Genomic DNA, 144,179 nt, shown 5'->3' with positions numbered 1-144,179 from the left:
ACAAGGTTTCGGGTCCAGATTCACGGCACCTACAGGAGAGTAAAGCTGCAACAGACTGCGTTTGAGAGGTATGAAGTGGGGAAAAGCGAAAGAAAGGGAGGCTTTTCTGTTTTACCTCGGACGGAGTCTTTGATCTCCGGCAAGGCTTAATTGGCCTGGGAGCTGAGCCAAAGAGGCTTCGTGATTAATGGCTGCCAAGATAAGGAGTCTCTCAAGTTAAAATAGACTCACGGCTAAAGTAAAAGCTGGAATGGAGTTTTTCCACGCTTTTGAAGCTTCAGAGGCCACTCAGTGCCCAAAGGCAAATGCTGAATGCCCTAAGTTGGATGGGAAGAATTATGAAACCTGGGCAAAATGGTGTGAATCTTTGCTGCGTCAGTTTGGGGTCTGGCATACTGTATTTGAGCCCCCCCCCCAGTTCCTCTGACAGAGAGATGGAAAGCCGCTCATTCGAAAGCGATAGACGTAATAGTCCTATCTGTATCTCTTGAGGAAATTAAGACGCTGGCTGGCAACACCACTGCACGTGGAATGTGGACTGCTTTGATGAAAGCTCACAAGCCAATAATCCCAGCCCAGAGTTTGACTGCATCGGAGGTCCTAGCTGTTTCCCAGAATGCGGGTGATTGCAGGGATGCTGAGGGCACCGGTTGCAAGCTGCAGGGGGAGCTGACCGTCACGTCATCCCAGGCAGCATACCAGCCTCCAGGGGGAGCCAAGGAGTCGGCAGCAGAGAGCTCTGTTTCTCATGGGAACCAAGGCCATCGCCTTTGCAGAGGCCGGAAAGGCAAAGGTAAACAGAGCCAGATGCACACGTCTGCTGACCAGAAGCAGGGGGGCAAGCTGCAAAAGCCCACGCCAGTGGAAAGCAAGGTTTTGCTTGCTGGCACAGCTTCATCAAAGGCTAAAGGCACGTCAGCTGGCCAGGAGCAGCAGGGGGGCAAGCTGCAAAAGCCCACGCCGCTGCAAAACAAGGGTTTGCTTGCTGTAAGGACTGCTCCAACAGCCAAAGGCAGCTTTGTTGTTGATTCAGGCTGTACGCGCCACATTTCGAAGGATCGCCATCTCTTTATCTCCTTCAAGCCTCAGGAAGGTGAGATCCACCTGGCTGATGGAAGGACATTGCAAATTGCAGGAGAAGGGACTGTGAAACTTGCAAGTCTGCACACTACCATCAGTAATGTACTTTTTGTTCCAGGAGCGGCGAGCAACTTGCTGAGCGTCCCACAGCTTACTGGGCGTGGTTTTCAGATTTCTTTCAAGAGGAGCGTCTGTGTCATCAGTAAAGGCAAAGAGGACTATTTGCATGCAAAGTTTATGGATGGTTTGTTCCATATAACTTATGATGACACTGGTGTTGTGAATAATGCTGATTCTTGTTGTGTTGCACAAACTAACAAAGTTCTTCATGCAGGTTGCATTCATGATGCGCATCGAAGGTTTTGTCACCTCTCTTGGAAGGCACTGGCCAAGATGCCAGAGGTGGTTGAGGGTTTGAACATTAAACCCTGTAAGTTTCACATGAAATGTGTATCTTGTGCAGAGAACAAGGTGAAGGTTGCTCCAAAAGGCAAGGAGTCTAGCAGGCAGGCTTCCAAACCCTACCAGCTAGTGCATGCGGACCTGGTTGGGCCACTTGCGCCCTCTTTAGGAGGAGCAAGGTACTTCATGATTCTGATTGATTCTTTTACCAGGTACATTCATGTGTATTTGCTCGAACAGAAATCGCAAGCGTTTCCGAAGTTTAAGGCATTCTGTGCTTGCTTGGAGAATGTGCACGGTAAACGTATTTCTTGTTTGTTTACTCATCGGGGCGGGGAGTTCACTTCTCAGCAGTTTGAAGCTTTCCTGACTGAGAAGGGAATCCAGCATGACATGTCAACGCCCAGATCGCCATGGATGAATGGACTTGCGGAGAGAGCAAATCAGACATTGCTGCAAGGAATAAAAACCTTGTTGCATGATGCCAATCTCCCTGATAAGTTTTGGGGGGAGGCTCTGGGGAATTTTGTTTATTCTTTTAATCGCAGATTGTCATCACCCATTGGTTGTACCCCCTATGAGAAGATGTTTGGCAAGAAACCCAACACCAAACACATGAAAATTTTTGGTTCTGACATGTGGGTACGCACACAACAAACCAACAAGCTTGGGAAGCGTGGGGCACATGGTTTGTTCATGGGGTACGAAAAAGGTGCATACAGGGTATGGATGACTAACTCTAAGTCCATTAAGTTCACAAGGAGTGTTGAGTACAATCCTAAGTGGGGGGAAAATGTGGGAATTTTCCAGAGTTACCCAGAGGAGGATGAAGGTGATGTCAAGCAAGCAGCTAAAGATGAGAAAGCTGCTGCTGCTGCTGATGAGGATGAGGATGATGAGGATGATGAGGATGATGAGGATGATGAGGATGATGATCAGAGTTCGGATTCCAGTTCAGTGGGCGGCGCTGCTGCTGCTGCTGGTGTCAGTGACAGTGATGACACAGCAGACTACGAGAGCACGAAGGCCTCGGTCAGACCATCTGATGCGTCTGACAATGAACTGGAAGAACCACTGTTCACCATTGGTCACTTTTCTCCTAAGAAAGAGGAGATGAGTCCAGAAGACTTGCGTCTAGTACGCAGATCTGAAAGGGCGACCAAGGGCAGACCTCCAAAGAGGTATGTTGATGAGTTTGCTAAGACAGCAACTGCTGTTCTTAGTAGCTCAAAGAAGGTATGGGAACCTTCAAGCTTCAAAGAGGTTCAGGAGTTAACCTCTAAAGATGCTGAGCCTTGGCTAAATGCCATGAAGGCTGAAGTTGATTCCTTGAACAGGAACCAAACTTGGGAACTGGTACCGGTAGTCCCAGGAATGAGACTGGTTGGCAGCAAATGGGTCTTCAAGGCCAAGACAGACCAGAATGGCAAGGTAGTCAGACACAAAGCCAGATTAGTTGCCAGAGGTTTTTCACAGGTACCAGGACAGGATTACCACGAGACCTACTCACCCACAGTCAAATATGAGAGCATTCGGCTGATGCTCAAGATCGCTGCGGAGGAGAAACTGCATGTTTCCCATCATGACATTAATACAGCTTTTTTGTACGGGATTTTGGGGGAGGAGCTGTTCATGCTTCCACCTGATGGGATGGAGATACAGAAGGGAATGGTCTGTAAACTGCGGAAATCCTTATATGGTCTCAAGCAGAGTGCCAGGTGTTGGAACACAAAACTCACTGAGACATTGCTTTCTCTAGGTTTTCACCAGGGCAAAGCTGATCCATGTGTGTTTGTCAAGGAGGAGGGGCAAAACAAACTGTATTGTTTATGTTTTGTTGATGATCTTCTGATGTTTTGGAAGAATCAGACTTTTTATCAAAGCACCCTAGCTCAGCTGAAGGAGCACTTTGACATGAAGGAGAAACTATCTTTCTCTGCAGGTGGAGAAGGACCAAGCAGGTAATTTTCTGGTACACCAAACACAGAAAATTGCTGATGTATTAACCAGGTTGAATTTGGTTGATGCAAACCCAGCAGACACACCGATGGTGACAGGTTACCAGGTAGACAGTACTGCTGAAGCGTTTTCTGACACAACGCTGTACAGATGCATTCTAGGCAAGCTGAATTTCATTGCCAGATGTTCAAGACCTGACATAGCTGTAAGCTGTAATCTGCTTAGCAGACATGCCAACAATCCTACGATTCAGGATTGGAAAGCTCTGAAGCGCATAGCCCGCTATTTGAAAGGGACTATGCACTACAGGCTGAGGTTCACCAGTCAGAAGACTGGAGGTCTTGAAATCTTCGCTGATGCAAGTTTTGGAAGTGACACCACGGATGGTACAAGCACTTCTGGAGTATGCTACATGTACAACCACTGCCTGTTTGATTGGTTGTGCAAAAAGCAAACAACAGTGAGCCTAAGTTCCTGTGAAGCAGAACTCAATGCTCTGTCATTTTCACTCATGGATTGTGAATGGTTGATGCAACTGTTTAAGGACATCAGGGTTTCTGTGAAATGTCCTATACAAGTGTATCAAGACAATAGATTGTGTTTGGCTTTGCTGAACTCCGAGAGTTGCAAGCAGAGAACCAAGTACTTGCAGATTAAGCTACATCGTGCAAGAGAGTGTATTCAGAAAGGACTGATTCGGGTGTCCTACATGCCAGGAAATGAAATTCCTGCTGATCTGTTGTCAAAGGTTGTTAACAGAGAACAACTTAAGGTTTATGTACAAAGGTTGCAATTGGGTGAACCACAGGTACAACAGGTTACACGGAAAGGGGGAGGATGTTAGGATATTTCCGTTCCACCTTAAAAGGGGGCAGGCTTTGGGGAGTCACAGAGTCTGCGCATGTCCTATTCACAGGATGTTTATGTTCTGATATTCCTTTCGTTTTTGTCAGTTGGCCAGAGATGCTGACACAGAACGGTCACGTTTTCTTTTGTTCTGTTAAACGCTAATAAAGTCTGTAAATATGCTAAATATACTCTTCTGCGGTGCAAGCTTTTGGCTGTGTTTCTGCTGATAAACAGTGTACACGAGCCTGGAATGATGCTCGGAATTTCCAGAGGCTTTGTGCCGCTAACTGCTGGATCTGCCTGTCTACGGAAGATCGATGATCGTCCAGAACTCCGGCTTGGGGGCTCATGATGGACACTATCTCCCTGGCAGATTCCCAACATTTCCAACTTTATGATTCCATCTGTCAAGCCAGTGTTTTCCTGGACCATTTCAACCTTGTATTAAACCCACCTAAGGATACATTAGGAACATGGGGGCCCTGTGGGTGAAACCACATAGCTTAGGGCTTGTCGATCAGAAGGTCGGCGGTTCAAATTCCCACAACGGGGTGAGCTCCCATTGCCAGTTCAAAAGCACGTCAAAGTGCAAGTAGATAAATAGGTCCCACTCCAGCGGGGACGTAAATGGCGTTCCGTGCACTGCTCTGGTTCGCCAGAAGCGGCTTAGTCATGCTGGCCACATGACCCGGAAGCTGTATGCTGGCTCCCTCAGCCAATAAAGCGAGATGAGCGCCGCAACCCCAGAGTCGGTCACAACTGGACCTAATGGTCAGGGGTCCCTTTACCTTTACCTTAAGGATACATTGTGAAGGCTATGATGCTAGTCCTGATTCTTTCTGACTGCAGATGGGAAACTGAAGGTCTTAATGCTTCCCTGATTCAACATACCTTCAAACCTGATATATCATGGAGTAGGGTTATCGGTTTGCCTTTTTAGTCCTGATTATTATATAATCTGTTGTGTACTGAGTTGAATAGGATCCAAACTGCAGCAGTATGATTGGTCCTAGAACAATAGGATTCAGAATGCAGCAGTCTGATTGGTCCAAGAACAATGCAGCAGTATGATTGGTTAGCAGGAACCACCCAATCATGCTCCAGATATAAGTGAATCCACAACCTGATTGGCTTACAGTAGAATTCCAGAATTCACCAATCATGTGCAGCTCATTGTGTAAATAATGTATATAAAGCAGATACTTTGAGGGGACTTTCATTCATTCCTCCTCACCACTATGAGCTGAATAAAGAGCATGAAATCACTTTGCGACTCTGAGTATATTTCACTGGCGATGAAGGTGGGATCCCGCTGAGCTGACTGCCACACACAGCACCGCAACACCGCCACCTTCCGCACCACTGCCTCGCACTGTGTATCCAGGCTTCAGCTCCGGGACACAAGGAACTCAGAATGGCAACCAACAGCAGCTTCTCGCCGTTCAACCCAGCATCTGGAGACTGGGAAGCGTATGCCTCCCGTTTCACCTTCCTCCTAGAAGCCAAAGGGGTCACCGATGAAGAAGACACCAATAAGAGGGCGATATTCTTCAGCATCTGCGGAGAGGAGACATTTGAAATCGCCCGGGCTCTCCTTGCACCTGAAGATGTTGATACTGTTCCGTACAAAACAATAATGGAACAGCTGAAGAGACACTTTTCGCCGCAGCCCTCAGTGGTGGCTCGTTGATATGCCTTCTACGCAAAGCGGCAAGCCCCTGGGGAACCCATAACTGGGTTTGTGACCTCTCTCCGCCAAGCTGCCCGGTTCTGCAACTTCTCAGAGCTGGAGAACATGCTTCGTGACCACCTCGTCGGTGGCCTGAAGGATGAGAAGCTGCAACGACGCCTCTACGCCAAGAAGGACCTAACGTTCCAGGTCGCTAGGGAGGAGGCCCTGGCAACGGAAGCTGCCAAGAGGTCGACGCAAGAGGCACGGCTGAGCCTGCCACCCCAACCAAGGGTCCACCATGAAGACCTCACCGACGACTCAGGATCTGGCAGGGAGGAGGTGCTCCGAGTACAGCAGTGCACTCAAGCAGCCCACATACCACAGCTGCCTCGACGAGAAGGAGGGAACTGCACAAGCTGCGGGGAAAGTCACGAGAGGAGTGCAGAAAATTGGGACACATCGCTCGGGTGTGTCGAGCTCGGCCTACCCGACGCCAGGCATCAGATGACCAATCCAAGAGCCCCAGGTCCCGGGGCCCAACTCACCAAGGCAACTCTACAGAGCTCACGGACTTCCAGGTATACCAGTTGCCCCACCCCAACGTAGAGAAAATTTATGTAGAGGTACAGATAGAGGGGGCCCCATGCCGCATGGAGCTTGACACGGGCTCAACTATATCCATAATCTCGGCAAGGACCTTAAGGAAACTGTGTCCTACTGGGGGTCCCAAACTCAGGCCGGCCCCATTCACCCTCCGGGACTTCCAGAAACGTAAGGTCCCCACAGTGGACCTTACATATCTCCATATGTTCTCTTTCAGCTAGATCTAATATTTTCTAATATAATGCTTTGGAATTACTTCAGGTGTGTTTTCCATGAAGTTCCATTTTGTGAGGTAATTGCAGCCTCATACAACCAGTGTGTTTAGTACCAGTTAATACATGAAGAGGTTAAGACCACAGAACTCTTTTCCTAGACTTTGCTCATGCCCCCTCCCCTCTGGTGCTGAAGGCTTAGAAAAGTGCTTTGTTTATTCAGCCCAACATGTGAATGCCATATATAATGGAGGTCTGAACCACGGGCTCCCAGCTTAGACCGTGTGTTTATATAAACTTTACCATATTTTTAACCCAAGGTTTCTTCCAGTTTTTCTTGCCGCTTTATGGGAAAATGCATGAATCAAACTTTAGAAGTTTGTAAGTAAGAACCATATTAACTTACTAACCAATGTGCTCTGTCAAATGCTAAAGGAAAGCACTGGAACTGACTTAGAATGGGATATTTAAAATGATCTAATTGCCTATATTCCCATGCTTTACTGCTGCACGTTTTGTGACTTCTAAAAACTCTTCCCTGGGCTCTCTCTTACTGGAGAGTATTTAGCCCCACCTTTGGATTTAGGAATCCATTGAATTCTTTTTAATTAACCTAATAATTGACACATTGTGCTTAACAGAACTTGCACACCATTCTCTTGAATCCAAAGCCCCTTGTGATTGCAGTGTTTCCAGATACTTAGTTTTAGAAAGTACAGTGGCCCAAAAGCTCCCTTTACACGCTGATTGGGTAGGTTTGGGACACTGCTGCAGAAATAGTACTGGCTGTTTTGAACTCACCTGGTGCCACAGTCTCAGACTATGACCTCACTGCATAAAGAACATTCAAAGAAAAGTTGACAAGCTAAGAGCATAAGCTTTTATTGTCTGCAAGTGAGCAGAGTCTTAAAACTTTGAATTGCAGAGATCACTTTCATCACAGCAGGAGACTTTATAATGCATGCCACTTTCTGGGTCATCAGTTCTTGTATCACAGGGGAGCACCCCCTTCCTTGAACAACCAAGAATTTTTTCATCAACTTCCTCAGCTGAGAAAAGGGACAGAAAGCAGGAAAAAGGAGGAGAGAAAAGAGTGAATGTTTGCATCACTATTGCCACCACAATGATTAACTGAATTTCACCTAAAAGATCTAAACTGCTCTCCTTTGAGCTGTGCCCCCTACTGAGAGTTCTGCAGAGCTTAGAAATAAATAGTCTGGTAATACTGATGACTGAAGGAAAGAAGAAACACAAAATTTATTACTCTTGGGGAACAAAGCTATTCTGGGTATAGGCACACACTCCTCCCCTGCTCCCTAATCTGCTCTAGCAGAAACCCAGAACAGGTTTAAGCAGCTCATATGGGAAGGAAAGGTGGGGGGGGGGGGTACTTGTTATGTGATCAGACCTTTCTACCCACATGCATACTGTGGGACATTGCAGTCAAACATAATTGTGCATGAGTGCTAGTTAGTGTATGAAGGGGTTAATACCAGAAAACTGTGTTTTCTAGAATCATTGAGGTCCCACACTGTCTTCTCCAGTGAGGGAAGAAGTCAAGCCTTCTCTTCCTTTCCACACTCTCTTCCCCCATTCAATGTGTCTGAGCTTGCTCCCTACAAGCTCAGACTGCGTTTTTGAAACTAAACTTCTATGTTTTCCGCCAAAGAGCATTCTACCTGATTTCTGCTTGCCACTGCGTGGAACAAATAATAAATCAGTCTTTTGCATCTGTAAGTAAAGCATTTGAAAACTTCCTTAACAAGGTGTGGTGTTTTAAATGCTAAGAGGGATAGAAAGGGGTTTCCCTTTATTGTATCGCTAAGCCCCCCCCCCCAAAAGACACTTAAGGGGAAAGGGAATATGGAGCCCAAAGAAGGTGCAACCTTATAGCAGGTGATTTTTTTTTTTTTTACCTTTATAGAAAATTAATGCAATACAATGTCCTTCACCATCAATTTCACAGGTACTCATTTCGCATTTTCCTCCTTCCTTGGCTACGCAGTATGAACACTGGAGAGCATCTGCTCCAAAAGACAAAGTCTCATGTGAATAAACGAGGTTAGCCTTGTAGCCGTTTGGTTGGAAATCTTCATATTCTCGGCAAGAAAGTAATCCCTTAGGTCAGGGTTTCCCAAACTTGGGCCTCTGTTTGTTTTTTGACTACATTTCCCATCATCCCTGACCACAGATCCTGCTATTTAGGGATGATGCAACTTGTAGTCCAACACAGCTGGAGACCCCCAAGTTTGGGAAACCCTGCCTTAGGTTAGTACAAGGATTGTTAACTCTTTGGGGACTATGGACATATTTATAAACAAGAAAAATTGACATGGGCAACACATTGCAACCAAGCACACATCACTATCTGGTCTACGGGGGAAAATTGGCCTCTTCTTTCAAGTCTTGCCTCCTCAAGGGGCAGAGAGGGGATATCGTAGGTACCAGGGATGTGCCTGTGGATGCATATCCACTTATGGGTGACACTTTGGCAGCCCCTAGGTTAGAAAAACAACATTGACGGAATGTTCACAGACAGTGTACTTCAAAAAAAGAAATGGAAAACTATCTTGTTTTCAGAATGCCTGATTTCAGATTTTTGAATCTGTAAACTTACTTTCAGACAATGGAAAAAGGGTAATGGGCCTAGGCTCAGCTTCCTTTCCTTCTGCCCCTTCCCTCTTCTTTCTTTCTTTCTTTCTTTCTTTCTTTCTTTCTTTCTTTCTTTCTTTCTTTCTTGTATTGGTATCTTACAATTGCTGCCCCCATAGGCACACAGGGGCAGGCATCCCTTTCTACATTACCATTCCCCAGGAAGAAACAGCACTGCCAATTCCTGAGATCACAATTTTGTTTTGCCACATGGCCTCAGAGCTGCTCTAAGCAGCTGGAAAATACTAAAGAGGGAAAGAGGCATTCCACAGACCACCTCTTCAGAATATTCAATATTGCTGCTTGAAAGCTGGGTTGATTTTTCCTTACATAATTTGCCCCAAATGGGATTAAAAGGAGTTGGCACAGGATGGAAATAAATTGACCCATCCGTCCCCAGCTCTGAGATGATGGAGCCCTTGATTTGACCACAGCTTGAGTTCATTCTGTATTTGCAAAGTATCTCTACCGAGATACCTCTACCCTGGCATTCCAATTTAAATATTAGGGAGAGTGGCATGCATAAATAAATAAATAAATAAATAAATAAATAAATATATCTCAGCAGGCTGTAGCAGTTGGCAGGAAAGGTGCAAATGTGAAGCAGGACCACTCCATCCACTCGACTGCAACTACTGTTGTCTTTAGCTCTCCCTCTCCTTCAGTTGTCAGCTAAAAACAATCCTTCCATCAAGTGGCAGCAGATAACAGAATCAGGGTCATTTTATTGGCTTAGCTGAGATTCTATGGAGGAGGGAGAAGTTTGGTTTGGTTCATATTTCGATGTGAATCTACCTAAGTTACATTTTCCTTCTCCTTTGGCCCAGTCTACCTGCCTTGAACCTATCTCCCTTGGTTGATAATGCTTTCCCCAACTCTCGGAAGAAGAAGAAAACATACCTCCAGGTATAAGGCACAGGAAAGTACAGATTACCAGAAAAAGTTGGCCTGGGGTGGACATCTTGGAAGCAGAAGACACTGTGTATGTCGCAGCAGAAGCCTAAGTAATAGAGGAACAAATGCAGACCTTCACTGGATTCCACCAGAGTAGAAAAGCTTATTCCTCTGTTCCTGTTAGAACCACTCTACAGATCACAGGGTACTCAGAAAGGACTTATAAAGATAAACTGGTGGGCTGTGACATTATGAACTGGCCACTCATTACAGGGCAATAATGATGTGTGGGAGGAACAGAGTCTTTTAGCTCAGGGCTACAATGGGCTCTGCAAGTCTCCACTGGCACATTTGGCCCTGCAGGACAAGACGTGTAATAATACATACATACATACATACATACATACAGACATATTTTTATTTGCATTCTGCCTTTCTACAGTTCAAACCATATTCAAGGCAGCTTACATAATGAAAAAATGCATAACTAAAACATCTCAAATTAGCCATCAATAGTAAATCGCAGCAGAAGATACAAAAAACCAAACAAACCCAGCAGCCACAAGAGCAACCACTCCCTCCCCAACAACACCTCAAGCACCGTCCTCCCAGATCAGGTGTAAAAAGGCCAGAGCTTCTTGTTGCATGCCTATTTAAAAATATGTCCCACTGAGCAGAATGAGGCTCATTGCTCTGATATTTATATATACAGGAGAAACTCAGAAAATTACAGTATCGTGGAAAAGTTCATTTATTTCAGTAATCCAACTTAAAAGGTGAAACTAATATATGAGATAGACTCATGACATGCAAAACGAGATATGTCGAGCCTTTATTTCTTATAATAGCGTGGCAAGACCCCTCCCCCATGTGAAATGAAGACACTGGACACGTTATTTAAGGTTAATGGGCATAAAAAGGCCACAACTTTATTGATTACAGAATTGAAAGGTATTGGCCTTAGGCATTGGAACCTATTGACTACCCGGCAGGGAGACCGGGACGGGTTGTCCACAAGCCCTGGGAGTCCTGTTGAAGTATGCCAACTAGGATCCCACGGGTGTCACCGCTCGGGGGCGTGCCGGAGGCCCTTACCTCCCTAGGTTTCGGACAAGGCAACGCCCCCCCCCCCGGAGTCCTCTACCGGACTACCCTTTCCTTGGGGGAAGGTGATGGCGCTTCCTTCCCCCCCATTCATTTGCCTAACAATAAACCCCTGCCAATGCCTAACCGCCACTCGAGCAAAGCTCGCCGCCAATACCTTCAAACCTGTAACCAACTCCTAATCCCTGCTATGATGTCCCCCAGCCCAATATTGTTTCCAGCATCTGATAGATGCACGCCATCCCATCTGTAGAGGGCCTCGTTGCTGTACTGGATGCCTGGGTGTCCTATGACGCACCCGCCCAGAGCCGCCACTCTACGTTCCACAGCCCGCTCCAGGACCTTTCTTGCTTTATTGATTCCAACCGGGCTCACACAATCCCTCCATGTCCTCCTCTCAAGCAACGAGGACCACAAGATAGTAATGTTTGGGTAAACCGCCATCAGATCAGCAAAATCGTCAAAAATGTTCCATCTCAAGTCAATAGCTTTGCGGTACGCCAGGTCGTTTTCCCCCAACTGGATAACCAGGGCATCACGGCTGGCTTGAATTCGCTCCAACGCATCCCTCTTCGCGCTATCCACACCAGCTCCACGTGTGCGGGCAAGTTCAAGTTTAGACCCAACTCATGGCACGATTCTTGGCCCAATGCATGATGCTGTGGCCCACCAACCAAATGCACACCCTCTTGTATTCTGAAAAGCAAATAGACAGAAAAACCATCACTAGTCATAGATTCTTTCTCACATAAGCTTTGTATGCATTAGATTTCCACCGTCCTAAGTCCTTTATCTTCTCTGCAGTGAGCCCAAAGTGCACTGCAGTGGTAGCTGCCCCGATTCGGAAGGAGTGAGCCGCGAATTCAGCCGCGGGCAGTCCGCATGCTGCCAACGCCATGCGCATCACCCGCGTAAACAGATGTCTGGCCAGGAGCGATCCATTCGCGTGAATAAACAAGGGGCCAGGGCTATTGGGTCTTAAGTAGAGGAAACGCCTCGTATCCCTAACCGGACAGGGACCACCAGCTTGTGCGGCAGGTAACCGAAGGAGGGCCCCCCTACCCTGTTGGTCCGTCTTAGAGCTCCGTACTTGAACTATTAGGTCAGTCCCTGATAGGGTCAGATCACTTAAGAGGATCATGGCATACAGCTGATGAAAACCCCAAATTAACAATCTCAGAAAATTGGAATATTAAATGAAATCAGCAATACAAGGATTGCAAATAGAGCAATATTGGACCTCTGAGAAGCATGCAGATGACATGGCTCCCCAAATCAACACAGACTGTGGAAACGTCACACTGGACTTCAAGCATCTGGCATTGTATGCCTCCCCATTCTTCCTCCAGACTCTGGATCCTTGGTTTCCAAATGAGATGCAAAAGCTGCTCTCATCAGAAAAGAGATTTGGAGAGCCACATCATCAGCTGGTTATGGTCCACTGTGCTTCATTAAGTCCAGGGTCAACACAGCCATCTACCAGGAGATTTTGGAGCACTTCATGCTTCCTTGCACAGATTAGCTTTATGGGGATGCTGACTTCATTTTCCAGCAGGACTTTGGCACCTGCCCACACTGCCAAAAGTACCAAAACCTGGTTGAGTGCCCATGGGATTACTGTGCTTGATTGGCCAGCAAACTCGCCTGACCTGAACCCCATAGAGAATCTATGGGGCATTGCCAAGAGAAAGATGAGAGACATGAGACCGAGCAATGCAGAAGAGCTGAAGAACCCATCATGGCTAATAGTGTGGATAGTTTTCTCTTCCATCCAAATGACCAATCCTCATTTCAACCCATCCTGGTTAGCTACCATCAATACTTTCTGTGGGAGAAAGTTCCCCCTTTGCGTGTCAATGGGGCAGTGTTGCTATTAATTTTCAAGGGGTAAAAGCATCGCCCCTGAAAAACCAGCTTGGAGAAAAACAGCCCCTGCCCACCAGTGACCCTTGGGACAACATTGCTAGTGGGTCATGGCGGGAGGTGGCTTTTTGCACACCTGTCAGTCGCCTCAGCGACATCACTCATCATGACTGTTTTTGAGGGCTGAAGGTTCCTTCTCCTGTATGCAAATCTATATGTTTCTTCCAGAGTTCTAAATTTCATGAGTAGAGAATGATCCTCAGTGCAAAACCTGGGCAAAGTCAGCATTCGCTGAGCTGGCAATTTAGTAGCATTTCCATATTAAATTGCTTTGCTTTTCTCAATATGGAGGTCGGATGGCCGAAGTATTGGGAAATTTTGGAACAGGAGGGAGACAAACTGAAATTACAAAGTCATGAGAAAATGAAACATAAAGTACAAGATTGGCTTCAATATCACCAAATAATGGAGATTTTTAAACAGGACAGGAAAATTGGCTTTCAGGTGGAAAAATCAAAATTAGAGACTGAATTGTTAGAACCCAATACTAAGAACCTGTCAAGAATGTATAATTTGCTGCTGAAATGGAATACACAAGATGAAACAGTGAAATCGGCTATGATTAAGTGGGCGCAGGACATTGGTCATAACATTATGTTTGCTGACTGGGAATGGTTGTGGAACACCGGTATTAAATGCCCTTAAGGAAAACATTATGAAAATGATATACAGGTGGTACATGACTCCAGTCAAGCTAGCAAAAATCTATCATTTGCCTGATAACAAGTGTTGGAAATGTAAAGAGACTGAAGGTACCTTTTATCACCTTTGGTGGACATGCCCGAAGATTAAGGCTTTCTGGGAAATGATATATAATGAAATGAAAAAGGTACTTAAATGTACTTTTCCTAAAAAACCAGAGGCCTTTCTCTTGGGCATTGTCGGCCAATTGGTGTCAAAGAAGGACAGAATTTTCTTTATGTATGCTACAACAGCAGCAAGAATACTCATCGCAAAGTATTGGAAGACACAAGAACTACCCACTCTGGAAGAATGGCAGATAAAAGTGATGGACTATATGACACTGGCTGAGATGACTGGCAGAATCCGTGAACAGGGAAAAGAGTCGGCGTAAGAAGAATGGAAAAAATTTAAAATTTATCTCAAGGACTATTATAAACTTGATGAATGTTAGAATGTCGAGGTTTTCAGAAAGAAAGGGTTACAGTGACATAAGATTAGATTAAAGAAAAGATTAAGAGGACAGAGGTTGGAAAGAAATATTTAGAAGTTGCTAAAAATTTTGGACATTGGGATGCAGAAAGGGGGGGTACGGGGGAGTCCCTGAAAAGAGGTATATGAACAAATGTTAGGAAGTTATATGTGTTTGTTTGTCTTTTTATGTGTTTGTTTGTTTTAAAAAACTTTGTAAAACTAATAAAAATTCTATATAAAAAAAAATAAATTGCTTTGCTTTTTTGCCATGCTGTGTTATTTGAAAGGAAGTAAAGGTAAAAAAGAAGTAGAAGCACTCTGTTTAATTAATTAATTAATCAACCAAGTAATTAAAAATTTCATGTGTGACAAAATAGTACATACTGCTCTCCACTTTCAATTCACAGAGTCTTTTCACAGTTCATTTACATTCAGTATGAGACGCCAGGTTGTCATAAGCATTATGCAGTTAGAGAAGAAAGGAGGGGGAGCTCTGTGCATGTTGCCTTGTGGCTTCAATCCAGGATGGGGGCAGGATACTCCACTTGCTGCTCTTTCCCAGTGAAAATGTACTTGGATATATTGTTCCCGAGTCCCTGGAAGAGATGACTATATGAAGAGAATCATGCAGACCCCTTTCAACCTTTAGAATATCATATTGATGAACAAGAGCAATAATCCTATGGTTGGTTACATTGATATAAATAAGAATGGTTTTGTGGTCCGCTGCCTTATGAGTTGTTAAACATATAATAAAATGTATTTTTCATGGATTCAAAATTGGAATTTGGCACAGTAGAACATAATTTAATTTTGGATTTTATAACCAGAGGGTGCCTTCTTAGTGGTGCAGCCTGTTCGATCTCTCTGGGCTCAAGGAATGCAATCTTTCATTGTTGGTCATTTAAATTCTCCCTACTAGAAGACAGCTGTTAAGTCGTGGGTTGACATAGCAGCCGGCACAGCGATTTCTTCAAGTAGCTCTTTATTAAGATAAGCTGGAATAGAACTGACTGCGAACAGCTCAGCCGGCCTGTATTTATAGGCAGCCGGCTGTCAACATTGTAACCACAACAGCCCAGAGTTCCCGCCTAAACTAACTGCCGGGGACCTGAGTGAAAACTATCTACAGACCTGAGTGAAAGCTATATACAGAATCCCCCTGTTGGCCCAGGGTGAAAACTACACTACATAACACCCCTCCCCACCGAGATAAGGCGTTAGTTACAATCGTAATGGTTTCCTTATATACAGCACTACGCGTAATGGTTCAATTAGGCACAAAAGCATATCGGTTACATTTCCCATACTTAGACCAACAGTGATACCTGTCCAACAACGTAGTCCTTTAAATAAGTTGGGCGCTTGGAAACTCTGCCAGACCGCCGGGGACTGGTAGCCAAGTCCGGAGGGCCACACAGTTCTCGCTGAGGCTGTGGTGCGACCCTAGGTGGCGTTGGAACCAACTCCCCTGGATCCGCTGCTGTGGGTGGAGCCTCCGCAAGTGGAGTGGTCTGAGTCTGTTCTGAGACGGCTTGGTTCGGCTCCACGCTGGCAGTTTGCGAGGGAGGTGTAGGTGGGGCCTCGCCATCTGTACGTGTCTCTTCTGGAGCCACAAGCGCAGTTGGGGGCACCTCGGTAGTGTCTAAGTCGCCAACCCTGCGCCTAAGCTGGTCTATGTGCCGTCGCCACAAACGTCCGTCTTCGAGTGCCACCTGGTACGAGCGAGGTCCAGTGACTCCCACTACTGTGGCTGGCACCCAAGGGATGTCCCTCACATAGTTCCGGGCAAAGACCTGGTTTCCTGGGACAAATGACCGTGGTGCGTTGGCACAGCCTGGGGGTTCAGCCACGGCAAAGTCTGGGTGTAGCCGGTCGAGCGGTGACCTGAGGCGGCGGCCCATAAGCAGTTCAGCAGGACTCCTCCCTGTGGCCGCATGAGGAGTGATGTGTTGCATGAACAAGTATTCGGCGACCCGCTCATGCCAGTCTCCCCGGTCCAGGCGCGCCAGTGCCTCTTTTGTCGAGCGCACCATTCTTTCCACTTGCCCGTTGCTGGATGGATGAAAAGGTGCCGTTAGGGCATGGCGGATGCCCAGTCCCAAAAGATACCGCTCAAACGTGCCTGACGTGAACTGTGGTCCGTTGTCAGAGACAAGGACATCAGGACACCCATGCGTTGCAAACAGGCCTCGCAGCACCCGGAGGACAGCTTCGGTAGTGGTGGAGGGCATCAGGGCGACCTCCAGCCATTTGGAATAGGCGTCCACCACTACCATAAAGGTCCGGCCGTGAAAGGGGCCAGCCAGATCGATGTGCACCCTCGACCAGGGTGTCTTTGGTGTCTCCCAGGTGTGTCCCTTAGCTGCCGGTGGTGCAGGCCTCGACTCTTGGCACGCTTGACAGGCGGACACCCAGGCAGTGATGGCATCGTCCATATTAGGCCACCAGACGTAACACCGAGCCAACGCCTTCATTTTGACAATTCCCGGGTGGCCAACGTGCAGAGCCTCCAGGACGCGCTGACGGAGTCCCTGGGGAATCATGACGCGGTCTCCCCACAGCAGACAGCCGCGATGAGCTGAGAGTTCATGTTGTCTGGTTGCGAAGGGCTGGAATTCCGATGCAAAAGGCCCTTGTGGCCACCCCCTCCACACCCAGTTGAGCACCCGGCTGATGGTGTGATCCTGGGCAGACGCGGAGGCCACAGTGGCAGCCGATACAGGTGCTGCCGGAAGATCCTCAATCAGAAGGAGCGATGAAGCTGGAGCCGGGTCTTCCACAAATGCTGGAAGAGGGCAACGGCTGAGGGCGTCGGCATGGCCCATCGATTTCCCCGGGCGATGGATGAGCCGGTAGTGGTAGGCAGCCAGGAAAACAGTCCATCGCAGCATGCATGGTGAGAGGACCGGTGGAGTTGGACGATCACCGGCGAGGAGGCCCAGGAGTGGCTTGTGGTCAGTGATGAGGTCAAAAGTCCTGCCATAGAGGTATTCATGGAACCTCTTCACTCCAGCCACAAGTGCCAATGCCTCCTTGTCGAGCTGGCTGTAATTCCGTTCCGTCGGAGATAGTGTCCTGGAAAAGTAGGCGAGCGGTGCTTCTCTTCCATCTGGAAAACGGTGACTAAGGACAGCACCGATGCCAAAAGGTGAGGCGTCGCAGGCAAGGACCAGCGGCCTGGATTCACTGTACTGTACCAGCACACTGTCTGAAGAAAGGAGAGCCTTGACCCCGTTGAAGGCCGCCGTCTCTCGATGACCCCAGGCCCAAGGCGTCTTAGTGCTAAGGAGTCGGTGAAGAGGCTCAGCCACTGTGGCTTTGTGGGGCAGGAACATGTTATAAAAGTTCAGCAGCCCCAGGAATGCCTGCAACTCCGTTTTGTCCTTTGGGGTGGGGGCCTGCTGGATAGCGCGGATCTTGGATGTGGTTGGATGAAGGCCGGAGGCATCGATAAGATAGCCCAGGAACTCTACCTGTGGAACGGCAATCAGGCACTTCTCCCTCTTTACCTTGAGCCCGGCCTCCTGGAACCTGGTCAGCACGGCACGGAGGCGCTCGAACAGCTGCTGGTGTGACTCTGCAGACACCAAGACGTCATCAAAATATGGTACCACGCCCGGAAGCCCTTGCAGGAGACGCTCCATAAGGCTTTGGAAGATGCCAGGAGCCACACTCACCCCGAACTGCAACCGGCGGCAACGGAATGCCCCCCGGTGGGTGACGATCGTCTGGGCTTCAGCAGTGGCATCATCGACTGGCAGTTGTTGATAGGCTTGGGCAAGGTCCAGCTTAGCGAAGACCTTACCCTCACCCAGGGAATGCAGCAGGTGTTGGACAACAGGAACCGGATAAGCGTGCTGCTGAAATGCCTTGTTGATTGTGCACTTGTAGTCAGCGCAGATTCTCACCGACCCATCTGGCTTGACAGGCGTGATGATGGGGGTTTCCCACTTTGCGTGGTCAACGGGCTCCAAAACTCCTTGGGCGATCAGTTTGTCCAGTTGTTCGTCCACCTTAGCCTTGAGAGCAAAGGGAACCCGGCGTGGCTTAAGCTTGATGGGGGCGACTTGTGGATCAAGGCTGAAGGAGATAGGCGTACCAGTATATTGTCCCAAGGTGCCGTCAAAAACCTCGGCAAAGTCCTTGACCAGACCCTCAGTCTCTGCGTTAGAGATGCAGTTGATGCCGGTGACTTCCAGGCCGAGGGCCTCAAACCAGTCTAGCCCTAGGAGGCTTGGCCGCTGACCTTCGACCACCACCAACCGGAGCAGGCCCGAAAAATCCTTGAAGGCGATCCGGAACCGGCCAACGCCTACCACGGGAATGTCGTTTCCCTGGTAGTCTCTCAGGTGTACGCGGTGAGAGTCGAGTTGCCTTTTGGATACTCTGGGTACCAGTCTTTTGATGGTGCTCCATGACACGACGGACAGGGCAGACCCGGTGTCGATCTCCATGTCACATGGAGCTCCTTCAATGAGCACCGTGACGTTCAGCTTGCGTCGCGTAGACGAGTCGGTTTGGCCAATCGTGGTTCCAGACGGGCAGCGGCAGTTGGTGAGAGCGAAACAACTTCCCTTGGCAGACTGGAGTGAAGACTTGAACTTGCGAGTCGATGAAGGGGGGGTGTCAGACGGAGCCGATTGGCAGACCTTAGCGATGTGGCCCCTTCTGGAACACCTCCTACAGATGGCGTCTCTGAATCGACACTTGGCACGGGAATGGTCGCCTCCGCAGCCAGCACATTCCGGTTGGCCCTTGGACTTCTGTTGGAGCTTCCTGCGCTCCCGCTTTGTCTGGTGCACGTCATCGTCTTCACTGGAGGATGCCTCATCACTGCTGGCCTCTTCATGATGCACCGGAACTGGCCCCCTAGCAAGACGCGGGCTGCTGGACTTGCGGATCTCCTGGGCGGAGCGTTCAGCAGCTTCTGAGGCCACAGCCTCCTCAATGGCTTTCTGTAGCGTGAGGTCTGGCTTGGCTAGGAGACGCCGTTGCAGATGGATGTCCCAGACCCCGCAGACGATTCGATCCATCAGGGCATCGTCTAAGTCTCGGAACTCACAGTGCATTGCAGCCTGTCGCAGGGCGGTGGCGTAGTTGTTGATTGACTCCCCCTCTGCCTGGTTCCGGTGGTAGAACGCATGGCGGGCAGCAATCTTGGACGGCTTTGGTGCGTAGTGGTTGCGGAGCTTCTCTTGGATCGTGTCCCATGGTGTTGCCTGGACTGCTTCAGGTGCAACCAATGCTCGGGCCGTCTCAAACACCTCAGGCCCACAGAGGCTGAGGAATAGGCCCCGCTTCCGATCCACTGATACTGCTGTCAGCTCGTTGGCTTGGAGGTAGCAGTCGAACCGAGCGAGGTAGGAGTCCCATGACTCAGAGGCTGGCGCAAACGGCGGTAGAGGCACAAGTGAAGCCATGATTCCGATGCCGGCGTGAAGGGCGATGGATGGAACACAGTGCTCTAGCCAGAACAGTCAGCTCTGAATTGGTTCTGCCCAGTGATTTCGCTCAGTGATTTCGCTCAGTGATTTCGCTCTGTGATTCAGCTCAGTTCAGAGGCTGGCCGCATCTGGCTGTGCTCTGATGTCCATCCATCCCATCCTCGTCGCCAGTGTTAAGTCGTGGGTTGACATAGCAGCCGGCACAGCGATTTCTTCAAGTAGCTCTTTATTAAGATAAGCTGGAATAGAACTGACTGCGAACAGCTCAGCCGGCCTGTATTTATAGGCAGCCGGCTGTCAACATTGTAACCACAACAGCCCAGAGTTCCTGCCTAAACTAACTGCCGCGGACCTGAGTGAAAACTATCTACAGACCTGAGTGAAAACTATATACAGAATCCCCCTGTTGGCCCAGGGTGAAAACTACACTACATAACAACAGCTGTCTTTGGAAGGTGTTCCAATCTCCATGGTTAGAATATGTTAAGCAAAGGTTGGGTGAGTGAGTGCTTGAGGGCCCTGCTCTTGCCACTTACCATCTGGCCTGGGGCGGGGCCTGGGGCCTCATAAGGACTGTGTGCTGCTTGCTGCCTGCTGCCCAGGAAGACTCCCTGAGTTAGTGCTTGAGGGCCCTGCTCCTTCCTGCCACTTACCATCTGGCCTGGGGCGGGGCCTGGGGCCTCATAAGGACGGTGTGCTGCTTGCTGCCTGCTGCCCAGGAAGACTCCCTGAGTGAGTGCCTGAGGGCCCTGCTCTTGCCACTTACCATCTGGCCTGGGGCGGGGCCTGGGGCCTCATAAGGACTGCGTGCTGCTTGCGGCCTGCTGCCCAGGAAGACTCCCTGAGTGAGTGCTTGAGGGCCCTGCTCTTGCCACTTACCATCTGGCCTGGGGCGGGACCTGAAGCCTCATAAGGACTGTGTGCTGCTTGTGGCCTGCTGCCCAGGAAGACTCCCCTGAGTGAGTGCCTGAGGGCCCTGCTCCTTCCTGCCACTTACCACCTGGCCCAGGGCGGGGCCTGACAGGCCTCACTAGGACAGTTGTTACTGCTGGAGAGGCACAGAGTGTTTTTAAAATGTTCTTTAAAATTTTCTTTGGATTTTTTGTATGTGGGGGGTGGGGGTGGGATGGATGTTTGGTTGGGCTTGGGGAATTATTATTTTTTATTTTGATGTTTTTGTATTTTTTACATCTTTTGTTTGTATTGTTTTATTGGTTTTGTTTGTTTGTTTAAGGTGTTATTTTGTTTTTAGGGGGAGGGTTCAGGGCTGCCGGGGAGTGGGCCCCAGCCCATAAAATGGCTGGGGCATGTTCCACAGGGGGGGATGCACTGCGACAACCGATCTCGGTGATCACGGGTAGGAGGAGGAGTTACGCTAAGACCAGACCATGTCATTACAGAGGAGGCAGGTTTAGTCGTTGTCTGAGGACTATCCCTGCCTCCGGGTCTGGTCCTGACCGGATGGATACTAGAATCAGCAAGGGATACCCACATGACCTGAAGGTGCTGCTGTGCAATGCCAGGTCAATGATTCATAAGACCACTGCCATCCATGACTTGATCATGGATGGAGGATTTGACCTGGCATGTGTAACAGAGACTTGGTTGGATGAAGCAGATGGGCCTGTCCTTGCCGCTGCTTGTCCACCGGTTTTCTCTTACGCACAGCAACCCAGGTCATGTGGGCGGGGAGGGGGGGTTGCAGTGATTTTTAGGAAGTCATTAGTTTGCACCAGGCGTCCTATTGGGAAGACCCAGTTTTCTGAGTGCATGTTCTGGAAGTTGGGCAATAGGGGCAGTACAGGATTCCTTTTGGTGTACCGACCTCCCCGCTACACCAAGGATTCCCTGCCCGAGCTGCTTCAGGTCGTGGCGGATGTTCTCCTGGAGACACCTAGCTTGGTCGTCCTAGGGGATTTTAACATCCATGCCGACACGACCTTACAAGGGGCCGCTCGGGACTTCGTGGAAAGCATGGCCTCCATGGGGCTGTCCCTGAATAAGTCTGGCCCAACCCATAGCCGTGGACATGCCTTGGACCTGGTGTTTACCTCTATGGATGTTGGTGATCTGACACTAAGTAAAAGCGAAACGAAAGAAGTGCCATGGTCAGATCACTTCCTGGTGCAACTGGACTTCTCTGTGACCCATCCCCTCTGCAGGGAGGTGGGACCAATTCGGATGGTCCACCCCCGCTACTTAATGGATCCAAATGGTTTCCAGAGAGTGGTAGGGGATGCTTTATCCCATGTTGATGGCCTTTCAGCTGATTCCCTGGTGGCCCGCTGGAATGTGGAGTTAACCAGGGCTATTGACTGTTTGGCTCCGAAGCGCCCTCTCCGATTGCATGGAGCCCGGACAGCCCCGTGGTTTTCCACGGATCTGAGGGCAATGAAACAATCGTTGAGACGGCTAGAGCGCCGGTGGCGGAGAACTCATTCCGAATCTGACCGGACACAGGTTAGAGCTCAACGTCGAGCCTACCAAGTGGCGATAGCGACGGCGAAGAAGAATTTCTTCACCGCCTCTATTGCATCTGCAGAAAACAGCAGCAGGAGACTTTTTCAGGTGGTTCACAATTTAGCGGAACCACCTGCAACATCGGCGCCCAGTACGGGCCACATGTTCTCCTGCAATGATTTTGCAAAGTTTTTTGCAGATAAAATCGCTCAGATTTGGGAAGAAGTAGACTCCACCGTGGGAGCAGGGCCGGGGCGGGAGAGTGCAAGAGTTCTGTCTGGTCAAGTTGAGTGGGATCAATTCCAATCTGTTACCTCCGAGGATGTGGACAGGCTGCTTGGACGAGTGAAACCAACCACCTGTCTCCTGGATCCTTGCCCATCCTGGCTAATAAAAGCAAGCCGGGAAGGGCTGGGCGATGGGCTTCGTGGGGTGGTGAATGCTTCCCTCCGTGAGGGGGCCTTCCCAGACCCGCTGAAAGAGGCGGTTATTAAACCGCTTCTTAAAAAACCATCTCTAGATGCGGCCACGATGGCCAACTATCGCCCAGTCTCAAATCTTCCATTCCTGGGCAAGGTGATTGAGCGAGCGGTTGCCGAACAACTCCAGGCACGCCTGGAAGAAGCGGACCATTTGGATCCCTCCCAGTCGGGATTCAGGCCTCATCATGGGACTGAAACTGCCTTGGTCGCACTGGTTGATGATCTCCGGCGGGCTAGGGACAAAGGTGAGAGCTGTTTCCTAGTTCTGCTGGATCTCTCAGCGGCGTTTGATACCATCGACCATAGCATCCTTCTGCACCGTCTTGAGGGGCTGGGAGCTGGGGGCACTGTTATACAGTGGTTCCGCTCCTTCCTCCTGGGCCGTGTTCAGAAAGTGGTGGTGGGGGATGAGTATTCAGACCCCTGGGCTCTCACTTGTGGGGTGCCTCAGGGTTCTGTCCTCTCCCCCATGCTTTTCAACATTTACAAGCGGCCGCTGGGAGAGATCATCAGGAGTTTTGGGCTGGGTGTTCATCAGTATGCGGATGATACCCAGCTCTACCCCTCTTTTAAATCAGAACCAGTGAAGGCGGTGAAGGTCCTGTGTGAGTGTCTGGAGGCGGTTGGAGGATGGATGGCAGCTAACAGATTGAGGTTGAATCCTGACAAGACAGAAGTACTGTTTTTGGGGGACAGGAGGTGGGCAGGTGTGGAGGATTCCCTGGTCCTGAATGGGGTAACTGTGCCCCTGAAGGACCAGGTGCACAGCCTGGGAGTCATTTTGGACTCACAGCTGTCCATGGAGGCACAGGTCAAATCTGTGTCCAGGGCAGCTGTTTACCAGCTCCATCTGGTACGTAGGCTGAGACCCTATCTGCCTGCGGACTGTCTCGCCAGAGTGGTGCATGCTCTGGTTATCTCCCGCTTGGACTACTGCAATGCACTCTACGTGGGGCTACCTTTGAAGGTGACTCGGAAACTACAACTAATCCAGAATGCGGCAGCTAGACTGGTGACTGGGAGCAGCCGCCGAGACCATATAACACCGGTCTTGAAAGACCTGCATTGGCTCCCAGTACGTTTCCAAGCACAATTCAAAGTGTTGGTGCTGACCTTTAAAGCCCTAAACGGCCTCGGTCCAGTATACCTGAAGGAGCGTCTCCACCCCCATCATTCTGCCCGGACACTGAGGTCCAGCGCCGAGGGCCTTCTGGCGGTTCCCTCATTGCGAGAAGCAAAGCTACAGGGAACCAGGCAGAGGGCCTTCTCGGTAGTGGCGCCCGCCCTGTGGAGCGCCCTTCCAGCAGATGTCAAAGTGATAAACAACTACCTGACATTCAGGAGACATCTTAAGGCAGCCCTGTTCAGGGAAGTTTTTAACGTGTGATATTTTATTGTATTTTTGGTTTTTATGGAAGCCGCCCAGAGTGGCTGGGGAGGCCCAGCCAGATGGGCGGGGTATAAATAATAAATTATTATTATTATTATTATTATTATTATTATTATTATTATTATTATTATAGATGATGTAGCAGTGGATTTCCTGCATTGGCAGGAAGTTGCTGTGGATGATCTTTGAGGTACTTTCAAACTTTATGATTCCATCTGTCAAGCCAGTGTGTTCCTGGACCATTTCAACCTTGTATTAAACCCACCTAAGGATACATTAGGGACATGGGTGGCGCTGTGGGTTAAACCACAGAGCCTAGGGCTTGTCGATCAGAAGGTTGGCGGTTCAAATTCCCACAACGGGGTGAGCTCCCATTGCCAGTTCAAAAGCATGTCAAAGTGCAAGTAGATAAATAGGTCCCACTCCAGCGGGGAGGTAAATGGTGTTTCCGTGCACTGCTTTGGTTCTCCAGAAGCGGCTTAGTCATGCTGACCACATGACCCGGAAGCTGTATGCTGGCTCCCTTGGCCAATAAAGCGAGATGAGCGCCGCAACCCCAGAGTCAGTCACGACTGGACCTAATGGTCAGGGGTCCCTTTACCTTTACCTTAAGGATACATTGTGAAGGCTGTGATGCTAGTCCTGATTCTTTCTGACTGCAGATGGGAAACTGAAGGTCTTAATGCTTCCCTGATTCAACACACTTTCAAACCTGATATGGAGTAGGGTTATCGGTTTGCCTTTTTAGTCCTGATTATTATATAATCTGTTATGTACTGAGTTGAATAGGATCCAAACTGCAGCAGTCTGATTGGTCCTAGAACAATAGGATTCAGAATGCAGCAGTCTGATTGGTCCAAGAACAATGCAGCAGTATGATTGGTTGGCAGGAACCACCCAATCATGCTCCAGATATAAGTGAATCCACAACCTGATTGGCTTGCAGTAGAATTCCAGAATTAGGGCCGCAGAAGAAAAAGACGAGTTTCTCAAGCAATATGGATTACAAAAAATCTCTTATCAAAGTTAAGTGGATCTAAACCAGAAAATAACAGAACAAGAGATAGAGGGTGCCATCCAAAACATGCAGTTGGGCAAATCTCCAGGACCAGATGGGCTGACTTCCAGATACTACAAAGCTTTGAAGGAGTGGTTGGTGCAACCGTTAAAGGAAGTCTGCAATGAGATATTGGAGGGGAAAAGGGCACCAGAATCGTGGAAAGAAGCGTACATTACACTCATACCAAAAACAGAGACTGAAAAGACTCAACTTAAGAACTACCGCCCTATATCATTACTTAATGTGGATTACAAAATTTTTGCAGACATTTTGGCAAAAAGATTGAAAAGAGTGCTGATGGAAGAGATTCATATGGACCAAGCACACTTTCTCCCAAAACGACATTTGTCCGATAATGTGAGGAACATAATAGACATTTTGGAACTACTAGAGGTGAATATAAACACTAAAGCAGTTTTGATATTTGTGGGTGCGGAGAAAGCCTTTGACAATATTTCTTGGAGTTTTATGAAAAAGAATCTTCATGGGATGGGGGTAGGCCAAGGATTTGAGAATGGTATGGGTGCAATATACTCAGAACAAAAAGCAAAGCTGATTGTAAATAATGTGCTAACTGAAGAATTTAAAATAGAAAAAGGGACACGACAGGGGTGCCCAATCTCCCCATTACTTTTTATATCTGTCCTGGAGGTGTTGCTAAATATGATAAGAGGTGACCAGCTGGTTAAAGGGGTACAGGTCGGAGCTAAACAGTACAAGTTAAGGGCATTTGCAGATGATTTGGTACTTACTTTACAAGAGCCAGACACTAGTTCAAAAAGGGTTTTAGAGTTAATTCAGGAATTTGGTCAAGTTGCTGGATTTAAACTCAACAAACAAAAGACTAAGGTTTTGGAAAAAAAATTAACAGTCATGGAAAGGGAGAAGTTCCAGAATGAAACAGGTTTGACAGTGGTTAAGAAAGTGAAATATTTAGGGGTTCATATGACATCTAAGAATTTTAATTTGTTTAAAGATAATTATGAGAAATGTTGGTCAGAAGTTAAAAAGGATCTGGAAATATGGTCAAACTTGAAGCTTTCAATGCTGGGCCGAATTGCAGCTATAAAGATGAATGTATTGCCTAGAATGTTATTTTTGTTTCAAACATTGCAAATTCTGGACAAGATGGACTGTTTCAAGAGGTGGCAGAAGGATATTTCGAAATTTGTCTGGCAGGGCAAAAAACCCAGAATAAACTTTAAGATTTTAACGGATGCAAAGGAAAGAGGGGGATTTGCCCTGCTGGACTTAAAATTGTACTATGAATCAGCAGCGTTCTGCTGGATGAAAGAGTGGATGCTCCTCGAGAATACAGATATCTTGGATTTAGAAGGTTTTAATAATGCAGAGACATCACCTTGCCAACAAAGGTCCGTATAGTAAAAGCCATGGTTTTCCCAGTAGTGATGTATGGAAGTGAGAGATGGACCATAAAGAAGGCTGATCGCCAAAGAATTGATGCTTTTGAATTATGGTGCTGGAGGAGACTCTTGAGAGTCCCATGGACTGCAAGAAGATCAAACCTCTCCATTCTGAAGGAAATCAGCCCTGAGCGCTCACTGGAAGGACAGATCGTGAAGCTGAGGCTCCAATACTTTGGCCACCTCATGAGAAGAGAAGACTACCTGGAAAAGACCCTGATGTTGGGAAAGATGGAGGGCACAAGGAGAAGGGGACGACAGAGAATGAGATGGTTGGGTGGTGTTCTTGAAGCTACCAGCATGAGTTTGATCAAACTGCGGGAGGCAGTGGAGGACAGGGGTGCCTGGCGTGCTCTGGTCCATGGGGTCGCGAAGGGTCGGACACGACTAGGCGACTAAACAACAACAACAATAATGCATTTGGATGGCATGCATATTTATGGTATGATAAAGTTAAGGTGCATAAGGCCTTCAAAAATCACATTGTCAGAAAAGCACTATATAATGTTTGGACTAGATATAAAGACTTGTTGGAAAACAAAACCCCTAGATGGTTGTCACCTTTGGAGGCTAAAGCTGTGAAAAAACTCAATATGGAGGCCAAGTGGCCAAAGTATTGGGAAATTTTGGAACAAGAAGGTGATAAATTGAAACTACAGAGTCATGAGAAATTGAAAACTAAAGTACGAGACTGGCTCCATTATTTCCAAATAATGGAGGTTTATAAACAAGACAGGAAAATTGGCTTCCAGGTGGAGAAATCAAAATTAGAAACAGAACTGCTAGAACCCAATGCTAAGAATTTGTCAAGAATGTATAACTTGTTGCTGAAATGGAATACACAAGATGAAACAGTTAAATCAGTTATGATTAAGTGGGCACAGGACATTGGTCATAACATTATGTTTGCTGACTGGGAATGGTTGTGGACCACCGGCATAAAATTTACGGCATGTAATGCCTTAAAGGAAAATATTATGAAAATGATCTATAGGTGGTACATGACCCCAGTCAAGCTAGCAAAAATTTATCATTTGCCTGACAATAAGTGTTGGAAGTGTAAAGAAACTGAAGGTACTTTCTATCACCTTTGGCGGACATGCCCAAAGATTAAGGCTTTCTGGGAAATGATATATAATGAAATGAAAAAGGTACTTAAATGTACTTTCCCTAAGAAACCAGAGGCCTTTCTCTTGGGCATTGTCGGCCAATTGGTGTCAAAGAAAGACAGAACTTTTTTTATGTACGCCACTACAGCAGCAAGAATACTCAACGCAAAGCATTGGAAGACTCAAGATCTACCCACTCTGGAAGAATGGCAGATGAAGGTGATAGACTATATGACATTGGCTGAAATGACCGGCAGAATCTGCGATCAGGGGAAAGAGACAGCGGATGAAGATTGGAAGAAATTTAAAATTTATCTCAAGAAATATTACAAAATTGATGAATGCTAAAATGTTGAGGTTTTTAGAAAGAAAAGGAGATTACAGCGACAAAAGATTAAGTAAAAGAAAAGAATAAATAAGGGACAAATTTGATAAAATTACGTTTAGGATTTGCTGAAATAATTTTGGAAATTGGGATGTAGAAAGGGGAGGTTTGGGGAAGTCAGAGAAGTGAGGTTTATGAAAAAAGGATATGAAATTATACATGTTTGTTTCTTTATTTGTTTGTATTGTCTATAAAAAGTTTTGTAAAACCAAAAAAAAAATAATACAGTAAGATTCCAGAATTAACCAATCATGTGCAGCCCATTGTGTAAATAATGTATATAAAGCAGATACTTTGAGGGGACTTTCATTCATTCCTCCTCACCACTTTGAGATGAATAAAGAGCATGAAATCACTTTGTGACTCTGAGTATATTTCACTGGCGACGAAGGTGGGATCCCGCTGAGCTGACTGCCACACACAGCACCGCAGCACCGCCACCTGCCGCACCGCTGCCTCGCACCGTGTATCCAGGCTTCAGCTCCGGGACACAAGGAACTCAGAATGGCAACCGACAGCAGCTTCTCACCGTTCAACCCAGCATCTGGAGACTGGGAAGCGTATGCCTCCCATTTCACCTTCCTCCTAGAAGCCAAAGGGGTCACCGATGAAGAAGACGCCAAGAAGAGGGCGATATTCTTCAGCATCTGCGGAGAGGAGACATTTGAAATCACCCGGGCTCTCCTTGCACCTGAAGACGTCGCTACTGTTCCATACAAAACAATAATGGAACAGCTAAAGGGACACTTTTCGCCGCAGCCCTCAGTGGTGGCTCGTCAAAATGCCTTCTACGCAAAGCGGCAAGCCCCTTGGGAAACCATAACTGGGTTTGTGACCTCTCTCCGCCAAGCTGCCCGGTTCTGCAACTTCTCAGAGCTGGAGAACATGCTTCGTGACCGCCTCGTCGGTGGCCTGAAGGATGAGAAGCTGCATTGACGCCTCTACGCTAAGAAGGACCTAACGTTCCAGGTCGCTAGGGAGGAGGCCCTGGCAACGGAAGCTGCCAAGAGGTCGACGCAAGAGGCACGGCTGAGCCTGCCACCCCAACCAAGGGTCCACCATGAAGACCTCACCGACGACTCAGGATCTGACAGGGAGGAGGTGCACCTAGTAGAGCAGCGCACTCAAGCAGCCCACATACCACAGCTGCCTCGACAAAAAGGAGGGAACTGCACAAGCTGCGGGGAAAGTCACGAGAGGAGGACCTGCCATTTCCGCAACGCAGAGTGCAGCTAGTGCAGAAAATTGGGACACATCGCTCGGGTGTGTCGAGCTCGGCCCACCCAACGCCAGGCATCAGATGACCAATCCAAGAGCCCCAGGTCCTGGGGCCCAACGCACCAAGGCAACTCTACAGAGCTCACGGACTTCCAGGTATACCAGTTGCCCCACCCCAACGTAGAGAATATTTATGTAGAGGTACAGATAGAGGGGGCCCCATGCCGCATGGAGCTTGACACGGGCTCAACTATATTCATAATCTCGGTCCCAAACTCAGGCCGGCCCCATTCACCCTCTGGGACTTCCAGAAACGTAAGGTCCCCACAATGGACCTTACATATCTCTATATGTTGTCTTTCAGCTAGATCTAATATTTTCTTATATAATGCTTTGGAATTACTTCAGATGTGTTTTCCATGAAGTTCCATTTTGTGGGGTAATTGCAGCCTCATACAACCAGTGTGCTTAGTACCAGTTAATACATGAAGAGGTTAAGACCACAGAACTCTTTTCCTAGACTTTGATCATGCCCCCTCTCCTCTGGTGCTGAAGGCTTAGAAAAGTGCTTTGTTTATTCAGCCTACCATGTGAATGCCATATGTAATGGAGGTCTGAACCACGGGCTCCCGGCTTAGACCGTGTGTTTATATAAACTTTACCATATTTTTAAACCAAGGTTTCTTCCAGTTTTTCTTGCTGCTTTATGGGAAAATGCATGAATCAAATGTTAGAAGTTTGTAAGTAAGAAACATTTTAACTTACTAACCAATGTGCTCTGTCAAATGCTAAAGGAAAGCACTGGAACTGCCTTAGAATGGGATATTTAAAATGATCCAATTGCCTATATTCCCATGCTTTACTGCTGCATGTTTTGTGACTTCTAAAAACTCTTCCCTGGGCTCTCTCTTACTGGAGAGTATTTAGCCCCACCTTTGGATTTAGGAATCCATTGAATTCTTTTTAATTAACCAAATAATTGACACATTGTGCTTAACAGAACTTGCACACCATTCTCTTGAATCCAAAGCCCCTTGTGATTGCAGTGTTTCCAGATGCTTAGCTTTAAAAGTACAGTGGCCCAAAAGCTCCCTTTTCACGCTGATTGGGTAGGTTTGGGACACTGCTGCAGAAATAGTACTGGCTGTTTTGAACTCACCTGGTGCCACAGTCTCAGACTATGGCCTCACTGCATAAAGAACATTCAAAGAAAAGTTGACAAGCTAAGAGCATAAGCTTTTATTGTCTGCAAGTGAGCAGAGTCTTAAAACTTTGAATTGCAGAGATCACTTTCATCACAGCAGTTGACTTTATAATACATGCCACTTTCTGGGTCATCAATTCTTTTATCACAGGGGACCTCATCCTTCGCCGCACAACCAAGAATTTTTTCATAAACTTCCTCAGCTGAGAAAAGGGACAGAAAGCAGGAAAAAGGAGGAGATAAAAGAGTGAATGTTTGCATCACTATTGCCACCACAATGATTAACTGAATTTCACCTAAAAGATCTAAACTGCTCTCCTTTGAGTTGTGCCCCCTACTGAGAGTTCTGCAGAGCTTAGAAATAAATAGTCTGGCAATACTGATGACTGAAGGAAAGAAGAAACACAAAATTTATTACTCTTGGGGAACAAAGCTATTCTGGGTATAGACACACACCCCTCCCCTGCTCCCTAATCTGCTCTAGCAGAAACCCAGAACAGGTTTAAGCAGTTCATATGGGAAGGAAAGGTGGGGGGGGGGATACTTGTTATGTGATCAGACCTTGCTACCCACATGCATACTGTGGGACATTGCAGTCAAACATAATTGTGCATGAGTGCTAGTTAGTGTATGAAGGGGTTAATACCAGAAAACTGTGTTTTCTAGAATCATTGAGGTCCCACACTGTCTTCTCCAGTGAGGGAAGAAGTCAAGCCTTCTCTTCCTTTCCACACTCTCTTCCACCATTCAATGTGTCTGAGCTTGCTCCCTACAAGCTCAGACTGCGTTTTTGAAACTAAACTTCTATGTTTTCCACCAAAGAGCATTCTACCTGATTTCTGCTTGCCACTGCGTGGAACAAATAATAAATCAGTCTTTTGCATCTGTAAGTAAAGCATTTGAAAACTTCCTTAACAAGGTGTGGTGTTTTAAATGCTAAGAGCGATAGAAATGGGTTCACTGCTTTAGTGGATTAAATGGGATATTAAAGCAGCTTTAACAGCCTATCCCCACGCTGTCCTACTGCACAAAGTGTGACATGATTTTAAACCCTGCTGGGTCTTTCTGTGTGCTAGCCCTGCTCTTTGGATCTAGGGACCCCACCTCTTCTGTTGTTGAAATTCGTCATTAGAATCTAATTTTTCCACCCCCCACATTCCTCACTTAGTGCCACATTGAATTCTATTTCCCTTTATTGTATCGCTAAGCCCCCCCCCCAAAAGACACTTAAGGGGAAAGGGAATATGGAGACCAAAGAAGGTACAACCTTATAGCAGGTGATGTTTTTTTTTACCTTTATAGAAAATTATTGCAATACACTTTCTTTCACCATCAATTTCACAGGTACTCATTTCGCATTTTCCTCCTTCTTCCTTGGCTACGCAGAATGAACACTGGAGAGCATCTGCTCCAAAAGACAAAGTCTCATGTGAATAAACGAGGGTAGCCTTGTAGCCGTTTGGTTGGAAATCTTCATATTCTCGGCAAGAAAGTAATCCCTTAGGTCAGGGTTTCCCAAACTTGGGCCTCTGTTTGTTTTTTGACTACATTTCCCATCATCCCTGACCACAGATCCTGCTATTTAGGGATGATGCAACTTGTAGTCCAACAACAGCTGGAGACCCCCAAGTTTGGGAAACCCTGCCTTAGGTTAGTACAAGGATTGTTAACTCTTTGGGGACTATGGACATATTTATAAACAAGAAAAATTGACATGGGCAACACATTGCAACCAAGCACACATCACTATCTGGTCTACGGGTGACAAATAGGGCTCTTCTTTCAAGTCTTGCCTCCTCAAGGGGCGGAGAGGGGATGTCGTAGGTACCAGGGATGTGCCTGTGGATGCATATCCACTTATGGGTGACACTTTGGCAGCCCCTAGGTTACAAAAACAACATTGACGGAATGTTCACAGACAGTGTACTTCAAAAAAAGAAATGGAAAACTATCTTGTTTTCAGAATGCCTGATTTCAGATTTTTGAATCTGTAAACTTACTTTCAGACAATGGAAAAAGGGTAATGGGCCCAGACTCAGCTTCCTTTCCTTCTGTCCCCTTCCCTTTTCTTTCTTTCCTTCCTTCTTTCTTTCTTTCTTTCTTTCTTTCTTTCTTTCTTTCTTTCTTTCTTGTACTGGTATCTTACAATTGCTGCCCCCATAGGCACACAGGGGCAGGCATCCCTTTCTACATTACCATTCCCCAGGAAGGGACAGCACTGTCAATTCCTGAGATCACAATTTTGTTTTGCCACATGGCCTCAGAGCTTCTCTATGCAGCTGGAAAATACTAAAGAGGGAAAGAGGCATTCCACAGACCACCTCTTCAGAATATTCAATATTGCTGCTTGAAAAGCTGGGTTGATTTTTCCTTACATAATTTGCCCCAAATGGGATTAAAAGGAGTTGGCACAGGATGGAAATAAATTGACCCATCCGTCCCCAGCTCTGAGATGATGGAGCCCTTGATTTGACCACAGCTTGAGTTCATTCTGTATTTGCAAAGTATCTCTACCGAGATACCTCTACCCTGGCATTCCAATTTAAATATTAGGGAGAGTGGCAAGCATAAATAAATAAATAAACAAATAAGTATATCTCAGCAGGCTGTAGCAGTTGGCAGGAAAGGTGCAAATGTGAAGCAGGACCACTCCATCCACTCGACTGCAACTACTGTTGTCTTTAGCTCTCCCTCTCCTTCAGTTGTCAGCTAAAAACAATCCTCCCATCAAGTGGCAGCAGATAACAGAATCAGGGTCATTTTATTGGCTTAGCTGAGATTCTATGGAGGAGGGAGAAGTTTGGTTTGGTTCATATTTCGATGTGAATCTACCTAAGTTACATTTTCCTTCTCCTTTGGCCCAGTCTACCTGCCTTGAACCTATCTCCCTTGGTTGAGAATGATTTCCCCAACTCTCAGAAGAAGAAGAAAACATACCTCCAGGTATAAGGCACAGGAAAGCACAGATTACCAGAAAAAGTTGGCCTGGGGTGGACATCTTGGAAGCAGAAGACACTGTGTATGTCGCAGCAGAAGCCTAAGTAATAGAGGAACAAATGCAGACCTTCACTGGATTCCACCAGAGTAGAAAAGCTTCTTCCTCTGTTCCTGTTAGAACCACTCTACAGATCACAGTGTACTCAGAAAGGACTTATAAAGATAAACTGGTGGGCCGTGACATTATGAACTGGCCACTCATTACAGGACAATAATGATGTGTGGGAGGAGCAGAGTCTTTTAGCTCAGGGCTACAATGGGCTCTGCAAGTCTCCACTGGCACATTTGGCCCTGCAGGACAAGACGTGTAATAATACATACATACATACATACATACATACATACATACATATTTTTATTTGCATTCTGCCTTTCTACAGTTCAAACCATACTCAAGGCAGCTTACATAATGAAAAAATACATAACTACAACATCTCAAAAGTAGCCATCAATAGTAAATGCAAAACCAAACTGAACAATTTCAATAAATCGCAGCAGAAGATACAAAAAACCAAACAAACCCAGCAGCCACAAGAGCAACCACTCCTTCCCCAACAACACCTCAAGCACCGTCCTCCCAGGACAGGTGTAAAAAGGCCAGAGCTTCATGTTGCATGCCTATTTAAAAATATGTCCCACTGAGCAGAATGAGGCTCATTGCTCTGATATTTATATACACAGGTGAAACTCAGAAAATTACAATATTGTGGAAAAGTTCATTTATTTCAGTAATACAACTTAAAAGGTGAAACTAATATATGAGATAGACTCATGACATGCAAAGCGAGATATGTCGAGCCTTTATTTCTTATAATTGTGATGATCATAGCATACAGCTGATGAAAACCCCAAATTAACAATCTCAGAAAATTGGAATATTAAATGAAATCAGCAATACAAGGATTGCAAATAGAGCAATATTGGACCTCTGAGAAGCATGCAGATGACATGGCTCCCCAAATCAACACAGACCGTGGAAATGTCACACTGAACTTCAAGCATCTGGCATTGTATGCCCCCCCATTCTTCCTCCAGACTCTGGATCCTTGGTTTCCAAATGAGATGCAAAAGCTGCTCTCATCAGAAAAGAGATTTGGAGAGCCACGTCATCAGCTGGTTATGGCCCACTGTGCTTCATTATGCCCAGGGTCAACAAAGCCGTCTACCAGGAGATTTTGGAGCACTTCATGCTTCCTTGCGCAGATTAGCTTTATGGGGATGCTGACTTCATTTTCCAGCAGGACTTTGGCACCTGCCCACACTGCCAAAAGTACCAAAACCTGGTTGAGTGCCCATGGGATTACTGTGCTTGATTGGCCAGCAAACTCGCCTGACCTGAACCCCATAGAGAATCTATGGGGCATTGCCAAGAGAAAGATGAGAGACATGAGACCGAGCAATGCAGAAGAGCTGAAGAACCCATCATGGCTAATAGTGTGGATAGTTTTATCTTCCATCCAAATGACCAGTCCTCATTTCAACCCATCCTGGTTAGCTACCATCAGTACTTTCTGTGGGAGAAAGTTCCCCCTTTGCGTGTCAATGGGGCAGTGTTGCTATTAATTTTCAAGGGGTAAAAGCATCGCCCCTGAAAAACCAGCTTGGAGAAAAACAGCCCCTGCCCACCAATGACCCTTGGGACGACATTGCTGACGGGTCATGGCGGGAGGTGGCTTTTTGCACACCTGTCAGTCACTTCAGCGACATCACTCATCATGACTGTTTTTGAGGGCTGAAGGTTCCTTCTCTTGTATGCAAATCTATACGTTTCTTCCAGAGTTCTAAATTTCATGAGTAGAGAATGATCCTCAGTGCAAAACCTGGGCAAAGTCAGCATTCGCTGCATAGCAATTGGGGAAGGAGGTACACTACTAGGCACATTGATCTTCAAAGCTTATTGGGTGAGTCAGGGGTGTACTCTACTTTCTAGGCACATTTTCAAAGATTTGGGACAGGAATGAACAGGAAGTGGTTGGAACAACAGATCTGATGGATGGATCCCCTAGTCCCTACTTTGGGAGTCAGGGTATCCACACTGAATCAGAAGGGATGAGCTGGCAATTTAGTAGCATTTCCATATTAAATTGCTTTGCTTTTTTGCCATGCTGTGTTATTTGAAGGGAAGTAAAGGTAAAAAAGAAGTAGAAGCACTCTGTTTAATCAATCAAACGATTAATTAAAAATTTCATGTGTGACAAAATAGTACATACTGCTCTCCACTTTCAATTCACAGAGTCTTTTCACAGTTCATTTACATTCAGTATGAGACGCCAGGTTGTCATAAGCATTATGCAGTTAGAGAAGAAAGGAGGGGAGCTCTGTGCATGTTGCCTTGTGGCTTCAATCCAAGATGGGGGCAGGATACTCCACTTGCTGCTCTTTCCCAGTGAAAATGTATTTGGATATATTGTTCCCAAGTCCCTGGAAGAGATGACTATATGAAGAGTATCATGCAGACCCCTTTCAACCTTTAGAATATCATATTGATGAACAAGAGCAATAATCTTATGGTTGGTTACATTGATATCAATAAGAATGGTTTTGTGGTCCGCTGCCTTATGAGTTGTTAAACATATAATAGAATGTATTTTTCATGGATTCAAAATTGGAATTTGGCACAGTAGAACATAGTTTAATTTTGGATTTTATAACCAGAGGGGGCCTTCTTAGTGGTGCAGCCTGTTCGGTCTCTCTGGGCTCAAGGAATGCAATAATGTTTAATCACTTTCATTGTTGGTCATTTAAATTCTCCCTGCTAGAAGACAACTGTCTTTGGAAGGTGTTACAATCTCCATGGTTAGAAGATGTTAAGCAAAGGTTGGGCTGCCACCTATTGGAGATGATGTAGCAGTGGATTTCCTGCATTGGCAGGAAGTTGCTGTGGATGATCTTTGAGGTACTTTCCAACTTTATGATTCCATCTGTCAAGCCAGTGTGTTCCTGGACCATTTCAACCTTGTATTAAACCCACCTAAGGATACATTAGGGACGTGGGTGGCGCTGTGGGTTAAACCACAGAGCCTAGGGCTTGTCAATCAGATTGTCGGCGGTTCAAATTCCCACAACGGGGTGAGCTCCCATTGCCAGTTCAAAAGCACGTCAAAGTGCAAGTAGATAAATAGGTCCCACTCCAGCGGGGAGGTAAATGGTGTTTCGGTGCACTGCTCTGGTTCGCCAGAAGCGGCTTAGTCATGCTGGCCACATGACCCGGAAGCTGTATGCTGGCTCCCTTGGCCAATAAAGCGAGATGAGCGCCGCAACCCCAGAGTCAGTCACGACTGGACCTAATGGTCAGGGGTCCCTTTACCTTTACCTTAAGGATACATTGTGAAGGCTGTGATGCTAGTCCTGATTCTTTCTGACTGCAGATGGGAAACTGAAGGTCTTAATGCTTCCCTGATTCAACACACCTTCAAACCTGATATATCATGGAGTAGGGTTATCGGTTTGCCTTTGTAGTCCTGATTATTATATAATCCCACCTTTTTTTTATTTTTTAAATCATAGCTTCCATCAGGAATTATTGGATCTCACACCAGACATGATTGAAGCACCTGGGTGTTCATATCTAATTCTATCTGTTGTGCATGGACAGAATTGAAAGTTCCAACCAACAAATGTGAGGAAAGAAAGTACGAAAAGAGAAAACCCAAAGTGAAACACAGCAAAAGCTTTATTTGTGTGTGGACGGCCTAGAGGCTGCTTTAAGCGCTGTCTCATGGTTAATGCTCATTGCAGAAATGTTTATCCCTGCAGCAGATCTGATCATAGCGGTAAGCATTCTCATTATCAACATGGATGAGGCCACATGTCACATCTGTCTTCTTCCGGCAACCAAGTATTCTCTCAAAAACCTTCCCCCCTGAAATGAAGAGTGAAGAAGAGGAAGGGGGGGTGAGGAGATTAAACATTAGCATTTTCTCCAGTAATCAACTTGATTTCACATGAAATGCTCAACCCCATTTGAAATCACTAGTTGCCCCTGAAACCAGTCAAACATATTCCCATTTTATAGATAGGACAATGGAAATAAAATCCACTGCTGATCAAAGATTATAATCCAGATCTCTGGATCTTAAGGTCAACATAAATTCACTCTGGAACCCAAATTTTGGGCAGAGGTTTTCAACAAAATATATAAAATATTAAATGCCCCTTTTGAGCCTCCCTGCACCCTGCCCTTTTTGAAGATGTGGAAGAATCCTCCTTTGTCTTTTATATTTGTTAGTGATTTATATTTTAGTCTTGGCTTCTTCCCTCTCCAAATCAATGTAGAAATATCTCTTTGCCATTCTTTGAAGCATTGTTGATTACTGGAATTGACTGGAATAAAAATAACATTTTTGGTAATACATTCATTTTGATAACTGATATTCTTCCTATTGTTGTAAATAAAAATATGCCCTTTTCCCTTATGGGGTATCCAAGAGCCCATATAGAGTCCTTACATAGTTTCCCTATTGGTAGGAGAAAATAACAGAGGCCAACCAGAGAATATTGAGAAGCAAAGCAGCTAGTAAGCTTGATCTTTATTGATCTGTTGCAACAGTGTACTCTCCTCACACGCAGGAGAGGAAGAGGACCCAGAACAATGGCGTGCAAGGCCTTATAAAGACTTTTGAAATTCCCATTCTCTAGATCAAGACCACCCTCAGAAACATTATGCATACATCACAGAAGGGGTGTAACCTAAGACCACCCCTCAGATACATCCCACCTACATCACAGAAATTTAAATGTTGTTTTTCTCTTGTCCTTGTTTATCTCCTGTCTGGCAGGTTGCTTGATTGGATTTCCTGGGGAGCCTGGCCATTCTTTTGTAGTGGTAATATACTTATTTCCTGGGCCAGGTCACAGGCTCACACCTTATTCATATCTTTGAGACAGGATTTGTGAGGAAACAGACAATGGGGAGGCTTTTTCAGTTTAACCTTGCAGAGAAAGGATTTGGTCAGTTTAGGAATCAAAATGGTTCCAGGTTGGCTTTCCTGTGCTGATCTATGTATGTGCAGTTATGAACATTACTATATATCTAAGACCATAAAATTCCTATCACACTATCAATGAAATATTCATTCTTCCCCAAATTTCTAAATTCCTTTTTACCTCCTTCCGTGTTTTTCATAATTGTCTTTAACTATGTTTATATTTTTGGCTGTTAGCCAAGGTTCCTTTCTTCCATCAGCATCAGGGTCTCTTATTTAAGAACCTTAATTGCAATCTCAAATTCAAGTCAAGTTCACTTCTTAATTCTACTTCAGGTCAAGTTCAAATTCAAGATTTGAAAAGGTCAAAAGTGCAGATTGGTATTAAAAACACTTGTATAATCCTACTTCCTTCTCAAACATTAGCTGGCTCTAACTCCATCAAAGTAATCCAGAAACTTTCCACTTGCATTGTCTCTCATGCTCGCAAGCAGCCACAGACAGGGGTAGACTTCCTTTTAATACTCCCCGCTGTAACTGAATTATTCAACCTAATTAAATTGGTAACTCCTCACCTTGAAGTTTGGTTTGAAGATTTCTTTGATAAGTAGCCGCTTTAAGGCTGGAAACAAAAGCTTCACTCCGCAGGGTTGTGTTGTCACCTAACTGAACAGCTTTTTCGCCACCGACCCCCCCCCCCCCCCGTTCTCCATACTTTCCAGCACTGAGACAGAGAAAGGAGCCCACCGAATTACTGTTGCCCGTTGCAGAACCAGGGCTTTCTTGGGAGTTTGTGTCACTCTCATGCTTCCTCATGCAAGCCGGGAAGGGCTGGGCGATGGGCTCTGCGGGGTGGTGAATGCTTCCCTCTGTGAGGGAACATTCCCAGATCCGCTGAAAGAGGCGGTCATTAAACTGCTTCTTAAAAACCATCTTTAGACCCAGCCAGTATGGCCAACTATCGCCCAGTCTCAAATCTTCCATTCTTGGGCAAGGTGATTGAGCGTGTGGTTGCTGAACAACTCCAGGCACACCTGGAGGATGCGGACCATTTGGATCCCTTCCAATCGGGGTTCAGGCCTCATCATGGGACTGAAACTGCCTTGGTCGCACTGGTTGATGATCTCTGGCGAGCTAGGGACAAAGGTAAGAGTTGTTTCCTAGTTCTGCTGGATCTCTCAGCGGCCTTTGATACAATCGACCATAACATCCTTCTGGACCATCTAGAGGGGTTGGGAGCTGGGGGCACTGTTATACAGTGGTTTCGCTCCTTCCTCCTGGGCCGTGTTCAGAAAGTGGTGGGGTGGATGAGTGTTCAGACCCTTGGGCCCTCACTTGTGGGGTGCCTCAGGGTTCAGTCCTCTCCCCCATGCTTTTTAACATCTATATGAAGCCGCTGGGAGAGATCATCAGGGGGTTTGCAGCCTCATACAACCAGTGTGTTTAGTACCAGTTAATGCATGAAGGGGTTAAGACCACAGAACTCTTTTCCAAGACTTTGATCATGCCCCCTCCCCTCTGGTGCTGAAGGCTTAGAAAAGTGCTTTGTTTATTCAGCCCACCATGGGAATGCCATATGTAATGGAGGTCTGAACCACGGGCTCCCGGCTTAGACCCTGTGTTTATATAAACTTTACCATATTTTTAACCCAAGGTTTCTTCCAGTTTTTCTTGCCGCTTTATGGAAAAATGTATGAATCAAACTTTAGAAGTTTGTAAGTAAGAACCATTTTAACTTATTAACCAATGTGCTATGTCAAATGCTAAAGGAAAGCACTGGAACTGACTTAGAATGGGATATTTAAAATGATCTAATTGCCAATATTCCCATGCTTTACTGCTGCATGTTTTGTGACTTCTAAAAACTCTTCCCTGGGCTCTCTCTTACTGGAGAGTATTTAGCCCCACCTTTGGATTTAGGAATCCATTGAATTCTTTTTAATTAACCAAATAATTGACACATTGTGCTTAACAGAACTTGCACACCATTCTCTTGAATCCAAAGCCCCTTGTGATTGCAGTGTTTCCAGATCCTTAGCTTTAGAAAGTACAGTGGCCCGAAAGCTCCCTTTTCACGCTGATTGGGTAGGTTTGGGACACTGCTGCAGAAATAGTACTGGCTGTTTTGAACTCACCTGGTGCCACTGTCTCAGACTATGACCTCACTGCATAAAGAACATTCAAAGAAAAGTTGACAAGCTAAGAGCATAAGCTTTTATTGTCTGCAAGTGAGCAGAGTCTTAAAACTTTGAATTGCAGAGATCACTTTCATCACAGCAGTTGAGTTTATAATGCATGCCATTTTCTGGGTCAGCAGTTGCTGTATCACAGGGGACCTCAAGCCCCTTCTTTGAACAACCAAGCATTTTTTCAAAAACTTCCTCACCTGAGAAAAGGGACAGAAAGCAGGAAAAAGCAGGAGAGAAAAGAGTGAATGTTTGCATCACTATTGCCACCACAGTGATTAACTGAATTTCACTTAAAAGATCTAAACTGCTCTCCTTTGAGCTGTGCCCCCTACTGAGAGTTCTGCAGAGCTTAGAAATAAATAGTCTAGTAATACTGATGACTGAAGGAAAGAAGAAACACAAAATTTATTACTCTTGGGGAACAAAGCTATTCTGGGTATAGACACACACTCCTCCCCTGCTCCCTAATCTGTTCTAGCAGAAACCCAGAACAGGTTTAAGCAGTTCATATGGGAAGGAAAGGTGGGGGGGGGGTACTTGTTATGTGATCAGACCTTTCTACCCACATGCATACTGTGGGACATTGCAGTCAAACATAATTGTGCATGAGTGCTAGTTAGTGTATGAAGGGGTTAATACCAGAAAACTGTGTTTTCTAGAATCATTGAGGTCCCACACTGTCTTCTCCAGTGAGGGAAGAAGTCAAGCCTTCTCTTCCTTTCCACACTCTCTTCCACCATTCAATGTGTCTGAGCTTGCTCCCTACAAGCTCAGACTGCGTTTTTGAAACTAAACTTCTATGTTTTCCACCAAAGAGCATTCTACCTGATTTCTGCTTGCCACTGCGTGGAACAAATAATAAATCAGTCTTTTGCATCTGTAAGTAAAGCATTTGAAAACTTCCTTAACAAGGTGTGGTGTTTTAAATGCTAAGAGGGATAGAAATGGGTTCACTGCTTTAGTGGATTAAATGGGATATTAAAGCAGCTTTAACAGCCTATCCCCACGCTGTCCTACTGCACAAAGTGTGACATGATTTTAAACCCTGCTGGGTCTTTCTGTGTGCTAGCCCTGCTCTTCGGATCTAGGGACCCCACCACTTCTGTTGTTGAAATTCGTCACTAGAATCTAATTTTTCCACCCCCCACATTCCTCACTTAGTGCCACATTGAATTCTATTTCCCTTTATTGTATCGCTAAGCCCCCCCCCCCCAAAAAAAAGACACTTAAGGGAAAGGGAATATGGAGCCCAAAGAAGGTACAACCTTATAGTAGGTGATGTTTTTTTTTACCTTTATAGAATATTAATGCAGTACACTTTCCTTCAGCATCAGTTTCACAAGTACTCATTTCGCATTTTCCTCCTTCTTCCTTGGCTACACACAGTGAACACTGGAGAGCATCTGCTCCAAAAGACAAAGTCTCATGTGAATAAACGAGGGTAGCCTTGTAGCCGTTTGTTTGGAAATCTTCATATTCTCGGCAAGAAAGTAATCCGTTAGGTCAGGGTTTCCCAAACTTGGGCCTCTGTTTGTTTTTTGACTACATTTCCCATCATCCCTGACCACAGATCCTGCTATTTAGGGATGATGCAACTTGTAGTCCAACAACAGCTGGGGACCCCCAAGTTTGGGAAACGCTGCCTTAGGTTAGTACAAGGATTGTTAACTCTTTGGGGACTATGGACATATTTATAAACAAGAAAAATTGACATGGGCAACACATTGCAACCAAGCACACATCACTATCTGGTCTACGGGTGACAAATAGGGCTCTTCTTTCAAGTCTTGCCTCCTCAAGGGGCGGAGAGGGGATATCGTAGGTACCAGGGATGTGCCTGTGGATGCATATCCACTTATGGGTGACACTTTGGCAGCCCCTAGGTTACAAAAACAACATTGACGGAATGTTCACAGACAGTGTACTTCAAAAAAAGAAATGGAAAACTATCTTGTTTTCAGAATGCCTGATTTCAGATTTTTGAATCCGTAAACTTACTTTCAGACAATGGAAAAAGGGTAATGGGCCCAGGCTCAGCTTCTTTTCCTTCTGTCCCCTTCCCTTTTCTTTCTTTCTTTCTTTCTTTCTTTCTTTCTTTCTTTCTTTCTAGCCCGTGATTTGACCACAGCTTGAGTTCATTCTTTATTTGCGAAGTATCTCTACCGAGATACCTCTACCCTGGCATTCCAATTTAAATATTAGGGAGAGTGGCATGCATAAATAAATATTAGGGAGAGTGGCATGCATAAATAAATAAATATATATATCTCAGCAGGCTGTAGCAGTTGGCAGGAAAGGTGCAAATGTGAAGCAGGACCACTCCATCCACTCGACTGCAACTACTGTTGTCTTTAGCTCTCCCTCTCCTTCAGTTGTCAGCTAAAAACAATCCTTCCATCAAGTGGCAGCAGATAACAGAATCAGGGTCATTTTATTGGCTTAGCTGAGATTCTATGGAGGAGGGAGAAGTTTGGTTTGGTTCATATTTCGATGTGAATCTACCTAAGTTACATTTTCCTTCTCCTTTGGCCCAGTCTACCTGCCTTGAACCTATCTCCCTTGGTTGAGAATGCTTTCCCCAACTCTCAGAAGAAGAAGAAAACATACCTCCAGGTATAAGGCACAGGAAAGCACAGATTACCAGAAAAAGTTGGCCTGGGGTGGACATCTTGGAAGCAGAAGACACTGTGTATGTCGCAGCAGAAGCCTAAGTAATAGAGGAACAAATGCAGACCTTCACTGGATTCCACCAGAGTAGAAAAGCTTCTTCCTCTGTTCCTGTTAGAACCACTCTACAGATCACAGTGTACTCAGAAAGGACTTATAAAGATAAACTGGTGGGCCGTGACATTATGAACTGGCCACTCATTACAGGACAATAATGATGTGTGGGAGGAGCAGAGTCTTTTAGCTCAGGGCTACAATGGGCTCTGCAAATCTCCACTGGCACATTTGGCCCTGCAGGACAAGACGTGTAATAATACATACATACATACATACATACATACATACATATTTTTATTTGCATTCTGCCTTTCTACAGTTCAAACCATACTCAAGGCAGCTTACATAATGAAAAAATGCATAACTACAACATCTCAAAAGTAGCCATCAATAGTAAAAGCAAAACCAAACTGAACAATTTCAATAAATCGCAGCAGAAGATACAAAAAACCAATCAAACCCAGCAGCCACAAGAGTAACCACTCCCTCCCCAACAACACCTCAAGCACCGTCCTCCCAGATCAGGTGTAAAAAGGCCAGAGCTTCATGTTGCATGTATATTTAAAAATATGTCCCACTGAGCAGAATGAGGCTCATTGCTCTGATATTTATTTATACAGGTGAAACTCAGAAAATTACAATATTGTGGAAAAGTTCATTTATTTCAGTAATCCAACTTAAAAGGTGAAACCAATATATGAGATAGACTCATGACATGCAAATCAAGATATGTCGAGCCTTTATTTGTTATAATTGTGATGATCATGGCGTACAGCTGATGAAAACCCCATATTAACAGTCTCAGAAAATTGGAATATTAAATGAAAACAGCAACACAAGGATTGCAAATAGAGCAATATTGGACCTCTGAGAAGCATGCAGATGACATGGCTCCCCAAATCAACACAGACTGTGGAAACGTCACACTGGACTTCAAGCATCTGGCATTGTATGCCTCCCCATTCTTCCTCCAGACTCTGGATCCTTGGTTTCCAGATGAGATGCAAAAGCTGCTCTCATCAGAAAAGAGATTTGGAGAGCCACGTCATCAGCTGGTTATGGTCCACTGTGCTTCATTAAGTCCAGGGTCAACACAGCCATCTACCAGGAAATTTTGGAGCACTTCATGCTTCCTTGCGCAGATTAGCTTTATGGGGATGCTGACTTCATTTTCCAGCAGGACCTTGGCACCTGCCCACACTGCCAAAAGTACCAAAACCTGGTTGAGTGCCCATGGGATTACTGTGTTTGATTGGCCAGCAAACTCACCTGACCTGAACCCCATAGAGAATCTATGGGGCATTGCCAAGAGAAAGATGAGAGACATGAGACCGAGCAATGCAGAAGAGCTGAAGAACCCATCATGGCTAATAGTGTGGATAGTTTTATCTTCCATCCAAATGACCAATCCTCATTTCAACCCATCCTGGTTAGCTACCATCAGTACTTTCTGTGGGAGAAAGTTCCCCCTTTGCGTGTCAATGGGGCAGTGTTGCTATTAATTTTCAAGGGATAAAAGCATCGCCCCTGAAAAACCAGCTTGGAGAAAAACAGTACCCTGCCCACCAATGACCCTTGGGACAACATTGCTGGCGGGTCATGGCGGGAGGTGGCTTTTTGCACACCTGTCAGTCGCCTCAGCGACATCACTCATCATGACTGTTTTTGAGGGCTGAAGGTTCCTTCTCCTGTATGCAAATCTATATGTTTCTTCCAGAGGTCTAAATTTCATGAGTAGAGAATGATCCTCAGGGCAAAACCTGGGCAAAGTCAGCATTTGCTGCATAGCGATTGGGGAAGGAGGTACACTACTAGGCACATTGATCTTCAAAGCTTATTGGGTGAGTCAGGGGTGTACTGTACTCTCTAGGCACATTTTCAAAGATTTGGGACAGGGATGAACAGGAAGTGGTTGGAACAACAGATCTGATGGATGGATCCCCTAGTCCCTGTTAGGATATTTCCGTTCCACCTTAAAAGGGAGCAGGCTTTTGTAAGCAACAGAGTCTGCGCATGTCCTATTCACAGGATGTTTATGCTTGCTGTTTTTTCCTTTCGTTTTCAGTCGGCTCAGACACGCTGACAGAATGGACGTGTTTTCTTTTGTTCTGTTAAACGCTAAATAAAGTCTGTAAATTATGCTCTTCTGTGATGCAAGCTTTTGGCTGTGTTTCTGCTGAAAGAGGGTGCACCAAGCCCTGGAATGTGGCTAGGAATTTCTAAGGCTTTGTGCCCCTAACTGTTGGATCTGCGTGAGTACGGGAGGCCGATGGACGTCCAGAACTCCGGCTTGGGGGCTCATGATGGACACTATCTCCCTGGCAGTTTCCCAACAACAAGGTTATGGGCCCAGATTCACGGCACCTACAGGAGAGTAAAGCTGCAACAGACTGCGTAAGAGGTATGAAGGGGGGAAAAGCGAAAGGGACGGACGCTTTTTCTGTTATACCTCGGCAAAGAGCCTTTGAACTCCGGCAAGTCTTAATTGGCCTGGGAGCCGAGCCAAAGAGTTCGTGATTAATGGGCTGCCAAGATAAGGAGTCTTTGAAGGCATAGAAGACTCACGGCTACTGCCAAAAGCTGAAATGGAGTTTTTCCAAGCTTCTGGAGATGCTCAGTCCCTTAAGTTGGATGGGCAGAATTATGAACCCTGGGCAAAATGGTGTGAGAGTTTACTGCGTCAGTTTGGGGTGTGGCATGTTGTTTCTGAAGCCCCCCCAGTTCCTCTGACAGAGAGATGGAAAGGCCAGAATTCGAAAGCGATTGACATAATAGTCCTATCCGTATCTCTTGAGGAAATTAAGACGCTGGCTGGCAACACCACTGCACGTGCAATGTGGACTGCTTTAAAAAAAGCTCATTTGCCAGTAATCCCAGCCCAGAGTTTGACTGCATCAGAGGTCCTAGCTGTTTCCCAGAATGTGATTGAGTGCAGGGATGCTGAGGGCACCGGTTGCAAGCTGCAGGGGGAGCTGACCGTCACGTCATCCCAGGCAGCATTCCAGCCTCCAGGGGGAGCCAAGGAGTCGGCAGCTGAGAGCTCTGGTTCTCATGGGAACCAAGGTCATCGCCTTTGCAGAGGCCGGAAAGGCAAAGGTAAACAGATGCCTGCAGATGGCCAGGAGCAGAGGGAGGGTGAAGAGCCCGCGCAAGAGAAAAACAAAGCATTGTTTGCTGGCACGGCTTCACCAAAGGCTAAAGGCACGTCTGCAGATGGCCAGAAGCAGGGGGGCAAGCTGCAAAAGCCCACGCCAGTGGAAAGCAAGGTTTTGCTTGCTGGCACAGCTTCACCAAAGGCTAAAGGCACGTCTGCTGGCCAGGAGCAGCAGGGGGGCAAGCTGCAAAAGCCCAAACCGCTGGAAAACAAGGGTTTGCTTGCTGTAAGGACTGCTCCACCTGCCAAAGGCAGGTTTATTGTGGATTCAGGTGCCACCCGCCACGTTTCCAAGGACAGGCATCTCTTTATCTCCTTCAAGCCTCAAGAAGGTGAGATCCACCTGGCTGATGGAAGGACGTTGCAAATTGCAGGAGAAGGGACTGTGAAACTTGCAAGTCTGCACACTACCATCAGTAATGTACTTTTTGTTCCAGGAGCTGCAAGCAACTTGTTGAGTGTCCCGCAGCTTACTGGGCGTGGTTTTCAGATTTCCTTCAAGAGGAGCGTCTGTGTCATCAGTAAAGGCAAAGAGGACTATTTGCATGCAAAGTTTATGGATGGTTTGTTCCATATAACTTATGATGACACTGTTGTTGTATCTAATGCTGATTCTTGTTGTGTTGCACAAACTAACAAAGTTCTTCATGCAGGTTGCATTCATGATGCGCATCGAAGGTTTTGTCACCTCTCTTGGAAGGCACTGGCCAAGATGCCAGAAGTGGTTGAGGGTTTGAACATCAAACCCTGTAAATTTCACATGAAATGTGTATCTTGTGCAGAGAACAAGGTGAAGGTTGCTCCAAAGGGCAAGGAGTCTAGCAGGCAGGCTTCCAAGCCCTACCAGCTAGTGCATGCGGACCTGGTTGGTCCACTAGCGCCCTCTTTAGGAGGAGCAAGGTACTTCATGATTCTGATTGATTCTTTTTCCAGGTACATTCATGTGTATTTGCTCGAACAGAAATCGCAAGCGTTTCCGAAGTTTAAGGAATTCTGTGCTTGGTTGGAGAATGTGCACAGTAAACGTATTTCTTGTTTGTTTACTGATCGGGGCGGGGAGTTTACTTCTCAGCAGTTTGAAGCTTTCCTGACTGAGAAGGGAATCCAGCATGACATGTCAACGCCCAGATCGCCATGGATGAATGGGCTTGCGGAGAGAGCAAATCAAACATTGCTGCAAGGAATCAAAACCTTGTTGCATGATGCCAATCTCCCTGATAAGTTTTGGGGGGAGGCTTTGGGGAATTTTGTTTATTCCTTTAATCGCAGATTGTCATCACCCATTGGTTGTACCCCCTATGAGAAGATGTTTGGCAAGAAACCCAACACCAAACACATGAGAATCTTTGGTTCGGACATGTGGGTACGCACACAACAAACCAACAAGCTTGGGAAGCGTGGGGCACATGGTTTGTTCATGGGGTACGAAAAAGGTGCATACAGGGTATGGATGACTGACTCTAAGTCCATTAAGTTCACAAGGAGTGTTGAGTACAATCCTAAGTGGGGGGAAAATGTGGGAATTTTCCAGAGTTACCCAGAGGAGGATGAATGTGATGTCAAGCAAGCAGCTAAAGATGAGAAAGCTGCTGCTGATGATGATGAGGATGAGGATGAGGATGATGAGGATGATGATGATGATCAGAGTTCGGATTCCAGTTCAGTGGGCGGCGCTGCTGCTGCTGCTGGTGTCAGTGACAGTGATGACACAGCAGACTACAAGAGCGCACAGGCCTCAGTCAGACCATCTGATGCGTCTGACAATGAACTGGAAGAACCACTGTTCACCATTGGTCATTTTTCTCCTAAGAAAGAGGAGATGAGTCCAGAAGACTTGCGTCTAGTACGCAGATCTGAAAGGGCGACCAAGGGCAGACCTCCAAAGAGGTATGCTGATGAGTTTGCTAAGACAGCAACTGCTGTTCTTAGTAGCTCAGAGAAGGTATGGGAACCTTCAAGCTTCAAAGAGGTTCAGGAGTTAACCTCTAAAGATGCTGAGCCTTGGCTTAATGCCATGAAGGCTGAAGTTGATTCCTTGAACAGGAACCAAACTTGGGAACTGGTACGGGTAGTCCCAGGAATGAGACTGGTTGGCAGCAAATGGGTCTTCAAGGCCAAGACAGACCAGAATGGCAAGGTAGTCAGACACAAAGCCAGATTGGTTGCCAGAGGTTTTTCACAGGTACCAGGACAGGATTACCACGAGACCTACTCACCCACAGTCAAATATGAGAGCATTCGGCTGATGCTCAAGGTCGCTGCGGAGGAGAAACTGCATGTTTCCCACCACGACATTAATACAGCTTTTTTGTACGGGATTTTGAATGAACAGCTGTTCATGCTTCCACCTGATGGGATGGAGATACAGAAGGGTATGGTCTGTAAACTGCGGAAATCCTTATATGGTCTCAAGCAGAGTGCCAGGTGTTGGAACACAAAACTCACTGAGACATTGCTTTCTCTAGGTTTTCACCAGGGCAAAGCTGATCCATGTGTGTTTGTCAAGGAGGAGGGGCAAAACAAACTGTATTGTTTATGTTTTGTTGATGATCTTCTGATGTTTTGGAAGAATCAGGCTTTTTATCAAAGCACCCTAGCTCAACTGAAGGAGCACTTTGACATGAAGGATCTTGGTGAGGTATCCAACTATCTTTCTCTGCAGGTGGAGAAGGACCAAGCAGGTAATTTTCTGGTACACCAAACACAGAAAATTGCTGATGTGTTAACCAGGTTGAATTTGGTTGATGCAAACCCAGCAGACACACCGATGGTGACAGGTTACCAGGTAGACAGTACTGCTGAAGCGTTTTCTGACACAACGCTGTACAGATGCATTCTAGGCAAGCTGAATTTCATTGCCAGATGTTCAAGACCTGACATAGCTGTAAGCTGTAATCTGCTTAGCAGACATGCCAACAATCCTACGGTTCAGGATTGGAAAGCTCTGAAGCGCATAGCCCGCTATTTGAAAGGGACTATGCACTACAGGCTGAGGTTCACCAGTCAGAAGACTGGAGGTCTTGAAATCTTTGCTGATGCAAGTTTTGGAAGTGACACCACGGATGGTACAAGCACTTCTGGAGTGTGCTACATGTACAACCACTGCCTGTTTGACTGGTTGTGCAAGAAGCAGACAACAGTGAGCCTAAGTTCCTGTGAAGCAGAACTCAATGCTCTGTCATTTTCACTCATGGATTGTGAATGGTTGGTGCAACTGTTTAAGGACATCAGGGTTTCTGTGAAATGTCCTATACAAGTGTATCAAGACAATAGATCTTGTTTGGCTTTGCTGAACTCCGAGAGTTGCAAGCAGAGAACCAAGTACTTGCAGATTAAGCTACATCGTGCAAGAGAGTGTATTCAGAAAGGACTGATTCGGGTGTCCTACATGGCAGGAAATGAAATTCCTGCTGATCTGTTGTCTAAGGTTGTTAACAAAGAACAACTAAAGGTTTATGTACAAAAGTTGCAATTGGGTGAACCACAGGTACAACAGGTTACACGGAAAGGGGGAGGATGTTAGGATATTTCCGTTCCACCTTAAAAGGGAGCAGGCTTTTGTAAGCAACAGAGTCTGCGCATGTCCTATTCACAGGATGTTTATGCTTGCTGTTTTTTCCTTTCGTTTTCAGTCGGCTCAGACACGCTGACAGAATGGACGTGTTTTCTTTTGTTCTGTTAAACGCTAAATAAAGTCTGTAAATTATGCTCTTCTGTGATGCAAGCTTTTGGCTGTGTTTCTGCTGAAAGAGGGTGCACCAAGCCCTGGATTGTGGCTAGGAATTTCTAAGGCTTTGTGCCCCTAACTGTTGGATCTGCGTGAGTACGGGAGGCCGATGGACGTCCAGAACTCCGGCTTGGGGGCTCATGATGGACACTATCTCCCTGGCAGTTTCCCAACAGTCCCTACTTTGGGAGTCAGGGTCTCCACACTGAATCAGAAGGGATGAGCTGGCTATTTAGTAGCATTTCCATATTAAATTGCTTTGCTTTTTTGCCCTGCTGTGTTATTTGAAAGGAAGTAAAGGTAAAAAAGAAGTAGAAGCACTCTGTTTAATTAATTAATGAATTAATCAACCAATTAATTAAAAATTTCATGTGTGACAAAATAGTACATACTGCTCTCCACTTTCAATTCCAGCGGGGAGGTAAATGGCGTTTCCGTGCACTGCTCTGGTTCGCCAGAAGCGGCTTAGTCATGCTGGCCACATGACCCGGAAGCTGTATGCTGTCTCCCTTGGCCAATAAAGCGAGATCATAGAATCATAGAATCATAGAATCATAGAGTTGGCAGAGACCACAAGGGCCATCGAGTCCAACCCCCTGCCAAGCAGGAAACACCATCAGAGCACTCCTGACATATGGTTGTCAAGCCTCTGCTTAAAGACCTCCAAAGTAGGAGACTCCACCACACTCCTTGGCAGCAAATTCCACTGTCGAACAGCTCTTACTGTCAGGAAGTTCTTCCTAATGTTTAGGTGGAATCTTCTTTCTTGTAGTTTGGATCCATTGCTCCGTGTCCGCTTCTCTGGAGCAGCAGAAAACAACCTTTCTCCCTCCTCTATGTGACATCCTTTTATATATTTGAACATGGCTATCATATCACCCCTTAACCTCCTCTTCTCCAGGCTAAACATGCCCAGCTCCCTTAGCCGTTCCTCATAAGGCATCGTTTCCAGGCCTTTGACCATTTTGGTTGCCCTCCTCTGGACACGTTCCAGTTTGTCAGTGTCCTTCTTGAATTGTGGTGCCCAGAACTGGACACAGTACTCCAGGTGTGGTCTGACCAGAGCAGAATACAGTGGCACTATTACTTCCCTTGATCTAGATGCTATACTCCTATTGATGCAGCCCAGAATTGCATTGGCTTTTTTAGCTGCCGCGTCACACTGTTGGCTCATGTCAAGTTTGTGGTCAACCAAGACTCCTGTCCCCCATCTTGTATTTGTGCCTCTCATTTTTTTTGCCCAAGTGCAATACTTTACATTTCTCCCTGTTAAAATTCATCTTGTTTGTTTTTGCCCAGTTCTCTAATCTGTCAAGGTCATTTTGAAGTGTGATCCTGTCCTCTGGGGTGTTAGCCACCCCTCCCAGTTTGGTGTCATCTGCAAATTTGATCAGGATGCCCTTGAGTCCATCATCCAAGTCGTTGATAAAGATGTTGAATAAGACCGGGCCCAAGACACAACCCTGTGGCACCCCACGAGTCACTCTTCTCCAGGATGAAGAGGAACCATTGATGAGCACCCTTTGGGTTCAGTCAGTCAGCCAGTTACAAATCCACTGAGTGGTAGCATAGTCAAGACCGCATTTTACCAGCTTCTTTACAAGAATATCATGGGGCACCTTGTCAAATGCCTTGCTGAAATCAAGGTAGGCTACATCCACTGCGTTCCCTTCATCTACGAGGCTTGTAATTCTGTCAAAAAACGAGATCAGGTTAGTCTGACATGACTTATTTTTCAGAAATCCATGCTGACTATTGGTGATCACAGCATTCCTTTCTAGGTGCTCACAGACTGTTTGCTTAATGATCTGCTCCAGAATCTTCCCTGCTTTTGATGTCAGACTGACTGGGCAGTAATTATTTGGGTCCTCTCTTTTCCCCTTTTTGAAAATAGGGACAACATTTGCCCTCCTCCAGTCTGCCGGGACTTCGCCTGATCTCCAGGAATTCTCAAAGATGACTGCCAGTGGTTCTGAGATCACACCTGCCAGTTCTTTTAATACTCTTGGATGCAGTTCATCTGGCCCTGGAGACTTGAAAACATCTAAACTAGCCAAATATTCTTGTACTATCTCCTTAGTTATTCTGGGCTGTGTTTCCTTTGCTGAATCATTTGCTCCAAATTCTTCAGGTCGGGCATTGTTTTCCTTATCGGAGAAGACTGAGGCAAAGAAGGCATTGAGGAGTTCAGCCCTTTCTGTGTCCCCTGTTTGCATTTCACCATTTTCTCCTCTGAGTGACCCCACTGTTTCTTTGTTCTTCCTTTTGCTACGAACATACCCATAAAAGCCTTTTTTGTTGCTTTTAACCTCTCTAGCAAGCCTGAGTTCATTCTGTGCTTTAGCTTTTCTGACTTTGTGTCTACACGTGCTGGCTATTTGTTTAAATTCCTCTTTGGTGGTTTCCCCCCTTTTCCATTTTTTGTACACATCCTTTTTTAATCTTAATTCAGTTAAAAGTTCTTTAGATAGCCACCCTGGCTTCTTTAGGCACCTTCCATGTTTCCGTCTCATTGGTATTGCCTGACGTTGTGCTTTTACTATCTCCCTCTTAACAAACTCCCAGCCATCATGAACTCCCTTTCCTTTTAGTATTGCTGTCCATGGGATCTCACCCAGCACTTCCCTAAGTTTTATGAAGTCGGCTTTCTTAAAGTCAAGAAATTGAGTCCTAGTATGCTTGGCTGCTCCTTTCCGCTGTATAGTAAACTTCAGAAGAGCATGATCACTCGCGCCTAATGATCCTTCCACATCTACCCCACTAACCAGGTCATCAACATTGGTTAGGACTAGATCTAAAATGGCTGTTCCTCTTGTTGCTTCTCCCACTTTCTGGACAATGAAGTTGTCTGCAAGGCCAGTGAGGAATCTGTTTGACCTTATGCTCTTGGCTGAGTTTGACGTCCAACAAATATCCGGGTAATTGAAGTCCCCCATTACTACTATCTCCCTTCCTTTTGCATGCTTGGCCATCTGTTCCAGGAAGGCATCATCTATGTCCTCCGTTTGGCTTGGGGATCTATAGTAAACTCCCACAATGAGGTCTCTGTTATTCTTCTCTCCCTTAATTTTGACCCAAATGCTCTCACTTTGGCTTTGAGGTTCTAAATCTTGGATCTCTTCACAGGTATACACATGAGCGCCGCAACCCCAGAGTCGGTCACGACTGGACCCAATGGTCAGGGGTCCCTTTACCTTTACCTTAAGGATACATTGTGAAGGCTATGATGCTAGTCCTGATTCTTTCTGACTGCAGATGGGAAACTGAAGGTCTTAATGCTTCCCTGATTCAACACACCTTCAAACCTGATATATCATGGAGTAGGGTTATCGGTTTGCCTTTGTAGTCCTGATTATTATATAATCTGTTATGTACTGAGTTGGATAGGATCCAAACTGCAGCAGTATGATTGGTCCTAGAACAATAGGATCCAAATTGCAGCAGTCTGATTGGTCCTAGAACAATAGGATTCAGAATGCAGCAGTCTGATTGGTCCAAGAACAATGCAGCAGTATGATTGGTTGGCAGGAACCACCCAATCATGCTCCAGATATAAGTGAATCCACAACCTGATTGGCTTACAGTAGAATTCCAGAATTAACCAATCACGTGCAGCCGGTTGTGTAAATAATGTATATAAAGCAGATACTTTGAGGGGACTTTCATTCATTCCTCCTCACAACTATGAGCTGAATAAAGAGCATGAAATCACTTTGCGACTCTGAGTATATTTCACTGGCGACGAAGGTGGGATCCCGCTGAGCTGACTGCCACACACAGCACCGCAGCACCGCCACCTGCCGCACCACTGCCTCGCACCGTGTATCCAGGCTTCAGCTCCAGTACAAAAGGAACTCAGAATGGCAACCGACAGCAGCTTCTGGCCATTCAACCCAGCATCTGGAGACTGGGAAGCGTATGCCTCCCATTTCACCTTCCTCCTAGAAGGTATGTTGAATCAGGGAAGCATTAAGACCTTCAGTTTCCCATCTGCAGTCAGAAAGAATCAGGACTAGCATCATAGCCTTCACAATGTATCCTTAAGGTAAAGGTAAAGTGACCCCTGACCATTAGGTCCAGTCGTGACCGACTCTGGGGTTGCAGCGCTCATCTCGCTTTATTGGCCGAGGGAGCCAGCATACAGCTTCACCTTCTGATCGACAAGCCCTAGGCTCTGTGGTTTCACCCACAGCGCCACCCACGTCCCTAATGTATCCTTAGGTGGGTTTAATACAAGGTTGAAATGGTCCAGGAACACACTGGCTTGACAGATGGAATCATAAAGTTGGAAAGTACCTCAAAGATCATCCACAGCAACTTCCTGCCAATGCAGGAAATCCACTGCTACATCATCTCCAATAGGTGGCAGCCCAACCTTTGCTTGACATCTTCTAACCATGGAGATTGTAACACCTTCCAAAGACGGCTGTCTTCTAGTAGGGAGAATTTAAATGACCAACAATGAAAGTGATTAAACATTATTGCATTCCTTGAGCCCAGAGAGACCGAACAGGCTGCACCACTAAGAAGGCCCCCTCTGGTTATAAAATCCAAAATTATAGTATGTTCTACTGTGCCAAATTCCAATTTTGAATCCATGAAAAATACATTCTATTATATGTTTAACAACTCATAAGACAGCGGACCACAAAACCATTCTTATTGATATCAATGTAACCAACCATAAGATTATTGCTCTTGTTCATCAAAGGTTGAAAGGGGTCTGTATGGTACTCTTCATATAGTCATCTCTTCCAGGAACTTGGGAACAATATATCCAAGTACATTTTCACTGGGAAAGAGCAGCAAGTGGAGTATCCTGCCCCCATCTTGGATTGAAGCCACAAGGCAACATGCACAGAGCTCCCCTCCTTTCTTCTCTAACTAACTGCATAATGCTTATGACAACCTGGCGTCTCATACTGAATGTAAATGAACTGTGAAAAGACTCTGTGAATTGAAAGTGGAGAGCAGTGTGTACTATTTTGTCACACATGAAATTTTTAATTAATTGATTTATTGATTAAACAGAGTGCTTCTACTTCTTTTTTACCTTTACTTCCCTTCAAATAACACAGCATGGCAAAAAAGCAAAGCAATTTAATATGGAAATGCTACTAAATTGCCAGCTCATCCCTTCTGATTCAGTGTGGATACCCTGACTCCCAAAGTAGGGACTAGGGGATCCATCCATCAGATCTGTTGTTCCAACCACTTCCTGTTCATCCCTGTCCCAAATCTTTGAAAATGTGCCTAGAAAGTACAGTACACCCCTGACTCACCCAATAAGCTTTGAAGATCAATGTGCCTAGTAGTGTACCTCCTTCCCCAATCGCTATGCAGCGAATGCTGCCTTTGCCCAGGTTTTGCACTGAGGATGATTCTCTACTCATGAAATTTAGACCTCTGGAAGAAACATATAGATTTGCATACAGGAGAAGGAACCTTCAGCCCTCAAAAACAGTCATGATGAGTGATGTCGCTGAGGCGACTGACAGGTGTGCAAAAAGCCACCTCCCGCCATGACCCGCCAGCAATGTCGTCCCAAGGGTCATTGGTGGGCAGGGGCTGTTTTTCTCCAAGCTGGTTTTTCCGGGGCGATGCTTTTATCCCTTGAAAATTAATAGCAACACTGCCCCATTGACACGCAAAGGGGGAACTTTCTCCCACAGAAAGTATTGATGGTTGCTCTTGTGGCTGCTGGGTTTGTTTGGTATTTTGTATCTTCTGCTGTGATTTATTGAAATTGTTCAGTTTGGTTTTGCATTTACTATTGATGGCTACTTTTGAGATGTTGTAGTTATGCATTTTTTCATTATGTAAGCTGCCTTGAGTATGGTTTGAACTGTAGAAAGGCAGAATGCAAATGAAAATATGTATGTATGTATGTATGTATGTATGTATGTATTATTACACATCTTGTCCTGCAGGCCAAATGTGCCAGTGGAGACTTGCAGAGCCCATTGTAGCCCTGAGCTAAAAGACACTGTTCCTCCCACACATCATTATTGTCCTGTAATGAGTGGCCAGTTCATAATGTCACAGCCCACCAGTTTATCTTTATAAGTCCTTTCTGAGTACCCTGTGATCTGTAGAGTGGTTCTAACAGGAACAGAGGAAGAAGCTTTTCGACTCTGGTGGAATCCAGTGAAGGTCTGCATTTGTTCCTCTATTACTTAGACTTCTGCTGCGACATACACAGTGTCTTCTGCTTCCAAGATGTCCACCCCAGGCCAACTTTTTCTGGTAATCTGTGCTTTCCTGTGCCTTATACCTGGAGGTATGTTTTCTTCTTCTTCCGAGAGTTGGGGAAAGCATTCTCAACCAAGGGAGATAGGTGTGTTTAGTACCAGTTAATACATGAAGAGGTTAAGACCACAGAACTCTTTTCCTAGACTTTGATCATGCCCCCTCCCCTCTGGTGCTGAAGGCTTAGAAAAGTGCTTTGTTTATTCAGCCAACCATGTGAATGCCATATGTAATGGAGGTCTGAACCACGGGCTCCCGGCTTAGACCGTGTGTTTATATAAACTTTACCATATTTTTAACCCAAGGTTTCTTCCAGTTTTTCTTGCCGCTTTATGGGAAAATGCATGAATCAAACTTTAGAAGTTTGTAAGTAAGAACCATTTTAACTTACTAACCAATGTGCTATGTCAAATGCTAAAGGAAAGCACTGGAACTGACTTAGAATGGGATATTTAAAATGATCTAATTGCCTATATTCCCATGCTTTACTGCTGCATGTTTTGTGACTTCTAAAAACTCTTCCCTGGGCTCTCTCTTACTGGAGAGTATTTAGCCCCACCTTTGGATTTAGGAATCCATTGAATTCTTTTTAATTAACCAAATAATTGACACATTGTGCTTAACAGAACTTGCACACCATTCTCTTGAATCCAAAGCCCCTTGTGATTGCAGTGTTTCCAGATGCTTAGCTTTAGAAAGTACAGTGGCCCAAAAGTTCCCTTTTCACGCTGATTGGGTAGGTTTGGGACACTGCTGCAGAAATAGTACTGGCTGTTTTGAACTCACCTGGTGCCACTGTCTCAGACTATGACCTCACTGCAAAAAGAACATTCAAAGAAAAGTTGACAAGCTAAGAGCATAAGATTTTATTGTCTGCAAGTGAGCAGAGTCTTAAAACTTTGAATTGCAGAGATCACTTTCATCACAGCACTTGAATTTATAATGCAGGCCACTTTCTGGGTCATCCCTTGTTGTATCACAGGGGACCTCACCCTTCCTTGAACAACCAAGTATTTTTTCATAAACTTCCTCACCTGAGAAAAGGGACAGAAAGCAGGAAAAAGGAGGAGAGAAAAGAGTGAATGTTTGCATCACTATTGCCACCACAATGATTAACTGAATTTCACCTAAAAGATCTAAACTGCTCTCCTTTGAGTTGTGCCCCCTACTGAGAGTTCTGTAGAGCTTAGAAATAAATAGTCTGGTAATACTGATGATTGAAGGAAAGAAGAAACACAAAATTTATTACTCTTGGGGAACAAAGCTATTCTGGATATAGGCACACACTCCTCCCCTGCTCCCTAATCTGTTCTAGCAGAAACCCAGAACAGGTTTAAGCAGTTCATATGGGAAGGAAAGGCGGGGTGGGGAACTTATGTGATCAGACCTTGCTACCCATATGCATACTGTGGGACATTGCAGTCAAACATAATTGTGCATGAGTGCTAGTTAGTGTATGAAGGGGTTAATACCAGAAAACTGTGTTTTCTAGAATCATTGAGGTCCCACACTGTCTTCTCCAGTGAGGAAAGAAGTCAAGCCTTCTCTTCCTTTCCACACTCTCTTCCACCATTCAATGTGTCTGAGCTTGCTCCCTACAAGCTCAGACTGTGTTTTTGAAACTAAACTTCTATGTTTTCCACCAAAGAGCATTCTACCTGATTTCTGCTTGCCACTGCGTGGAACAAATAATAAATCAGTCTTTTGCATCTGTAAGTAAAGCATTTGAAAACTTCCTTAACAAGCTGTGGTGTTATAAATGCTAAGAGGGATAGAAGTGGGTTCACTGCTTTAGTGGATTAAATGGGATATTAAAGCAGCTTTAACAGCCTATCCCCACGCTGTCCTACTGCACAAAGTGTGACATGATTTTAAACCCTGCTGGGTCTTTCTGTGTGCTAGCCCTGCTCTTCGGATCTAGGGACCCCACCTCTTCTGTTTTTGAAATTCGTCACTAGAATCTAATTTTTCCACCCCCCACATTCCTCACTTAGTGCCACATTGAATTCTATTTCCCTTTATTGTATCGCTAAGCCCCCCCCCCAAAAAAAAAGACACTTAAGGGGAAAGGGAATATGGAGACCAAAGAAGGTACAACCTTGTAGCAGGTGATGTTTTTTTTTTTACCTTTATAGAAAATTACTGCAATACACTTTCTTTCGCCATCAATTTCACAGGTACTCATTTCGCATTTTCCTCCTTCTTCCTCGGCTACGCAGAATGAACACTGGAGAGCATCTGCTCCAAAAGACAAAGTCTCATGTGAATAAACGAGGGTAGCCTTGTAGCCGTTTGGTTGGAAATCTTCATATTCTCGGCAAGAAAGTAATCCCTTAGGTCAGGGTTTCCCAAACTTGGGCCTCTGTTTGTTTTTTGACTACATTTCCCATCATCCCTGACCACAGATCCTGCTATTTAGGGATGATGCAACTTGTAGTCCAACAACAGCTGGAGACCCCCAAGTTTGGGAAACCCTGCCTTAGGTTAGTACAAGGATTGTTAACTCTTTGGGGACTATGGACATATTTATAAACAAGAAAAATTGACATGGGCAACACATTGCAACCAAGCACACATCACTATCTGGTCTACAGGTGACAAATAGGGCTCTTCTTTCAAGTCTGGCCTCCTCAAGCGGCGGAGAGGGGATATAGTAGGTACCAGGGATGTGCCTGTGGATGCATATCCACTTCTGGGTGACACTTTGGCAGCCCCTAGGTTACAAAAACAACATTGAGGGAATGTTCACAGACAGTGTACTTCAAAAAAAGAAATGGAAAACTATCTTGTTTTCAGAATGCCTGATTTCAGATTTTTGAATCTGTAAACTTACTTTCAGACAATGGAAAAAGGGTAATGGGCCCAGACTCAGCTTCCTTTCCTTCTGTCCCCTTCCCTTTTCTTTCTTTCTTTCTTTCTTTCTTTCTTTCTTTCTTTCTTTCTTTCTTTCTTTCTTGTATTGGTATCTTACAATTGCTGCCCCCATAGGCACACAGGGGCAGACATCCCTTTCTACATTACCATTCCCCAGGAAGGGACAGCACTGTCAATTCCTGAGATCACAATTTTGTTTTGCCACATGGCCTCAGAGCTGCTCTAAGCAGCTGGAAAATACTAAAGAGGGAAAGAGGCATTCCACAGACCACCTCTTCAGAATATTCAATATTGCTGCTTGAAAAGCTGGGTTGATTTTTCCTTACATAATTTGCCCCAAATGGGATTAAACGGAGTTGGCACAGGATGGAAATAAATTGACCCATCCGTCCCCAGCTCTGAGATGATGGAGCCCATGATTTGACCACAGCTTGAGTTCATTCTGTATTTGCAAAGTATCTCTACCGAGATACCTCTACCCTGGCATTCCAATTTAAATATTAGGGAGAGTGGCATAAATAAATAAATAAATAAATAAATAAATAAATAAATATATCTCAGCAGGCTGTAGCAGTTGGCAGGAAAGGTGCAAATGTGAAGCAGGACCACTCCATCCACTCGACTGCAACTACTGTTGTCTTTAGCTCTCCCTCTCCTTCAGTTGTCAGCTAAAAACAATCCTTCCATCAAGTGGCAGCAGATAACAGAATCAGGGTCATTTTATTGGCTTAGCTGAGATTCTATGGAGGAGGGAGAAGTTTGGTTTGGTTCATATTTCGATGTGAATCTACCTAAGTTACATTTTCCTTCTCCTTTGGCCCAGTCTACTTGCCTTGAACCTATCTCCCTTGGTTGAGAATGCTTTCCCCAACCCTCGGAAGAAGAAGAAAACATACCTCCAGCTGTAAGGCACAGGAAAGCACAGATTACCAGAAAAAGTTGGCCTGGGGTGGACATCTTGGAAGCAGAAGACACTGTGTATGTCGCAGCAGAAGCCTAAGTAATAGAGGAACAAATGCAGACCTTCACTGCATTCCACTAGAGTCGAAAAGCTTCTTCCTCTGTTCCTGTTAGAACCACTCTACAGATCACAGTGTACTCAGAAAGGACTTATAAAGATAAACTGGTGGGCCGTGACATTATGAACTGGCCACTCATTACAGGACGATAATGATGTGTGGGAGGAACAGAGTCTTTTAGCTCAGGGCTACAATGGGCTCTGCAAGTCTCCACTGGCACATTTGGCCCTGCAGGACAAGACGTGTAATAATACATACATACATACATACATACATACATACATACATATTTTTATTTGCATTCTGCCTTTCTACAGTTCAAACCATACTCAAGGCAGCTTACATAATGAAAAAATACATAACTACAACACCTCAAAAGTAGCCATCAATAGTAAATGCAAAACCAAACTGAACAATTTCAATAAATCGCAGCAGAAGATACAAAAAACCAAACAAACCCAGCAGCCACAAGAGCAACCACTCCCTCCCCAACAACACCTCAAGCACCGTCCTCCCAGGACAGGTGTAAAAAGGCCAGAGCTTCATATTGCATGCCTATTTAAAAATATGTCCCACTGAGCAGAATGAGGCTCATTGCTCTGATATTTATATACACAGGTGAAACTCAGAAAATTACAATATTGTGGAAAAGTTCATTTATTTCAGTAATCCAACTTAAAAGGTGAAAGTAATATATGAGATAGACTCATGACATGCAAAGCGAGATATGTCGAGCCTTTATTTGTTATAATTGTGATGATCATGGCGTACAGCTGATGAAAACCCCAAATTAACAATCTCAGAAAATTGGAATATTAAATGAAATCAGCAATACAAGGATTGCAAATAGAGCAATATTGGACCTCTGAGAAGCATGCAGATGACATGGCTCCCCAAATCAACACAGACTGTGGAAACGTCACACTGGACTTCAAGCATCTGGCATTGTATGCCTCCCCATTCTTCCTTCAGACTCTGGATCCTTGGTTTCCAAATGAGATGCAAAAGCTGCTCTCATCAGAAAAGAGATTTGGAGAGCCACGTCACCAGCTGGTTATGGCCCACTGTGCTTCATTAAGTCCAGGGTCAACACAGCCATCTACCAGGAGATTTTGGAGCACTTCATGCTTCCTTGCGCAGATTAGCTTTATGGGGATGCTGACTTCATTTTCCAGCAGGACTTTGGCACCTGCCCACACTGCCAAAAGTACCAAAACCTGGTTCAATGCCCATGGGATTACTGTGCTTGATTGGCCAGCAAACTCACCTGACCTGAACCCCATAGAGAATCTATGGGGCATTGCCAAGAGAAAGATGAGAGACATGAGACCGAGCAATGCAGAAGAGCTGAAGAACCCATCATGGCTAATAGTGTGGATAGTTTTATCTTCCATCCAAATGTCCAATCCTCATTTCAACCCATCCTTTTTTTTTTTTTTATAAAATTTTTATTGGTTTTACAACGTTTTAAAAAGACAAACAAACAATGAAAATGACAAACAAACACGCATAGTTTCATACATATTTTCTTATAAACCTCTTTTCTTGGACTTCCCCATACCCCCCCTCTCTGCATCCCAATGTCCATACTTCAACTAGCAACTCCCAATTATTGCTTTCAAATCTCTGTCAACTTAGTCCTTTTCTATCTTCTAACCATATATCCCTGTACCCCCTTGTTTCTAAAAACCACGACATTTTTAACATTCATTAAGTTTATAATAGTCCTTCAGATAACTTTTAAATTTTCTCCAGTCTTCTTCCACCGTCTCTTTTCGTTGGTCACGGATTCTGCCTGTCATCTCGGCCAATGTCATATAGTCCATCACTTTCATCTGCCATTCTTCCAGAGTGGGTAAATCTTGTGTCTTCCAATACTTTGCGATGAGTATTCTTGCCGCTGTTGTAGCATACATAAAAAAAGTTCTATCCTTCTTTGTCACCAATTGGCCGACAATGCCCAGAAGAAAGGCCTCTGGCTTTTTGGGAAAGGTACATTTAAGTACTTTTTTCATTTCATTATAGATCATTTCCCAGAAGGCCTTAATCTTCGGGCAAGTCCACCAAAGGTGATAAAAGGTACCTTCAGTCTCTTTACACTTCCAACATTTATTATCAGGCAAATGATAGATTTTTGCCAGCTTGACTGGGGTCATGTACCACCTGTATACCATTTTCATAATGTTTTCCTTTAAGGCATTACATGCCGTAAATTTAATACCGGTGTTCCATAACCATTCCCAGTCAGCTGACATGATGTTATGTCCAACATCCTGAGCCCACTTAATCATAGCAGATTTTACTGTTTCATCCTGTGTGTTCCATTTCAACAGCAAGTTATACATTCTAGATAAAATCTTAGTATTGGGTTCTAACAGTTCAGTTTCTAATTTTGATTTTTCCACCTGGAAACCAATTTTCCTGTCCTGTTTAAAAAATTCCATTATTTGACGATATTGAAACCAGTTTCCAACTTTATGCTTCAATTTCTCCTGACTTTGTAGTCTGAACTTGTCTCCATCCTGTTCTAAGATTTCCCAATACTTCGGCCATCCGGCCTCCGTATTGAGTCTCTTCACTGCTTTGGCCTCCACTGGTGACACCCATCTAGGGGTTTTATTTTCCAATAGATCTTTGTATCTTATCCAAACATTAATCAATGCTTTCCTAACAATGTGATTTTTAAAAGCGCTGTTTACTTTATCATACCAAAGATATGCATGCCAACCAAAAGCATTGTTAAAACCTTCCAGATCCAAGATATCAGTGTTCTCGAGGAGCATCCATTCTTTCAGCCAGCAGAAAGCTGCTGCCTCGTAGTACAATTTTAAGTCCGGCAGGGCAAAACCCCCTCTTTCTTTGGCATCTGTTAATATTTTGAATTTAATTCTGGGCTTTTTGCCCTGCCAGACAAATTTCGAAATATCTTTCTGCCACCTCTTGAAACATTCCATCTTGTCGAGAATCTGCAAGGTCTGAAACAGAAAAAGCATTCTAGGCAATACATTCATTTTAATCACAGCGATTCGGCCTAGCATTGACAGTTTCAAATTTGACCATATTTCTAGATCTTTTTTAATTTCTGACCAACATTTTTCATAATTATCCTTGTACAAATTCAGATTTTTAGATGTTAAATAAACCCCTAGGTATTTCACCTTCTTTACCACAGTCAAACCTGTTTCCTCTTGAAATTTCTCCTTTTCCATATCTGTTAAGTTTTTCCCTAAAACTTTAGTTTTTTGCTTGTTCAACTTAAATCCAGCTACCTGGCCAAACTGTTGTATTATTTCTAAAACCTTTTTTGTACTAGTGTTTGGCTCTTGCAAAGTCAATACCAGGTCATCTGCGAACGCTCTTAACTTGTAATGTTTAGCTCCGACCTGCACACCTTTAACCTGCTGGTCATTTCTTATCATGTTCAGCAACACCTCCAGAACTGAAATAAAAAGTAATGGGGAAATCGGGCACCCCTGTCGTGTTCCTTTTTCTATCTTAAGTTCCTCCGTCATAACATTATTTACAATCAGTTTAGCTTTTTGTTCAGAATATATTGCAGCCATACCATTCTCAAAACCCTGGCCTACCCCCATCCCATGAAGATTCTTTCTCATAAAACTCCAAGAAATGTTGTCAAAGGCCTTCTCCGCGTCCACAAAAATCAGTACTGCTTTAGTGTTTATATTCACCTCTAGCTTTTCCAGAATGTCTATTACATTCCTTACATTGTCTGCCAGGTGTCTTTTGGGGAGAAAACCTGCTTGGTCCTTATGAATCTTCTCCATCAATACTCTTTTAAATCTTTTTGCCAAAATGTCTGCAAAAATTTTGTAATCCACATTAAGGAGTGATATTGGGCGGTAGTTCTTAAGTTGGGTCTTTTCAGTCTCTGACTTTGGTATGAGTGAAATATATGCCTCTTGCCACGATTCAGGGGCCCTTTTTCCCTCAAGGATCTCGTTGCACACTTCTCTTAGTGGTTGAGTTAGCCATTCCTTCAACGATTTGTAGTATCTGGAAGTCAATCCATCTGGTCCCGGAGATTTGCCCAATTGCATGTTCTGAATAGCAGCCTCTATCTCTTGTTCTGAGATTCTCTGGTTCAAGTCCATCTTACTTTGATGAGAGATGTTTTGTAATCCATATTTTCCCAGGAATTTGTCTATATCTTCTTCATTTTGGGGGCCTTGAGTGTAAAGCTTTTTGAAATAACTTACGAAGCAGTTTCTAATTTCATTAGGTTTAGATATATTCTTTCCATCCACCTCCAGGCTTGTAACTGTATTTAGTTTCTGCCTTTTCTTCAATTGCCATGCCAAGAGTTTACCACATTTATTTGCTGATTCAAAAGTCTTTTGCTTCATTTGCTTTATCTTCCATTCAATCTCTTGGTTCATCAATTCCATATATTGTGTTTGATATAACTTGATCTCTCTTAAGATGTCCTGAGATTTTGGTTTTGTTCTTAATTTTCTCTCTCCTTCCTTTATCATTTCCAATAGCTTCTCTTTTTTCTCGTTTTGTTTTTTCCTCTTTATTGAATTTTGTTGAATCAAGAATCCTCTCATGACCGCTTTACTTGCATCCCAGATCACTCTTTTCTCCACGTCGGTCCTCATATTTATTTCGAAATAATCTTTTAAAGTCTTTTGGGCCTTCATAAGAATCTCCTTGTCCCGAAAGAGGGTGTCATTCATTCTCCATCTGAATTGACCAGTTGTTGTAAGTTTCATCTCCATCTTCACGGCGTTATGGTCGGAGCAAGTTTTTGGGCAGATTTCCACTTTCTTAATCTTTGGAGCCATTCCACTAGTAACCCAAATTTGATCAATTCTGGTCCAGGTCGTCATTGCTTGGGAGAAGAAGGTTCCCTCTCTCTCCAGAGGGTTCCTTGTTCTCCATATGTCTATCAAGTCCATATTTTCTGTCATTTCAAAAAAAGTCTTAGGGAGTCTCCCTTCTTTACTAACTGTTAGTCTTTGTGCCTTGTCCATGTTGGTGGAGACCACACCATTCATGTCTCCCATGATTATCATATTGTAATCCAAATAGTCAGAAAGAGTTTCATGAAGTCTCTTAAAGAAGTCAGATTTGCCTTCATTTGGCGCATAAATTCCAACCACTAAAAATTTTTCTCCTTGAATTTGTATTTCCACTGCCAGATATCTCCCTTGTTCATCCTTAAATATCATTTTTGGAGCCCATTTTTCCTTAACATATATTACAACTCCTCTCTTCTTGACTTTGTCTGATGAGATAAATTCTTGTCCTAGCCTTTTATTTATAAGTAGTCTCCTGTGGGCTCTGGTTATGTGAGTTTCTTGTAGACATATCAAGTCCAATTGTTCTCTATTCAGTATGTGAAATACTTGTCTTCTCCTCAAAGGCACATTGAGTCCATTACAATTCCAACTAAGGAATTGCAGAGCCATCTTGTTATTTTTCTAAGGCTCCTCCAACAGCTCCAAGTTGTTGCTCTTCTTCTGATGGTGGTGGTTTTTGTCCAGTCGAGAGATTCAGGATCTCCAGTGCTCTCCTCTGTTCTCCAAGTACGTCCACAATCCCCTTCTGTAGCTCCTCCTGATATCTTGCCAAAAATTTTTCTTTATCTTGAATTGTCTTTATTTTTACCTTCTTTAACTTGTAGTCAAATGACAGTCCTTGTGGGAACTCCCACCTGAAACGGATGGAATTTTTCTTTAGCAGAAGAGCTAAGTCCTTGTAGAAGTTTCTTAAATCCAAAATATGTTTTGGGATGTCTTTGAAGAACTGTGCAGTTGAATTTCCAATTTGCAAGGCCTTTTCAAAGTGTAGTCTTAATATTTTGTCTCTTTCCTCCTTGGATCTGAATGTAATCAAACAGTCTCTCGGGGTCTTTCTGTCTTGCTTTTTTCCCAATCTAAAAGCAGTCGTAATTTTGAATTCGTCTTCCTCAAGGTCCCAGCAGTCCACAAACTCCCGTGTCAGATATTCCACAAGGTTGTCTCTTTCGTTCTCCGGGATCAGTCTTAATTTTAAGTTTCTCTCTTTCCTCTGTAAGTCCCACAAGGCCAAAGTTGAGTCATGCTCATAGACCTTCTTGGCAATCGGCTCTAATTTCTCCTGTGTCTCTCCCGCCGTAGCCTTGGCATCTTCCGCAATTTGACGCGTAGTGGCATTTTCCTCCACCAGTTTATTTATAGATTCTGTATTCTGGTTTAATCTTACTGAAATTTCTGCTAATTTTAATGTGTTCTCTGAGGTCTGTTTTGTTAAAGACTCCAAAGTTTGGTTGATCTTAAGCAGCGCATCTGTCACAGCTTCCATAGAGACGGCTGTCCCTTTATCTTGTCCTGTTGTTCCTGCTGCTCCAGTTGTTGGGCCTGAAATTGATCCTCTTTTCTTTGCCTGTTGTTGCTGCAGCTGTTGTTGTTGCTGATGGTGCTTGGTCTTAGCTCTTGTGACTATCTCTTCTTGTGGGCCACTCATGTCAAGGTCACTTCCCACGGGAATTTTCCCCCTTGGAAAGTTCCACTGTCAAGCTGTGGCAAACTTTACTTTATCCTCTAGAGGGAGCAAATCAAAATGGCCATAGAACAATGTTCCAAGTACCAAAAAACAGGGGAGATTGTCCAGAATACAAAACAAGAGCTTAACACAGTCCAAATCAATATTGCTAGAAAGCTTGTAGCTTTAAGCTGCCACAGTTATCCAGTTTGTATTATTTCTTCTTATACTACAGAGTAGCCAGACACTGTGGGAACTTTGTATCAAAATATCACTTTACAGGGAAAAGTCAGTTCAGTGTGCTAAAAAAAAAAAAAAAAGGCAGACCGTTTCATGCTTTCAGATGGGTGAGACGGCAGAGATTTTTAACTTCCAATAGATCATGCAATTATTAGTCCAATTCACCTCCCCTCTGCCCTGCTAGCTGGAGGGGAGATCAAAGGTCCAAATGTCCGGTTTAGCTGATTAAAGAGCTGGTTTAAACGGATGCAAGTTTAGAGCTCCGTTGCTTTCACTTTCATGCAGTCGGGGGGAGGCAGACTTCCTTTGTTTAGATCTCCCCCGTTTTTAGTTCAAATTTTAAAGTTTAGAGGGTCCCAGTTATTTTTCAAGTCTTACTCACGGGAATTCAGTCCGAATTTTCTTTTCAGGAAGGAATCGGCGCTCTCCGCTAATGGCGACGCGGCTTCACTTCGCAGGCTGGGTAGCGACTCTCAGCACCGCGCTCGCTCCCGGTGTCGCTTTCACGGTACCGGGGGGCGCAAAGGTGCCCACCGAGTCTCCTTGTTCTCAGGCTTCAGCGCCTGGGATTTTAGGGGTCCCCCGCTTGCCGTAGCAGGTAAGACCCGAACTTGCGAAGCAGTCCTTCCCCGGAGCTCGGGGCTAGGACCGCCATTAAGCGCTGGCACCGACCGGAAGTTCATTTCAACCCATCCTGGTTAGCTACCATCCGTACTTTCTGTGGGAGAAAGTTCCCCCTTTGTGTGTCAATGGTGCAGTGTTGCTATTAATTTTCAAGGGATAAAAGCATCGCCCCTGAAAAACCAGCTTGGAGAAAAACAGCCCCTGCCCACCAATGACCCTTGGGACAACATTGCTGGTGGGTCATGGCGGGAGGTGGCTTTTTGCACACATGTCAGTCGCCTCAGCGACATCACTCATCATGACTGTTTTTGAGGGCTGAAGGTTCCTTCTCCTGTATGCAAATCTATATGTTTCTTCCAGAGTTCTAAATTTCATGAGTAGAGAATGATCCTCAGTGCAAAACCTGGGCAAAGTCAGCATTCGCTGCATAGCGATTGGGGAAGGAGGTACACTACTAGGCACATTGATCTTCAAAGCTTATTGGGTGAGTCAGGGGTGTACTCTACTTTCTAGGCACATTTTCAAAGATTTGGGACAGGAATGAACAGGAAGTGGTTGGAACAACAGATCTGATGGATGGATCCCCTAGTCCCTACTTTGGGAGTCAGGGTATCCACACTGAATCAGAAGGGATGAGCTGGCAATTTAGTAGCATTTCCATATTAAATTGCTTTGCTTTTTTGCCATGCTGTGTTATTTGAAAGGAAGTAAAGGGAAAAAAGAAGTAGAAGCACTCTGTTTAATTAATAAATCAATTAATCAACCAAGTAATTAAAAGTTTCATGTGTGACAAAATAGTACGTACTGCTCTCCACTTTCAATTCACAGAGTCTTTTCACAGTTCATTTACATTCAGTATGAGACGCCAGGTTGTCATAAGCATTATGCAGTTAGAGAAGAAAGGAGGGGAGCACTGTGCATGTTGCCTTGTGGCTTCAATCCAAGATGGGGGCAGGATACTCCACTTGCTGCTCTTTCCCAGTGAAAATGTACTTGGATATATTGTTCCCAAGTCACTGGAAGAGATGACTATATGAAGAGTATCATGCAGACCCCTTTCAACCTTTAGAATATCATATTGATGAACAAGAGCAATAATCTTATGGTTGGTTACATTGATATCAATAAGAATGGTTTTGTGGTCCGCTGCCTTATGAGTTGTTAAACATATAATATAATGTATTTTTCATGGATTCAAAATTGGAATTCGGCACAGTAGAACATAGTTTAATTTTGGATTTTATAACCAGAGGGGGCCTTCTTAGTGGTGCAACCTGTTCGATCTCTCTGGGCTCAAGGAATGCAATAATGTTTAATCACTTTCATTGTTGGTCATTTAAATTCTCCCTACTAGAAGACAGCCGTCTTTGGAAGGTGTTACAATCTCCATGGTTAGAAGATGTTAAGCAAAGGTTGGGCTGCCACCTATTGGAGATGATGTAGCAGTGGATTTCCTGCATTGGCAGGAAGTTGCTGTGGATGATCTTTGAGGTACTTTCCAACTTTATGATTCCATCTGTCAAGCCAGTGTGTTCCTGGACCATTTCAACCTTGTATTAAACCCACCTAAGGATACATTAGGGACATGGGTGGCGCTGTGGGTGAAACCACATAGCCTAGGGCTTGTCGATCAAAAGGTCTGCGGTTCAAATTCCCACAACGGGGTGAGCTCCCATTGCCAGTTCAAAAGCACGTCAAAGTGCAAGTAGATAAATAGGTCCCATTCCAGCGGGGACGTAAATGGCGTTCCGTGCACTGCTCTGGTTCGCCAGAAGCGGCTTAGTCATGCTGGCCACATGACCCGGAAGCTGTATGCTGGCTCCCTCGGCCAATAAAGCGAGATGAGCGCCGCAACCCCAGAGCCGGTCACGACTGGACCTAATGGTCAGGGGTCCCTTTACCTTTACCTTAAGGATACATTGTGAAGGCTATGATGCTAGTCCTGATTCTTTCTGACTGCAGATGGGAAACTGAAGGTCTTAATGCTTCTCTGATTCAACATACCTTCAAACCTGATATATCATGGAGTAGGGTTATCGGTTTGCGTTTTTAGTCCTGATTATTATATAATCTGTTGTGTACTGAGTTGAATAGGATCCAAACTGCAGCAGTATGATTGGTCCTAGAACAATAGGATCTAAATTGCAGCAGTCTGATTGGTCCTAGAACAATAGGATTCAGAATGCAGCAGTCTGATTGGTCCAAGAACAATGCAGCAGTATGATTGGTTGGCAGGAACCACCCAATCATGCTCCAGATATAAGTGAATCCACAACCTGATTGGCTTACAGTAGAATTCCAGAATTAACCAATCATGTGCAGCCCATTGTGTAAATAATGTATATAAAGCAGATACTTTGAGGGGACTTTCATTCATTCCTCCTCACCACTATGAGCTGAATAAAGAGCATGAAATCACTTTGCGACTCTGAGTATATTTCACTGGCGACGAAGGTGGGATCCCGCTGAGCTGATTGCCACACACAGCACCGCAACACCGCCACCTGCCGCACCACTGCCTCGCACCGTGTGTCCAGGCTTCAGCTCCGGGACACAAGGAACTCAGAATGGCAACCGACAGCAGCTTCTCGCCGTTCAACCCAGCATCTGGAGACTGGGAAGCGTATGCCTCCCATTTCACCTTCCTCCTAGAAGCCAAAGGGGTCACCGATGAAGAAGACACCAACAAGAGGGCGATATTCTTCAGCATCTGCGGAGAGGAGACATTTGAAATCGCCCGGGCTCTCCTTGCACCTGAAGACGTCGCTACTGTTCCACACAAAACAATAATGGAACAGCTGAAGGGACACTTTTCGCCGCAGCCCTCAGTGGTGGCTCGTTGAAATGCCTTCTACGCAAAGCGGCAAGCCCCTGGGGAACCCATAACTGGGTTTGTGACCTCTCTCCGCCAAGCTGCCCGGTTCTGCAACTTCTCAGAGCTGGAGAACATGCTTCGTGACCACCTCGTCGGTGGCCTGAAGGATGAGAAGCTGCAACGATGCCTCTACGCCAAGAAGGACCTAACGTTCCAGGTCGCTCTGGAGGAGGCCCTGGCAACGGAAGCTGCCAAGAGGTCGACGCAAGAGGCACGGCTGAGCCTGCCACCCCAACCAAGGGTCCACCATGAAGACCTCACCGACGACTCAGGACCTGACAGGGAGGAGGTGCTCCAAGTACAGCAGTGCACTCAAGCAGCCCACATACCACAGCTGCCTCGACGAGAAGGAGGGAACTGCACAAGCTGCGGGGAAAGTCACGAGAGGAGGACCTGCCATTTCCGCAACGCAGGGTGCAGCTAGTGCAGAAAATTGGGACACATCGCTCAGGTGTGTCGAGCTCGGCCTACCCGACGCCAGGCATCAGATGACCAATCCAAGAGCCCCAGGTCCCGGGGCCCAACGCACCAAGGCAACTCTACAGAGCTCACGGACTTCCAGGTATACCAGTTGCCCCACCCCAACGTAGAGAAAATTTATGTAGAGGTACAGATAGAGGGGGCCTCATGCCGCATGGAGCTTGACACGGGCTCAACTATATCCATAATCTCAGCAAGGACCTTAAGGAAACTGTGTCCTACTGGGGGTCCCAAACTCAGGCCGGCCCCATTCACCCTCCGGGACTTCCAGAAACGTAAGGTCCCCACAGTGGACCTTACATATCTCCATATGTTGTCTTTCAGCTAGATCTAATATTTTCTAATATAATGCTTTGGAATTACTTCAGATGTGTTTTCCATGAAGTTCCATTTTGTGGGGTAATTGCAGCCTCATACAACCAGTGTGTTTAGTACCAGTTAATACATGAAGAGGTTAAGACCACAGAACTCTTTTCCTAGACTTTGATCATGCCCCCTCCCCTCTGGTGCTGAAGGCTTAGAAAAGTGCTTTGTTTATTCAGCCCACCATGTGAATGCCATATGTAATGGAGGTCTGAACCACGGGCTCCCGGCTTAGACCGTGTGTTTATATAAACTTTACCATATTTTTAACCCAAGGTTTCTTCCAGTTTTTCTTGCCGCTTTATGGGAAAATGCATGAATCAAACTTTAGAAGTTTGTAAGTAAGAACCATTTTAACTTACTAACCAATGTGCTATGTCAAATGCTAAAGGAAAGCACTGGAACTGACTTAGAATGGGATATTTAAAATGATCTAATTGCCTATATACCCATGCTTTACTGCTGCACGTTTTGTGACTTCTAAAAACTCTTCCCTGGGCTCTCTCTTACTGGAGAGTATTTAGCCCCACCTTTGGATTTAGGAATCCATTGAATTCTTTTTAATTAACCAAATAATTGACACATTGTGCTTAACAGAACTTGCACACCATTCTCTTGAATCCAAAGCCCCTTGTGATTGCAGTGTTTCCAGATACTTAGTTTTAGAAAGTACAGTGGCCCAAAAGCTCCCTTTACACACTGATTGGGTAGGTTTGGGACACTGCTGCAGAAATAGTACTGGCTGTTTTGAACTCACCTGGTGCCACTGTCTCAGACTATGACCTCACTGCATAAAGAACATTCAAAGAAAAGTTGACAAGCTAAGAGCATAAGCTTTTATTGTCTGCAAGTGAGCAGAGTCTTAAAACTTTGAATTGCAGAGATCACTTTCATCACAGCACTTGAATTTATAACGCCTGCCATGTCTTGGGTCATCAGTTGTTGTATCACAGGGGACCTCACCCTTCTTTGAACAACTAAGCATTTTTTCAGAAACTTCCTCACCTGAGAAAAGGGACAGAAAGCAGGAAAAAGGAGGAGAGAAAAGAGTGAATGTTTGCATCACTATTGCCACCACAATGATTAACTGAATTCAACCTAAAAGATCTAAACTGCTCTCCTTTGAGCTGTGCCCCCTACTGAGAGTTCTGCAGAGCTTAGAAATAAATAGTCTGGCAATACTGATGACTGAAGGAAAGAAGAAACACAAAATTTATTACTCTTGGGGAACAAAGCTATTCTGGGTATAGGCACACACTCCTCCCCTGCTCCCTAATCTGCTCTAGCAGAAACCCAGAACAGGTTTAAGCAGTTCATATGGGAAGAAAGGTGTGTGGGGGGGTACTTGTTATGTGATCAGACCTTTCTACCCACATGCATACTGTGGGACATTGCAGTCAAACATAATTGTGCATGAGTGCTAGTTAGTGTATGAAGGGGTTAATACCAGAAAACTGTGTTTTCTAGAATCATTGAGGTCCCACACTGTCTTCTCCAGTGAGGGAAGAAGTCAAGCCTTCTCTTCCTTTCCACACTCTCTTCCACCATTCAGTGTGTCTGAGCTTGCTCCCTACAAGCTCAGACTGCGTTTTTGAAACTAAACTTCTATGTTTTCCACCAAAGAGCATTCTACCTGATTTCTGCTTGCCACTGCGTGGAACAAATAATAAATCAGTCTTTTGCATCTGTAAGTAAAGCATTTGAAAACTTCCTTAACAAGCTATGGTGTTTTAAATGCTAAGAGGGATAGAAAGGGTTTCACTGTTTCAGTGGATTAAATGGGATATTAAAGCAGCTTTAACAGCCTATCCCCACGCTGTCCTACTGCACAAAGTGTGACATGATTTTAAACCCTGCTGGGTCTTTCTGTGTGCTAGCCCTGCTCTTTGGATCTAGGGACCCCACCTCTTCTGTTGTTGAAATTCGTCACTAGAATCTAATTTTTCCACCCCCCACATTCCTCACTTAGTGCCACATTGAATTCTATTTCCCTTTATTGTATCGCTAAGCCCCCCCCCCCAAAAAAAAAAGACACTTAAGGGGAAAGGGAATATGGAGCCCAAAGAAGGTACAACCTTATAGCAGGTGATGTTTTTTTTTACCTTTATAGAATATTAATGCAGTACACTTTCCTTCAGCATCAGTTTCACAAGTACTCATTTCGCATTTTCCTCCTTCTTCCTTGGCTACACACAGTGAACACTGGAGAGCATCTGCTCCAAAAGACAAAGTCTCATGTGAATAAACGAGGGTAGCCTTGTAGCCGTTTGGTTGGAAATCTTCATATTCTCGGCAAGAAAGTAATCCGTTAGGTCAGGGTTTCCCAAACTTGGGCCTCTGTTTGTTTTTTGACTACATTTCCCATCATCCCTGACCACAGATCCTGCTATTTAGGGATGATGCAACTTGTAGTCCAACAACAGCTGGGGACCCCCAAGTTTGGGAAACGCTGCCTTAGGTTAGTACAAGGATTGTTAACTCTTTGGGGACTATGGACATATTTATAAACAAGAAAAATTGACATGGGCAACACATTGCAACCAAGCAACCAAGCACACATCTGGTCAACGGGTGACAAATAGGGCTCTTCTTTCAAGTCTTGCCTCCTCAAGGGGCGGAGAGGGGATGTCGTAGGTACCAGGGATGTGCCTGTGGATGCATATCCACTTCTGGGTGACACTTTGGCAGCCCCTAGGTTACAAAAACAACATTGACGGAATGTTCACAGACAGTGTACTTCAAAAAAAGAAATGGAAAACTATCTTGTTTTCAGAATGCCTGATTTCAGATTTTTGAATCCGTAAACTTACTTTCAGACAATGGAAAAAGGGTAATGGGCCCAGGCTCAGCTTCTTTTCCTTCTGTCCCCTTCCCTTTTCTTTCTTTCTTTCTTTCTTTCTTTCTTTCTTTCTTTCTTTCTTTCTTTCTTTCTTTCCTTCTTTCTTTGGAGCCCGTGATTTGACCACAGCTTGAGTTCATTCTTTATTTGCGAAGTATCTCTACCGCGATACCTCTACCCTGGCATTCCAATTTAAATATTAGGGAGAGTGGCATGCATAAATAAATATTAGGGAGAGTGGCATGCATAAATAAATAAATATATATATCTCAGCAGGCTGTAGCAGTTGGCAGGAAAGGTGCAAATATGAAGCAGGACCACTCCATCCACTCGACTGCAACTACTGTTGTCTTTAGCTCTCCCTCTCCTTCAGTTGTCAGCTAAAAACAATCCTTCCATCAAGTGGCAGCAGATAACAGAATCAGGGTCATTTTATTGGCTTAGCTGAGATTCTATGGTGGAGGGAGAAGTTTGGTTTGGTTCATATTTCGATGTGAATCTACCTAAGTTACATTTTCCTTCTCCTTTGGCCCAGTCTACCTGCCTTGAACCTATCTCCCTTGGTTGATAATGCTTTACCCAACTCTCAGAAGAAGAAGAAAACATACCTCCAGGTATAAGGCACAGGAAAGCACAGATTACCAGAAAAAGTTGGCCTGGGGTGGACATCTTGGAAGCAGAAGACACTGTGTATGTCGCAGCAGAAGCCTAAGTAATAGAGGAACAAATGCAGACCTTCACTGGATTCCACCAGAGTAGAAAAGCTTCTTCCTCTGTTCCTGTTAGAACCACTCTACAGATCACAGTGTACTCAGAAAGGACTTATAAAGATAAACTGGTGGGCCGTGACATTATGAACTGGCCACTCATTACAGGACAATAATGATGTGTGGGAGGAGCAGAGTCTTTTAGCTCAGGGCTACAATGGGCTCTGCAAGTCTCCACTGGCACATTTGGCCCTGCAGGACAAGACGTGTAATAATACATACATACATACATACATACATATATACATACATACATACATATTTTTATTTGGATTCTGCCTTTCTACAGTTCAAACCATACTCAAGGCAGCTTACATAATGAAAAAATACATAACTACAACATCTCAAAAGTAGCCATCAATAGTAAATGCAAAACCAAACTGAACAATTTCAATAAATCGCAGCAGAAGATACAAAAAACCAAACAAACCCAGCAGCCACAAGAGCAACCACTCCCTCCCCAACAACACCTCAAGCACCGTCCTCCCAGATCAGGTGTAAAAAGGCCAGAGCTTCATGTTGCATGCCTATTTAAAAATATGTCCCACTGAGCAGAATGAGGCTCATTGCTCTGATATTTATATACACAGGTGAAACTCAGAAAATTACAATATTGTGGAAAAGTTCATTTATTTCAGTAATCCAACTTAAAAGGTGAAACCAATATATGAGATAGACTCATGACATGCAAAGCGAGATATGTCGAGCCTTTATTTGTTATAATTGTGATGATCATGGCGTACAGCTGATGAAAACCCCAAATTAACAATCTCAGAAAATTGGAATATTAAATGAAATCAGCAATACAAGGATTGCAAATAGAGCAATATTGGACCTCTGAGAAGCATGCAGATGACATGGCTCCCCAAATCAACACAGACTGTGGAAACGTCACACTGGACTTCAAGCATCTGGCATTGTATGCCTCCCCATTCTTCCTCCAGACTCTGGATCCTTGGTTTCCAAATGAGATGCAAAAGCTGCTCTCATCAGAAAAGAGATTTGGAGAGCCACGTCATCAGCTGGTTATGGCCCACTGTGCTTCATTAAGTCCAGGGTCAACACAGCCATCTACCAGGAGATTTTGGAGCACTTCATGCTTCCTTGCGCAGATTAGCTTTATGGGGATGCTGACTTCATTTTCCAGCAGGACTTTGGCACCTGCCCACACTGCCAAAAGTACCAAAACCTGGTTGAGTGCCCATTACTGTGCTTGATTGGCCAGAAAACTCACCTGACCTGAACCCCATAGAGAATCTATGGGGCATTGCCAAGAGAAAGATGAGAGACATGAGACCGAGCAATGCAGAAGAGCTGAAGAACCCATCATGGCTAATAGTGTGGATAGTTTTATCTTCCATCCAAATGTTCAATCCTCATTTCAACCCATCCTGGTTAGCTACCATCAGTACTTTCTGTGGGAGAAAGTTCCCCCTTTGCGTGTCAATGGGGCAGTGTTGCTATTAATTTTCAAGGGGTAAAAGCATCGCCCCTGAAAAACCAGCTTGGAGAAAAACAGCCCCTGCCCACCAGTGACCCTTGGGACGACATTGCTGACGGGTCATGGCGGGAGGTGGCTTTTTGCACACCTGTCAGTCGCTTCAGCGACATCACTCATCATGACTGTTTTTGAGGGCTGAAGGTTCCTTCTCTTGTATGCAAATCTATACGTTTCTTCCAGAGTTCTAAATTTCATGAGTAGAGAATGATCCTCAGTGCAAAACCTGGGCAAAGTCAGCATTCGCTGCATAGCGATTGGGGAAGGAGGTACACTACTAGGCACATTGATCTTCAAAGCTTATTGGGTGAGTCAGGGGTGTACTCTACTTTCTAGGCACATTTTCAAAGATTTGGGACAGGAATGAACAGGAAGTGGTTGGAACAACAGATCTGATGGATGGATCCCCTAGTCCCTACTTTGGGAGTCAGGGTATCCACACTGAATCAGAAGGGATGAGCTGGCAATTTAGTAGCATTTCCATATTAAATTGCTTTGCTTTTTTGCCATGCTGTGTTATTTGAAGGGAAGTAAAGGTAAAAAAGAAGTAGAAGCACTCTGTTTAATCAATCAAACAATTAAGTAAATATTTCATGTGTGACAAAATAGTACATACTGCTCTCCACTTTCAATTCACAGAGTCTTTTCACAGTTCATTTACATTCAGTATGAGACGCCAGGTTGTCATAAGCATTATGCAGTTAGAGAAGAAAGGAGGGGGAGCTCTGTGCATGTTGCCTTGTGGCTTCAATCCAAGATGGGGGCAGGATACTCCACTTGCTGCTCTTTCCCAGTGAAAATGTACTTGGATATATTGTTCCCAAGTCCCTGGAAGAGATGACTATATGAAGAGTATCATGCAGACCCCTTTCAACCTTTAGAATATCATATTGATGAACAAGAGCAATAATCTTATGGTTGGTTACATTGATATCAATAAGAATGGTTTTATGGTCCGCTGCCTTATGAGTTGTTAAACATATAATAGAATGTATTTTTCATGGATTCAAAATTGGAATTTGGCACAGTAGAACATAGTTTAATTTTGGATTTTATAACCAGAGGGGGCCTTCTTAGTGGTGCAACCTGTTCGGTCTCTCTGGGCTCAAGGAATGCAATAATGTTTAATCACTTTCATTGTTGGTCATTTAAATTCTCCCTGCTAGAAGACAGCTGTCTTTGGAAGGTGTTACAATCTCCATGGTTAGAAGATGTTAAGCAAAGGTTGGGCTGCCACCTATTGGAGATGATGTAGCAGTGGATTTCCTGCATTGGCAGGAAGTTGCTGTGGGTGATCTTTGAGGTACTTTCCAACTTTATGATTCCATCTGTCAAGCCAGTGTGTTCCTGGACCATTTCAACCTTGTATTAAACCCACCTAAGGATACATTAGGGACGTGGGTGGCGCTGTGGGTGAAAGCACATAGCCTAGGGCTTGACGATCAAAAGGTCGGCGGTTCAAAATCCCACAACGGGGTGAGCTCCCATTGCCAGTTCAAAAGCACGTCAAAGTGCAAGTAGATAAATAGGTCCCACTCCAGCGGGGACGTAAATGGCATTCCGTGCACTGCTCTGGTTCGCTAGAAGCGGCTTAGTCATGCTGGCCACATGACCCGGAAGCTGTATGCTGGCTCCCTCGGCCAATAAAGCGAGATGAGCGCCGCAACCCCAGAGTCGGTCACGACTGGACCTAATGGTCAGGGGTCCCTTTACCTTTACCTTAAGGATACATTGTGAAGGCTATGATGCTAGTCCTGATTCTTTCTGACTGCAGATGGGAAACTGAAGGTCTTAATGCTTCTCTGATTCAACATACCTTCAAACGTGATATATCATGGAGTAGGGTTATCGGTTTGCCTTTTTAGTCCTGATTATTATATAATCTGTTGTGTACTGAGTTGAATAGGATCCAAACTGCAGCAGTAGGATTGGTCCTAGAACAATAGGATCCAAATTGCAGCAGTCTGATTGGTCCAAGAACAATGCAGCAGTATGATTGGTTGGCAGGAACCACCCAATCATGCTCCAGATATAAGTGAATCCACAACCTGATTGGCTTACAGTAGAATTCCAGAATTAACCAATCATGTGCAGCCCATTGTGTAAATAATGTATATAAAGCAGATACTTTGAGGGGACTTTCATTCATTCCTCCTCACCACTATGAGCTGAATAAAGAGCATGAAATCACTTTGCGACTCTGAGTATATTTCACTGGCGACGAAGGTGGGATCCCGCTGAGCTGACTGCCACACACAGCACCGCAACACCGCCACCTGCCGCACCACTGCCTCGCACCGTGTATCCAGGCTTCAGCTCTGGGACACAAGGAACTCAGAATGGCAACCGACAGCAGCTTCTTGCCGTTCAACCCAGCATCTGGAGACTGGGAAGCGTATGCCTCCCGTTTCACCTTCCTCCTAGAAGCCAAAGGGGTCACTGATGAAGAAGACGCCAAGAAGAGGGCGATATTCTTCAGCATCTGCGGAGAGGAGACATTTGAAATCGCCCGGGCTCTCCTTGCACCTGAAGACGTCGCTACTGTTCCATACAAAACAATAATGGAACAGCTGAAGGGACACTTTTCGCCGCAGCCCTCAGTGGTGGCTCGTTGAAATGCCTTCTACGCAAAGCGGCAAGCCCCTGGGGAACCCATAACTTGGTTTGTGACCTCTCTCCGCCAAGCTGCCCGGTTCTGCAACTTCTCAAAGCTGGAGAACATGCTTCGTGACCGCCTCGTCGGTGGCCTGAAGGATGAGAAGCTGCAACGACGCCTCTATGCCAAGAAGGACCTAACGTTCCAGGTCGCTCTGGAGGAGGCCCTGGCAACGGAAGCTGCCAAGAGGTCGACACAAGAGGCACGGCTGAGCCTGCCACCCCAACCAAGGGTCCACCATGAAGACCTCACCGACGACTCAGGATCTGACAGGGAGGAGGTGCTCCGAGTACAGCAGTGCACTCAAGCAGCCCACATACCACAGCTGCCTCGACGAGAAGGAGGGAACTGCACAAGCTGTGGGGAAAGTCACGAGAGGAGGACCTGCCGTTTCCGCAACGCAGAGTGCAGGCAGTGCAGAAAATTGGGACACATCGCTCGGGTGTGTCGAGCTCGGCCTACCCGACGCCAGGCATCAGATGACCAATCCAAGAGCCCCAGGTCCCGGGGCCCAATGCACCAAGGCAACTCTACAGAGCTCACGGACTTCCAGGTATACCAGTTGCCCCACCCCAACGTAGAGAAAATTTATGTAGAGGTACAGATAGAGGGGGCCCCATGCCGCATGGAGCTTGACACGGGCTCAACTATATCCATAATCTTGGCAAGGACCTTAAGGAAACTGTGTCCTACTGGGGGTCCCAAACTCAGGCCGGCCCCATTCACCCTCCGGGACTTCCAGAAACGTAAGGTCCCCACAGTGGACCTTACATATCTCCATATGTTGTCTTTCAGCTAGATCTAATATTTTCTAATATAATGCTTTGGAATTACTTCAGATGTGTTTTCCATGAAGTTCCATTTTGTGGGGTAATTGCAGCCTCATACAACCAGTGTGTTTAGTACCAGTTAATACATGAAGAGGTTAAGACCACAGAACTCTTTTCCTAGACTTTGATCATGCCCCCTCCCCTCTGGTGCTGAAGGCTTAGAAAAGTGCTTTGTTTATTCAGCCTACCATGTGAATGCCATATGTAATGGAGGTCTGAACCACGGGCTCCCGGCTTAGACCCTGTGTTTATATAAACTTTACCATATTTTTAACCCAAGGTTTCTTCCAGTTTTTCTTGCCGCTTTATGGGAAAATGCATGAATCAAACTTTAGAAGTTTGTAAGTAAGAACCATTTTAACTTACTAACCAATGTGCTCTGTCAAATGCTAAAGGAAAGCACTGGAACTGACTTAGAATGGGATATTTAAAATGATCTAATTGCCTATATTCCCATGCTTTACTGCTGCACGTTTTGTGACTTCTAAAAACTCTTCCCTGGGCTCTCTCTTACTGGAGAGTATTTAGCCCCACCTTTGGATTTAGGAATCCATTGAATTCTTTTTAATTAACCAAATAATTGACACATTGTGCTTAACAGAACTTGCACACCATTCTCTTGAATCCAAAGCCCCTTGTGATTGCAGTGTTTCCAGATACTTAGTTTTAGAAAGTACAGTGGCCCAAAAGCTCCCTTTACACGCTGATTGGTTAGGTTTGGGACACTGCTGCAGAAATAGTACTGGCTGTTTTGAACTCACCTGGTGCCACAGTCTCAGACTATGACCTCACTGCATAAAGAACATTCAAAGAAAAGTTGACAAGCTAAGAGCATAAGCTTTTATTGTCTGCAAGTGAGCAGAGTCTTAAAACTTTGAATTGCAGAGATCACTTTCATCACAGCACTTGAATTTATAACGCCTGCCATGTCTTGGGTCATCAGTTGTTGTATCACAGGGGACCTCACCCTTCCTTGAACAACTAAGCATTTTTTCATAAACTTCCTCACCTGAGAAAAGGGACAGAAAGCAGGAAAAAGGAGGAGAGAAAAGAGTGGATGTTTGCATCACTATTGCCACCACAATGATTAACTGAATTTCACCTAAAAGATCTAAACTGCTCTCCTTTGAGTTGTGCCCCCTACTGAGAGTTCTGCAGAGCTTAGAAATAAATAGTCTGGTAATACTGATGAATGAAGGAAAGAAGAAACACAAAATTTATTACTCTTGGGGAACAAAGCTATTCTGGGTATAGACACACACTCCTCCCCTGCTCCCTAATCTGCTCTAGCAGAAACCCAGAACAGGTTTAAGCAGTTCATATGGGAAGGAAAGGTGGGGGGGGGGGATACTTGTTATGTGATCAGACCTTGCTACCCACATGCATACTGTGGGACATTGCAGTCAAACATAATTGTGCATGAGTGCTAGTTAGTGTATGAAGGGGTTAATACCAGAAAACTGTGTTTTCTAGAATCATTGAGGTCCCACACTGTCTTCTCCAGTGAGGGAAGAAGTCAAGCCTTCTCTTCCTTTCCACACTCTCTTCCACCATTCAATGTGTCTGAGCTTGCTCCCTACAAGCTCAGACTGCGTTTTTGAAACTAAACTTCTATGTTTTCCACCAAAGAGCATTCTACCTGATTTCTGCTTGCCACTGCGTGGAACAAATAATAAATCAGTCTTTTGCATCTGTAAGTAAAGCATTTGAAAACTTCCTTAACAAGGTGTGGTGTTTTAAATGCTAAGAGGGATAGAAATGGGTTCACTGCTTTAGTGGATTAAATGGGATATTAAAGCAGCTTTAACAGCCTATCCCCACGCTGTCCTACTGCACAAAGTGTGACATGATTTTAAACCCTGCTGGGTCTTTCTGTGTGCTAGCCCTGCTCTTCGGATCTAGGGACCCCACCTCTTCTGTTGTTGAAATTCGTCATTAGAATCTAATTTTTCCACCCCCCACATTCCTCACTTAGTGCCACATTGAATTCTATTTCCCTTTATTGTATCGCTAAGCCCCCCCCAAAAAAAAAGACACTTAAGGGGAAAGGGAATGTGGAGCCCAAAGAAGGTGCAACCTTATAGCAGGTGATGTTTTTTTTGTTTACCTTTATAGAAAATTAATGCAATACAATGTCCTTCACCATCAATTTCACAGGTACTCATTTCGCATTTTCCTCCTTCTTCCTTGGCTATGCAGAATGAACACTGGAGAGCATCTGCTCCAAAAGACAAAGTCTCATGTGAATAAACGAGGGTAGCCTTGTAGCCGTTTGGTTGGAAATCTTCATATTCTCGGCAAGAAAGAAATCCCTTAGGTCAGGGTTTCCCAAACTTGGGCTTCTGTTTGTTTTTTGACTACATTTCCCATCATCCCTGACCACAGTGTTGAATGGTTTCTTTAAATGTAAAGGTTCATCATTGTTCCACTCCATGTGTATGTCTTTAAGGGGCCAGAGCAAGGGCCAGAGCAAGATAACGAGACCCAGCTTTACAGCTGTGAAACATAGCAGGTGCTGCTGAGTTGTATTTGATTAAGGCGTGTCAGCATTTGGGTAGAGTATATAAGGAGCAGCACCTAGCTCTCCCATTACCCTGGGGGATGGGTTGGTGGTTGGGTCATGTTTGTTTGTTAATGTATTTAGTGTAAATGGAGTTTTTGTTTTTCTTATTAAAACCTTCTTTAAGTTATTTTTGAGTCCTTTCTTTTTAATGCATGATCTCCCCAGCAAGCTCTCTGCAGCGCTACCATACTGCAAATAGCCAACACACAGATCCTGCTATTTAGGGATGATGCAACTTGTAGTCCAACAACAGCTGGAGACCCCCAAGTTTGGGAAACCCTGCCTTAGGTTAGTACAAGGATTGTTAACTCTTTGGGGACTATGGACATATTTATAAACAAGAAAAATTGACATGGGCAACACCTTGCAACCAAGCACACATCACTATCTGGTCTACGGGTGACAAATAGGGCTCTTCTTTCAAGTCTTGCCTCCTCAAGGGGCGGAGAGGGGATATCGTAGGTACCAGGGATGTGCCTGTGGATGCATATCCACTCATGGGTGACACTTTGGCAGCCCCTAGGTTACAAAAACAACATTGACGGAATGTTCACAGACAGTGTACTTCAAAAAAAGAAATGGAAAACTATCTTGTTTTCAGAATGCCTGATTTCAGATTTTTGAATCTGTAAACTTACTTTCAGACAATGGAAAAAGGGTAATGGGCCCAGACTCAGCTTCCTTTCCTTCTGTCCCCTTCCCTTTTCTTTCTTTTCTTCTTTCTTTCTTTCTTTCTTTCTTTCTTTCTTTCTTGTATTGGTATCTTACAATTGCTGCCCCCATAGGCACACAGGGGCAGGCATCCCTTTCTACATTACCATTCCCCAGGAAGGGACAGCACTGTCAATTCCTGAGATCACAATTTTGTTTTGCCACATGGCCTCAGAGCTTCTCTATGCAGCTGGAAAATACTAAAGAGGGAAAGAGGCATTCCACAGACCACCTCTTCAGAATATTCAATATTGCTGCTTGAAAAGCTGGGTTGATTTTTCCTTACATAATTTGCCCCAAATGGGATTAAAAGGAGTTGGCACAGGATGGAAATAAATTGACCCATCCGTCCCCAGCTCTGAGATGATGGAGCCCTTGATTTGACCACAGCTTGAGTTCATTCTGTATTTGCAAAGTATCTCTACCGAGATACCTCTACCCTGGCATTCCAATTTAAATATTAGGGAGAGTGGCATGCATAAATAAATAAATAAATAACTATATCTCAGCAGGCTGTAGCAGTTGGCAGGAAAGGTGCAAATGTGAAGCAGGACCACTCCATCCACTTGACTGCAACTACTGTTGTCTTTAGCTCTCCCTCTCCTTCAGTTGTCAGCTAAAAACAATCCTTCCATCAAGTGGCAGCAGATAACAGAATCAGGGTCATTTTATTGGCTTAGCTGAGATTCTATGGAGGAGGGAGAAGTTTGGTTTGGTTCATATTTCGATGTGAATCTACCTAAGTTACATTTTCCTTCTCCTTTGGCCCAGTCTACCTGCCTTGAACCTATCTCCCTTGGTTGAGAATGCTTTCCCCAACTCTCGGAAGAAGAAGAAAACATACCTCCAGGTATAAGGCACAGGAAAGCACAGATTACCAGAAAAAGTTGGCCTGGGGTGGACATCTTGGAAGCAGAAGACACTGTGTATGTCGCAGCAGAAGCCTAAGTAATAGAGGAACAAATGCAGACCTTCACTGGATTCCACCAGAGTAGAAAAGCTTCTTCCTCTGTTCCTGTTAGAACCACTCTACAGATCACAGTGTACTCAGAAAGGACTTATAAAGATAAACTGGTGGGCCGTGACATTATGAACTGGCCACTCATTACAGGACAATAATGATGTGTGGGAGGAACAGAGTCTTTTAGCTCAGGGCTACAATGGGCTCTGCAAGTCTCCACTGGGACATTTGGCCCTGCAGGACAAGATGTGTAATAATACATACATACATACATACATACATACATACATATTTTCATTTGCATTCTGCCTTTCTACAGTTCAAACCATACTCAAGGCAGCTTACATAATGAAAAAATGCATAACCACAACATCTCAAAAGTAGCCATCAATAGTAAATGCAAAACCAAACTGAACAATTTCAATAAATCGCAGCAGAAGATACAAAAAACCAAACAAACCCAGCAGCCACAAGAGCAACCACTCCCTCCCCAACAACACCTCAAGCACCGTCCTCCCAGATCAGGTGTAAAAAGGCCAGAGCTTCATGTTGCATGCCTATTTAAAAATATGTCCCACTGAGCAGAATGAGGCTCATTGCTCTGATATTTATATATACAGGTGAAACCCAGAAAATTACAATATTGTGGAAAAGTTCATTTATTTCAGTAATCCAACTTAAAAGGTGAAACCAATATATGAGATAGACTCATGACATGCAAAGCGAGATATGTCGAGCCTTTATTTGTTATAATTGTGATGATCATGGCGTACAGCTGATGAAAACCCCAAATTAACAATCTCAGAAAATTGGAATATTAAATGAAATCAGCAATACAAGGATTGCAAATAGAGCAATATTGGACCTCTGAGAAGCATGCAGATGACATGGCTCCCCAAATCAACACAGACTGTGGAAACGTCACACTGGACTTCAAGCATCTGGCATTGTATGCCTCCCCATTCTTCCTCCAGACTCTGGATCCTTGGTTTCCAAATGAGATGCAAAAGCTGCTCTCATCAGAAAAGAGATTTGGAGAGCCACGTCATCAGCTGGTTATGGTCCACTGTGCTTCATTAAGTCCAGGGTCAACACAGCCATCTACCAGGAGATTTTGGAGCACTTCATGCTTCCTTGCGCAGATTAGCTTTATGGGGATGCTGACTTCATTTTCCAGCAGGACTTTGGCACCTGCCCACACTGCCAAAAGTACCAAAACCTGGTTCAGTGCCCATGGGATTACTGTGCTTGATTGGCCAGCAAACTCACCTGACCTGAACCCCATAGAGAATCTATGGGGCATTGCCAAGAGAAAGATGAGAGACATGAGACCGAGCAATGCAGAAGAGCTGAAGAACCCATCATGGCTAATAGTGTGGATAGTTTTATCTTCCATCCAAATGACCAATCCTCATTTCAACCCATCCTGGTTAGCTACCATCAGTACTTTCTGTGGGAGAAAGTTCCCCCTTTGCGTGTCAATGGGGCAGTGTTGCTATTAATTTTCAAGGGATAAAAGCATCGCCCCTGAAAAACCAGCTTGGAGAAAAACAGTACCCTGCCCACCAATGACCCTTGGGACAACATTGCTGGCGGGTCATGGCGGGAGGTGGCTTTTTGCACACCTGTCAGTCGCCTCAGCGACATCACTCATCATGACTGTTTTTGAGGGCTGAAGGTTCCTTCTCTTGTATGCAAATCTATATGTTTCTTCCATAGTTCTAAATTTCATGAGTAGAGAATGATCCTCAGTGCAAAACCTTGGCAAAGTCAGCATTCGCTGCATAGCGATTGGGGAAGGAGGTACACTACTAGGCACATTGATCTTCAAAGCTTATTGGGTGAGTCAGGGGTGTACTGTACTTTCTAGGCACATTTTCAAAGATTTGGGACAGGAATGAACAGGAAGTGGTTGGAACAACAGATCTGATGGATGGATCACCTAGTCCCTACTTTGGGAGTCAGGGTATCCACACTGAATCAGAAGGGATGAGCTGGCAATTTAGTAGCATTTCCATATTAAATTGCTTTGCTTTTTTGCCATGCTGTGTTATTTGAAAGGAAGTAAAGGTAAAAAAGAAGTAGAAGCACTCTGTTTAATCAATCAATCAATTAATAAAAAATTTCATGTGTGACAAAATAGTACATACTGCTCTCCACTTTCAATTCACAGAGTCTTTTCACAGTTCATTTACATTCAGTATGAGACGCCAGGTTGTCATAAGCATTATGCAGTTAGAGAAGAAAGGAGGGGGAGCTCTGTGCATGTTGCCTTGTGGCTTCAATCCAGGATGGGGGCAGGATAGTCCACTTGCTGCTCTTTCCCACTGAAAATGTACTTGGATATATTGTTCCCAAGTCCCTGGAAGAGATGACTATATGAAGAGTATCATGCAGACCCCTTTCAACCTTTAGAATATCATATTGATGAACAAGAGCAATAATCTTATGGTTGGTTACATTGATATCAATAAGAATGGTTTTGTGGTCCGCTGCCTTATGAGTTGTTAAACATATAATAGAATGTATTTTTCATGGATTCAAAATTGGAATTTGGCACAGTAGAGCATAGTTTAATTTTGGATTTTATAACCAGAGGGGGCCTTCTTAGTGGTGCAGCCTGTTCGATCTCTCTGGGCTCAAGGAATGCAATCTTTCATTGTTGGTCATTTAAATTCTCCCTACTAGAAGACAGCTGTCTTTGGAAGGTGTTCCAATCTCCATGGTTAGAAGATGTCAAGCAAAGGTTGGGCTGCCACCTATTGGAGATGATGTAGCAGTGGATTTCCTGCATTGGCAGGAAGTTGCTGTGGATGATCTTTGAGGTACTTTCCAACTTTATGATTCCATCTGTCAAGCCAGTGTGTTCCTGGACCATTTCAGCCTTGTATTAAACCCACCTAAGGATACATTAGGAACATGGGTGGCGCTGTGGGTGAAACCACAGAGGCTAGGGCTTGTCGATCAGAAGGTCGGCGGTTCAAATTCCCACAACGGGGTGAGCTCCCATTGCCAGTTCAAAAGCACGTCAAAGTGCAAGTAGATAAATAGGTCCCACTCCAGCGGGGAGGTAAATGGTGTTTCCGTGCACTGCTCTGGTTCTCCAGAAGTGGCTTAGTCATGCTGACCACATGACCCGGAAGCTGTATGCTGGCTCCCTCGGCCAATAAAGCGAGATGAGCACCACAACCCCAGAGTCGGTCACGACTGGACCTAATGGTCAGGGGTCCCTTTACCTTTACCTTAAGGATACATTGTGAAGGCTATGATGCTAGTCCTGATTCTTTCTGACTGCAGATGGGAAACTGAAGGTCTTAATGCTTCCCTGATTCAACATACCTTCAAACCTGATATATCATGGAGTAGGGTTATCGGTTTGCCTTTTTAGTCCTGATTATTATATAATCTGTTGTGTACTGAGTTGAATAGGATCCAAACTGCAGCAGTATGATTGGTCCTAGAACAATAGGATTCAGAATGCAGCAGTCTGATTGGTCCAAGAACAATGCAGCAGTATGATTGGTTGGCAGGAACTACCCAATCATGCTCCAGATATAAGTGAATCCACAACCTGATTGGCTTACAGTAGAATTCCAGAATTAACCAATCATGTGCAGCTCATTGTGTAAATAATGTATATAAAGCAGATACTTTGAGGGGACTTTCATTCATTCCTCCTCACCACTATGAGCTGAATAAAGAGCATGAAATCACTTTGCGACTCTGAGTATATTTCACTGGCGACGAAGGTGGGATCCCGCTGAGCTGACTGTCACACACAGCACCGCAACACCGCCACCTGCCGCACCACTGCCTCGCACCGTGTATCCAGGCTTCAGCTCCGGGACACAAGGAACTCAGAATGGCAACCGACAGCAGCTTCTCGCCGTTCAACCCAGCATCTGGAGACTGGGAAGCGTATGCCTCCCGTTTCACCTTCCTCCTAGAAGCCAAAGGGGTCACCGATGAAGAAGACACCAAGAAGAGGGCGATATTCTTCAGCATCTGCGGAGAGGAGACATTTGAAATCGCCCGGGTGGATGGCGGGAAGAGACGGGAAAAAGTCGGTGGGAACACCTATAGAGAGGAAAACTTCAAGGCAAGAGGAAATAAGGGACCTAGATGCCTTATGGCTGAAAATAAAAGAGGAATTTAGACAGAATGAAACCCACATGGAAAAAAAGCTAGGAGAGATGCAGGATTCCTTTGATAAAAAAGTAGAGGTTGTGGTAGGGGAACTATCAAACAAAATTAAAGATCTAGCGGTCCGAACAAAGTCCCTAGAGGACTCAAATAGGAAAATACAGAAAGAAACGAAAGACCAGCGAAGAGAAGTAGAAAAAATTAAGGAGAATTTTGAGGAATTAAATAAAAGTCAGGATCAAGTCTTAGACAATTTAGCCATGATGGAAATGAAGCAAAAGCAGCTAAACTTGAAATTTAGAGGAATAGGGGAAGCAAGGGAGGAAGATATAAAAGGAAAAATGACAAAAGAACTGGCGAGGTGGCTAGCACTGAAAGAAGAAGAAGTTGCACAAACCATAGAAAACGCTTTTAGAATAAAAATAAGACCGAAACAAAACAAACAGAAAAGGACCCCAGGAGATTGCTTAGTGATTTTCAGATCGATAGAGATGAGAAACATAATTCTGAGAGAAAGCTATCAAAGGAAATTAATGATTGATGGGAAACCAATTATTATTTTCAAGGAAATACCAATCAGGCTCCTTCGCAAGAGAGAGGGCTACAAACAGATAGTCAATACTTTGAAAAAGAATGGCATACAACACAGATGGGAATTCCCTGAAGGGATCTCATTTTTCTACAAAGGAAAAAGATTCAAGATAACAGAGACTCAGGAAGTCAGTAAATTCCTTCGCAGATACGAAAAAGAACTCGGGGGGTTGTTGGTGAGATATGGGGAGAGAGGTGGTGAGAGGGAGGGGAGGGGGGAGCAGGGGGAGGGGCGGAGGGAGGGGGTGAAGAGGAGGAGGGTGGGGGGAGGAGGAAGAGGAGGAGGCGAAGGAGGAAGAGGAAGGGGAGGAACAGGAGGAAACAGAGAATCAAAACACCCGAATTTAAATTAGTTAAAACTCAAAACCGAAACAGACAAATTACTGACTTCTTAATTAGATAAAAGTAATAATGAATCTTAAAATTTTAACATGGAATGTAAATGGATTGAATGAAAAAACAAAAAGGAATAAAATTGCAAATGTGTTGAAGAAGAAAAAATGGGATGTAATCTGTATACAAGAAACTCACGTAGCCAAAAAGCACAAGCATGTATTAGTAAATAAGAACCTGGGAATAGAATTTATAAATTCTGGGAGAGAGAAAAAAAGGGGAGTGGTAACATACGTCGATGAAAAATGGGAACCCAAATTGTCCTACAAGGATGAAGAAGGGAGAATTTTGGGAGTGCAAATAAGCTTTCAAGGAGAAAAGATTGACGTGGTAAACATCTACGCTCCAAATTCAAATAGGTCTGAGTTCTATAAAAAATTGGAACAAGTGTTAGTAGAACTAGGAAACAATAAGTTGATATTATTAGGAGATTTTAATGCAGTGCCGACATTAGAACTGGACAGGCAAACAGAAAAGAGAAAACGAAAACAAGGAAAGTTACCGGAATCATTCCAAGATCTGAAGGAGAACATGGAACTAACGGATGTGTGGAGACACAAGCACCCAACAGAAAAACAATTTACCTTCTTCTCAGAAGTACATAAAAGCTGGGGAAGAATAGACCAAATTTGGACCTCAAAAGAAATTACTCTAAGAGCGATAAAATGTGAAATTCAACCGAAAACCCTCTCCGACCATAACTCAATAACTTTGGAACTAAAAGGAAAATCAAACGGAGGATTTAGATGGAGATTGAATGACTTTCTGTTGGATAACGACGAGGTGATCGAAAAAGCCAAAACTACACTAAAAGAGTATTGGGACCTGAATCTTAACACAGGGATAAACATAGAAACAGTTTGGGACGCCAGCAAGGCGGTCTTAAGAGGTTTCTTTATCCAGCAAAACAACTACAAGAAAAAAACAAGGCAGCAAAAAACAGATGAAATACTTAAACAGCTGAGGGAGTATGAAAAGAAATTAATAGAACATCCGAAAGACGAGCAAAGTTTACAATCAATAAAAATACTACAAAGACAATACTCAATACTAACGAACCAAGAAGTAGAATGGAAAATCAAGCTAATGAAGCAGAGATACTTCGAATCAGCGAACAAAACAGGAAAATTCCTAGCCTGGCAACTGAGAAAAAGACAGAAGCAGAATGTGATAAATAAAATAATGGTAGAAGAAGAATCAATAACCGATCCAAAAAAAATACAAAAAAATTTCCTTAAATTTTATGAGGAATTATATAAGAAAGGAGAAGAAGACCCAGTCCAAATAGAAAAATACTTAGAGAATTGCATAGGAAAAACTGTCACAGAAGAAGAAAGAACCCAATTAAATAGACCTATAAATATGGAGGAGATTGAAAATGCGATAAAAAAATTGAAATTGGGGAAAGCACCGGGCCCGGATGGGCTATCGGCCAAATATTACAAAGTGTTGGGAAGCCAATTAGCACAAGTACTCTGTGACACCATGAATAATATTTTAAGAGGAGGGAAAATTCCTGAGACGTGGAGAGAAGCCTTTATAACACTAATTCCGAAACCAGATACGGACAAATCGAACATGAAAAATTACAGGCCAATATCGTTATTAAATAACGACTACAAAATATATGCGGACATCATGGCGAACAGACTGAAGAAATGTTTAATAAGGATAATTCACAAAGATCAAGCGGGTTTCCTCCCAAATAGATTCATGAAAGATAATGTGAGGCACGTCATTAATCTAATTGAATATTTGGAGATCAACAATAATATTCCGGCGTCCCTGATTTTCATAGACGCAGAAAAAGCGTTCGACAACGTCTCCTGGTGGTTTTTACTAAAATCGATGGAAAAGGCAGGGATTGAAGGTGAATTCTTAAAAGGAATACAGGCAATATATTCAAACCAGCATGCTAAATTGATAATAAACAACAATCTTACGAATAAATTCAAAATAGAGAAAGGAACAAGGCAAGGATGCCCCCTCTCCCCGCTTCTATTCATTTTGGCCTTGGAAGTCCTGGCGAATAAAATTAGGTCTAAAACAGAGATAAAAGGGATCAAAATAGGATTTAAAGAGTTTAAATTAAAAGCTTACGCTGACGATCTGATGTTATCCCTAGAAGAGCCGCAGGAAAGCGTGGGCAAAGTATTGGAGATCATGGAGGAGTACGGTAAACTTTCGGGCTTCAAGTTGAACAAAACCAAAACAAAAATGTTAACAAAGAACCTGAGAAACGATGCGACGGAAAGATTAGAGAGACAATTTGGAATCAAAGTGGCTAAGAAAATAAAATATTTAGGAATTTGGCTTACACCCAAAAATATAAATCTAATCGAAGATAATTATACACCAACATGGAATAAAGTGAAAAAGGACTTGGATGTTTGGAACAGGGTGAATCTCTCGTGGCTGGGCAGGATGGAAGCAATAAAAATGAACATACTCCCTAGGATGCTATTCTTATTTCAAAATATACCTGTTATTAGAGGGTCTAAAATATTTAAGGATTGGCAGAAGACACTTTCAAGATTCATATGGCAGGGAAGAAGGCCAAGGATTAGATTCAAATTACTAACAGACCGTAAGGAGAGAGGAGGACTGGCAATACCTGACCTAAAATTATATTATGAAGCGGCCTGTCTTTGCTGGGTCAAAGATTGGATAACCTTAGAAGATACGGACCTATTAGATCTGGAAGGAGCAGATAATAGATTCAGTTGGCACGCCTACCTCTGGTTAAATAAAGAAAAAGTTCACAAAAGGTTTTCGAGCCATATTATAAGAGGACACTTGTATGAAGTCTGGGAAAAAAATAAGAAATTGCTGGAACGAAGAACACCCTGGTGGCTGTCCCCAACAGATTTGTTGTCAATTAAAAAAACAAATATGGAAGTACAAAAACTGACATATGAAGATCTACTAGTGAGATCCCAAGACAGCTGGAAACTAAGACCATATGAAGAACTAAGGGAGAGGCTGACAGGTTGGATACAGTATCATCAAATTAACGCAATATGGACAGAAGATAAAAAATTAGGAATGAATGAAAAGAAGTCCAAATTCCAGATTGAAGTAGTTGAAAGTAAATCGAAGATACTATCCAAGATGTACAACATACTACTGGAATGGGAAACTAAAGATGAAAAAATCAAACAAGTTATGGTCAAATGGGCAAAAGACCTGGGACATGATATAGAATACGAAAAATGGTCAAAACTATGGAGCGAGGGATTAAAATTCACGCCAAGCGCTGCAATTAGGGAAAACTTAGAAAAAATGATATACAGATGGTACCTTACACCAGAAAAATTGAATAGAATGTATAAGACCGCAGACAAGGTTTGTTGGAAATGTAGGACAAAAGAAGGTAATTTCATACATATGTGGTGGACATGTGAGGAAATTAAAAAATTTTGGGATCAGATATATAATGAGTTAAAAAAGATATTTAGATATACATTTCCCAAGAACCCAGAGGCCTTTCTATTAGGGATGGTCGGGAAAGAAATTCAAGAAAAAGATAAAATTCTATTCCAATATTCAACAGCAGCGGCCAGAATGCTAATCGCTCAAAATTGGAAAAGCACAAATCTTCCAACGGTGAGGGACTGGCAATTAAAACTACATGACTTTATTGAATTAGCAAGATTGACACAAAAAATCAGAAATTACAAAAATACAAAGTTAAAAGAAGACTGGAGTAAATTTATGGCTTATTTTGAAGGTAATTTTAAAAACTTACCAAATACAGCAGGTTTGTTGTAAAACTCCCGATGTGCAAATCACAAACAAAAACCAGCGGTAAAAAGATAACTACTGAAAGTAAAAACCCGAAATCAGTAGGGAAGGAAGTCGACAGTTTTATGTTTTTATGTCGTAGTTTTTTTTTGTCTTTCTTCTTATTTTTCTTGTCTGATTTTTTATTTTTCTTTTTTCTTTTGTCTTTCATAGTACTTAAGCGTCGTGATTTTTTGTTGAATGTTTTATTTTTTCTTTTTGTGTGCATAAAAGAAATTCAATAAAAAATATTTAAAAAAAAGAAATCGCCCGGGCTCTCCTTGCACCTGAAGACGTCGATACTGTTCCACACAAAACAATAATGGAATAGCTGAAGGGACACTTTTCGCCGCAGCCCTCAGTGGTGGCTCGTCGAAATGCCTTCTACGCAAAGCGGCAAGCCCCTGGGGAACCCATAACTGGGTTTGTGACCTCTCTCCGCCAAGCTGCCCGGTTCTGCAACTTCTCAGAGCTGGAGAACATGCTTCGTGACCACCTCGTCGGTGGCCTGAAGGATGAGAAGCTGCAACGACGCCTCTACGCCAAGAAGGACCTAACGTTCCAGGTCGCTCTGGAGGAGGCCCTGGCAACGGAAGCTGCCAAGAGGTCGACGCAAGAGGCACGGCTGAGCCTGCCACCCCAACCAAGGGTCCACCATGAAGACCTCACCGACGACTCAGGATCTGACAGGGAGGAGGTGCTCCGAGTACAGCAGTGCACTCAAGCAGCCCACATACCACAGCTGCCTCGACGAGAAGGAGGGAACTGCGCAAGCTGCGGGGAAAGTCACGAGAGGAGGACCTGCCGTTTCCGCAACGCAGAGTGCAGCTAGTGCAGAAAATTGGGACACATCGCTCGGGTGTGTCGAGCTCGGCCTACCCAACGCCAGGCATCAGATGACCAATCCAAGAGCCCCAGGTCCCGGGGCCCAACTCACCAAGGCAACTCTACAGAGCTCACGGACTTCCAGGTATACCAGTTGCCCCACCCCAACGTAGAGAAAATTTATGTAGAGGTACAGATAGAGGGGGCCCCATGCCGCATGGAGCTTGACACGGGCTCAACTATATCCATAATCTCGGCAAGGACCTTAAGGAAACTGTGTCCTACTGGGGGTCCCAAACTCAGGCCGGCCCCATTAACCCTCCGGGACTTCCAGAAACGTAAGGTCCCCACAGTGGACCTTAAAGGTAAAGGTAAAGGTACCCCTGCCCGAACGGTCCAGTCTTGACAGACTCTGGGGTTTGTGTGCCCATCTCACATCTATAGGCCGGGGGCCAGCGCTGTCCGGAGACACTTCCGGGTCACGTGGCCAGCGTGACAACGCTGCATCTGGCGAGCCAGCGCAGCACACGGAACGCCGTTTACCTTCCCGCTGGTAAGCGGTACCTATTTATCTACTTGCACCCGGGGGTGCTTTCGAACTGCTAGGTTGGCAGGCGGTGGGACCGAGCAGCGAGAGCGCACCCCGCCGCGGGGATTCGAACCGCCGACCTTTGGATCGGCAAGCCCTAGGCGCTGAGGCTTTTACCCACAGCGCCACCCGCGTCCCATACAGTGGACCTTACATATCTCCATATGTTGTCTTTCAGCTAGATCTAATATTTTCTAATATAATGCTTTGGAATTACTTCAGATGTGTTTTCCATGAAGTTCCATTTTGTGAGGTAATTGCAGCCTCATACAACCAGTGTGTTTAGTACCAGTTAATACATGAAGAGGTTAAGACCACAGAACTCTTTTCCTAGACTTTGATCATGCCCCCTCCCCTCTGGTGCTGAAGGCTTAGAAAAGTGCTTTGTTTATTCAGCCCACCATGTGAATGCCATATGTAATGGAGGTCTGAACCACAGGCTCCCGGCTTAGACCGTGTGTTTATATAAACTTTACCATATTTTTAACCCAAGGTTTCTTCCAGTTTTTCTTGCCGCTTTATGGGAAAATGCATGAATCAAACATTAGAAGTTTGTAAGTAAGAACCATTTTAACTTACTAACCAATGTGCTCTGTCAAATGCTAAAGGAAAGCACTGGAACTGACTTAGAATGGGATATTTAAAATGATCCAATTGCCTATATTCCCATGCTTTACTGCTGCACGTTTTGTGACTTCTAAAAACTCTTCCCTGGGCTCTCTCTTACTGGAGAGTATTTAGCCCCACCTTTGGATTTAGGAATCCATTGAATTCTTTTTAATTAACCAAATAATTGACACATTGTGCTTAACAGAACTTGCACACCATTCTCTTGAATCCAAAGCCCCTTGTGATTGCAGTGTTTCCAGATGCTTAGCTTTAGAAAGTACAGTGGCCCAAAAGCTCCCTTTTCACGCTGATTGGGTAGGTTTGGGACACTGCTGCAGAAATAGTACTGGCTGTTTTGAACTCACCTGGTGCCACTGTCTCAGACTATGACCTCACTGCATAAAGAACATTCAAAGAAAAGTTGACAAGCTAAGAGCATAAGCTTTTATTGTCTGCAAGTGAGCAGAGTCTTAAAACTTTGAATTGCAGAGATCACTTTCATCACAGCAGTTGACTTTATAATACATGCCACTTTCTGGGTCATCAATTCTTTTATCACAGGGGACCTCATCCTTCGCCGCACAACCAAGAATTTTTTCATAAACTTCCTCACCTGAGAAAAGGGACAGAAAGCAGGAAAAAGGAGGAGAGAAAAGAGTGAATGTTTGCATCACTATTGCCACCACACTGATTAACTGAATTTCACCTAAAAGATCTAAACTGCTCTCCTTTGAGTTGTGCCCCCTACTGAGAGTTCTGCAGAGCTTAGAAATAAATAGTCCGGTAATACTGATGACTGAAGGAAAGAAGAAACACAAAATTGGGGAACAAAGCAATTCTGGGTATAGGCACACACTCCTCCCCTGCTCCCTAATCTGCTCTAGCAGAAACACAGAACAGGTTTAAGCAGTTCATATGGGAAGGAAAGGTGGGGGGGGGGGATACTTGTTATGTGATCAGACCTTGCTACCCACATGCATACTGTGGGGCATTGCAGTCAAACATAATTGTGCATGAGTGCTAGTTAGTGTATGAAGGGGTTAATACCAGAAAACTGTGTTTTCTAGAATCATTGAGGTCCCACACTGTCTTCTCCAGTGAGGGAAGAAGTCAAGCCTTCTCTTCCTTTCCACACTTTCTTCCACCATTCAATGTGTCTGAGCTTGCTCCCTACAAGCTCAGACTGCGTTTTTGAAACTAAACTTCTATGTTTTCCACCAAAGAGCATTCTACCTGATTTCTGCTTGCCACTGCGTGGAACAAATAATAAATCAGTCTTTTGCATCTGTAAGTAAAGCATTTGAAAACTTCCTTAACAAGGTGTGGTGTTTTAAATGCTAAGAGGGATAGAAATGGGTTCACTGCTTTAGTGGATTAAATGGGATATTAAAGCAGCTTTAACAGCCTATCCCCACGCTGTCCTACTGCACAAAGTGTGACATGATTTTAAACCCTGCTGGGTCTTTCTGTGTGCTAGCCCTGCTCTTTGGATCTAGGGACCCCACCTCTTCTGTTGTTGAAATTCGTCATTAGAATCTAATTTTTCCACCCCACACATTCCTCACTTAGTGCCACATTGAATTCTATTTCCCTTTATTGTATCGCTAAGCCCCCCCCCCCCATAAAGACACTTAAGGGGAAAGGGAATATGGAGACCAAAGAAGGTACAACCTTATAGCAGGTGATGTTTTTTTTTACCTTTATAGAAAATTATTGCAATACACTTTCTTTCACCATCAATTTCACAGGTACTCATTTCGCATTTTCCTCCTTCTTCCTCGGCTACGCAGAATGAACACTGGAGAGCATCTGCTCCAAAAGACAAAGTCTCATGTGAATAAACGAGGGTAGCCTTGTAGCCGTTTGGTTGGAAATCTTCATATTCTCGGCAAGAAAGTAATCCCTTAGGTCAGGGTTTCCCAAACTTGGGCCTCTGTTTGTTTTTTGACTACATTTCCCATCATCCCTGACCACAGATCCTGCTATTTAGGGATGATGCAACTTGTAGTCCAACAACAGCTGGAGACCCCCAAGTTTGGGAAACCCTGCCTTAGGTTAGTACAAGGATTGTTAACTCTTTGGGGACTATGGACATATTTATAAACAAGAAAAATTGACATGGGCAACACATTGCAACCAAGCACACATCACTATCTGGTCTACGGGTGACAAATAGGGCTCTTCTTTCAAGTCTTGCCTCCTCAAGGGGCGGAGAGGGGATATTGTAGGTACCAGGGATGTGCCTGTGGATGCATATCCACTTATGGGTGACACTTTGGCAGCCCCTAGGTTACAAAAACAACATTGACGGAATCTTCACAGACAGTGTACTTCAAAAAAAGAAATGGAAAACTATCTTGTTTTCAGAATGCCTGATTTCAGATTTTTGAATCTGTAAACTTACTTTCAGACAATGGAAAAAGGGTAATGGGCCCAGACTCAGCTTCCTTTGCTTCTGTCCCCTTCCCTTTTCTTTCTTTCTTCCTTCCTTCCTTCCTTCCTTCCTTCCTTCCTTCCTTCCTTCCTTTCTTTCTTTCTTTCTTTCTTTCTTTCTTTCTTTCTTGTATTGGTATCTTACAATTGCTGCCCCCATAGGCACACAGGGGCAGGCATCCCTTTCTACATTACCATTCCCCAGGAAGGGACAGCACTGTCAATTCCTGAGATCACAATTTTGTTTTGCCACATGGCCTCAGAGCTTCTCTATGCAGCTGGAAAATACTAAAGAGGGAAAGAGGCATTCCACAGACCACCTCTTCAGAATATTCAATATTGCTGCTTGAAAAGCTGGGTTGATTTTTCCTTACATAATTTGCCCCAAATGGGATTAAAAGGAGTTGGCACAGGATGGAAATAAATTGACCCATCCGTCCCCAGCTCTGAGATGATGGAGCCCTTGATTTGACCACAGCTTGAGTTCATTCTGTATTTGCAAAGTATCTCTACCGAGATACCTCTACCCTGGCATTCCAATTTAAATATTAGGGAGAGTGGCATGCATAAATAAATAAATAAACAAATAAGTATATCTCAGCAGGCTGTAGCAGTTGGCAGGAAAGGTGCAAATGTGAAGCAGGACCACTCCATCCACTCGACTGCAACTACTGTTGTCTTTAGCTCTCCCTCTCCTTCAGTTGTCAGCTAAAAACAATCCTTCCATCAAGTGGCAGCAGATAACAGAATCAGGGTCATTTTATTGGCTTAGCTGAGATTCTATGGAGGAGGGAGAAGTTTGGTTTGGTTCATATTTCGATGTGAATCTACCTAAGTTACATTTTCCTTCTCCTTTGGCCCAGTCTACCTGCCTTGAACCTATCTCCCTTGGTTGAGAATGCTTTCCCCAACTCTCAGAAGAAGAAGAAAACATACCTCCAGGTATAAGGCACAGGAAAGCACAGATTACCAGAAAAAGTTGGCCTGGGGTGGACATCTTGGAAGCAGAAGACACTGTGTATGTCGCAGCAGAAGCCTAAGTAATAGAGGAACAAATGCAGACCTTCACTGGATTCCACCAGAGTAGAAAAGCTTCTTCCTCTGTTCCTGTTAGAACCACTCTACAGATCACAGTGTACTCAGAAAGGACTTATAAAGATAAACTGGTGGGCCGTGACATTATGAACTGGCCACTCATTACAGGACAATAATGATGTGTGGGAGGAGCAGAGTCTTTTAGCTCAGGGCTACAATGGGCTCTGCAAGTCTCCACTGGCACATTTGGCCCTGCAGGACAAGACGTGTAATAATACATACATACATACATACATACATACATATTTTTATTTGCATTCTGCCTTTCTACAGTTCAAACCATACTCAAGGCAGCTTACATAATGAAAAAATACATAACTACAACATCTCAAAAGTAGCCATCAATAGTAAATGCAAAACCAAACTGAACAATTTCAATAAATCGCAGCAGAAGATACAAAAAACCAAACAAACCCAGCAGCCACAAGAGCAACCACTCCCTCCCCAACAACACCTCAAGCACCGTCCTCCCAGATCAGGTGTAAAAAGGCCAGAGCTTCATGTTGCATGCCTATTTAAAAATATGTCCCACTGAGCAGAATGAGGCTCATTGCTCTGATATTTATTTATACAGGTGAAACTCAGAAAATTACAATATTGTGGAAAAGTTCATTTATTTCAGTAATCCAACTTAAAAGGTGAAACTAATATATGAGATAAACTCATGACATGCAAAGCAAGATATGTCGAGCCTTTATTTGTTATAATTGTGATGATCATGGCGTACAGCTGATGAAAACCCCAAATTAACAGTCTCAGAAAATTGGAATATTAAATGAAATCAGCAACACAAGGATTGCAAATAGAGCAATATTGGACCTCTGAGAAGCATGCAGATGACATGGCTCCCCAAATCAACACAGACTGTGGAAACGTCACACTGGACTTCAAGCATCTGGCATTGTATGCCTCCCCATTCTTCCTCCAGACTCTGGATCCTTGGTTTCCAAATGAGATGCAAAAGCTGCTCTCATCAGAAAAGAGATTTGGAGAGCCACGTCATCAGCTGGTTATGGTCCACTGTGCTTCATTAAGTCCAGGGTCAACACAGTCATCTACCAGGAAATTTTGGAGCACTTCATGCTTCCTTGCGCAGATTAGCTTTATGGGGATGCTGACTTCATTTTCCAGCAGGACTTTGGCACCTGCCCACACTGCCAAAAGTACCAAAACCTGGTTCAGTGCCCATGGGATTACTGTGCTTGATTGGCCAGCAAACTCACCTGACCTGAACCCTATAGAGAATCTATGGGGCATTGCCAAGAGAAAGATGAGAGACATGAGACCGAGCAATGCAGAAGAGCTGAAGAACCCATCATGGCTAATAGTGTGGATAGTTTTATCTTCCATCCAAATGACCAATCCTCATTTCAACCCATCCTGGTTAGCTACCATCAGTACTTTCTGTGGGAAAAAGTTCCCCCTTTGCGTGTCAATGGGGCAGTGTTGCTATTAATTTTCAAGGGATAAAAGCATCGCCCCTGAAAAACCAGCTTGGAGAAAAACAGCCCCTGCCCACCAATGACCCTTGGGACAACATTGCTGGCGGGTCATGGCGGGAAGTGGCTTTTTGCACACCTGTCAGTCGCCTCAGCGACATCACTCATCATGACTGTTTTTGAGGGCTGAAGGTTCCTTCTCCTGTATCCAAATCTATATGTTTCTTCCAGAGTTCTAAATTTCATGAGTAGAGAATGATCCTCAGTGCAAAACCTGGGCAAAGTCAGCATTCGCTGCATAGCGATTGGGGAAGCAGGTACACTACTAGGCACATTGATCTTCAAAGCTTATTGGGTGAGTCAGGGGTGTACTCTACTTTCTAGGCACATTTTCAAAGATTTGGGACAGGAATGAACAGGAAGTGGTTGGAACAACAGATCTGATGGATGGATCACCTAGTCCCTACTTTGGGAGTCAGGGTATCCACACTGAATCAGAAGGGATGAGCTGGCAATTTAGTAGCATTTCCATATTAAATTGCTTTGCTTTTTTGCCCTGCTGTGTTATTTGAAAGGAAGTAAAGGTAAAAAAGAAGTAGAAGCACTCTGTTTAATTAATTAATTAATTAATCAACCAATTAATTAAAAAATTCATGTGTGACAAAATAGAACATACTGCTCTCCACTTTCAATTCCAGCGGGGAGGAAATGGCGTTTCCGTGCACTGCTCTGGTTCGCCAGAAGCGGCTTAGTCATGCTGGCCACATGACCCGGAAGTTGTATGCTGTCTCCCTCGGCCAATAAAGCGAGATGAGCGCCGCAACCCCAGAGTCGGTCACGACTGGATTTAATGGTCAGGGGTCCCTTTACCTTTACCTTAAGGATACATTGTGAAGGCTATGATGCTAGTCCTGATTCTTTATGACTGCAGATGGGAAACTGAAGGTCTTAATGCTTCCCTGATTCAACACATCTTCAAACCTGATTTATCATGGAGTAGGGTTATCGGTTTGCCTTTGTAGTCCTGATTATTATATAATCTGTTATGTACTGAGTTGAATAGGATCCAAACTGCAGCAGTGTGATTGGTCCTAGAACAATAGGATCCAAATTGCAGCAGTCTGATTGGTCCTAGAACAATAGGATTCAGAATGCAGCAGTCTGATTGGTCCAAGAACAATGCAGCAGTATGATTGGTTGGCAGGAACCACCCAATCATGCTCCAGATATAAGTGAATCCACAACCTGATTGGCTTACAGTAGAATTCCAGAATTAACCAATCATGTGCAGCCCATTGTGTAAATAATGTATATAAAGCAGATACTTTGAGGGGACTTTCATTCATTCCTCCTCACCACTATGAGCTGAATAAAGAGCATGAAATCACTTTGCGACTCTGAGTATATTTCACTGGCGACGAAGGTGGGATCCCGCTGAGCTGACTGCCACACACAGCACCGCAGCACCGCCACCTGCCGCACCACTGCCTCGCACCGTGTATCCAGGCTTCAGCTCCAGGACACAAGGAACTCAGAATGGCAACCGACAGCAGCTTCTTGCCGTTCAACCCAGCATCTGGAGACTGGGAAGCGTATGCCTCCCGTTTCACCTTCCTCCTAGAAGCCAAAGGGGTCACCGATGAAGAAGACGCCAAGAAGAGGGCGATATTCTTCAGCATCTGCTGAGAGGAGACATTTGTGCTCTCCTTGCACCTGAAGACGTCGCTACTGTTCCATACAAAACAATAATGGAACAGCTGAAGGGACACTTTTCGCCGCAGCCCTCAGTGGTGGCTCGTCGAAATGCCTTCTACGCAAAGCGGCAAGCCCCTGGGGAAACCATAACTGGGTTTGTGACCTCTCTCCACCAAGCTGCCCGGTTCTGCAACTTCTCAGAGCTGGAGAACATGCTTCGTGATCGCCTCGTCGGTGGCCTGAAGGATGAGAAGCTGCATCGACGCCTCTACGCCAAGAAGGACCTAACGTTCCAGGTCGCTCTGGAGGGGGCCCTGGCAATGGAAGCTGCCAAGAGGTCGACGCAAGAGGCACGGCTGAGCCTGCCACCCCAACCTAGGGTCCACCATGAAGACCTCACCGACGACTCAGGATCTGACAGGGAGGAGGTGCACCGAGTACAGCAGCGCACTCAAGCAGCCCACATACCACAGCTACATCGACGAGAAGGAGGGAACTGCACAAGCTGTGGGGAAAGTCACGAGAGGAGGACCTGCCATTTCCGCAACGCAGAGTGCAGGCAGTGCAGAAAATTGGGACACATCACTCGGGTGTGTCGAGCTCGGCCCACCCGACGCCAGGCATCAGATGACCAATCCAAGAGCCCCAGGTCCCAGGGCCCAACGCACCAAGGCAACTCTACAGAGCTCACGGACTTCCAGGTATACCAGTTGCCCCACCCCAACGTAGAGAATATTTATGTAGAGGTACAGATAGAGGGGGCCCCATGCCGCATGGAGCTTGACACGGGCTCAACTATATCCATAATCTCGGTCCCAAACTCAGGCCGGCCCCATTCACCCTCTGGGACTTCCAGAAACGTAAGGTCCCCACAATGGACCTTACATATCTCCATATGTTGTCTTTCAGCTAGATCTAATATTTTCTAATATAATGCTTTGGAATTACTTCAGATGTGTTTTCCATGAAGTTCCATTTTGTGGGGTAATTGCAGCCTCATACAACCAGTGTGTTTAGTACCAGTTAACACATGAAGAGGTTAAGACCACAGAACTCTTTTCCTAGACTTTGATCATGCCCCCTCCCCTCTGGTGCTGAAGGCTTAGAAAAGTGCTTTGTTTATTCAAGCCTACCATGTGAATGACATATGTAATGGAGGTCTGAACCACGGGCTCCCGGCTTAGACCCTGTGTTTATATAAACTTTACCATATTTTTAACCCAAGGTTTCTTCCAGTTTTTCTTGCCGCTTTATGGGAAAATGCATGAATCAAACGTTAGAAGTTTGTAAGTAAGAAACATTTTAACTTACTAACCAATGTGCTCTGTCAAATGCTAAAGGAAAGCACTGGAACTGACTTAGAATGGGATATTTAAAATGATCCAATTGCCTATATTCCCATGCTTTACTGCTGCATGTTTTGTGACTTCTAAAAACTCTTCCCTGGGCTCTCTCTTACTGGAGAGTATTTAGCCCCACCTTTGGATTTAGGAATCCATTGAATTCTTTTTAATTAACCAAATAATTGACACATTGTGCTTAACAGAACTTGCACACCATTCTCTTGAATCCAAAGCCCCTTGTGATTGCAGTGTTTCCAGATGCTTAGCTTTAGAAAGTACAGTGGCCCAAAAGCTCCCTTTTCACGCTGATTGGGTAGGTTTGGGACACTGCTGCAGAAATAGTACTGGCTGTTTTGAACTCACCTGGTGCCACTGTCTCAGACTATGACCTCACTGCATAAAGAACATTCAAAGAAAAGTTGACAAGCTAAGAGCATAAGCTTTTATTGTCTGCAAGTGAGCAGAGTCTTAAAACTTTGAATTGCAGAGATCACTTTCATCACAGCACTTGAATTTATAATGCAGGCCACTTTCTGGGTCATCCCTTGATGTATCACAGGGGACCTCACCCTTCCTTGAACAACCAAGAATTTTTTCATAAACTTCCTCACCTGAGAAAAGGGACAGAAAGCAGGAAAAAGGAGGAGAGAAAAGAGTGAATGTTTGCATCACTATTGCCACCACAATGATTAACTGAATTTCACCTAAAAGATCTAAACTGCTCTCCTTTGAGTTGTGCCCCCTACTGAGAGTTCTGCAGAGCTTAGAAATAAATAGTCTGGCAATACTGATGACTGAAGGAAAGAAGAAACACAAAATTTATTACTCTTGGGGAACAAAGCTATTCTGGGTATAGACACACACCCCTCCCCTGCTCCCTAATCTGCTCTAGCAGAAACCCAGAACAGGTTTAAGCAGTTCATATGGGAAGGAAAGGTGGGGGGGGGATACTTGTTATGTGATCAGACCTTTCTACCCACATGCATACTGTGGGACATTGCAATCAAACATAATTGTGCATGAGTGCTAGTTAGTGTATGAAGGGGTTAATACCAGAAAACTGTGTTTTCTAGAATCATTGAGGTCCCACACTGTCTTCTCCAGTGAGGGAAGAAGTCAAGCCTTCTCTTCCTTTCCACACTCTCTTCCACCATTCAATGTGTCTGAGCTTGCTCCCTACAAGCTCAGACTGCGTTTTTGAAACTAAACTTCTATGTTTTCCACCAAAGAGCATTCTACCTGATTTCTGCTTGCCACTGCGTGGAACAAATAATAAATCAGTCTTTTGCATCTGTAAGTAAAGCATTTGAAAACTTCCTTAACAAGGTGTGGTGTTTTAAATGCTAAGAGCGATAGAAATGGGTTCACTGCTTTAGTGGATTAAATGGGATATTAAAGCAGCTTTAACAGCCTATCCCCACGCTGTCCTACTGCACAAAGTGTGACATGATTTTAAACCCTGCTGGGTCTTTCTGTGTGCTAGCCCTGCTCTTTGGATCTAGGGACCCCACCTCTTCTGTTGTTGAAATTCGTCATTAGAATCTAATTTTTCCACCCCCCACATTCCTCACTTAGTGCCACATTGAATTCTATTTCCCTTTATTGTATCGCTAAGCCCCCCCCCCCCAAAAGACACTTAAGGGGAAAGGGAATATGGAGACCAAAGAAGGTACAACCTTATAGCAGGTGATGTTTTTTTTTACCTTTATAGAAAATTATTGCAATACACTTTCTTTCACCATCAATTTCACAGGTACTCATTTCGCATTTTCCTCCTTCTTCCCCGGCTACGCAGAATGAACACTGGAGAGCATCTGCTCCAAAAGACAAAGTCTCATGTGAATAAACGAGGGTAGCCTTGTAGCCGTTTGGTTGGAAATCTTCATATTCTCGGCAAGAAAGTAATCCGTTAGGTCAGGGTTTCCCAAACTTGGGCCTCTGTTTGTTTTTTGACTACATTTCCCATCATCCCTGACCACAGATCCTGCTATTTAGGGATGATGCAACTTGTAGTCCAACAACAGCTGGAGACCCCCAAGTTTGGGAAACCCTGCCTTAGGTTAGTACAAGGATTGTTAACTCTTTGGGGACTATGGACATATTTATAAACAAGAAAAATTGACATGGGCAACACCTTGCAACCAAGCACACATCACTATCTGGTCTACGGGTGAGAAATAGGGCTCTTCTTTCAAGTCTTGCCTCCTCAAGGGGCGGAGAGGGGATATCGTAGGTACCAGGGATGTGCCTGTGGATGCATATCCACTTATGGGTGACACTTTGGCAGCCCCTAGGTTACAAAAACAACATTGACGGAATGTTCACAGACAGTGTACTTCAAAAAAAGAAATGGAAAACTATCTTGTTTTCAGAATGCCTGATTTCAGATTTTTGAATCTGTAAACTTACTTTCAGACAATGGAAAAAGGGTAATGGGCCCAGACTCAGCTTCCTTTCCTTCTGTCCCCCTCCCTTTTCTTTCTTTCCTTCTTTCTTTCTTTCTTTCTTTCTTTCTTTCTTTCTTTCTTTCTTTCTTTCTTGTATTGGTATCTTACAATTGCTGCCCCCATAGGCACACAGGGGCAGGCATCCCTTTCTACATTACCATTCCCCAGGAAGGGACAGCACTGTCAATTCCTGAGATCACAATTTTGTTTTGCCACATGGCCTCAGAGCTTCTCTATGCAGCTGGAAAATACTAAAGAGGGAAAGAGGCATTCCACAGACCACCTCTTCAGAATATTCAATATTGCTGCTTGAAAAGCTGGGTTGATTTTTCCTTACATAATTTGCCCCAAATGGGATTAAACGGAGTTGGCACAGGATGGAAATAAATTGACCCATCCGTCCCCAGCTCTGAGATGATGGAGCCCTTGATTTGACCACAGCTTGAGTTCATTCTGTATTTGCAAAGTATCTCTACCGAGATACCTCTACCCTGGCATTCCAATTTAAATATTAGGGAGAGTGGCATGCATAAATAAATAAATAAACAAATAAGTATATCTCAGCAGGCTGTAGCAGTTGGCAGGAAAGGTGCAAATGTGAAGCAGGACCACTCCATCCACTCGATTGCAACTACTGTTGTCTTTAGCTCTCCCTCTCCTTCAGTTGTCAGCTAAAAACAATCCTTCCATCAAGTGGCAGCAGATAACAGAATCAGGGTCATTTTATTGGCTTAGCTGAGATTCTATGGAGGAGGGAGAAGTTTGGTTTGGTTCATATTTCGATGTGAATCTACCTAAGTTACATTTTCCTTCTCCTTTGGCCCAGTCTACATGCCTTGAACCTATCTCCCTTGGTTGAGAATGCTTTCCCCAACTCTCGGAAGAAGAAGAAAACATACCTCCAGGTATAAGGCACAGGAAAGCACAGATTACCAGAAAAAGTTGGCCTGGGGTGGACATCTTGGAAGCAGAAGACACTGTGTATGTCGCAGCAGAAGCCTAAGTAATAGAGGAACAAATGCAGACCTTCACTGGATTCCACCAGAGTAGAAAAGCTTCTTCCTCTGTTCCTGTTAGAACCACTCTACAGATCACAGTGTACTCAGAAAGGACTTATAAAGATAAACTGGTGGGCCGTGACATTATGAACTGGCCAATCATTACAGGACAATAATGATGTGTGGGAGGAACAGAGTCTTTTAGCTCAGGGCTACAATGGGCTCTGCAAGTCTCCACTGGGACATTTGGCCCTGCAGGACAAGACGTGTAATAATACATACATACATACATACATACATACATACATATTTTTATTTGCATTCTGCCTTTCTACAGTTCAAACCATACTCAAGGCAGCTTACATAATGAAAAAATGCATAACTACAACATCTCAAAAGTAGCCATCAATAGTAAATGCAAAACCAAACTGAACAATTTCAATAAATCGCAGCAGAAGATACAAAAAACCAAACAAACCCAGCAGCCACAAGAGCAACCACTCCCTCCCCAACAACACCTCAAGCACCGTCCTCCCAGATCAGGTGTAAAAAGGCCAGAGCTTCATGTTGCATGCCTATTTAAAAATATGTCCCACTGAGCAGAATGAGGCTCATTGCTCTGATATTAATATATATACAGGTGAAACTCAGAAAATTACAATATTGTGGAAAAGTTCATTTATTTCAGTAATCCAACTTAAAAGGTGAAACTAATATATGAGATAGACTCATGACATGCAAAGCGAGATATGTCGAGCCTTTATTTGTTATAATTGTGATGATCATGGCATACAGCTGATGAAAACCCCAAATTAACAATCTCAGAAAATTGGAATATTAAATGAAATCAGCAATACAAGGATTGCAAATAGAGCAATATTGGACCTCTGAGAAGCATGCAGATGACATGGCTCCCCAAATCAACACAGACTGTGGAAACGTCACACTGGACTTCAAGCATCTGGCATTGTATGCCTCCCCATTCTTCCTCCAGACTCTGGATCCTTGGTTTCCAAATGAGATGCAAAAGCTGCTCTCATCAGAAAAGAGATTTGGAGAGCCACGTCACCAGCTGGTTATGGCCCACTGTGCTTCATTAAGTCCAGGGTCAACACAGCCATCTACCAGGAGATTTTGGAGCACTTCATGCTTCCTTGCGCAGATTAGCTTTATGGGGATGCTGACTTCATTTTCCAGCAGGACTTTGGCACCTGCCCACACTGCCAAAAGTACCAAAACCTTGTTGAGTGCCCATGGGATTACTGTGCTTGATTGGCCAGCAAACTCACCTGACCTGAACCCCATAGAGAATCTATGGGGCATTGCCAAGAGAAAGATGAGAGACATGAGACCGAGCAATGCAGAAGAGCTGAAGAACCCATCATGGCTAATAGTGTGGATAGTTTTATCTTCCATCCAAATGACCAATCCTCATTTCAACCCATCCTGATTAGCTACCATCAGTACTTTCTGTGGGAGAAAGTTCCCCCTTTGTGTGTCAATGGGGCAGTGTTGCTATTAATTTTCAAGGGATAAAAGCATCGCCCCTGAAAAACCAGCTTGGAGAAAAACAGCCCCTGCCCACCAATGAGCCTTGGGACGACATTGCTGACGGGTCATGGCGGGAGGTGGCTTTTTGCACACCTGTCAGTCGCTTCAGCGACATCACTCATCATGACTGTTTTTGAGGGCTGAAGGTTCCTTCTCTTGTATGCAAATCTATACGTTTCTTCCAGAGTTCTAAATTTCATGAGTAGAGAATGATCCTCAGTGCAAAACCTGGGCAAAGTCAGCATTCGCTGCATAGCGATTTGGGAAGGAGGTACACTACTAGGCACATTGATCTTCAAAGCTTATTGGGTGAGTAAGGGGTGTACTCTACTTTCTAGGCACATTTTCAAAGATTTGGGACAGGAATGAACAGGAAGTGGTTGGAACAACAGATCTGATGGATGGATCCCCTAGTCCCTACTTTGGGAGTCAGGGTATCCACACTGAATCAGAAGGGATGAGCTGGCAATTTAGTAGCATTTCCATATTAAATTGCTTTGCTTTTTTGCCATGCTGTGTTATTTGAAGGGAAGTAAAGGTAAAAAAGAAGTAGAAGCACTCTGTTTAATCAATCAAACAATTAATTAAAAATTTCATGTGTGACAAAATAGTACATATTGCTCTCCACTTTCAATTCACAGAGTCTTTTCACAGTTCATTTACATTCAGTATGAGACGCCAGGTTGTCATAAGCATTATGCAGTTAGAGAAGAAAGGAGGGGGAGCTCTGTGCATGTTGCCTTGTGGCTTCAATCCAAGATGGGGGCAGGATACTCCACTTGCTGCTCTTTCCCAGTGAAAATGTACTTGGATATATTGTTCCCAAGTCCCTGGAAGAGATGACTATATGAAGAGTATCATGCAGACCCCTTTCAACCTTTAGAATATCATATTGATGAACAAGAGAAATAATCTTATGGTTGGTTACATTGATATCAATAAGAATGGTTTTGTGGTCCGCTGCCTTATGAGTTGTTAAACATATAATAGAATGTATTTTTCATGGATTCAAAATTGGAATTTGGCACAGTAGAACATAGTTTAATTTTGGATTTTATAACCAGAGGGGGCCTTCTTAGTGGTGCAGCCTATTCGGTCTCTCTGGGCTCAAGGAATGCAATAATGTTTAATCACTTTCATTGTTGGTCATTTAAATTCTCCCTGCTAGAAGACAGCTGTCTTTGGAAGGTGTTACAATCTCCATGGTTAGAAGATGTTAAGCAAAGGTTGGGCTGCCACCTATTGGAGATGATGTAGCAGTGGATTTCCTGCATTGGCAGGAAGTTGCTGTGGATGATCTTTGAGGTACTTTCCAACTTTATGATTCCATCTGTCAAGCCAGTGTGTTCCTGGACCATTTCAACCTTGTATTAAACCCACCTAAGGATACATTAGGGACGTGGGTGGCGCTGTGGGTTAAACCACAGAGCCTAGGGCTTGTCGATCAGAAGGTCGGCGGTTCAAATCCCCACAACAGGGTGAGCTCCCATTGCCAGTTCAAAAGCACGTCAAAGTGCAAGTAGATAAATAGGTCCCCCTCCAGCGGGGAGGTAAATGGCGTTTCCGTGCACTGCTCTGGTTCGCCAGAAGCGGCTTAGTCATTCTGGCCACATGACCCGGAAGCTGTATGCCGGCTCCCTCGGCTAATAAAGTGAGATATGAGCGTCGCAACCCCAGAGTCGGTCACGACTGGACCTAATGGTCAGGGGTCCCTTTACCTTTACCTTAAGGATACATTGTGAAGGCTAGTCCTGATTCTTTCTGACTGCAGATGGGAAACTGAAGGTCTTAATGCTTCCCTGATTCAACACACCTTCAAACCTGATATATCATGGAGTAGGGTTATCGGTTTGCCTTTGTAGTCCTGATTATTATATAATCCAACCTTCTTTTTATTTTTTAAATCATAGCTTCCATCAGGAATTATTGGATCTCACACCAGACATGAGTGAAGCACCTGGATGGTCATATCTAATTCTATCTGTTGTGCATGGACAGAACTGAAATTTCCAACCAACAAATGTGAGGAAAGAAAGTACGAAAAGAGAAAACCCAAAGTGAAACACAGCAAAAGCTTTATTTGTGTGTGGAGGGCCTAGAAGCTGCTTTAAGCGCTGTCTCATGGGTAATGATCATTGCAGAAATGTTTATCCCTGCAGCAGATGAGATCATAGCGGTAAGCATTCTCATTATCAACATGGATGAGGCCACATGTCACATCTGTCTTCTTCCGGCAACCAAGTATTTTCTCAAAAACCTTCCCCTCTGAAATGAAGAGTGAAGAAGAGGAGGGGGGGTGAGGAGATTAAACATTAGCATTTTCTCCAGTAATCAACTTGATTTCACATGAAATGCTCAACCCCATTTGAAATCACTAGTTGCCCCTGAAACCAGTCAAACATATTCCCATTTTATAGATAGGACAATGGAAATAAAATCCACTGCTGATCAAAGATTATAATCCAGATCTCTGGAGCTTAAGGTCAACATAAATTCACTCTGGAATCCAAATTTTGGGCAGAGGTTTTAAACAAAATATATACAATATTAAATGCCCCTTTTGAGCCTCCCTGCACCCTGCCCCTTTTGAAGATGTGGAAGAATCCTCCTTTGTCTTTTATATTTGTTAGTGATTTATATTTTAGTCTTGGCTTCTTCCCTCTCCAAATCAATATAGAAATATCTCTTTGCCATTCTTTGAAGCATTGTTGATTACTGGAATTGACTGGAATAAAAATAACACTTTTGGTAATACATTCATTTTGATAACTGATATTCTTCCTATCAATGAAATTTCTAAATTCTATTTTATCTCCTTCCGTGTTTTTTCATAATTGTCTTTAACTATATTTATATTTTTGGCTGTTAGCCAAGGTTCCTTTCTTCCATCAGCATCAGGGTCTCTTATTTAAGAACCTTAATTGCAATCTCAAATTCAAGTCAAGTTCACTTCTTAATTCTACTTCAGGTCAAGTTCAAATTCAAGATTTGAAAAGGTCAAAAGTGCAGATTGGTATTAAAAACACTTGTATAATCCTACTTCATTCTCAAACATTAGCTGGCTCTAACTCCATCAAAGTAATCCACAAACTTTCCACTTGCATTGTCTCTCATGCTCGCAAGCAGCCACAGACAGGGGTAGACTTCCTTTTAATACTCCCCGCTGTAACTGAATTATTCAACCTAATTAAATTGGTAACTCCTTGAACCAAACCTTGAAGTTTGGTTTGAACATTTCTTTGATAAGTAGCCGCTGTAAGGCTGGAAACAAAAGCTTCACTCTGCAGGGTTGTGTTGTCACCTAACTGACCAGCTTTTTCGCCACCGACCCCCCCCCCCCCCCGTTCTCCATACTTTCCAGCACTGAGACAGAGAAAGGAGCCCACCGAATTACTGTTGCCAGTTGCAGAACCAGGGCTTTCTTGGGAGTTTGTGTCACTCTCATGCTTCCTCATGCAAGCCGGGAAGGGCTGGGCGATGGGCTCTGTGGGGTGGTGAATGCTACCCTCTGTGAGGGAACATTCCCAGATCCACTGAAAGAGGTGGTCATTAAACTGCTTCTTAAAAAACCATCTTTAGACCCGGCCAGTATGGCCAACTATCGCCCAGTCTCAAATCTTCCATTCTTGGGCAAGGTGATTGAGCGTGTGGTTGCTGAACAACTCCAGGCACACCTGGAGGATGCGGACCATTTGGATCCCTTCCAATCAGGGTTCAGGCCTCATCATGGGACTGAAACTGCTTTGGTTGCACTGGTTGATGATCTCTGGCGAGCTAGGGACAAAGGTGAGAGTTGTTTCCTAGTTCTGCTGGATCTCTCAGCGGCTTTTGATATAATCGACCATAACATCCTTCTGGACCATCTAGAGGGGATGGGAGCTGGGGGAACTGTTATACAGTGGTTTCGCTCCTTCCTCCTGGGCCGTGTTCAGAAAGTGGTGGTGGGGGATGAGTGTTCAGATCCTTGGGCCCTCACTTGTGGGGTGCCTCAGGCTTCTGTCCTCTCCCCCATGCTTTTTAACATCTATATGAAGCCGCTGGGAAAGATCATCAGGGGGTTTGGACAGGGTGTCCATCAATATGCAGATGATACCCAGCTCTACCTTTCTTTCAAATCAGAACCAGTGAAGGCGGTGAAGGTCCTGTGTGAGTGCCTGGAGGCGGTTGGAGGATGGATAGTGGCTAATGGATTGAAGTTGAATCCTGACAATACAGAAGTACTGTTTTTGGGGGACAGGGGGCGGGCTGGTGTGGAAGACTCCCTGGTCCTGAATAGGGTAACTGTGCCCCTGAAGGACCAGGTGCGTAGCCTGGGAGTCATTTTGGACTCACAGCTGTCCATGGAGGCGCAGGTCACTTCTGTATCCAGGGCAGCTGTCTACCAACTCCACCTGGTACGCAGGCTGAGACCCTACCTGCCCGCGGACTGTCTCGCCAGAGTGGTGCATGCTCTAGTTATCTCCCACTTGGACTGCTGCAATGCGCTCTACGTGGGGCTAGCTTTGAAGGTGACTCGGAAACTACAGCTAATCCAGAATGCGGCAGCTAGACTGGTGACTGGGGGCGGCCGCCGAGACCACATAACACCGGTCTTGAAAGACCTACATTGGCTCCCAGTACGTTTCCAAGCACAATTCAAAGTGCTGGTGTTGACCTTTAAAGCCCTAAACGGCCTCGGCCCAGTATACCTGAAGGAGCGTCTCCACCCCCATTGTTCTGCCCAGATGCTGAGGTCCAGTGCCGAGGGCCTTCTGGCGGTTCCCTCATTGCGAGAAGCAAAGCTACAGGGAACCAGGCAGAGCGCCTTTTCGGTAGTGGCGCCCGCCCTGTGGAATGCCCTCCCATCAGATGTCAAAATGATAAACAACTACCTGACATTCAGAAGACATCTTAAGGCAGCCCTGTTCAGGGAAGTTTTTAATGTATGATATTTTAGTGTTTTTTGGTTTCTATGGAAGCCGCCCAGAGTGGCTGGGGAAACCCAGCCAGATGGGCGGGGTACAAATAATAAATTATTATTATTATTATTCCTCTGACCCTCTGCAGAACCGAATCTGACAGTGCTCAACAGGAGCTATCAGATCCCTGTCCTTCCACCATTATGTGGCTACTCAAAAGCTGGGATGTACATATTCAATATTCCTTCCAGGGTTCTCCAGCCAATGTTGGGAGCTTCGCAAACTCCTAACACAATACTTCTACAGAATATCCCACTTCCTTGAAGCATTAAACCCAATGAAGATGTGGCTTAAAGAGAAAATGAGGTGTTTGGGTGAGGAGCAAAAAATCTAAAGAATATATGAGTTTGGGATAGGTTTCTTACCTCTATAAATTATGAGGGCCACACAAGTTCCTTCTGGGCTAATCTTGCAGTGCTTTAGTCTACAGGGAGCTCCTGGTACAACCGATTTGCAGTGACTACAATAACGAACAATTGCTCCTAAAAAGACAAGTATTGACTATTACAAGAACACCAAGCCAGCATTGCACCAGGATCAACAATGTATTCTTCACAGCCATTTGGTTTGCAGATCTTCATATGCTCAATGACAAAAAAACCCCCTCATGTTACTAGCAACAGAGATTTAATGCATGGGATATGTTGTATGCACAGCCTCTTCAAGATAATGTTGTCTTGTCTTCAGAACATCTAGCACATGATAATGGAACGAGGAATCTAAGTCCAGGAGGCATCTGGGGCGAGTTGAAAGTTGATTAGAGAAAGAAGCAAGGACAAACTATAAGTTAAGGTACAGTGAGTGGGTACACCACCACCACCACCACCACCACCACAACAACAACAACAACATTTATATGCCACTCTGGACAGCTCTTCCAAAAAGCTCACAGGGGCATACATGGTTTCCCTACTCCCCAATTAATCCCCGCAACCACCCTTGAGATACGTTAGACTGAGGGCCCAAGGTCAACCAGTGAGCTTCATGGCCAAGTAGGGATTTGAACCCTGATCTCCCAGGTCCAAGTCTGACACTCTAACCACTACACCACACTAGCTATGGAGAACCGGGGATGCTGAAGGTGCTATCCATCTCTAGCCAGCAATAGTCCTAGGACACTTATGTGCCTCCTCTCTTGTGAATGCCTGAGGAGGGCATTATGTGAAACGCTTCATACCGCATTGGTGACATAAAAATATTTCTAACAGCCTTAGAAGAACTTACCTTCAGATGGAAGAGAAAGGATAGCACAGAATGCAAGGAACAGGATCTGAAACACTGTGGACATCTTCCTATCTGGAGACTTCTGTGTGCCACAGCACAGCTGAAAGTTATGAAAGAAGGAAGACTAGTCTCTGTTCATTTCGACAGGATGGGCAAGTTGTTCCCATTTATAGCTTGTATGCAGAAGTACCCGGAAGATGATTCTGTCTTCGAAGAAGCAAATGTAGGTGGAGATTTCTGGGCCGTGAAATCACACTTTGACCCCTCATAGGCAGGACAAGAAAGATTGCAGTGAGATATCTATGTGGATGGGGCAGGGAGATGATCAGGTGCAAAAAGACCAGAGCTTCGTGGCATACTCAATAATCATCAATATTATTACTTCTTGCACAACAATAAATGAATGGTGGTTATAGTGTTTCTAATTTAATATAATAAATCTGTAGAAATGACTTGATTAAAACCAAAAACAAAGTCACAATTGCATGGCTAACTATTGCATGCCTATTTAAAAATATGTCCCACTGAGCAGAATGAGGCTCACCGCTCTGATAGTTATATATATTTCCACAACAATTTGTGATTTTAAGGGTATACAAAAACAATACTGTCTTGAACCATGGGTGCAGACCGTAACCATCATGGCTAGTAACCATGGATAGTTTTATCTTCCATCCAAATGTTCAATCCTCATTTCAACCCATCCTGGTTAGTTACCATCAATACTTTCTGTGGGAGAAAGTTCCCCCTTATGCATGTCATTGAGGCAGTGCTGCTATTAATTTTCAAGGGATAAAAGCATCGCCCCTGAAAAACCAGCTTGGAGAAAAACAGCCCTTGCCCACCAATGACCCTTGGGACAACATTGCTGGCGGGTCATGGCGGGAGGTGGCTTTTTGCACACCTGTCAGTCGCCTCAGCAACATTACTCATCATGGCTGTTTTTGAGGGCTGCAAGTTCCTTCCCCTGTATGCAAGTCTAGTCTATATGTTTCTTCCAGAGTTCTAAATTTCAAGAGTAAAGAATGATCCTCATTGCTGAACCTGGGCAAAGTCAGCATTCGCTGCATAGTGATTGGGGAAGGAGGCACAGAAGTGGCCCCATATTGACTTTCTGCTCATGATGCCCCTTCACAGCAGCTGCATAGAAAGAGGGCTCTTGTCCTGCCATTTCATATTCCCACTCCCATCCTCATTATGGTCCTGTCAATTACTAGTGTACTCTTTTGTGATTCAGCAGCATCTCTCCATGTTCCCTTCATGAAGGCAGGTTGTTCTCCAGGATACTTGTGGGGGAGGGTTTTTTAAAAACATAAAGCCCACCTTCTTAAACTGCTAGTAGATCTGGGACAGGGAGCTCCCTTAAACACTACTGGACTCCTTGAACTTTCAAAGCTTGTTGGGGGAGTCAGGGGTGTAGTGTACTTTCCAGGCACATTTTCAAAGGTTTGGGGCAGGGATAAACAGGAAGTGGTTGGAACAACAGATCTGATGGATGGATCACCTAGTCCCCACTTTGGAAATCAGGGTATCCACACTGAATCAGAAGGTTTGAGTTGGCAATTTAGGAGCAGTAACATATGAAATTGCTTTGATTCTGTACAACAGAAAAAAATTGTATTCATTGTTATCAGTAAATCAATATCATCAAAAATAACAAAACGTACAAATATTCTAACAATAAATGTTCTTCATATTTGTTGTTGCTTGCTGGTTGACAGCAACTATTTTTAAAATATCTCTTGAAGGGTTCCCAGTTTGAAATGAACTGCTGCTTAAGCTTATCTTCAATTTTTCAGAAAGGTTAGCTAGCTCAGCGTAGTCTACAAGCTACAATACCAATTTGGATCTAGTGGGGATTTTGTCGCTTTTCTACTGTGTGGCTATAAGTACCCTCGCAGCAACGGTGGCATATAAAAAAAACTTTTGTTACATTTCTAGGAATGTCTGGGCCTGTGATACTGAGTAGGAATGATTCTGAATTTTTAAGGAAGGTTACATTTAGCATTTTTTAAATCTCAAGATAGATATCATTGCAAAAGTCTTTGATCTTTTCACATACCCACCACATATGAAACATAGTGCCGCCTGGTTCTCCGCATCTCCAGCACGTATTTGGGATGCTTTTGTACATTTTGGAAAGCTTATAAGGGGTCAAGTACATTTTTTGGAAGTTCTCCCTTAAGGTAACATGCCGTAAATCTCCAATTTACTTTCTATAGATTTTCCCATTGACACATCTCTATATTGTGACCAAGGTCTTGGGCCCATTTAGCTGATTTAACCTCCTCCTCCTTGACTTCCCAGTCAAAGAGGAATTGGTATGTTTTGGAAAGAGTTTTGGTTTTTTAATTTATTAAGTCTGTTTCAAATCTTGAGATCTCTGTCACAAATCCTTTTTTCTTGTCAATTTTAAATGTTTCAAGTAGTTTATAATACTAAAACCAGTCAGATACCTGTTCTCTCACTTCTTCAAAACTCTTTAGTTTTAATTGATTCCCTTCTTCTTTTAATACTGTTTGGTATACAGGCCAATTTCCATTTGTATTTTTCCTTTTTACCAAAGTGCCTCGGGTGGTGAAATCCATGATGGCACTTTGGGTTTGAGGAGGTCTTTATATTTTCCCCAGAAGGTATATAGAGATTTTCTAATGATTTGGTTCAAAAAGTTTTTGTGCGCTTTGACTTTCCCATATCCCAGGTATGCATGCCAACCGTACATGTTTTAATACCTTTCTAGGTCTGGGTTTTTAAGTGAGCACCATTCATTTGACCAGGTGAGACAGGCCACTGCATAGTACAATCTTAGGTCCAGCAGGGAAAAGCCTCCTCTATTCTTGATGTCAATTAGGATTTGATGTTTAATTCTAGGTCTTTTCCCCTGCCAAATAAATTTAGAAATAAATCTTTGCCACGCCTTGAGGCGGTCTGTTCCACCTAGTATTGAAATTGATTGAAATAGGAAGAGTAGTTTAGGGAACACGTTCATTTTTATTAACACATATATTCTGTTCCCCAGAAGCTTATAAAGGGTACTATTATATCTGTCTTTAAGCTTTTTAAAAACTACAGATATCAGAAAGAATTTGACTGTCTTTTCTTTCTACTTTGCCTTATGTATTTCTCCAAATAATGTGAAATAATGTGATCTTTTTTATGCCTGTTGTCTTTGTCCATGGAGTTTTCTTGGCAGGGATACTGGAGTGGCTTGCCGGTTCCTGCTCCAGGTGGATCACGTTTAGTCAAACTCTCCACTATGACCTGTCCATCTTGGGTGGCCCTGCACAGCATAGCTCATAGCTTCTCTGAGTTATTCAAGCCCCTTTGCCATGGCAAGGCAGTGATCCATGAAGGGACATCACCTTGCCAACAAAGGTCCATATAGTTAAAGCTATGGTTTTCCCAGTAGTGATGTATGGAAATGAGAGCTGGACCATAAAGAAGGCTGATCGCCAAAGAATTGATGCTTTTGAATTATGATGTTGGAGGAGACTCTTGAGAGTCCCATGGACTGCAAGAAGATCAAACCTCTCCATTCTTAAGGAAATCAACCCTGAGTGCTCACTGGAAGGACAGATTGTGAAGCTGAGGCTCCAATACTTTGACCACCTCATGAGAAGAGAAGACTCCCTGGAAAAGACCCTGATGTTGGGAAAGATGGAGGGCACAAGGAGAAGGGGACGACAGAGGACGAGATAGTTGGACAGTGTTCTCAAAGCTACCAGCATGAGTTTGACCAAACTGCGGGAGGCAGTGGAAGACAGGAGTGCCTGGCATGCTCTGGTCCTTGGGGTCACAAAGAGTTGGACACAGCTAAATGACTAAACAACAACAACAACAACAACAACAACAAATGTGATCTTGTGCTTTATTATTCCAGTGTAAAACAAATAAATTCCATTTTCTAATAAACACCATCTTTTCGTATGCCGTCTCTGACTCTTAACAAAGTAAGTTTATTTCATCATGTTAGCTAGCCATTTCCCAAACTTTATTGATTGAGTTGCAAATCAATAGGTAGTGGTATGAGTTTTCTTTTCTGACAAAGCACAATTTTCGCTGTGGTTGACAAATAGACTGTCATTTCCAGACCCTGCATTTAGACATGGGGGTTATTGCATTTGTTTTTTCTTGTTATAATGCTAGTGCTTCTGCCCCAGTTTCTAATGTTCTTCATTACCTGTTGTGTTATGAAACTTTGGCTTTGTGATTGCTTCTATTCTCCCATCCCCATAACATAAAAATGCTAAGAAAAAGATGTGAGCTGGGATGCCACTCCAAATTTCATCACTTTACTCATTTGATTTTCTAGATTAATGGAGTACAAATGCTTCCTTCTCCCCCTAGAAGCAATTAACAAAGAGGTAAGCACTTCCATTAGATTGTGACTGATTAAGTGGTGCAACAGGATTTAAAATGTGTGGTATAGACATCATTTTGATGTCAGTCAGTGCTTAGATTTTCCTGGTTCTTTTGGAAACACAGGTGGTCGTTGGAGCACAGAGTGGATTATTCAACTACAGTGGTACCTCAGGCTACATACGCTTCAGGTTACATATGTTTCAGGTTACAGACTCCGCTAACCCAGAAATAGTGCTTCAGATTCAGAACTTTGCTTCAGGATGAGAACAGAAATTGTGCTCTGGTGGTGCAGCAGCAGGAGGGGGCCTCATTAGCTAAAGTGGTGCTTCAGGTTAAGAACAGTTTCAGGTTAAGTACGGACCTCCGGAACGAATTAAGTACTTAACCTGAGGTACCACTGTACAGCATATTGTGTTGGACTCCCGTCAGTCCAATCAGTTTGCTAAGGAAGAGCTTCTTTTACAGACTTTTACTTATTATTAACATACAGAGATATAAACCGGAACCCACATCAAATGCTACTAAACCAGATCAGGCAAGTATCAGTCAGGAGACCTTGTAGGACCTCAGCACATGGCTGCTTACCCCATTCCTGGGTGGTTACAGCCCCTCATGTTTGGCCACCATCCATGCTGGCCAGGGCATGTGTGTCCAGCTGACAGTTTGGGGAATTTCCCCAACTGGCTCGGCTGCAGAGCAGGCTTGCCCGCCAGAAAGCTACACTTAAACAGGCCAATCAGAGGCCTTCCCATTAGGCAGTGCCTTGCTGGCTGATTGGGGTTGGCTGCTTGTCTGCTTGGTCAACCAGCAATGCACAAAAACTGACTGCGCCTGACTCCCTCAGATTCATTGGGAAAAGAGCAAACCCTCCCTTCATCCTTTATCATTAAGTGTTTATTACATTCTAGGTCATGGAACCATAGAATTGTAGTGTTGGAAGAGACAAAAAGTCTCATCTAGTCCAAACCCCTGCAATGCAGGAATCTCAGCTAAAGCATCCATGACAGATGGCCATCCAGCCTCTGCTTAAAAACCTCCAAGGAAGGAGAGTCCACAGTCTCCCAAGGGAGACCATTCCGCTGTTGAACACTGTCAATTCTTTATCGTGTATTCTAAAACGTGTTTTCCTTTCTAGGTTGTAGGTTTAACCATCTTTTATTCCCTAGGTTTTCTTTTAATTAACCATGTCTTGATTCCTTGGATTTCCTGGCCTTGCTGTGGTTGCCAATGGTTGCCATATTCGGAGCTGGAAAGGAATTTGTCTGAGGACAAATTGGCCCATCTGGAGGTTTTGCCTTCACCATAGCAAAACGTCACATTTTTTGGCAGTTAAAGCGTTGAGTGGAATTCTAGTCTTCAAATATTGAGGTAAAGTGGTGCATTATCCTGTCCTCAACCAGCAGCGTATTCAGGGTACCCCGTTAGAGGGTCTCAGCGGAGGTCTCTGTCCGGAAGCCAAGTGTGGGGCAGATGGGCCATAGAGCTTCCAGCAGCTGCTTTAGGACAGCCGCCTCAGTGGATCAATCTCTTAGGGAGGCCATAATTCTTTTCACAACCCTGAAAAAGTTTCATCTCTCCAGCAGAAGGCTGGAACAGTAATACACCTAATGCCTGAGCCAAAATTCCACCTACATCAGTTAAGTGGTGGCCATTTTCTAATCCAGAACATTTTTTGCTTGAGTTTACTTTATCACACCTTACATGGAGCCACTGTCAAGAGAAGGGTGGCATGACGACTGGAACTGCAAATGCTGAGCTAAAGCAACCAGCAGTCTGACTCAGTACAAGACAGCTCCCTGTGTTCCTATTCCAAATAATCTAAAATCCCCCTACCTCCAAATGACGATGTCTTTGCCTATGGAGTGGCAACAATGGGACAGAGGAATTTCAGCTCTGCTTGCAAAGCTTTCCTTTTCAGTTTCAGACAAAAGCTTGGAATGGGATATTTCACTTCAACACTGAGCTATCATAATGAAGTAGGACTTTGGCATTTACCCTGCAGTTCACACACACTGTGGCGTGATTAGTACCTTTAATACAGACAGCACACCATGTAACAGGTAGGTCTATAACAGGTAGGTCTTGTCGATGTTCCAATCTGCTTGACTCTCACAACTGCTTCCAAGGAATGACTCAAAATACAATGCAATATGATAATAAAAAATATTATTAGCCGTGGTAGTAGTACTATCAATGGTTAGAAGCTTTATTACTTTCCGTTCCTGTTCCGCTTTGTGCTTTCCTATGCTTTCTTATGGTTTTCAAATGTTCTCCTTGTTTCCCGTCCTCCCCTGCGGAATGAAAAGGACATGTGTAACCCCTGCTATGTCATTCTGTTTGTTACTTCAGAAAAGAGGGGAATGGCTTTTGATTTATGCTCAACGAGGAATTTAACAAGGTTTTTCCTATGCCCACCCTCCTTGACAGAGGCTGAATGGACTTTATTTAAAATTATTCCTGGACTGCTATTGGGGGAATGCAGTGGGGGAATAAAGAATGAACTGCTGCCAAACAGATGTGGTAAAGCAGTTGAATTTGAGAAAAGATCTTGCTTTTAACTGTGTGCCGAGGAAGAGCCCTAGAGCAGAATTTTAATGGCGTAGTTTGGATATGCACTTAGTGAGTTATTTATGGTTTCAGCTTGTATACTAGTCTGTAAACAGTGGAAGGAATGGAATGTGACCTTGTACCATGCAGATAAACACTGCAAAAAACTGAACAACGGAAGATAGTACCGTATTGGCCCGGATATAAGCTTCACCCACATATAAGCCTCACCTTTAAAATTAAAGGTACACTTTATCACATGTGGTGGGATTGTAAGATTATTTTAAAAAATTGGAAAATGATATATAATGAATTGGGGGGGAAAATGTTTAAAATAACCTTTGTGGAAAAACCAGAAGCCTTTTTGTTAGGTATTCTAGGACAAGAAATGCCGAAGAAAAATAGGACATTATTCATGTATGCTACTACGGCAGCAAGAATACTAATAGAACAAAATTGGAAGATTGGAGAAATACCATATAAAGAACAATGACAAGAAAAATTGATGAACTATGCAGAACTGGCAAAATTACAGACAAACTGTGTGAAAAGGACATTAGTGACTTTGGAAAAGAATGGGAACCCTTTACAACATACTTGCAGAAAAAACATGGACTCCTTGACAGGATTTAAATAAACATTTACAATTTTATTTACAGAGAACAAGAAATATAATTAGTGATAACAGAACATTATGTATAAACAGCAGAATGTAACTGTAATAAATGTAGGGGTTACTCGTGCGCAAGTTGGTGCCACTCCTGGCTAGTTTGCCTTGTTAAACCTTTTCTGTCTGGACAGCCCTACACTTCGTGGCTGTTCAGTCACTAGCAGAATCCATCAATGGGCATTTCTTAAACCTTTTCCAGCATAAAAGTTGTTTGACTCCAGGTCTCCACCTACTCTCCCTGCGTGGAAGTCTTCTGCGCAGGGAGGGCGTGGGTAGCGGAGGACACGTGCTCTCCTCGCTGATCTCCGGCGAGGAGTCCTGGAGCCCCCTCGCCGATTCCCCCATCTGCCCCCCTTTATCCCTGGTGTTACGCTGATTTCCTTCCCCAGCTGGTGAGCAGCCTCTCCCCCTGCTGGGCCCTTCTCCAGCATCGTTTGAGAGCCTCGCCTCCGCCTCTGGCTCCGATGTCAGTTCCCTGACAGTAACATTTGGTGTAACAAACCAGAAATGGAAGTTGGGGGAAGTCAACAGGGAGGGGGAAAACTAGGAAATGGATGTTAAATGATGATATTGAATAATTGTTATGAGAACAGAAAATTAATAAAATTATTTTAAAAAAACAATAATAAATAATAAATAAATAATAATAAATAATAAATAAAATCATAAAAGTCATTTTTTGTAAGGTCACAAATTTAAGCCACACTTTAACTTTTCACTTTCGGAATTTGGAAAAAAAGTGAGGCTTATATTCAGGCCAATATGGTAATTAATTCTCCCAACACACTAGGTCTGGAACAACCATATATATGGTGCCTCGGGGTTCCCTCCTCTCCCCAATGCTTTTTAACATCTACATTCAGCAACTGGGAGAGATAATCAGGGAGCTTGGGCTGGGTGTTCATCAGTATGCAGATGATACCCAGCTCTACCTCTCTTTCAAATCAGAACCAGTGAAGGTGGTGAAGGTCCTGTGTCAGTGCCTGGAGGATGGATGGTAGCTAATGGATTGAGGTTGAATTCTGAGAAGACAGAAGTACTGTTTTGGGGGGACAGGGGTGAGCAGGTGTGGGGGGCTCCCTGGTCCTGAATGGGGCAACTGTGCCCCTCAAGGAGCAGGTGCACAGCCTGGGAGTCATTTTGGACTCACAGCTGTCCATGGAGGTGCAGGTCAATTCTGTGTCCAGGGCAGCTGTCTACCAGCTCCATCTGGTATGCAGGCTGAGACCCTACCTGCCTGCGGACTGTCTCGCAAGAGTGGTGCATGCTCTGGTTATCTCCCACTTGGACTACTGCAATGTGCTGTACGTAGAGCTACCTTTGAAGGTGACCTGAAAACTACAACTAATTCAGAATGCAGCAGCTAGACTGGTGACTGGCAGTGGCCACCAAGACCACGTAACACTGGTCTTGAAAGTCCTAGACTGAGCATGGTATGGGTGCTCATCAATGGTTCCTCTTCATCCTGGAGAAGAGTGACTAGTGGGGTGCCACAGGGTTCTGTCTTGGGCCCGGTCTTATTCAACATCTTTATCAATGACTTGGATGATGGACTCAAGGGCATCCTGATCAAATTTGCAGATGACACCAAACTGGGAGGGGTGGCTAACACCCCAGAGGACAGGATCACACTTCAAAACGACCTTGACAGATTAGAGAACTGGGCAAAAACAAACAAGATGAATTTTAACAGGGAGAAATGTAAAGTATTGCACTTGGGCAAAAAAATGAGAGGCACAAATACAAGATGGGGGACACCGGGCTTGAGAGTAGTACATGTGAAAAGGATCTAGGAGTCTTGGTTGACCACAAACTTGACATGAGCCAACAGTGTGACGCGGCAGCTAAAAAAGCCAATGCAAGTCTGGGCTGCATCAATAGGAGTATAGCATCTAGATCAAGGGAAGTAATAGTGCCACTGTATTCTGCTCTGGTCAGACCTCACCTGGAGTACTGTGTCCAGTTCTGGGCACCACAATTCAAGAAGGACACTGACAAACTGGAACGTGTCCAGAGGAGGGCAACCAAAATGGTCAAAGGCCTGGAAACGATGCCTTATGGGGAACGGATAAGGGAGCTGGGCATGTTTAGCCTGGAGAAGAGGAGGTTAAGGGGTGATATGATAGCCATGTTCAAATATATAAAAGGATGTCACATAGAGGAGGGAGAAAGGTTGTTTTCTGCTGCTCCAGAGAAGCGGACACGGAGCAATGGATCCAAACTACAAGAAAGAAGATTCCACCTAAACATTAGGAAGAACTTCCTGACAGTAAGAGCTGTTTGACAGTGGAATTTGCTGCCAAGGGGTGTGGTGGAGTCTCCTACTTTGGAGGTCTTTGAGCAGAGGCTTGACAACCATATGTCAGGAGGGCAGGGGGTTGGACTCGATGGCCCTTGTGGTCTCTTCCTACTCTATGATTCTATGATTCCAAGCTTAGGACATATGAAGAAGTAGAGAATTTACTGACAGAGTGGCTACAGTACCACCAAATCAATGAGATATTAAAAGAAGATAAAAAGAGGTTGGGATTTGAAGACAAGAAAGCCATTTCCGACTATGGGAGGAGAGGGGGTTGCGTGGCTTTAAGGTATTTTAAGCCGGGCACGCCCAGGGGTCGCCCTCTTCACTCCCGGCCAGCTGAGAGGTTTTCGACCAGCTGAGAGGTTTTTTCGTAGCTGTTCTGGAGCCGTCGCGAGCCGTACCTTCTGCCTCGTGCTTGGTTTCACCCCTACAGATCTAAATCACTAAGGAGACCACGGTCCCCACTAGAGCTGAAATCACTTTGGCTGGGGTGTTTCTGACGGCGCGTGGAGGATACTTACCTTGTTAGTTTGGAGGACCAGGCGGCGGCTGCAGCACCGACGATCAGGCAGCGCAGGGAGCGTATCGTTGGAAGGCGGAGAGCAGGAGGGGTATAGTACACGGAGCGCAGCTATCTTCCGCTCCCCCCCTTCTCGCTGGATCGCGGGGTTGCTCTCCAGCGGTTTGTTTTCTTGTCTTCCCTACTGTGCTCTCGGGTTTCCTGGCTTTCCCCCTTCACTTTCTATTTTGTTTGTGCGTTGGTTGGTGGTTACTTTCTGGGCTTTAACGGCTGGCTGCCTCACTTAGCTGTTCTCCTGCTTTTCTCCCTCTCAGCGCCAGGTCCGAGCCCCCCCCCTTTCTAACCCTCGCCTCCACTAGGTGTGGGCTGTGAGGCTGAGGCTTCCATTTTTGTCAAGGGCTTGTTAAGGGCAGAGAACAGGCGCCATCTTTGTGGGCGCACGTGGTGGTAGTGCGAGCGGCCATCTTTGTTGAGGGAAGGGGAAGAGATCACGGTCGCCATCTTGGGAAGGGACACTTGTGGAGGCCATTTTGGGTAAACCACGTGTGAGGACAGGGGCAGCCATTTTGTTTAAGGGCAAGGGCCTGGCAATTACTTTGATCGTTAAATTCTTGCCTTCCTATTCCTCAGAACTTATAGATATTTTCATTGGGTATTGCAGCTTCATGGGATGCTGCCGGTTATCGTAGGGCTGCACATTTATTTTCAATTTGAGGAGCGTTTGTAAGCTTTTCTTCCAGCGTTTGCACGCAAACTCCTGGTGAACATCTATTGGAACAATACCCAGATAAAACCGCGGGGAAATACCTCTGGGAGGGGTTTTCCACGGGATTTAGGATCCCGGTGGCCACCCCACCCAACTCCAGGGAGGCGGATAACCAAAAATCTGTTAGGGAACGGCCCGACATAGTCAGAAAGAAAATAGAGAAAGAAATCAGGGCAGGCAGGGTCGCAGGTCCCTTTCTTGAACCGCCTTTTCAGGGGCTTCACCTTTCCCCGCTGGGCATCGTGCCAAAGAAGGCCCCGGGGGAATTCCGCATGATTCACAACCTCTCTTACCCGAGAGGGGGTTCTGTTAATGATGCGATTCCTCAGGAGCTTTGTACAGTGAAATACGCCTCCTTCGATCAGGCTGTAAAAATGATCCGTCGATTCGGTCAGGGGGCGTTCCTAGCAAAATGCGACATTGAGTCCGCCTTCCGCCTTCTTCCAGTGCACCCAGATGACTTTAGATGGCTGGGCTTTAAATTTGACGGCGCGTATTTCATTGACAAGGCTATGCCCATGGGCTGCTCCGTTGCATGTGCAGCCTTTGAATCTTTCAGCACATTCCTGGACTGGGCCCTACGCAACAGAACAGGGTCTTTTGGCGTATCACACTATCTTGACGATTTTATTTTGGCCGCAGACAGTAAAGTACGGTGCTCCACTATGCTAAAGGCTTTTACATCCCTAGCCGGCGAATTAGGGGTACCCCTAGCCGCCGGCAAGACAGAGGGCCCAGCCACATCCCTAGTCTATTTGGGTATCGAGTTGGACACCGTGGCCCAAACTTCCCGCTTACCCCCTGAAAAATTGGTGGCGCTCAAGACAATCATACAACAGCTCTTGCCCCTAAAGAAAATAACATTGAGACAGATCCAATCCCTCCTAGGCCATTTGAATTTCGCTTGCAGGGTTGTTGCCCCAGGGCGGCCATTTTGCGGCCGTCTGGCTCGTTTGGCGGCGGGCCTCAGAGCCCCTCAACACAGGGTGCGCCTATCCAAGCAGGTAAAAGCAGACCTGGGGGTTTGGTTGCAATTCCTAGAAAAGTACAACGGGATTTCATTATGGCAGGATACCCTGCTCCTTAATGCTGACCTCCAAGTTCAATCAGATGCAGCCGGGTCCTCAGGTTTCGGTGTTTATTTTCGCGGTCAGTGGTGTGCCAAAAGGTGGCCCGCGGAGTGGCAAGGGCAGCCCATCACCAGGGATCTTACCTTCTTGGAGTTCTTCCCGATTGTCGTAGCGGTGCATTTGTGGGCGGATCAATTTCGTAATCGCAGGGTTTGTTTTAACACCGACAATCAAGCAGTGGTAGCGGTCCTTGCTAGGCAATCTGCACGGTCCACCAGAGTGGGTAACCTATTGCGCGCTTTTGTCCTTCTGTGTTTAGAACAGAATATTTACTTTTCGGCCAAATTCGTGCCTGGCATTAATAATGACATCGCGGACGCTCTATCTCGTTTTCAGATGGAGCGCTTCCGCTCGTTAGCGCCAAAAGCGGACCAATCATCGATGCCTTTCCCGGAGCATCTCTGGAGGATTGGGAGCGAGACATAATGAAGGGAGTATTCGGTGCAGTGGCCCCGTCCACAATGAGATCGTATAAGAAGGCTTGGGTCGATTTTTTAAGATTTCGCGCACGCATCCCTGGCTCTAGTAGTCACACCACTCCCTCAACCAGGGAGGTCCTCCGCTACTTGGCACACATGAGGGAGTTGGGCCGGGCTCCTAAGACACTCAATATTTACTCAGCAGGGATCTCGTATTTTTGTAAAACATTTTTCGAGAAAGACCCCTGCGCAGCCTTCATTGTGCGCAAAACTCTGGAGGGATGGCGCAGACAGCAACCCCCATGTGCGGACAGGAGGCGGCCCGTAACTTATGAAATTCTGTTTAAGATTCACAAAGTTCTTCGTGAAATTTGCTGGTCAAAGCACGAAGCGCGTTTATTCTCAGCAGCGTTTTCCATAGCTTTCTTCGGCGCCCTACGTGTAGGCGAGGTAATATGTGAAGGGGATGCCGCCCAGTCTCAGAGGGGAATTTTGATGAGCGACCTGACCCTTTCTAGAACCGATCTCATAGTGCGGGTGCGGAGCTCAAAGACAGATCAGCAGGGCAAGGGGGCCCTGCTCCGGCTGCCGGCAGCTCTCGGGAAGGGCCCTTGTCCGGTTCGGGACACGAGGCGTTTTCTTTACCTAAGGCCTAGCGGACCCGGTCCGCTTCTGATACATGCGGACGGATCCCGCCTTACTAGACACCAGTTCACTAGGGTTATGCGGTCGGCATTGTCGGCTTGTGGTTTCCCGGCATCAGAATTTGCTGCTCACTCCTTCCGTATTGGCGCAGCCACCACTGCAGTACATATGGGGCTCCCCACGGAGAGGATTAAAGACTTGGGGAGGTGGAAATCTAACGCGTACAAGGCCTATGTGAGAAGCAATTTGTGACTGTGTGTTACACCCCTGACCTCCGCCCACTTTTCTATTTGCCTTTCAGAACCCACGAGATTGCGCATTTGGTTGGTGGGCCACAGCATCGTGCACTGGGCCAAGTTTCATGCCTTGAGAAGCGGTCTGGGCGGCAACCTGAGTTTACATCCCAGGGTGGAGCTGGTTTGGATAGCGCGTAGAGGGATGCGCTGGAGTGAATTCAAACCAGCCGTGATGGCCAGGGCTGCGGCCGAGGGTCCGCCTGACGCCCTAGTGATTCAATTGGGGGAAAACGATCTCGCTTATCGCAAGGCGATCGATCTGAGGTGGCACATTTTTGATGATCTGACCGAGTTGGTAATTGCATACCCACATATCACAATAATTTGGTCCTCGTTGCTTGAGAGGAGGACATGGAGAGATTGCGTGAGCCCAGTAGGAGTCAACAAGGCGAGAAAGGTTTTAGAACGAGCGGTGGAACGTAGAGTGGCAGCTCTGGGCGGGTTCGTCATCAGACACCCGGGCATCCAGTTCAGCAACGAGGCCCTCTACAGAAGGGATGGCGTGCATCTGTCAGATGCAGGGAACGACATGTGGTTGGGTGATATCATAGCGGGGATTAGGTCCTGGGTTCAGGGGTTTCCATAGCAGGGCGTAGGAGTTGGTTACAGGTTTGAAGGTATTGGTGGCGAGCTTTGCTCGAGTGGCGGTTAGGCATTGGCTGGGGTTCAATTGTTATGCAAATGGATGGGGGGGAAGGAACGCCATCACCTTCCCCCAGAGAATGGGGTAGTCCGGTACAGGACTCCGAGGGGCGTTGTCTTGTCCGAAACCTACCTAGGTAAGGGCCCCCGGCACGCCCCAAGCGGTGACACCCGTGGGACCCTAGTTGGCGTACTCCAACGGGGGCCTCCCACGGTTAGTGTTAACCCTTCCTGGACATCATGCCGGGTAGCGGATAGGAGCCAATGCCTAGGGCCAATACCTTCAATTCTCTAATCAATAAAGTTGTGGCCATTTCATGCCCATTAAACTTAAACATCGTGTCCTGTGTCTTTCTTTCTGGGGGAGGGGTTTTGACACGCAAAGCCATTTCCGACTATGGGAGGAGAGGGGGTTGCGGTCTAGCCCCTCCTCCCCAAGCGCGGGGGCTAACCTTTGCCCCCGCGAGAGTTGGGGGAATCCCTGGGCGTGCTCGCGGCCCCGCCCGCCTATCGGCGGGCCGGGGGGGCGTGGCTTAAGGTATTTTAAGCCGGGCACGCCCAGGGGTCGCCCTCTTCACTCCCGGCCAGCTGAGAGGTTTTCCCATCCCACCCACCCTTAGACGTTTAGGTAGCCGTAGGTAGTCATGACCTTGCTATGGACTTCGGTTGGTCGCCGCAAGGGGCCTGGTAGGAATTTTTCCAAGTTGGCGATCTTCCGCCATTTGGTTTTTTCGCCTACCTCGTAGCAAACCGTCACAACTTTCTCTGTATTGGCGGTTAGGCATTGGCTGGGGTTCAATTGTTATGCAAATGGATGGGGGGGAAGGAACGCCATCACCTTCCCCCAGAGAATGGGGTAGTCCGGTACAGGACTCCGAGGGGCGTTGTCTTGTCCGAAACCTACCTAGGTAAGGGCCCCCGGCACGCCCCAAGCGGTGACACCCGTGGGACCCTAGTTGGCGTACTCCAACGGGGGCCTCCCACGGTTAGTGTTAACCCTTCCTGGACATCATGCCGGGTAGCGGATAGGAGCCAATGCCTAGGGCCAATACCTTCAATTCTCTAATCAATAAAGTTGTGGCCATTTCATGCCCATTAAACTTAAACATCGTGTCCTGTGTCTTTCTTTCTGGGGGAGGGGTTTTGACACGCAAATCAAAATTTCATATTGACATTATAGAAGGTAACAACAAATTATTGTCTAAAATGTATGACTTACTATTGGATTGGCTAGTTTTTCTGTGCACTAATGATTATCAGCTTTCAGAAACAAAGATGGGGTCTTTTGCACTGCTGCTCTGCAATGCCCTCCATGCTAAAATATGAGAGCCTCATCAAACACAACTATGTATATTAAATGAGGGCACACAGAGTTGTGCTTGATGGGGTCCTACTCTCTGTATGCCTTTGTTGTTTGAAATATGAGAACCCCCATCCCTATTGGCATTCCACCAGCTCTTGAAAACTCATCTGTTTAGGCAAGCATGCCCCTACATTTGAATTCCTTTCCCCATCTGTTTCTATTGCATTTTGGATTGCATTTTTAATTGTAGATTTTTAAATGATTGATGTGATTGTGGATTTTAAATACAGATGTTTTTAATGTTTTGATGGTATTGTTTGATTGTGTGTTTTAATTATGGGTGGATTTTGGCATTTATTTTATGCTTACAAAGCCCTTAGAAGCCATTTTGACATGTAAGTCATCTTAAGTGTAGGAGCGTCTCCACCCCCATCGTTCAGCCTGGACACTGAGGTCCAGCATCAAGGGCCTTCTGGTGGTTCCCTCACTGTGAGAGTGAACCAAGCAGAGGGCCTTTTTGGTAGTGGCACCCACCCTGTGGAACGCCCTCCCATCAGATGTCAAGGAAAGAAACAACTATCTGACTTTAAGAAGACACCTGAAGGCATCTGAAGGGAAGTTTTTAATGTCTGATGTTTTATCACTTAATGTGTCAGTGGGCGACCATTCTTCAGGTTTCTTTCAGCCCCTGGCTACAGATGATCATTGCAGAAGTCTTTGTCATCGCAGCACTTGTTTTCAAATTTTTTACTCGTAGACAAATGGTCAGTCATGCCACATATCGATGATGACAGAGTCATGCAGCCTCGTATTCTCTGTATCATCACACCATCTATGATAGAGGTATCAGGTAGAATGAATGGAGAGAAAGGAACAAACAGAGAAGACATTTATGCCTATGCTTATTTGCTTAGAAATGCATGTGTCACCCACTGGCTAAAGATGCCAGGTAAAAAAATTATTTCCCTATGACTCATTAAAAACTGTCTAACTTATTATCATTAATAATCATTATTACTATTAACAACATACAAGTAACAGCAAGTAAAACTCCTTGAAGCAAAACAGCACTCTACTGCAGGGAGGCACTGGCTTTACAAGGAGGAAATAAAATGGAGAGCCAGTGCGGCGTAATGTTTGGTGTGTCAGACTATGACCCAGGGGGCTAAGGTCCAAACTGCCATTCAAGGCATGAAGCTCCCAGGGTGACCATGGGCCAGTCACTGTCTCTCAACCCAATCTACCTCACAGGGCTGTTGAGAGGATGAAATGGGGTGAGGAGATCCATGAATACCACAGGGAAGTCCCTGGAGTGACAGGTAAGGGACAAAAAAAAAAAATTCCAGGAAAGAAAGAGAACTGTAAAAATGTTGAGCTTCTGCAGCATGTAAACTGTAAAAACTGTAAAAATTTCTGCAACAATGAACTTTTCATGGCCGACACTGTACTCATGTTTGCCATGTTAATGGTCTCTAATGATACTATATAGTCCCTAGAAACACTGGCTGAGGAAGGGGTGCGTGGTGGGTGCAAGCTGCCCCGGGTGTCACCCCTGGGGCAGGTCACATCTCTGTGGCACCCCTGGGAAACGCACTGCAGTGCCCCCGTGGGTGGTTCACCCCACCCCATGGGTGCACAAGCATGAGCTCCATTCTAGGTGCTCGAGCAGCTAGCTCCACCTCTGCTTAGAAAGACATTTCTGTGATGCATTTTCCCTCCCATCATAATTATATCCAAAGAAGAAATGTAAATTTCTTACCTGAGAATACCTGTGTGCTACGGCATGTACTAATTCCAGGCTCGGCATAGCATGTTTTAGGAACTGTACATTCTCTCCCTCAGGGCTCAGTCGATCAAAATCGGCATAGCAGGGCACCTACTTCAAAATAAAAATCCTTATAGTTTGCAAGATGCCAAGTGATAAGGAATGTGTAATCTATGCAGAAGAACCTAAGAAGAGTCATGCTGGATCAGGCCAGTGGCCCATTCAGACCAACTTCCTGGTTTCACAGTGGCCAACCCTATGGGAAGTCTACAAACAGGAACTGAGCACAACAGCATTTTTCTCACTTGAGATTACCAACAACTGGTGCCCAGAGGTGTATTGCTTCCATTTGGAAAACTATGTCCCAGTATTGCGGAAAAGAACTTACCGTATTTTTTGCTCCATAACACTCACTTTTTTCCTCCTAGAAAGTAAGGGGAAATGTCTGTGCGTGTTATGGAGGGAATGCCTACGGGTGGTGGTGGGGATCTGCTGCAGTCGTGAGCAGAGGATCCATGGTTCCCCTTCCTTCCCTCCTCCGTGGCTCGCTTTGAAACAGTAAAGCGGGAGAAGAGCCACTGAGTGGGGAGAAGAGAGGGACAGAGAGCCTGGTTACAAAGCACGGATCCACATAGATCCTCAGGATTTTTGCACTGGGTCACCCCAAATTCACCATCAGATCACATAGCATGTCCATGGCTACAGCCTGCACCCAAAAAATCACGCACCCACTGTTGCCTGGGGCCGCAGTGGTGCAAAAACGTGGTTACAAAGCATGGATCCACATGGATCCTCAGGATTTTTGCATTGGGCTACCCCAAACTCACTGTCAGATCACATGTCTGTGGCCACAGCATGAACCACAAAAATCATACATCCACTGTTTCGTTTAGAATATTTTTCTTCTTCTTTTCCTCCTCTAAAAACTATGTGTGTGTTATGGTTGGATGCGTGTTATAGAGCGAAAAATACGGTACCTCCAGGAGGAAGGCAGAGGCTAACACAGATAACAAGGAGCAGCATTTGAACCATGAGGGATATCTTGCTGTTGCCACAGCAGAGCTCTTGGTTACAGAGGAGGCAATGGTGATCTCCACTCACTTCTACTGGGGCGGACAAGCAGCTTCCTTTTATCCATTTGATGATGTGTTTGTCCAGATACGCTTAAGTGCATTCCATCCCTATCAGAGACAGAGGGTCCCATGGGCAATGGCTTGCAAAATAATAATTGCACATTGTAATGATCACATTCCAGTGAGCATGAAGCCATCAACATATGTACAGATCAGGGATTAAGATTGTAGTCACCATTTGCAAACCCAGGAAGGTAGGAAGTATTCAAGCAAATAGCTTCAGTAGCCTATGCAATTCCATAGAAGGAATCAAAAACAGCTAGCGAGGCCAACTTTGAAACACCTGTGGTTACAGAATGGGTTTTTCCTATGGTCAGATCTATGCCAAACATTGACAGCACTCTTATACTACTTTGTATACTGGAAACTGTAGTTAAGAGTGCTGGGAATTGTAGCACTGTGAGGTCAGCACCCTTAAGAAACTACAGTTCTTGGGGTTCCTTGGGGTAAGAGTTCTTTAAATCTATGTTATTTGTTATTGTTTCATTTATGAATTGCTTCCCATGAGGCATCCCATGGAGATTTACCATTGCTAATTGCTTCATTTTGCAATGTCAAGAGGGTAGACCAAACAATACCAGACTACACTGGTTGGGATATCAGAGAACATTCAATTTCCCAAATTGGCATTGGGATTCCTGGCGATAAGGTAGGGGTTTTGTTCTATAATTGGATACCATTGAACGCCATTTTAAATCAAGATGGTGAGCTGAACCTTCCAAAACTGCTCTGATTGTAATACAATCTGATACGAAACTAATGTTGGGTTAGCGCTAAGGGTAAGAGAAATATGAAACTGAGTAGAGTTGGAAGGAACTACATGGATCATCTGGTGCAACTGCCTGCAGTGCAGGAATCTTTTGCCCAATGTGGAGCTTACATCCATGACCCTGAGATTAAGATTAATAACTCCATGTTCTACCAACTGAGCCAGCAGAGTCAATAGGTCTCTCACCATGGATTATTGCTCCTGTGGCAATGTGTGTCCCCACCATAGAGGGTTTAAAAAGCCCTTGTTAAATGTTAGCCCTGCTCGCAATTGACTTTAGGGACCAGATTCTGGTTGGTAGTTCCCTGGAACAGCCCAGATCAAGGAGAAAAGTCAGATACTGTTTCTTAGGCAGGGGGGAGAGAGAGAATATGCATAAATTCACTCTAGATGAAATACAGGTGTCAGCTTCGATAAAGATATCCACTAAGAAGGCTTGTTCAAAGTGGAATGTTTTGAGTAGGTGCTAAAAATAAATAAATAGAGAAGGCATCTGTCTGATATATAATGGGAGGAAGTACCATTATCTTCCGTGAAGACTTTGTGAAGATATCTATGCATTTAGAAACCTCTGAAGATATTGTCACCAAATCCGGCATATTAATTCCTGAAATAGAGAAGATCTTTTTTGTCTTCAGCACATCACAAAATTCAGATAAGTGTAACATTCCAAGGATAGTTCTGTTAAGGTTCACAGTTTGTCTTAGAATGTGCAGATTAGTAAAGTACACATTAAAATCCTAACCAAACTGAGTTTTTTGTCCATCCCTAGCCTCTGAAAGACATTATAGGAAAAAATGCAACTAATAAGGGATGTGATCCACTCTGCCTATCAACTCCTATCTGTATTTCCATGGGTACCATGAGAAACTCATTACTGACTAATATCCATGCACAGTTTGGTCTGTACATTTATGACAGGCACAGCCAAATGATACATTTAAAAACACTATTATAGAAGAGAGAATCCTGAGGACCATAGTTTATTAAGGGAATGGGAAATCAAAGCTCTATGAGGTTAGCACTCATGGCAAACTATAGCTCCCAGGATGCTTCAAGAAAAGCTATGGCTGTTAATGCTTTAAATGTATGGTGTGGATCTGACCCATACTGTGTTTCATGCAGAAATTTTATTTTACTACTGCATTTTCTTGCTGAGCAGCAGATAAAGCAGATTGCAGAAGCAATACCCCTTAATGTGAAAATAGGAGCCTGTATTTGAAGCCGTGGTAGAGCAGCTTTCTTTTTACATGGACTTGTTGAGAAATCACTGTACATTTATACATCCACACCATCATGTGTACAAATGCGGCCAGAATCTACCTCTGCAGTGCTTTCCTGCTCCACAGTTGCAGTCCTTGTGTACTTGTGAAGCACTGAAATAAAAATGTATATTGGCACCATCAACCATGCAATCACACCAAAGTGGACTTTTGTGTTATATCATTATCCTCAATGCATCTACAGCACAGGAAAGTGGAGGGAGAGAGAGGCAAATGAACTATACTGTAGCTTTTGAAAGTTGTAGCAACTCTTGATAGACTCCTTGGTTTCACGGCAGAAATCATATCTCCAAACTCTGGAAATGGTGGAATTGTTCTATTGTGTATTTAATGACAGTTGGATTTTATCTTTGTTTTGTTTTGTTATGAACCATCTGAAAGCCAGTATGGCAAGTTTTTGGGGCATACATCATCTTCATCCTATTGCTCCTAGCTGGATAGGTGTGTAGTGGTTGTGAACTTGCCTTTCATTTAAAATTTAATAAACAAGAACCTTGAAAACTCTGCACTTCCTCATTTATCATCTCTACAGGTGCTGATAAGTGCCCCATGTATTTGAGTTCTTTGCTCTCCTACTTTCAAGGCTTGCCAGGTTCTGGGAATTGGGGGGGGTCTGAAATGCTTTCTAAAGAAACTGTGTCTGTCAGCTGTCACCCCTCTGGTGTTTCCTCTTCCTCTTCCTCATCCTCCTCTCCCATTATTTCCCAACTTGTCCCCACCTCTGCCTCTGAGCTGTGACCTCCCTTAAACCCCTGTTGCATGATCAGGCGGCGACAGCCCCAGCCTCCAAGGGATCATAAAGAAGGAATAAAGACTCTGACAACGTTATATGGAATTAAAATTAGGCCACAACTTTATTAAACTTCTGAATGTAGGAAGACCTTGGCTTAGGCCTTGGGTGTGTATCCCTCCTAGCCCCCCAGCCAGGGAGAACTGGGGCTCATCAGGGTAAATGGGATATGGGGGTGCTCTGCGAGACGTAAATGTAGCAGGCAGCCAAGCCCATATCCCCGCACGCAGGGTAGTTCACTGACGACCTTTCAGTGTATGGCCAGTGACACCCATATATATAACCCCTTTATAGAGAGCCAGTGTGGTGTAGTGGTTAAGAGCTGTAGTCTCGTAATCTGGGGAACCGGGTTCGCGTCTCCGCTCCTCCACATGCAGCTGCTAGGTGACCTTGGGCTAGTCACACTTCTCTGAAGTCTCTCAGCCCCACTCACCTCACAGAGTGTTTGTTGTGGGGGAGGAAGGGAAAGGAGAATGTTAGCCGCTTTGAGACTCCTTAAAGGGAGTGAAAGGCGGGATATCAAATCCAAACTCTTCTTCTTCTTCTTCTTCTTCTTAAGAGGGGGACCCTGGAATCATCGTTGCTGGAGGGTGAGTCACCACTTCACACACACCCAATAGGGAAGAAAAGACTAAAGGATTCCACCTAAGGCCATAACTGCCAAAGTTGTGACGAATTGCTACGGGGAAGACAAAACCTGCCAATGCAGGAAAATTTCTTCCTGGTCCTTTAACAGCTACCAGTCAAAGCCTATAGCAGCACCCGCTAAACAGAAAGAAAACGTTAACCTGCAAACAAAGGGAGGGTGAATCTCCAGAGCCGACTGTCTGACTATTGTCTGCCCCACCCCCTATTTATAAATGTTGCTGGCCCCACCTCCCAGCAAGAAACTTGATTACTGAGGCTGGGCGTGAACCTCCAAAAATTAACACTGAGAGGCAAGCCAGCCCCTGTTTGCCAGTAAGCTCCATGGGAATTGTAGCACCATGCACGATCCCACAAAGGGCACCCACAATGTAAAGTGTGAGTGCTCCTTGTGGTTCTGAACTGCTTTCCTCTTCTCTGGAAGGGTCAGGCTGTGGAAGCGGTCTCCATCATTCCTCCTCTGCCTGATAAACATAAGGAGAGGATATGGAAAAGAAGTAACCATAAGGAGAAGATCGTACACATGTGTCAATTTGAAGCCATTCTTCAGGTTGCTTCAAGCTGCTACCTAGAGCTTATCATTGCAGAAGTCTCCATCATCAAAGCAGAGATGTTGTATCAGGCCTGCTGCAGAATTTGACGTGATGCTGCAAACGCCAGGTCCCTTTGACCTGCAGCCTAGAATTCTCTGTAGATCCTTCCCATCTATGGTAGTATTGGGTAGAATGAATATAGAGAGGAGAGGAGAAGAATATATTTATATGTATGCCGCTTAATGTTTATTTACATAGATGCTGCTTTGAGGGGTTTTTCTTACAGGAAAAGAGTGCATAAATTCTCTTAAATAATCCCCAAGGATGTGACCTACGGGGAGTTGGCCTCAAGGGCCAGGCCCGTTGGCAGACTAACTCTATGTCACAAAGATGTCTGCAGATGTGACACGAAGGCTGGCAACATTAACCCCGCCTTGTGGGAATCCCTTGCAGATGACCACAGTGCCTGGAGACTGACAGTCAGGTGATGGATCTGTAGCAGTGGCAAGAGAAAAGAAACATGATGGTACATTTGCAGCACCACAACCAGACACCTTCATCTACCCCAACTGCAACAAAACAGGTCTCCTCTATAATCTTCCAAATGTTTGACTTCACCCACCAAAGTGCATGCCTCCATAGTCTCCTGAAACAAACGGATACCAAACAATATCACCCATTGGCAAATGCCAGAGGGCAGCTTACACGTAGGCAGCTTTCACACTTCCATTTGCCCTGCCGCTTTTGCCCAGGTAAAACTCCAGTTTAGCATCGGATCAGAACAAACAGCAATCAGGCTTTCTGCAGATTGCTGTTTGTTTGGATTTAGTGTTAAAGAGCAGGTTTTCTTTCAAGTTACTGCCCACTGGTCTCTCTATGCAGTTAATGGGGACAGAATGCTTCTGTACACATGCCAGTAAACGGATAAAAGAAGCAGATTGTCCTGTCCTGTCTTGTCGGGAGGGAATGGAAATCATTGTTCCTCCTTTGAAGAACCTAGAGTTTTACTGTGGCTCACCGAACCCTCCTGATTCCAATATGTCCCCCAGGGTTCCGCTCCTGCTCCTTGTTATCTGTGCTTTTCTCTTCCTTCCACATGAAGGTAAGTTCCTTCTCCCAGGGCTGAAAGAAGGATGTTCACTGAAGATATCATAGACAAAAGCAGTTTAAAAAGAGAAAGGGGACAATAGTAACTTCAAGAGACAGTGTGAGGGTCAATTCACACCATCATTTCAATACACAGGAAAGCATGAGGAAACTTCAGCCATGGTTCTGAAAGCATGGTCTTACTTAGGGGGCACGAAGAGGCAAGGGGGCAACAGGGGGGCACTGGAGCTGCAAATGACTTTAGACTTTAGACTCTAGACATTAGGTTCATCCATTTTGTTGAATTACCATATTTTTTGCTCTATAAGACTCACTTTTTCCCTCCTAAAAAGTAAGGGGGGATGTGTGTGCATCTTATGGAGCGAATGCAGGCTGCGCAGCTATCCCAGAAGCCAGAACAACAAGAGGGATCTGCCTTCTGAGATTCTAAATATGTTTTTTCTTGCTTTCCTCCTCCAAAAACTAGGTGCGTCTTGTGGTCTGGTGCTTCTTATAGAGCGAAAAATATGGTAATTAAACTAAATAGTTTTTATCGGATTTTGGGGAAAAAATGTGGAATTAATGGTTAGTGTCATAAATTGTATTGTGCTATTATCTTCCTTGGTTGTAGGAGTGCAAATATCCAGAGATGTAGTGATCAGGTGGGATTGCTATGAGGAATTATAACAAATATAGAGTAAGCCATCTGTGTCAGCAATGAAAGCATTGCGTTGACTGGGTTTAAACTATTCTGATATGATTCTTGATCAATCTACACCTCTGCATCTCTGGCCATTTCTTTTACTGCCCATTTCTCTTGTCACGTACACAGCCCAGTTGCTTAGACAGGCAGGTATCCTTGGTCATCAAAGACAGTGGGCAAGTTTCTTTGTTGTAGGATGTTAATCTTTAGGCCAGGAAACAGATCTAACATGAAAGTGATCGTTGTCCTCCTGGCCATCCTCCTTATCTTGTGTATTGATTGTTTATTACCTCTGGGGTTGCCAGATGCTCTTCTTTGTAGTTCTGTTCTTTGTTTACCCCAGAAATATTTGTGCTTAATTAGTTTTAGTAGTTTTACTTGTCCCCACGTGGGTTTGTGGAAATGCTCAGAAGAAATCTGATTGGTTCTTACGAACACTCTGTAAAAAGCTCTTTTGTGAATAAAAACGACCTGGGCCAGGGGGCTGCAGACACGGACAAGCACAGAGAGACACGATTATATGCACCCTTCCCAGAGTCTTGCTGGTTCAAGCCTCTGTGTATATTCTTATTAATCAGAGTTCAATCCTTCCTTTACTTTGCAAACGCAACACTTGGTGGCTTGTGCTGTTCTGATTGATGCTTTTTAAAGGGTAGGAGACATTGCTGATGAGTTTACAGAACCAAGGGTGGGGGTGGTCCAAAAGAAGTTTGTGAAGCAGTGCCATAGTGCATGCGCTGATGTATTTATGCGCATCAGGTGAAAAGTCTGCCTGTAGTAATGCATGCAGTGGTAATGCTTGCACCAGCAGTAGCACATAAGGGAAGCATGCTGCAGGTGGTGGCAGCACTGCAGCTGCTGGGGAGGAGATGGTTTGGGGGAAGGAGGCAGGGAGGTCAAGGAGCTGGTGGTGACGCCTGAGGGTGGTCGTGCACTTCCAGGCTGCAACAGTAACTGAGCACTCACTGCAACCTTGACCCACCATGTCCCAGTCCCATTGAGTGCCACACGCATGATCCAAAGTCCTTTAACCTATGTTGTAAAAGTTGCATTACTTTTAGAATCAGAGAGGGAGACCATTCCACTGTCAAACAGCTCTTACCATCAGACGTTTCGCCCTTGATGTTTAGTCAGAGTCTCCTTTCTTATAACTTGAAGACATTGGTTTGAATCCTACCCTCCAGAGCAGGAGAAAACAGTTTGTTTCCCCATTTCCATGTGACATCTCTTAAGGCATTTGAAGATGGCTATCACATCTCGTCTCAGCCTGCTCTTTTCCAGGCTAAATATAACAAGCTCCTTCAAACGTTCCTCGTAAGGCTTGGGTTCCAGACCCATTCAGTGATAATCTAATCTTAAAGGGCACCAAACAGTAGATATTTTTCATCCATTCAGCCAGCATTATCCCTAATTTAAGGATTCTGCAGTGCATGGTAGTGTGGAGAATTGCAATGACTTCAAATAATAGATCATTGTACACCTAGATATGTACTGATGCAGCCAAAATCTACCTCTGAAGTGCCTTTCTGCTCCACAGTTGCAGGCCTTGTGCATTTGTGAAGCACTGGGGAAAACGTGTACAGTAGAACCTCAACTTATGTTACCCTCGGATAACATAAACTTTGGGTTGCAAAAGCAGCAAACCCAGAAGTATATTTCCGGGTTTGCCGCGTGCGCATGCGCACAATTACTATATCATGCCGTGCGCATGTACAGAACAGTCACCTCCAGTTGCGGAAACCTCAAGATCCAACCCGAGCTCCGGAATGGATCCCTTCCGCAACCAGAGGTACCACTGTATTGACCCCATCGTACGTGCAATCACATTAATGTGGCCTTTTGTGTATATCAGTATCCTCATATGCATCTATAGCACAGGGAAGCGGGGAGATAGAGAGGAAAATGAACTATAGGTTGTGAAAGTTGTGGCAGTGTTTGATAGACAACTCAGTTTCACTCCAGAAACCACATCTCCAAAATCTGGAAATAATATGAATGTTTTTGATTCTTTGTTGAAATTATTTTATTGTGTATTTTAATTACATTTGGATCTCATCATTGATCTGATGATTATAAAGCACTTAAAAGCCACTATGGCATGGACGCAGGATAGATAGATGATGCAGTATATCGATCCATCAATCGATCGATCATCATCATCATCACCTTGCTCCTAGTTGTATTTGTGTGTAGCAGTTGCCTTTATTTTTTTATTAAAAAAACACACCTTGAAAACTCTGCATGAAATAAACACAAGGAGAGGATATGGAAAAAGGTGACCATAAGCAGCAGATCCGATACATGCTTCAATTTGCAGTCATTCTTCAGGTTGCTTTCAGCTCCCATCTATAGATCCTCATTGCAGTAGTCTCTATCATCACAGCAGATATGTTCTAAATTTACTCCCTCAATAACAGTGGGTTCGGTACAATATGCAGATGTCCTATTCTGGCAGCTTAGACTTTTCATCAGAAGTGCCCCATCATCTATTATGGTGGCAGGCAGAATAAACGTAGAGAGAGAAAACAAGAAGGCATTTATATTTTTGCCACCTGGACACAGAGGCTACTACATCTCGCTCACAACATAATGCTATGATCTACAGGCTACAACAAATGAAGTCCTCTCCTGGGTCTTCATTCCCCCCACTTGGGAGTGTGGTGAAACTACCAGTCATGCCTATCACAGGATCCAGGTTGTGCCACAGTTGTGAACCAGCTGACACACTTGCCAGGCTTTTTTCAGCTGCAACACCTCTGGCTCTGGCACCTCTGCGCCTGTGGCTCATGAGAAGACTCTCCCTGGAGAGCAAAGGGGACATCCTCTATGGGCTTTGAAAAGAGTTTTCTCGTGAGCCCAAGGCAAAGCAGGGCTTTGATGAGGCTTTTCATCCTCCTGGCTAACAGCTGGTGTGCAGAAAGAAGCCACCCTGTGCGTCACTCTGCAAGCCGCTCTGTACCTGTGGCTCGCATGCGCCTGTCAGAGAGGCAAGGCTGCATGCAGGAGGGACAGTTGCGGCTTGCAGAGATCCCCTCACAGCCCTGCCTCTCCAGCTCGTACACATAAGCAGGAGGGACAGGGCTGTGCTCCTGGACTATTTTTGTGGGGAAAGCTGCACTGCACACCAGTATGATGAACAAGCATGCAGAGCAAATGGTTTGCATATGGAAGGTCTCCAGTTAAAATAGATCAGGTAGAGGGTGATCTGAAGGACACTCAGGAGTTGCTCCTAGCTAGTGCTCAATAATGGATCATAAACTCAAGGATAGACACAAAATTGAGGAATGATCCTTATTGGGCACTGGCCAACTTCTTGTGGACTGCAGCTCCCACCAGCCCCAGCTGCTTGGTCAATTGCAAACTCCAATGGGGACTGTAGTCCAACAAATATAGAGCTTCACCTATTCTCCATCGCTGCTTTAGGCCATGGGTGCTCTTCTGGGATTACGGACTTTGAACATACTGTTGCAGGGGGATTTACGGTTTCCACCAGAGGGGAAAAAACTTCAAAAAGAGAAAGGACTGTAATAATATGGAATTTCTGCAGCAAGTAATATTGATGAAATTTTCATGGCCAGCATCATGTCCCTGGTTGCCATGTTAGTTATAGCAATGTATGTTTCCTTATAAAGGTATTTCTGTGAAATATTATACCACCCTTCATAATTATATGCAATGAGGAAGTGTACAGTGGTACCTCGGGTTACATACGCTTCAGGTTACAGACTCTGCTAACCCAGAAATAGTGCTTCAGGTTAAGAACTTTGCTTCAGGATAAGAACAGAAATTGTGCTCTGGTGGCACAGCGGCAGCAAGAGGGCCCATTAGCTAAAGTGGTGCTTCAGGTTAAGAACAGTTTCAGGTTAAGAACAGACCTCCGGAACGAATTAAGTACTTAACCCGAGGTACCACTGTTCTGTATTCCCTCCCCCCCAAAAATTTGAAATTTAAATACATGGGTCGTCTTATACACAGAATATAGCAATAAAATATATAAATAAATATGGAACTTTCCACCATATATGCTCTTGCAGTCGCAGCTCCTCGCAGTGGTGAGCCCGGGGCCTCCCTAGTCTGCTTGCCTCCCCCCCCCACACACTCCCTCCCGCTCTCTCTCAGGAAGCATCCCGCTCACGTTGGCCGCTCAAGTTGGCCCACTCAGCCTGCCCTACAACTGCAGCGCCACTCACGACTAGCCGGGCGCAGAATCCTCGCTGCACAAATCTTCAGCCTCCCTCCCAGCTGTATGGTGGGCTGAGTGTGAGGAGGTAAGCAGACTAAGAATGCCCCACGGAAAAGGTAAAAAGTGCTAAAACAAAAAGCTTAACCCCCCCAAAAGCTCAACTCTGCCCCCCCCCAAGACAGCTCGGTGATTGCTGGTGAGGGAACAGTGGCATGTTAGACTGGCACGGCAATTCTCCCCCCCAAAAAAGCTCAACAAGTCAGGGTAATTTCCCCCATTTTCTTAATTTGGACTCCCCCAAAATAGGCGGTGTCGTATACATTGGGGCATCCAATACATGGGAAAATATGGTAGGTCTCTTACCTCTGGTCAACTTGAAGACATGGCACATTTGAAATTCAGGGTTAGCGTCGCATGTACTTTCAGGTGTACATGGACTCCCTTCAAATGGGGCCATGCAAACTCGACATTTCAGTGCATCTGCATCAAAAGGGAGAACCTCAAGGTTATCAGAATACCAGTCTTGAAACTCAGGTGATAATAAATGGGTAATCAATGTATAAGAACACAAGAAGAGCCTGTTAGTTCAGGCTAATGACCCAGCTGGTCCAGCACCCTGTTCTCCCAGAGGCCCAACAGACCCCTTTGGGAAGTTCACAAGTAGGATGTGAGCTCAATAGCACTTCAGCCACTGGTGAATCCCCTGCTATTAGGAGACATATTGCCTCTGATTGTGGAGGTAGAAGCTGCCATGGAGTCCCTTTCAGACTCTAAGATACCAGCCTTGAACCTCAAGTGTAATCTATGTAGAAGAACCTCAGAAGATCAGAGTTCAGCATCCTCTTCTCACAGTGCCTGACCAGATGTCCACAAGTAGGACCTGAGCTCCACAGCACTTTCTTCACTTGTGATTGCCAACAACTGGTAATCAAAGGTTTATTGCTTCCATCTGGAAAACCGTCTCCTAGCACTGGGGAAGGGAACTTACCTCCAGGAGGAAGGAAGAGGCTAACACAGATACCAAGGAGCATTATTTGAAGCATGAGGGACATCTTGCTGTTGCCACAGCAGAGCTCTTGGTTACAGAGGAGGCAATGGTGATCTCCACTCACTTCTACTGGGGCGAATAAGGAGCT

General features: G+C 44.8%; 1 long non-coding RNA gene across 1 annotated transcript; it reads right to left on the bottom strand.

Moving 5' to 3' along the window:
* Window positions 1-37,342: 37,342 nt before the first annotated feature.
* Window positions 37,343-114,708, bottom strand: LOC310702830. The gene is made up of 3 exons (XR_014523650.1): window positions 114,552-114,708; window positions 113,693-113,809; window positions 37,343-37,543 (listed from the first exon to the last, which is right to left on the bottom strand). It is a non-coding gene; the product is annotated as an uncharacterized lncRNA (long non-coding RNA).
* Between the last annotated feature and the right edge of the window lie 29,471 nt (window positions 114,709-144,179).

Source organism: Podarcis liolepis (assembly GCF_965112155.1).
Source record: "Podarcis liolepis genome assembly, chromosome: 3".
NCBI classification, from domain to species: Eukaryota; Metazoa; Chordata; class Lepidosauria; order Squamata; family Lacertidae; genus Podarcis; species Podarcis liolepis.
The sequence above is the reverse complement of the archived record's forward strand: the minus strand, read 5'-3'. Positions and strand labels throughout refer to the sequence as shown.